At 56.8% G+C, this 132,434-nt stretch overlaps 8 protein-coding genes across 20 annotated transcripts; 3 read left to right on the top strand and 5 right to left on the bottom strand.

Annotated features, from left to right (window-relative positions):
* Window positions 1-1,825: 1,825 nt before the first annotated feature.
* Window positions 1,826-17,120, bottom strand: NACA (nascent polypeptide associated complex subunit alpha). Of its 6 annotated transcripts, XM_054012583.1 has the most exons (11): window positions 17,047-17,120; window positions 15,301-15,372; window positions 13,229-13,357; window positions 10,824-10,904; window positions 7,656-9,779; window positions 5,229-5,314; window positions 4,683-4,760; window positions 4,001-4,147; window positions 3,483-3,611; window positions 2,554-2,676; window positions 1,826-1,958 (listed from the first exon to the last, which is right to left on the bottom strand). In XM_054012583.1, exons 2-11 carry the CDS (start codon window positions 15,368-15,370, stop codon window positions 1,944-1,946), a joined length of 2,982 nt encoding a protein of 993 aa, XP_053868558.1. In that variant the 5' UTR covers window positions 15,371-15,372; window positions 17,047-17,120; the 3' UTR covers window positions 1,826-1,943. The 6 variants fall into 6 exon arrangements, with proteins under 6 accessions (XP_053868558.1, XP_053868559.1, XP_053868560.1 ...); XM_054012584.1 differs by lacking the exon at window positions 13,229-13,357; XM_054012585.1 differs by lacking the exon at window positions 7,656-9,779.
* A 2,431-nt stretch (window positions 17,121-19,551) lies between these two features.
* PRIM1 (DNA primase subunit 1) lies at window positions 19,552-32,598 on the bottom strand. Of its 2 annotated transcripts, none has more exons than XM_054013142.1 (13): window positions 32,525-32,598; window positions 30,689-30,846; window positions 28,290-28,396; window positions 27,889-27,962; window positions 26,988-27,124; window positions 26,458-26,516; window positions 25,850-25,959; window positions 25,039-25,130; window positions 24,389-24,506; window positions 23,680-23,749; window positions 22,822-22,913; window positions 21,839-21,937; window positions 19,552-20,513 (listed from the first exon to the last, which is right to left on the bottom strand). In XM_054013142.1, the coding sequence occupies exons 1-13, from the start codon at window positions 32,568-32,570 to the stop codon at window positions 20,494-20,496; spliced, it is 1,182 nt and encodes a 393-aa protein (XP_053869117.1). In that variant the 5' UTR covers window positions 32,571-32,598; the 3' UTR covers window positions 19,552-20,493. The 2 variants fall into 2 exon arrangements, with proteins under 2 accessions (XP_053869117.1, XP_053869116.1); XM_054013141.1 differs by lacking the exon at window positions 32,525-32,598 and adding an exon at window positions 31,775-31,928.
* Window positions 32,599-35,028: 2,430 nt separating this feature from the next.
* HSD17B6 (hydroxysteroid 17-beta dehydrogenase 6) lies at window positions 35,029-39,229 on the top strand. Its single transcript, XM_054012747.1, has 5 exons — window positions 35,029-35,171; window positions 35,865-36,186; window positions 36,741-36,999; window positions 37,399-37,562; window positions 38,291-39,229. Exons 1-5 carry the CDS (start codon window positions 35,082-35,084, stop codon window positions 38,509-38,511), a joined length of 1,056 nt encoding a protein of 351 aa, XP_053868722.1. The 5' UTR covers window positions 35,029-35,081; the 3' UTR covers window positions 38,512-39,229.
* A 2,000-nt stretch (window positions 39,230-41,229) lies between these two features.
* LOC128828510 (retinol dehydrogenase 7-like) lies at window positions 41,230-48,325 on the top strand. 3 transcript variants are annotated; one of them, XM_054013237.1, is made up of 6 exons: window positions 44,207-44,399; window positions 44,466-44,475; window positions 45,170-45,495; window positions 46,098-46,356; window positions 46,658-46,821; window positions 47,383-48,325. In XM_054013237.1, exons 1-6 carry the CDS (start codon window positions 44,222-44,224, stop codon window positions 47,598-47,600), a joined length of 1,155 nt encoding a protein of 384 aa, XP_053869212.1. In that variant the 5' UTR covers window positions 44,207-44,221; the 3' UTR covers window positions 47,601-48,325. The 3 variants fall into 3 exon arrangements, with proteins under 3 accessions (XP_053869210.1, XP_053869212.1, XP_053869211.1); XM_054013235.1 differs by lacking the exons at window positions 44,207-44,399; window positions 44,466-44,475 and adding an exon at window positions 41,230-41,790 and having other exon boundaries at window positions 45,078-45,495; XM_054013236.1 differs by lacking the exon at window positions 44,466-44,475 and having other exon boundaries at window positions 44,275-44,399; window positions 45,078-45,495.
* Window positions 48,326-51,338: 3,013 nt separating this feature from the next.
* On the bottom strand, window positions 51,339-62,083 carry LOC128828275 (retinol dehydrogenase 16-like). 3 transcript variants are annotated; one of them, XM_054012789.1, is made up of 5 exons: window positions 61,763-62,083; window positions 59,035-59,362; window positions 58,232-58,490; window positions 55,939-56,102; window positions 51,339-54,517 (listed from the first exon to the last, which is right to left on the bottom strand). In XM_054012789.1, the coding sequence occupies exons 1-5, from the start codon at window positions 62,045-62,047 to the stop codon at window positions 54,300-54,302; spliced, it is 1,254 nt and encodes a 417-aa protein (XP_053868764.1). In that variant the 5' UTR covers window positions 62,048-62,083; the 3' UTR covers window positions 51,339-54,299. The 3 variants fall into 3 exon arrangements, with proteins under 3 accessions (XP_053868764.1, XP_053868766.1, XP_053868765.1); XM_054012791.1 differs by lacking the exon at window positions 61,763-62,083 and adding an exon at window positions 59,858-59,949; XM_054012790.1 differs by lacking the exon at window positions 61,763-62,083 and adding an exon at window positions 59,739-59,949.
* A 2,331-nt stretch (window positions 62,084-64,414) lies between these two features.
* ZBTB39 (zinc finger and BTB domain containing 39) lies at window positions 64,415-95,472 on the bottom strand. Of its 3 annotated transcripts, XR_008443188.1 has the most exons (5): window positions 95,381-95,442; window positions 89,247-91,649; window positions 71,166-71,237; window positions 68,583-68,801; window positions 64,415-67,638 (listed from the first exon to the last, which is right to left on the bottom strand). XR_008443188.1 is itself a non-coding variant. In XM_054013103.1 (2 exons), exon 2 carries the CDS (start codon window positions 91,552-91,554, stop codon window positions 89,419-89,421), a length of 2,136 nt encoding a protein of 711 aa, XP_053869078.1. In that variant the 5' UTR covers window positions 91,555-91,649; window positions 95,381-95,442; the 3' UTR covers window positions 87,436-89,418. The 3 variants fall into 3 exon arrangements, 1 of the variants encoding a protein (XP_053869078.1); XR_008443189.1 differs by lacking the exon at window positions 89,247-91,649 and having other exon boundaries at window positions 95,381-95,472; XM_054013103.1 differs by lacking the exons at window positions 64,415-67,638; window positions 68,583-68,801; window positions 71,166-71,237 and having other exon boundaries at window positions 87,436-91,649.
* Window positions 72,681-79,910, top strand: GPR182 (G protein-coupled receptor 182). The gene is made up of 2 exons (XM_054013104.1): window positions 72,681-72,807; window positions 76,049-79,910. The coding sequence occupies exon 2, from the start codon at window positions 76,065-76,067 to the stop codon at window positions 77,157-77,159; it is 1,095 nt and encodes a 364-aa protein (XP_053869079.1). The 5' UTR covers window positions 72,681-72,807; window positions 76,049-76,064; the 3' UTR covers window positions 77,160-79,910.
* Window positions 95,473-101,726: 6,254 nt separating the features above from the next.
* TAC3 (tachykinin precursor 3) lies at window positions 101,727-112,562 on the bottom strand. The gene is made up of 7 exons (XM_054013094.1): window positions 112,479-112,562; window positions 109,463-109,616; window positions 105,325-105,433; window positions 105,119-105,148; window positions 104,801-104,854; window positions 104,350-104,424; window positions 101,727-102,194 (listed from the first exon to the last, which is right to left on the bottom strand). Exons 2-6 carry the CDS (start codon window positions 109,574-109,576, stop codon window positions 104,351-104,353), a joined length of 381 nt encoding a protein of 126 aa, XP_053869069.1. The 5' UTR covers window positions 109,577-109,616; window positions 112,479-112,562; the 3' UTR covers window positions 101,727-102,194; window position 104,350.
* Window positions 112,563-132,434: the final 19,872 nt, after the last annotated feature.

Consider the following 132,434-nt stretch of genomic DNA (forward strand, 5'->3'; position numbering starts at 1 on the left):
ATTTTCACCGCTCCTGCCTTTTCTTTTCATGACACTTAGGATTTCATTGGGCGTTAGCTCCCCCCCTCTGCACCGCATTCAACTTTCTGGACAAGGACAGGTTTGCTTGTAGGCTGGGGGAACGAGAGGGAAGCAATCAAAGACAAACCTCATTACGTGGTAGTACACGACAATGCCATTAAAGTTCTAGTAACGCAGCATTTTAAAATGGTGGGTATTGTCATTTACTTTGTACATACCTGGCCCAACAAGGCCCTGGCCTGACTGAGGGAGGCAGGTGCTACTGCATTATAAACGTTAACACCCTGACAGCAAGTACGGGCAGTCACTCCACCTTCAGAGTTATACAACGGGGTGTAAATAAGGGATGAACGCCAAGAAAAACTTCCCACCGCTGCCGATCCAAGGAAGCGGTGGAAGAGTCACCAGCTGAGCACAGAGTTGCCAACTCTTGTGATTTTGGGGTTATTTCCAAAAGCTCCAAGTGCTGAAATCAAGAGATTGCAAGGACGATCTTTTTCTTCTGTTTTTGTACAGTACCTAGCGCCATACAACAAATAAATGCTGTAGCCCAAGAGAGGTCACTGGACCGGGCCTCAGGAGACCTGGCTCTGTCAGTGGCCTGCTGGGCGACCTCAGGCAAGGCACTTTCCTCTCTGTGCCTCAGTTCGCTCATCTATAAAATGGGGGTAATCATACCTCTGTAAACGAAAATCACTAGAGAGCCAGGGATGATTCTTTCCTTTTTAAAAAAAAGTTCCTAGCCTTCATGCTAGCAGAGAAAAGCTTAGACACATGAAGCGAGTGTAACCTAAAGCCTCAGAAACCAGAAGGCAGATCAAAAGAACATGACGTTTCTTTTTATAAAGAGGTTATGATTTTTAGGCCAATCTCACGATTATGTTCATAGACTCATAGGACTGTAAGGGACCTCGAGAGGTCATCTCGTCCAGTCCCCTGCACTCAAGGCAGGACCAAGTATTATCTAGCCCACCCCGATAGGTGTTTGTCTAACTTGCTCTTAAAAATCTCCAATGATGGAGATTCCACAACCTCCCTTGACAATTTATTCCAGGGCTTAACCACCCTGACAACCGGGCAGTTTTTCCTAACGTCCAACCTAAACCTCCCTTGCTGCAATTTAAGCCCATTGCTTCTTGTCCTAGCCTCAGAGGTTAAGAAGAACAATTCTTCTCCCTCCTCGTAACAACCTTTTATGTACTTGAAAACTGTTATGTCCCTTCTCAGTCTCTTCCAGACTAAACAAACCCAATTTTTTTAATCTTCCCTCATGGGTCATGTTTTCTAGACCCTTAAATCATTTTTGTTGCTCTTCTCTGGACTCTCTCCAGTTTCTCCACATCTTTCCTGAAATGTGGCGCCCAGAACCGGACACAATACTCCAGCTGAGTCCTAATCAGCGCGGAGTAGAGTGGAAGAATTACTTCTCGTGTCTGCTACTACATCCCAGAATGATGTTTGCTTTTTTTGCAACAGTGTTACACTGTTGACTCATATTTAGCTTGTGGTCCACTATGACCCCCAGATCCCTTTCATGTTGGTAACACCGGAGTCATTAAAACCTGGAGCGGACTAGACACTTGAGAACTCTAAAGGGAGCAACCTTGCACCACCCTTGGGGGGGATGAGGCCCCTCAGAGATTTTCTAACCTCTGAACATTAGAATTTGCGACTGAATTTTAACCAGCGGGTGTTCATAAACTCAGTGTTCCACACTTGCCAAGGAACATTCATGTCCTAGAGTCTGAGCCCTTTGCTGCCCCCTACAGACTGGTGGCAAAAACAAAAAGCAAAACAAAAAATAAAAGATTTCACCGACAATAAGCCACAACTTTTATTTATCGATAGAAATAGTACAAATGTTAAATTTAGCTGCATTTTAGTCTTCTCTGAAAAACCAAAAGGTTCCTCCCTTCTGATGGCTACATCGTCAATTCCTGGAGAGAGAGAGAGAGAAAGGTTAGAAACTATCGCTGGGGGCAGATCTTTGAAATTCCCTGGAGCCTTCACTAAGCTCTGCACGCCACCCCGCTCCAGCAGGCTGATGTAGAAGCAACAGAACGGCGTGAGGTTCAGACTGTTTATCTACCAAGCAGGGCCAAGCGGCCTTGGGGAAGGCTGTTATGGCTGCTCTGAGGGCAGAGAGCTGTGTGATATCCTGCTTGGATACACGCGGGGGGCAGGGGGGCCAAAGGCAGGGGGGCGTCTACCCCCCCCAAATAATTATTTACATCACAACACAGATCCAAGCGGATTTTGTACCATCGGATCTGTTATTTTCCCCCATTCCCAACGGCGACGTTGGTGCAGACAATGAAAACTGCCAGAATGACGCAGAACAGGCGAGTTGAGACATGAAGAGAGGAGGGGGTAAATAGGGATATGCCCTCATGGTAACTGATCAGTAAGCTCCTCACACCCATCAGCAGTGAAATGAGCGTGCCCTGTTCTCCCCATCCAAACTGTAACGTCTACTCCCCAAGTTTTGGGTTTGCTCGACTGGCTGGGAACTTGGCTTTGGGGGCTACTCACCATAATAGCATTTACAATATCGTTACTGTTGTTCTTCAGGGCCCGGACAGCCTTCGCCCGGGACACGTTCGCCTGGGACATGACCAGCTCGATGTCCTTCACCTCGACGCCGGTCTCGTCAACCTAAGCGAGAAAAGACAAGGACTGTCTCCCGGCTGGCGGCACGGACCTCTCTGTGCCGTGCAGGTACTGATGGCCTCGTCCCACTGGGGGTAGCCACAATTCAACCCAAGCAGTAGCAGCAGTCATGATCTGATTTCATTGCTTGCGGATTGGGGAAATGCCTGCTTCATGGAAGCACAGGAATGACCAGGCTGGATAAGACCCAATGTGGCCTGTTATCCTGTCTCCTGACAGTGGCCAGCACCAGCTGCTTCGAAAGGAAGGTGCAAGCAGCGTCGTAGTAGGGGATTCTGGGATGGCCGGCGCTTAGGGCGCTTAGGGCAGGGAGGCGGAGGAAGGGACAGGGAATCCCCAGGCACCACATCTCAGCGTATCCAGCACGCGTTATAGGGGCAAATGGGCTCCGATGCCGCGAAGGTGAGTGCAACGGGGAGAGATCACAATCCATACAGCAGCAGGAGCCCAGTAACGGTATTAATCAGTGCCAGTGAGAAGTGCCTGCTCCAGAGCGGGGAAGGATAGTAAACGTCCGGGGCCTGCCCTCTGCTGGGCTTCCCAAAGAGAGGACCAGTCGGTATGATGGTTTGCGTGAGGGTCCCCCTAGGAAACGGGCTGGAAACCCACCCCCGACTTGCTTCACACAGGGGTCCTGGACACCTGCCAGATGGAGGCACTAGGGTGGGCAGCTAGCACGTTCCATTAACCACACGTGCACATTAATACAGTGGGTCCTTTCATCTGAACTGCACTGGCGGTGGGCTTCTGTTTCAGACCACAAACATGACTGGGCCCTGGAGGCCACATACCTCCTCCTCTTCGCTCTCCTCCTGTACGGTGGGAGTCTGTGTGTTTTCCTGAATGTTTGAGACGGCTTCTCCTTGCACTTTGAATTTCTCGGCAGCTGCCAGCTGCGCCTGCTGGGACAGATCTTCGATCTGGGGGTCGGGAGAAGCACAGAGCACAGTGAGATGCTGGCGAACAGGCTGCCATTTGAAACTGAACCCAAAGAGAAGCCAGGACTTCAGAATGGAGGTTCAGACATCCAAGGCCTTTCGAGTCAGCCCCAGCCACAGTGCAAGCACAATGGAGATGAGAAAACCAGCCCGCAGAGAGGGTTCAAAGCCCACCCACATCCCACCACACACACACACACACACACACATCCCACCACACACACACACAGCAGCAGGGAAACTCATCTAGGCACACTTCTGTCTGAAGCGAGACGCCACAGAACTGCAATCCCTGAGGTCTGGCTGTTGTGAACACAGATTGAAAGAGAGGTCAGATGTTCCCCCGCCCATCACGCGCGAGCTCAGCTCACCTTTGCCTCGCCGAAGACGATGTAGGTGTCTGATGCGGGGCTTTTGTACACGTCTGGCTTCGTGATGACGAAGAGGATGTTCTTGGATTTCCGGATGGTGACTCGGGTTACACCTGTGACCTGGCGAAGGCCCAGTTTGGACATTGCCTTAAAAGCAAAGGAGAAGGGAAGAGAAATAGCTCATTGAGACAGTCTAGGCCAGGGTGTAACTAGCTCATCGGCTCAGGACATCGGGATCCCACAAAGAAACCTCTGACACGTCTGCGGCCGAGAAGCCTTCAAAGCCTTGTAGACAGAGGCAGAATGGAGAGAACCTGGAGGCAGCATTCACTCCCAGCTCTGCCACCGCCTTGCTGGGTGACCTGAGGTCACCTCTCTCTGTTTCCATTTCTCCTCTGGAACGGGGGCACCTCTTCAGCTGGGGGTCGCCAGGGCTGGCCTCTGAGGTCATTGGATGAGAAAGGCGTCACACAAGTGCCCCTCAGTTCCATGCCAGCCTTGCCAGCACAGGAGGCCTTGCACTACACAAGCAGCACCATGCTGGGCACGACAGGGCTAAATCGAAGTGGATATAAGCCCCAGTGCACACTGAGATCTTGCCAGAGCCATTCCTCTTCCCAGCAGGTTGGGCTGACACCCTAAGGGAGGGCGAGGAACTGGGCCCACTGCCATCTTCTCTTACCTTTCGTGCTTTCTTTTCACTCCGGCTCTGTTTTGCTTTGCTAACTGGTTCTTCATCGATTTCAGCTGCTGCTGCAAGCTGAAGGGGCAGAAAACAAGCGGGACCTTAGGAAATCCTGGGGAAGAGGCCCAAGGAACCAACAGCAGGGGGAGCAGCTGAGATGGTCTCTCAGAAACCGGGGAGCTTAGTTCAGGACACAGCCTGCGCCACATGCACTGAGAGCGGCATGGCCAGCTCACTGTATGGGGGAGGGAGGAACAGAACTGCTCCGCGTGCAGGCTTGACTCTCGAGTGGCCAGCACTCACAGCGGTGTGAGCTAGCAGGGACTGGGAGGGATTAAAGAACGGGGATTTCCCCCTAATCTGTGAGCACAGTGAGAGATGCATGTTCACGTCCGCCTCAAGTGACTGCTTGGGCTCAGTCAATTCACAGATCATGGCCCTACACAGTGCAAAGACGAAAGGGCCCCGCTCACTTCCAGAAGCCAGGGATCCTGCAACTCACCCCCACCGCACACGCTCAGCTGCAGGGAGTGGACCCCTCACCTGTGCCTGCTGTGTGGTGGCCTGTGTAGAGTCTTGTTCTTCGAGTTCTGGCACCGATTCGTCACTGTCGGATTCTGTGCCGGACCCTATGGAAACAAACATGCATCACATTTTCCAGCGTGGGCCCCTGTGGGAAGTAGCAGGCAAGTCTGGAGGAAACAGACCGGGCCAAGGAAGCTGCCCTGTTCTGGCAGAGCCTTTGCCACGGGGTTGTTTAGGGTCTCGTTATACCAAAGGCTGACACTGCTCCATCACCCCAGTTCATACCGAAATGAACTTCAAGCCAATAAACGTATGTAAGACCTGAGAGAGGAGCAGTTCTCCCCTCTCCGATCCCTCCTGGGTAATGAAGGAACAGGCACATCCAAGCAGGACAACACAGACTAGTAGCACCAACCGCTTTGGAAATCCAGTGCTCTGAAACGGTGGGGGAAAACCTTGTGCAGCAGCAGACAGAGGCCTAGAAGTCAGATGGGCTGGGGCCAGACTGCACGACCGCCTGCTCCTTCCCCTCTTGCTCTCTCCACCAACTAGACTGGAGCGGATCAGAACCTGGTATCTATGAGGCCACAGGTTTACAGACCATGCAGACACAGCTGCCACTGGATTTTGGATAGGGAAGGGAGGGTGAATTAGAGGACGAGGGGCGGATGGTTGGTATTCTGTCCTGTCTAGAAGCTGAGAAACAGGAAGGAGTTTAAGGTACTCCCCTAGGCAAAGTGGGGACGTATCTGCACCTAATTAGAGGGCTGAGCGAGGGCACTGGGCACCCCCCATCTCCTTTAAAACCAGCGGGAGTCACAAGTCCTCGGCTCTGGGGAGAATCCAGCTCCAAGCCCGAACCTCTACAGTCATCAGCAGTGAAGCGTGTGATAGGCAGGAGCAGGCGATAAACAAGTGTAAAGGCAGGTTCGACAACACCGGGTGAGCGAGTCAGCACAGCAGAACTCGCATCACCAGGGACCCAGCTGGGGTGGGGGAGACAAAATCTGATGCTTTGTTAATGCCTCTTCAGTCTGTTTAAATGACAGCAAAGTGGGGGATTGGAGGAGCTCAGGCCTAGAGCAGGGAAACTGGCTACGATTCCCCTTGAGCTGTTTGCACAAAGCCAGGCCCACGCACGGCTCTACTAAAGGGGATGGTACGACACCAATTAAACCAAGAGCCCTTCGCAGAAAGCAGCATCTCTGGCTGCGTATCTGGGCCACTGCCCAGAAGCCACCCGGGTTCTGGTAAGACTTGGAGGACCGCTGGCAGTTCATGCAAGTCTCCGCTGCAGTGGGCGTCGCTAGCTTGCAAGCCGAGACGTGTTGGAGAACGAAACGTGCATGGCAGCACAGAAGTGAAGAAGCAGAATCTGCCTGTGTCACACTCGACCCCCAGCGCAGACCGGGCGGGGTGAGTCAGAACCCTCCTCTCCTGTGCTACAGCCAGTTCAGAAAGGAAGAGCAGCTAGGGCACAAACCCTGCCCCAATTGTGATTTCCACGTGCCCCAGTCTCACTGGGAGTGGACAGAAGGCTTGGTAACTAGACAGACCCACCAACCACCCACACCCTGACCCTCGGGCCCTGCACTAAATGCTGTGTGCAGCTTGGTTAGGGTGTGCATAGGGCAGGCCACCACCACCAGTGACATACAGCAACACTCCCGTGGCCCAGAAGTGAGCGCAGATAGGTCAACTGACCAGCACACACGCGAAGAACTATCACAGGCCATGGAGACACATTTTAACACTAAACTTGCTTCCAGGGAAGTAAAAGGATAACCCAGGTGAACCAGCCGGGACGCTAAATCCAAGCAGAACTGTGAGCATCTGCCCAACACAGGCAGCCCAAAGTGACCACGATTAACCCTGGGTCCTCTGGCAACCTTTGAGCTAACCTAGATCCCCACCAGGTTGCAGAGAAACAGAGAATTCGGAGAGGAATGGATTAAATACACAGCAGGCGTTGGAGAAACATCCAAGTGGGAGGCTCCAACTGGCCTTTCAAGCCCTACGCAGTTCTGGTGACGCTGGTCCAGACGCAACAAAGTTCAAACCATCCCCCCACAAGCCAGCCCCATGCTCAGCGCGTCCCCCTGACCCCTCTGTTAGTGACGTGACCTCCACTCGAACAAACTGCAGAAGCTGGTGCCCAACACAAGAGCAGGCAGCGGGCTATGGCCTGCCTGGCACTGGGACGCCCCGTACCCCAGCCAGGATCCGTGTCAGCTCTCACCAGGCAGCTTAGGGCTCAGCACGGGGTTATTCTGGCTTCACTACATAGCACGGCACATCACTTCTAAATGCTACGTTTCTAGGCTAACAAACCAAGCAGAAGTGTGTCTGTGTGTGGGGGGAATCGAGGCCCGACGGTCTCTAGGTTAGTACTCGGTGGGCAGCCGCTGGCACTCCATGCACACAGCAAACCGAGGCCGCAAATACCCTTGTCATTCTTCAGCACGGGTTGCTTGGCTGGAGGAAGAGGAGCTGGGGCCTCAGCAGGGGCCACAGCGGGTCTGGGAGAGGAGAGATCCACCAGGATCGGCTGCAATTCCCCGGCAGGCCCCTCGGGAGGGATGAGAGGCGGCAGCTCGTCGTCATCGATGGTAGCAGCACAGACGGGGGCGGGGGGACTAGCTGGTGCTTTGGGCGCAGGACCAGGTGAGGAGGAAGGCGGGGATGGTTTAGGAAGCCCAGGGTGGGGGGTTAGTTCTTCAGCGGGGGAAGTGGGCAGAGGCGCAGGGGCTCGGCTACTTGCTGGAGTAAGGGGAGTGGCAGGGAGGTCAGTGGAAGCAACTGGCGAGGAAGCTGGTTTCTGGGCAGCAAGGAGCAGCTCAGGAGAGGAGGCGGGAGCACAGCCAGGGGCAGCAGCCTCAGTTACTGCCTTTTGGACAGGGGGAGAGCCAGGGGTCACCGGAACTGGGGAAGGGGGAGAGGCTGGGGCCACAGGGGGAGAAACAGGAGTCACAGGAGAAACTGCAGCCTCAGGGGGGGTGACAGGAGCTGGTGGAGATGCAGGAGCCACCAGAGCTGGTGTCACACTGAGAGAAACAGGAGCCACCAAGGGATGGAGAGGGGCTGGGGTAGGAGCCGTAGGGGAAGAGGCTGGGGTCACAGGGGGAGTGCAGGGGACTGGGGCAGGAGCAGCAATAGAGGCTGGGGCCTTTGGGGGAGGGAGAGGGGTTGGGGCAGAGGCAGGGATCACAGGGGGAATGCAGGGGGCTGAGGCAGGAGCAGGACCCACAGGGGAGGCTGGGGCCTTTGGTGGAGGAGCAGGGGCTTGGGGGGAAGTGGAGGGGGTTGGGGCAGAGGCAGGAGAAGCAGTAGAAGCTGAGGCCATAGCAGAAGGGAGAGAGGATGGGGGAGAGGGAGGGGTCTCAGAGGGCATGGAGAAGGCTGGGGCAGAGGCAGGACCCACAGGAGAGGCTGGGGGCTTTGGTAGAGAGGCAGGGGTCTCAGAGGGAGTGGAGGGGGCTTGGACATGAGCTGTAGGAGAGGCTGGGCTCTTTGGGGGAGGGAGGGGGATTGAGGGAGAGGCAGCGGTCTCGGGGGGCATGGAGGGGCCTGGGGCAGGAGCTGTAGGAGAGGCTGGGGTCATTGGGGGAGGTAGGGAAGTTGGGGGAGAGGCAGGGGTCTCGGGGTGTGTGGAGGGGGCTGGGACAGGACCTGTAGGGGCGGCTGGGGTCTTTGAGGGAGGGAGAGGGGCTGGGGGAGAGGCAGGGGTCGCGGAGGGGCCTGTAGGAGAGGCTGGGATCTTTGGGGGAGGAAGGGGGGTTGGGGCAGAGGCAGGGGTCTCGGGGTGTGGGGAGGGGGCTGGGACAGGACCTGTAGGAGCGGCTGGGGTCTTTGGGGGAGGGAGAGGGGTTGGGGGAGAGGCAGGGGTCTCGGGGTGTGGGGAGGGGGCTGGGACAGGACCTGTAGGAGCGGCTGGGGTCTTTGGGGGAGGGAGAGGGGCTGGGGGAGAGGCAGGGGTCTCAGAGGGAGTGAAGGGGGCTGGGGCAGGAACCACAGGAAAAGCTGGGCAAGAGGTTGGGGCCAGAGGGGCAGCAGCACAGACCACCGGAGAAGCTGAGGCCCCAGGGGAAGTGAGAGGGGCAGGGGCAGCAGCCACAGGGGACGTAGCTGAGATTGCAGGAGGCGCAAGAGGGCCGGGGGCCGCAGGAGCCACAGGAGGAACAAGGGGGGTCAGGGGAAAAACAGGAGCTGTCAAAACTTGGCATCTAGGAGAGGCTGGTGCTGCCAGGGGGGCAGGAGGGGCCAGGGGAGCGCTTGGGGTAACAGAGGGAGATGCCAGTGCTGGGCTCGCAGGAGGAGAGCCTGGAGTGACCGAATCGGCTGGGGCTGCAGGGGGGATAGCGGGAGGGGGGCTGGGCACTGGGATGCCAAGAGCTGCAGCTGGGAGCTTTAAGGGAGCGGAAAAGGTAGGAGGCATCAGAGCTGGGACCACAGGTGGGGAGGCAGGGGCTGCAGGGGGAGCTAGTGCTGGGGAAGGGGGCTGTTCTAGTGACACAGCCAGGCCCGTGGGGGCACTCGGAGAGGAGGGCAGGGCAGCGTGAGCGGCAGGGGCTGGAGCAGCATGAAGAGATGGAGAGAGAGAAACAAAGTGAACCAATGAGAAAAGAAAAACAAGGGAGCAAGGGGAGAAAGGTGAGTTATCCAGCGCAACCCCGAGTGGGCTGCACTTCAGTTACCTGGGCAGACGGGCGGCCCCAGGCGAAGGCCCTTGGGGCTCTCAAAAAGCTCTCCACACACAACAGACACCTCCCCTCCCCTCCCCCCAGGGAGACGGATCGATGTATTTTAACACACAAACCCAGGACATGCCCCGTACAAGTGCCTGACAAGCCAGGTGGAGCGGTCGGTGTCTGGTTGGTTCGGTGTTTGCCTGGCTCTGGAAATCCCGCTCTGGCTTCGGTGGAGGATGCTGTCCCAGGAGACTGGTACAAGCATTCAATTCTTCTCCCAAAGGGATTCTGGGAGCATAGGGGAAGTTACACACCCCTGTGCTTCACACAGTCCAATTCAAAGCTTGGCTCCCTCAGCTAATGTGGAGGTGTGGTCGGCAGAGGCGGCAGGCCCGGGCATGCAGGGCTCCACCTGGATCCAAACAGGGCAGGATCCCATGCTGGGCTTCGCGGGCACCTGCATATTAAACAGGAGCCTGGCTGCACACCGCTCCTTTTCAGGCGGGTTAGGTTAGGCCCTGGCCTTTGGGATGCCTGAGAACAGGAAGGAAACATCACAAGTTGCCGTACAGCTCCTGAAAGTGGCGGTTTCATCGTCCCAACACACCAGGCGCTCACACGCATTCTTTATCCCAGGAAGGCAGCCCTCAGATCCTAGGAGCAAACACTCCCTCCTTCTCTAGCCTCATCCATCCACGGTGCTTTACAAACATGCAATTCAAGGCCTCGTGTGCTCCTGGAACGCAGGTTTTCTTTTACACGTAAGTGAACTGAGGCACGCGGCGGTGACATGGGAGAAGAACCCAGGAGTCCTAGCTCCCAGGCTCCAGCTCTGCACTCTTTGCTAACCGGTTTTGTTAATGGACTACCCAGCACAGCAAACATTGTTAATGAGACGCACGGGGGGGACAGGAGTTCAGAATACCTGACACTTGAACAGGAGGCTCAGAAACAGCGGCTGCGGGCGCTGCAGGAGCACCGGCAGGAGGGGCAGGGACAGCAGGAGCTAAACAAGCAAGAGTGAAAGGTTATTACCGACAAGTCCTTCCCACCAGGAACTGCTGCAAGCAAGAAGGGTCTGCTCCATTTCCAAGACAAACCAGGTCTCGCAAGAATGGTTCCGCTCACCTTTCACCTCTGGAGACCAGAGTTCAAACCCAGGCTGGGCCGCAACCCAAGCGAGCTAGCGTGGGGAAGATGGATCCAGGACAGCGTTGTCCTGATGATTCTGCTGGTCTGGACCAGCTGCACACCAGAAACAAGCCGCGCCTGCCCATCTGATACAGAACTCTAGCGAGGGGCATCAGCCCTTTACTTTCTTGAGCGCCCGATGCCCCCCAAGCCTCTGAGGGAGAGAGCCCAGTGAGGTCTCTGGAAGAGGGTGGCAGAACACTGAACTAGGGAGAAACCTGCGTAGTCTGTATGGAAGGGCAGGGGAAGAGGCTGCGTTTGGCAGCGTATGGGAACGAGCTGGTTCCCGTGAGCAGCAAACTGCTTAGCAAAAAGCTGCAGGCATGTTGTTTAGTACAGCAGGCAGAGGGGTCAGGCAAGGAGAAGGGCTGACCTGCTCCAGTTCATATTCCACCATCAGCTACAGTTCCACTGGAGACATTGTGACTCACGCAGCCTGGGGCAGCTTGCAACCCCAGAACGCCAATAGTTAAACAGGAACAGCAGAGCTGCTTGGGCTGTTACACCAGTTAACCCAGCATCGGCTTCCAGGGGCTAGGAATGAGGGGGGCTTCATGAGGAGCAGGAGGGTGGGGAAGAGGTGGTCTGTGCCCAGCAGGCCTGAGGCGTGGTCTGCAGGTGTCTGGGATGCAGAGGGCTTCTCCGCATTGTTCTCCTGAACAGCTTGAGAATAGAAGGGAAATGCCTGGCTCCCACTCCAGAGGGCCAGGTCCTCTCCCAGCAGGGCAGTGCTGACTAATACAGCATGCAGGTAACCCCAGCGCTGCACTGAGCAAGTGGCTAAGGCTTTCACTGACCCTCCTGCTCGGGGGGTGGAGAGGGAGGGAGGGAAGAGGCTGCGTCACTGGGATAGACATACAGGAAGCTGCAAACCTACTCACCCTCATAAACCACGCTGCCTCCCTGCTCGTGCTAAGAGACTCCCCTCAGCCCTACCTCACTAGCTAAGATGCCAGGCCAAACTCTAAGCTCTTGCCTGAACCAGGTGATAGGAAACCCCAGGTGCTGATATTCTGAGAGCTGCAGCCCTGATCCAGGTAGGAATGACTGACTCGTTTATGTGTCAGCCATTGATTTAGGGAGTGTGCACAAAAGCTGCTTTGCATAGGTCACTTGACTGCTCACTCTGTGGCAGATGCCAGCCACACACCCTCAGCCTTTCCCAAATCGGGTTTAGTGCCAGTCAGAGACCAGAACCGGTCATCTCTCAGCTGCTGAGAGCCAGACAGCTAGGCCCAGTTCTGCACTCAGTGCACCAAGGAATATGTCTCCAACCAGTGCCCACTTGTGGGGTGAGGCCCCAAAAGAAAGCCCCCTCCCAGCCCCAAGGAAAGCGAGCAGGAGTTGGTTTCAAGCGTTAGTGAAATGTACGACAATAAAACATGGCAGATCCCAGAGTAGAGTCTAAAATTGGGAGTCCTGTAGCAAGGGGGAAGAAAGGCTCAGCACATGCCCCCCAGAAGTTACCGGTTTCCAAGTAGGGAAACCGATCAGTTTCTTAAAGGGGAACTACCAAATCTAACAGAGGGGCGCTAATCTCAGAAAGGTGCTGAGCCGAGCATGAACCAGGCGGCAGGGGGCATTCCCCATAACTTTCCCTCTGAAAAATTCTTTCCAGTCTCCATGAGGCCTTGTTGATCCTTCCACATTCACTCAAGATGCCCCAGACATGATCACTCTGGACATCACTGAGACACGATTGCCGCACAGCCGCCAGCTCTAACGCCCCCCCCAATGTGCTCCAGGGGCATCTCCTGCCAGCCCAGGAGCAGTGGATTTCATTGAGGCCACAAACAATTGGTGAAGGCTCCTAGTAACTGCGCTGCGGGAGTGGCAAATTAAGCCCCACACTGTTGGTCCTCGGGAGTTCAGCACTGCGTTACGCTCTTTCCACGGGCCAATCTAACTCCCGCAGAGATACACCTGGGTGGCAAGAGGTGCGATGAAACCAGCTCAGAGATTAAACCACACACACACACACACACACGGAATCGTACGCCCCACCAGGCTTCGGAAGAGTCTGCTCAATGCGGAGTTGGTATTTCTAATGCCCTAGATGAGTCAGAGCCCGATTTTATTTTACAGACAGGGTAACTCTTCGCCCCCCCACTCTACCTCCTGTAGGAACTTGAGACCTACCTGACGGCTCCAGAGCAGACTCGGCCTGTACAGCCTCAGCCTGGGAACCAACTGCTCTGGTCTGCTCAGCTGCCAGTGTCACTCCTGTGAGAGGCCAGCTTGCTTCCCCGGGGGCCGGGGGAGGAGGTACTGCAATAGCATCAGCCGTTGAGAACACACCACCTACTACCAAGACCCACCAACCTTTATATACTCCATGGCGTGGGAAGACACCCAAGAGATGAGAAGAATCCACAGTGGGGAAAATGTGTGAGTTTTCCTCGGAGACCCAGAGAAAAACCATGCCTGGGGACGCTGCACTCTGTATTCACCCAAGGGCACAAATGGTGCCTGAGAAGTTACCCTGCCATAGGAATCGCATCTACCCCTCAATGAGGCCTTTAAAGAAAATGACAGCATGCCAATACTGCTAGTCATACTGAGCTACCTACTTGACTCATGACCAACAAGCACCACTTAACCATCATGCTGAGAACTGGACTTTAGCCCCACCCACCTCCCTCCAGGTTATTTCCCTTCACAAAACCTTTCCCCCAGCAGCGTTTGATCATCCATATGGTCCCAATTTTTCTTGTTGGCCCCAAGTCAAACTCACACAGCCCTTGGACAGAATTCACCCCATTGACCAGTCATGCACTGTGTGGCTGCCCCATACCTCAGGCCCAGTCCTACATCATGCACTGTGCCCCGACCCTCTAGGCAGAAATGTAGCAAACAAGGCCATACTATTTGCTAACTGGATCACAGCACCCAGGAAACCTTCAAGAGAGACAATTGAGAAGCACAACATACAGTGGGTTTGAAAATCATTACTAAATTCATACACACTGCAAAATGCAAGCAGGATTCTGTAGCCTTTTTTTTAAGCTGTACCGACTCTCAGTTCAACTCCTCCCTCCCTCCAAAGAGTAGTCAGGCCTTCATACAACACATTCATCAGTGGTGCATCACAATGCACGGTGAGTGCCAAACCCTGCTGTAACTTTCTGGCTGAGACATCATGTTACTCCCCGTGTCCACTTTTAGTCATTCCATTGGAGAGAATCTGTTATCTAGCCAATTTCAAGGAGTTAAAAGGAATCTAGCACCCTGTGAATCTTTGCAGATTTACAGCTGCATTGTCCTATGGCTTTAAAATGTTTCTCTCTCCCCTGCTGTTTTGGGAGAGACCTATACATGCAATATGGGAAACCGAGTATACAGGGGAAAGAGTGAAATTGACTATACACCAAGTGCCCTCACAGACACAAAGAAAACAAGCTGAAAAAAAAAATTAATATCTCTAATCTGCTTCACTAATAAGGACTTCCAGTGTTACTCGTACCAACAGTAGGTTACAAATGCGTGACATACGCTGCTGATGGAGGGAATCAGCATGTTACTGAACGTACCAAGCATGCTTTTGCAATTCCACTGTAGGCCGTGTAACACAGAGCTGGCTACACTGGGACGGCTTTGTCCGACTCTGAATGTTACCATATATTTAATAACCGATATCACTGCTGGCACGAAGCGCCTTTCGAGCTGGTTGAGTGAGAAACACCCACACAATCATGTGGCGACGCTGTGGGAGAAACAGTTCTGCCTTGTACAACAGCAGGCAGCCAAACAATGTGTGGTTAAGAGAAAAGGCACCAAGAACAATGAAACCAACATCCAGCATTTCACCGGGTTAGAGCAGCAGAGGTTTCACTTAGTAACCACAGCAAATCAGAACGCTAGTGAGATGAAAGCAGGTTGGTGTTTTACAATTAGTATTCCTGCACATCACACACTGCCAAAGCCTGGGTTGTACAGCTGGGCAGCTGTACCCACCAACCCCTTACTGCCCTTCAAGCATGCTACCACCATTGCCATTCAAAGAGCCCCCTTAACTCATCCATTTGAGCAAGTGAAACCAGCGCTCAACCTTCCTTCTTCAAGGTTTTTAACTAGACTTCCAAAAGCCACCAATGGTCAAAATCTTCTTGTTCTCCCTCCCCACAAACCGGCTTCACCTGTTCTTGAAGTTTAGGCTGGATGAGTTTTGGGATCCTTTCAGAAGGTGTATAATACAGCAAAGCAACACTAACCTGTCTCAGCCTGAGGCTGTGGCAGGTCCTGCTCTGTGGCTGGGACGGTTTCTGTCGCTTCACCAGGCATTTCTGAGAGCAAGAAAGAAAAAACAGATGCCACCATTAGTGAAGGATTCAGTTCTTTGGGATTTGAGGAGCTAAGAGAAAAAGTCCCATGACATTCACAATTAATGTCTCTCCCACAATCAGGAAAGCCAAACAGATGCACTTTTGGGTGGCTACAAATAAGGAAGTTTCATAAAACTTTTGAAACAAGCAAGAGAGAAGTTGTCATTTTATTTCACCATGAAATTGCAACTAAGTGGTCTTTCCCATTACCAAACCCCTGTATCACAGCATTTCCCATTTCCAGCAAGTAAGTAAACTCGTTACGTATGTCCTCAGAGGCAACAGGTCTGCAATGGTGATCATAGTGGCCAAGAATTTAAGATTAAAAATGGAACTTCATATGGGTATCACGAATATCCAGAGTTATAGTTAACGCCAATGCAGTGAATGGAAATGATATGAACTCTTGTGCTTCAGGACAAAACCAAACCAATTAGAGATCAAAATGCCACTTTGTATGTGTGGTGGTGGTGGGGGGGGTTGTGTGTCAAATAATCCCTCATCTACCTACCGTAGGGTTCTTGCACCTTCCTCTGAAGTGTCTGCCGTCAGAGACAGGATACTGGGCTAGACGGACTTTGGGTCTGAAATGCACTGGCAACCCCTATATTCCTATAAAACTCAGCAGCCTAGATCATAATTCTTGGCCCACTTTTGACCTGGCCAACAGTTCTTTACAGACTTCAGTCAGCTCTCACAACTCAGGAGTTTAAAAGAGGGGTGTCCTTCTCTACTCGAGAGGAAAAATTAAGGGACAGAAAGTTGAAGCGACTTGTCAGAGGCCACTTGGTGAGCCGGTGGCACTCAAGGCTCAAACTCTTCCTGTCTGATGAAGGAAGGACAGGGAGATAGCAGGACCCAGAAGCTTTGGCCAAGGGCCCTGGGACAATCCTGTATTGTGAGATGCACCCCCCCTGCGACCTTTAATGCCAGCACCTCTGGCTGTGAGGTCTCCTCAGAAACCCCCCACCTTCAGTACAGCACTTGGGCTCTGGTTTATCTACCTGGGCAGGAGGAAGGGCGGAGTCAGACCTGGGATGTGAAGTTGTGGGGGCTCCAGACAGTTTGGGGGGTTTCACACTGGAGGCTCAGACCCCCACCCTGAAAGCCCGGGGGGGGGGGGGCGTAAGAGCTGGCTCTACTCCTCACAGTCCCGACGTTATTCTAACCGCAGGGGACTCGTGACCCCCCCCAGAAGAGGAGGGGAGTGGGGGAGACATGGACACCCCCCATTCGCAAAGGGAAATGACTCACCCACCTCCTCCCCCCCACTCAAAAATATCCCCCCCCCTTGCGCCTCAATTCCTCCAACCAGGCGACCTTCTACCCCAGGAGGGGGGAGACCCCCCCACCCGCCAGGTACCGGGGAGGGGCTTCCACTGCCGCCCCCCCCCCTCAGGAGCCGCAGGGACCAGTCACCCCCGCCCCCACTCGGGAGCCCCCCGCCCCGGGGCAGGGAGGCCTCGCAGCCGGGCGCTAGCTGGGACCCGGGCTGCTCCAAAGCGGGGCCCGGCCCCGGCCCCCCCCGGCTCCTCCCCCACAGGCCGGGCCCCCCCCGCGCGGCCCCCACCCCCAGCACCCCCGGCCGGGCCCGCCGCGGGGCGGATGGCGGCGGATAGACGCGGCGGGACTCACTGTGCGGGGAGCCGGCTTCAAGATGGCGGCGGAAAGAGAGAGACTGAGGCGGAGGGGGCGGCGCTTCCGGGAGAGCGAGCGAGGGCTTCCGGGGCAAGGGTCACTCACCGCCCTCTTCCCAGGAGCTCTTCCCGACTCCCCCCCCCCTCCCACCGCGGGACAGGGAGCTCCAGCAGGGGCTGTTCCCTGCGCCTCCCTCCTCTTTCCCAGAGCCCCCCCCACCCCAGGCAGGGGCTGTTCCCTGCGCCTCCCTCCTCTTTCCCAGAGGGCCCTCCCCCACCAGGGCTAGGGGACCCCCCCACTTAGTCCCAGGGGCTGCTCCCTGCTTTAAAGGACCCCCCCTATTTCCCCCACCCAGGGGCTATTTCATGTTACTCTCCCATCTCTGCCAGGACCTGCACCCCCAAGGTGGGGGGTCCCAAGGAACTGCAGCCGGTTCTGCCCCCACCCCCATTCTGGCTGTGGCCAGGAGGGGGGGCTCCCTGAGGAGGGAGCTGGGGGTTAGTCTGCTCCCCGGCCCTGTTATCTCGCACTCTGTCGGGGTAACAGACGCAGCTGGGATGGAGGTTTGCATTTGCGATTAAGGAACGTGGCCTCTCCCTGCCCCACGGAGCAGGTCGGATTTTCCAAAGAGCCCAGTGGCTCTCAACCTTTCCAGATGACTGTCCCCCGGGCTGGAGTTGGATTTGTCTTGCCTCCGCCCAAGTTTCACCTCACTTAAAAACAACTTGCTTACAAATCAGACATAAAAATACAGAATCAGCACAGCCACCCTATTACTGACAAATGGCTTCCTTTCTACCAGCTAATTATAAAATAAACCAATTGGAATATAAATATTGTACTAACATTTCAGTGTATAAGCTAGAAAGCTCTGTAAACAAGTTGTATGAAATTTTAGTTGGTACTGTCTTCGGTAGTGCTTTTTCTATAGCCTGTTGTAAAACTAGGCAAATCTCTAGATGAGGTGATGTACCCCCTCGAAGACCTCTGCGTACCCCTGGTTGAGAACCACTGTTCTAGAAAACCTGCCCTCGCTGTCAGACACAAACCCTCTCCTTTCCCTCCCCCAAAACTGGGCACCTGCTTACTCCCAGGTTAGTTAAATTGTGCAAACGCCACTGGAGGTGCTCCAACTTTGATTTGAGAAGTTTACTGCAGTTCAGCTTAAACCTAGTCCTACTCCACTTAAGCGAGCGTCCACAGAGAGTTCTAAACTCATTTAAATTCACCTCTTTAGCTAAACTGATGCAAATGACCCTCACACTGATCTTCCTGAGACCTTTCTGACTCGCCCATCCCTCTGAGTCTGGGTCCAGGGCAGGCCAAAAAGGGGAAGCTTTCAACTTAAGAAGTGTGTCTGAACTTTTTATTTTCTACTGGTACAAACAATAACCCCTAGCTCTTATCAGTGATCTCCCTTTGGGATCTACTATCATTATCCCCATTTTAAAGATGGGGAAACTGAGGTATAGGGAGGTGAAGTGATTTGCCCCACTGAACTGGGAGTTCAGTTCCCAGGTCTCCTGATTCCCAGTGTGGTGCTCTGTCCACTAGGAAACACAACCTCTCTGAGATTCCTGTAAGAGGGATGCACGAGAGTAAAATCATTCTCTCTTCCAATTTGTGCCCAACCCGTGCTAGGGGCTGTACATAGCTACAGGCAGATGAGATCTCTGCCCTGCAGTGTGTTCCCCCATTGAAAGCTCCAATCTTGCAACTGGAACCAAAAAGCTAGACCCCCATGTCCCTACAGAGGCATATGGATTCAAATTAAGAGTGGGCCACTTTCTGGAAGATGTGCTCTAGTCAAACACCTGTAAGGGGATTTAATGCAGAAGTCATTGGCTGAAATTCTCTGGCCTGTGTTATATAGGAGGTCAGCTGAGATGATCTAACCAGCTTTAACAGCTATGAAAAAATCAAATGTGATTTTAAACCCACGGATGCCGGCAGGGGGATGGTGCCGGGTCTGGAATAACTTTTGGGTCAATTTCAGAAATTGACTCCAGTAGATAGTCCCTCGAAGGTCAGCAGGGGGCACTCTCGCAACTTGATTAGTCTAGCAATGACTTTAAATGACTGGCTGTCTAGAAAAGGACAGGGTTAAAAAACAACAGCAGCAGCTAACCCCAGCACCTAAACTATCTGACCATGAGCCTTTAAAGGCCAAAGGGCTCTGGGAGAACTGGAGTGGCAAGAGAATACTTACTTTACCCCACTCCCGAGTCATGTTTGTTTCTTTACTTTGATGACTAACCTCAGCATTAGAACAAAAGAGAGAGCAACAAAGGAAATGGAAAAGCCAGGGACACACGTACCTATTGCTCACTGTATCCCTCAGACCTTTCCAGTCCTGTACCTAGCTGCAAGCCCACCGCTGCTCTTTCCCCTGAGACATGGGGGTCTAGTGACCTTTTCAGATCACTGGATAACTTCCCAGCCACGCCCCGTGAACCCAACCAGCAGCCCGCAGCACAACCACCACCAAAAGGACACACAGTCTTTAACGGAACCCTTTAATCGTTTTCTTTTTGCATAAAAAAGTACAAAAGAAGGATACACAGAGCGCCTCCTACTGGGCCATCAGACCCAGCTGCCTGGAGTCATTCGAGAGCTTGCGAATTAAACCCTGCAGCAGGGAGAGGACTACACAGGCTGCAGCCAGAAGGGAACGTTAAGCAAGAGGAGGGACAACTGGAGTAGCCTCAGATGTCTGGAATAAGTCAGTGGAGGTCGAAATCTGGAAGAGCTGGGCCCGGGGAACCATTGCTTAGAAAGGACAAATACAACGGTCCAATCTCATGCATCTGGGGCTGTCAGGCAGCTTCTTCCATTAATAATGGTTTGCCCCAGAGCAGCAGAGTTATCCTGACAGAAAGAAAACCCGGGGGTCATTTTTGCAGGCATCTGCCAGGTGCCGATTCCAGACCCCTGCGCCCTCGGAATCCATCAGCCGATGAGAATTCCTCCCTTCCTCTCAAATCAGCCAGCTGGGATCCCCCCTCTCTCCAAATTCCCACTTTACCAATGGCTCTTGGTCAGGTAGGTAAAATTCCGCCTTGCCCTCGTGCCGGCAAACGGGCGGGTGGGTTAAGCCGCCTGCTGTTTGCAGATGAGGGGAGGAACTGACATCAGCCCATGCCCCGTCGCCTCACGCAAAAGGAAGCAGCTCTAATTTCTTGCCAACAATCCACAGCGTAGTCCTCTCCCAGCGCACGCTCCAAGCCCAGGCTCACGCTGGCCCCTGCAAAATGAACATCCAAATCCTCTCTCTCCAGTAGGCAAGACCAGCTGGGTTTCCTTTTCTTCGAAGTCTGCTGAGTAAAGCCTTTAATGCCAAGAAGAATAAGGTAACTAGAGCAGTCCGCTGTCCTGATCAGAGCTCTTGTAACGGCTGGTTGGACATACCAGATGTAGATTTCCCCACTGGAGACACCAGAGTCCTCAGAAATCTCCTTGTAAGTCTAGAGGAAAGAAACACGGGATCTTAAACAACAGAGAGAGCTGCACCTGTGGCTTATTCTACGTCTGCCTTCCTTTTCCTCTAAGCCAGTGGTACTAAACCTCAGCGGTTCAGGAGGCAAATCAGCGATCAGCACTACCCAGCAGAGCCACCGCCTGTGAATTCACTGTTTCATTGACAACAGGTGCTCTATATTCATATTGAAACGGAATGACGGGGAAATATTTAACGTATATATTATTCTCACAGCAAAATGACTGACCAGGTACTATTACTTGATCAACTACAGTCGGTTAACAACACAACAAAAGCATCCTGATGGGCTAATTATTAAATCACGGTGTTTTAATATGTGCCGCAGGAGACACACCGAAGAGCTACCCAGTCTGAGTATCGCTGCGGTAAGCAGGAGTTGATGGGCATTAAGACACACAACCTTTTGGGTTATGTTCTCATTGAACAGATGTGTTGTGAGCAAGACACGAGAAGTCATTCTTCCGCTCTACTCTGCGCTGGTTAGGCCTCAACTGGAGTATTGTGTCCAGTTCTGGGCACCGCATTTCAACAAAGATATGGAGAAATTGGAGAGGGTCCAGAGAAGAGCAACAAGAATGACTAAAGGTCTTGAGAACATGACCTATGAAGGAAGGCTGAAAAAATTGGGTTTGTTTAGTTTGGAAAAGAGAAGACGGAGAGGAGACATGATAGCAATTTTCAGGTATCTAAAAGGGTGTCATAAGGAGGAGGGAGAGAACTTGTTCACCTTAGCCTCTAAGGATAGAACAAGAAGCAATGGGCTTAAACTGCAGCAAGGGAGGTCTAGGTTGGACATTAGGAAAAAGTTCCTAACTGTCACGGTGGTTAAACACTGGAATAAATTGCCTAGGGAGGTTGTGGAATCTCCATCTCTGGAGATATTTAAGAGTAGGTTAGATAAATGTCTATCAGGGATGGTCTAGACAGTATTTGGTCCTGCCATGAGGGCAGGGGACTGGACTCGATGACCTCTCGAGGTCCCTTCCAGTCCTAGAATCTATGAATCTATGAAGAGAGCAATCCAGTTCATCCCTCAGCTGGTTTAACCAGAGTTAAGAACACCCCTTTTACCTGCAGGGAGGACACAACCTAAGGGGAGCTGAAGTCACTTTCCAGGGGGACACAGCTGGAATAGAACCCAGGCAGCTGTGCGCTGACCATTGGGCAGTCTTGCCCCCCCCACGCTTAGAAGTGAGGACCACATTTCTGTGGGGAGAAGGGAGAGCCCTGAAAGGTTTCGAGCAGCCTGGAAGAGGAGAGGCCCCGCCCAGTCCCCTCCTCGGTCCCTACCGCTCTTCTTGAGAAGCCCCCCTTTGCGAGACTTGTCCATTTCCTCCACGAACTGTTCGAAGACTCTCACGTACGGAGCCAAGCTGGTTTTCTTGTAGTCTAAGGGACAAAGAGAGACACGTGCAAAGGATCTGCCGGCCATAGAGAGCGTATGCAGCGCCTCATGTTACAATCCCTCAAACCTGGGCTCTCTAGGCTGGGTGTATCAAGAGGCGACGTGAATTCAACGCCCATCCAGGCCTGGATCTTAGCCAGCACTGAAACTATGAAGGCTAAGTTAACTGCCTCAGGCCTACAGGGAAAATTCCCCCCTGGCATTGCCCACAATGCCGCAGTGGGACGCTGCCACCACAGAATGGCAGTGTTGCCTAGTGGCTAGCGCACAGACTTGCGACTCGGGAGTCCCGAGTTCAATTTCCGGCCCTGCCACTGGCCTGCTGGAGTGACTTCTCCTGTGTGTGCCTCAGTTTCCCCATCTGTAAAACGGGGATAACGTGAAAAACGCTACAGAAGAAAAAGGAGTTAATTCTTATTGAAACGCCCCTGGGCTCGGCAGCAGTGAATTGACACGTCTGGGAGTATGCCACATGGGGTTGGAAAAATTCTAACTCTGGGGGCACTTTTTGTTCTACTTTGGAAGCTCATTTTCCGGGCGCAGCAATTTCCAGGGGGTGCCTCTTTCCTCCCCTTCGCGAGCTGAAGACCCCTGTGCTGCGCGCCCTGGAGGAGCTCCAGCTGCTGCATGAAACCGAGCCAGGCCCTCAGCAAAAATATTCTGTGGTTGACAAGTGGCTCTGGGAGCGAGAGGAACCTGGTTGAGGCCGTCGTGTTACCGCTCTGGGGACCGGAAATACTGACTAGGAAAGAGGGGTATCAACTTTCAGGGTCTCCTGTCCCCTAGGCCATGCCCCTGTCCGAGGTCCCGTATTAATGTGCTTTAATAAAAGCAGCATCTTTCTTGACTCCTGCCTCCAGCCACTCACCCCTGGTGCGGCGCTTGGGTTCCGGCTCCGCCTCGTTTTCCTTCTCTCCATCCTCCTCCTCGTGAGCCGTGTCCAGTTCACGACAGAGGCAACTACGAACAAGCAGCGTGAGAGTCCTTTACAGCTGGCTACCCAACGCCGCTAGTCAGCCTCTAGCCAAGATCGGCCCCACTGAACAGATCAGCACAGGGCAGCCTCATGGCACGGCCGCTCGCTGGCGGAGCGCCGACCCGGCCCACTCCGCACCGGACAGATCGCGCCAGAGAGGGTTGGCTGCCCCACGGTGTAAAAACCAACCAACTGGCCCCATCCACCTTGCGCTGATAAATACCTTGGGGGTCTGCACTCATTAGGAGGCTCCGTTCGCCCCACGGGCTCCCCGTATGCCACTCGCCTGTCCCCCCAACGCCAAAGGCTCTGGGTGTCTCCTATTCTCCACATGCCAGGGGCCGAGTCTCTCACTGTCCCCTGCTCCATTCCAGGAGCTCCGTCTCTCTTTCTTTTGTCTCCCCATTCCAAAGTACTGTCCCCCGCCCTCCCCCGATTGGAAGGTGGCTGCCGTGCTCTCTCCCCAACCATAGATCGTGACGTTACAAAGAGGAGGCCGCATGCTAGGAAGGATGAAGTCTCCTCTCCCTCTGGCTCTCCTTGATGGCTGAGCATCTGCCCCACAGGGCAGGGGCTCTGGGCATCCCCCATTTTCTCTCTGATCTCCCCCAAAATCAAAGGGGGTCTGCCCGTCGATGCCGGAATCCCAGACTCAGCCGGAGGCAGCGTTCGGAAGTGATTGTGTTCACAGCCAGACACGCCCCATCACGCGGAGAGGGAGGTCCTGCAATCCCAGCCCATCACCGGTACCTTATGGTTGGAACGGCCAATGGGTCGAACTGATCCAGCTTCCGCAAATCGATCGGGACCGAAACACGACCTAGGAGAGGCAAAACCAGTGTCACTTTACCAGCGGCGTGTTTCCTGTGTCGCCCAGAGGCCACAATGAGGGGTCAGGGCCCCTTGGGCTGGCAGCTGCACAAGAAAGCAGCGAGACAACCCCTGATCTAAAGACCTAGCAACCTCGGTTTGCTGCGAGTCTCAGGTGGAGAGACACGGCCAGGGCTGGAGAGAGGGAGGGGACAGGGACAGAAGCGAGTTTAGCACAGTGAGATGCAGTCACAGCTCACCACGAACCCAGGCAGGGGATGGGACTATCTTTTGGTTGTGTTTGGACAGCACCTCGCTGTCCAAATTATGACGATACTGGCCAAGGGGTGAGATGAGGAAGGGGAGGTAAACACGGTGTGGATTTCTGGACTGCACAGAGACCTGGGTCGGAAGGAAGCTCATGGCGCCAGGATCTCCCGTTGCATTAGCCAGGGAAGCGTCTGGCTGGGAACTCGCTCCCCATCCTGGTCTGAAATGAGGAGGGCGCTTCGGGGCTGCCGATGGGGCGGAAGGCGGCTGGCTGAATTTCTCACGCTCGCGCCGGTGAGATCCCCTACCCGCGGAATGGGGATAACACGACCGCCCCGCCTTGCTGGCCAGCGGATCTACATCAACGTGCGCGCGTGACCTGTTTTGGGGTGGACGCTGAACGGGCTCTTCAGTAAGTGGTTGACTCCCCTGCTGACGTTGATATCCAACCGGGGGAAGCAGTATTGCAGCATGATCTCCGACTCCGCGTGGGAGGGCTAGGAGCAGACGGACAGTCACGGGCTGGGGACGGCTTTTGTGCTACGAGGCCCCATACGCTCCCTGTCTCTGCGCCCTCTGCAAACGAGTCCCACCCCGGAGATTCAAGGACGTCACCATCCTAGGTACAGCCAGAGGCCCCGATTCTGGATGCAAACCAGCCACCAGGGAATACCCCTCGTCACGGGGTGCTGTGGGCAGGGCAGGCACTCCCTATAGCGTCCCCAGCCGAACAGGGACCAGTGCTGGATTGGGACTCAGAAGCCTGGATTCTATTCCCGGCTCTGCCACTGGCAAATCCCTCCGACGCCCTGTGCCTCAGTTTCCCCATCTGTAAAATGGGAGGGAACGATACCGGTCTTTGTAATGCATTTCGAGGTCGACGGATGGAAAGCGTCACATAAGAGCTAAGGGAGGGGGGTGGGGGGGATTCAATCGATGGATTGGGCCCAAAGACCAACCGTCCCCCACGAGCCACACGCCGCCTCGATTCTCTCCCGTCCCCAGCTACGTTCTTGGGCTGTTCCTTACCTTGCATTTCTCCATCTTCTTTTTCAGGAGCTCCCAGCGCTGGACTGAATCATGCTTTTTGGGGAATTCCCGCAGCAGGCTCTCTCGAACCGGTGATCAGCTGTTAAGGGGTTACAACAAGGCTCGCCTAGGGGCCAACCCCACCAGGGGAAGGCCAGAGCTCAAATATTCACAAGGCAAGAGCTGCGTCACCCTCCGAACGGGTAGCACGGGGACTGGGGCTCTGTTAAGCACCCCACAGAGACAGATGAAGGCACCCAGTCTCTGCCCAAGGAGCTTACAACACTGTGCGTCAATCTCACGCACACACTTTGTATTTCTCTAGCGCCAAAGGAACGCCAGGAGCATTTCCCATTTCGGAGAAGTGGGGAAATGCAGCTGAAACCCAGACCTGACCAACAGACCCGGCTATTGGTCTGTTACAAGGTGTGTAACGCGACAGCCCCTAGAAGCCCTGACCGAGATTGTCCCAGGTGCTCTCTGTGAAGGCAGGCCAGAACTTTGTGGACTTGAGCCCCAGCAGGTGTAAACGGGTGTCACTCCACTGCGATCCATGGACAGCCCCCCCCCCGGCGGCGTGAAGTGGCTGCAGCTCCCGCGAATTACAGGCTCGGCCCGTTGATTTCACGCCCCAATAGGCTTCCTTGACAGGCGTCACCCCTAGAGCCGAGCTGAAGGCACTCGGCGCATCCCGCACACAGAGCTAGGCGCACGCCTCTGGCTCGGGCGACCCCAAGAACCAGGACCCTCGAGTTCTTGCCGCCCCATCCGCTGAGCTGCAGAAAGGCCCCCGCGAACAGCCGAAGGATATATTCTGGGACGAGGGCAACCACCTTCTCCCAGCTCTCGCTGCTGCCCAGGATATCCTGGCCCACCAGGGCGTAGTCTTCGAAGTACGGCTCCACCAGACTCAGCGAGTGGCTGGGGAAACAAGGCGGGGCAGGGGGTGAGAGAGCTAAGGAGCAGAGGAAGACAACACAATGCCTGGATTTACCCCGACGCCTCTACCACCACATGGCGGGCTGGACGCTCAACTACTTCCTCCCTGCAGATAGGGAGAGGGGGACCTCAGCTGTATTCTGGGACCGGGCAGGATCATGCCTGGCTCCAATATACACTCCTCTCCCTGTGGCCCTCAGGAAGCAGAGATCAGCCATAACTCAGTGTGATCTTGTCACACCCTCACCTGCCCCCTATGCCAGGGGCTGGACACAGAGCAGATGCAGAGCCCTGATGTCTTGCTCCACGCCAGACTGGGGAGGGCCCCAGCATGGGGGGCTCCCAGGGAGTCATTCTCACCCACTTTAAGCTGCTCTAAGCGGCACAGAGGCGCCTGAATACAACCGAGACCCAGGCCCAATGAGCAAGGCACGCCAGGCTGGGGTACATGAGACGCCATCCAGCGTCACGGCAACTGACCTGATGAATGGGTGAATGGGGTCGGTCAGGTTCACCTTCTTCACGGTTTCAGATCCGCCCTGGGAAGCAAAAGAGGAGACGGTTCATACAGCCCAACCCCTCCCCTTACCCGGAAACCGGGCGCTGAGCGAGGAAGATAGAAGATTCTGGCTCGAGGGCACCATCTGCAGAGGACCCTGAATGCTCACAGCTCCAGCTGGGGTCCAAGCTCCGGATCAACCACAGACGCCCCGGAGGTTAGACCCCCACAAGCCTGAGTCTGCAGACCTGGCCTCAGACTCGATGTCGTGGGTCTTATTTTTTTGCAGTGTAGACGTACCGGCTCTGCCTCAGTTGTACAAATAGGGGGGGCCAGCACCACCCTGCCTCTCAGGGGGGTGAGGATAAAGCCATTGCTGATACCACTGTGACCGGGGCCAGACGAGCCCCCGCGACCGACAGGCCACATATTTGCGTTGCCTGGCTTCGAAAGTGAGACGGGACGCAGCCAGTTTCTCAGCCCAGCCCCTGCCCCGTCAACTCCCACGCACCTTCACGAGGGTGAGATACTCCACCGCCGCGGCGCGCATGGCGCACGACCACTTCCGGACGGAGTCATCACACACCCAGCAGTGGACGCCTCGCCGGCCCGAATACACCCACAGGCGGTGCTTCACCCCAAAATCCTCTGCAGGGAGGACATGGAGCAAAGTCAGCGCAAGGCTTGCCTTGGAAACAAGAAAGATCGTGCAAGACACGGGTAAAGCTCTGTGGAGCAGAATTCTTGGCTCTCCTGGGCCCCACAGAGGGCCAGGACACGTTGGGTTACGTTCTGGAGTCTGCAAACAGACCCGAGGGAGGCCCTGTTTTATTCTGCATCCCATGTGCCCTGCCTGGCTTAGCCCGTATCCCTGTTGGCAAACGGGTTAAAACGAGCGGCATCATAAATGACACCAAGAGCTGGTCAGGGGCCCAGTGCGAACAGCACCGCTCGTGCTGAGTGGGCCAAAGGAGCCCGCCCGGCTCTCGCCAATATATATGTGGCCTACATATCCCAGCATGCAGTGCGCCATCTCGATCTGCAGTGCACACTGGGACCTGTAGTCTCTGAGGGTCTCACCGCCAAATGCCCGGCAGCTGAAATGGGTCGCCAAGGCGGCTCTCAGCTAGGGTGACCAGATGTCCCGATTTTATAGGGACAGTCCCGAGATTTTGGGCTTTTTCCTATATAGGCTTCTATTACCCCCCATCCACTGTCCCGATTTTTCACACTTGCTATCTGGTCACCCTACTCTCAGCCAGGTGGAGTTTGGATTCCCTGGAGAGCTTGGGGGAGACACCACCGCAGACGTTCGGGACACGGTTAGAGAGGAAATGTCAGAGCCCCAACGGTGCCACGCAGACTGGCCAATACAGCAGCGCTTGGACCCAAGGGGCGCGGCCGGTACTTGCCCACGAGCGCGCGGTCGATGACACGGATCGCGATGGTCATAAGGGTCCAACACTTGGAGCAGATCTCGGCGGAGCTGAAAGGAGAGTGGCACAGAAGCAAGACAGGGTAAGCATGGGCCTTCCACAATATAAACCTCCATGCCCCGGGCACGGCTGACCAAGCAGCCACAGAGTCCTGCTGTCAGAACCATGCCCCGTTGCCTACCCCTTGGTCATAGCCAGGGTGGGAACTCTCTGGAGCAGCGCATTTGTGACCTTGGCCCGACCCCGTGCCTCAGTTTCCCCATATGTAACGTGGGGTTCCTTTGTCTGCTTCATCTCTTTAGACTGCAAGCTGGTTGGGACAGGGACTGTCTCACAACATGTCTGTGCTCACTGGAGCGGACGGCAAGAGCAAATACCTGCAGCACCTCCGCACGTCGTCGTAATCCGTCATGTCTATGTCAAACACCAGCTCCTTCTCCTGAGCCTGGAAGGCGCCCATGTGCACAGTGTTGCGCTGGCTGGGCTGCAGAAGGGGAGGAACGGGTCAGTTTCGATGGCCGTGGGGGCCACGCGGGCGACTGCCGGTTTGCCCAGGGATCCCTCCACGTGACCTGCTAAGCCAGCGGCGTTGCGTTCACGCGCCACCCGAGTTGCTGCATCACAAGGCAACGGGGATCGGTTTGGCCACCAGCCCTTGTGGCGGCTGGTGCGACAGAGGATTTTGTGATGTTCTCCCAGCCCCGGGGGGTTAGCACCTCGCTCAGCTCATTCTCTCCGTCGGTGGGGAGGAAGCAGCGTCCTGCACACCCTACGCTGCACCAGGGATCCTGCCACACAAATGGCACTTCCCGAACCAGACTGGGAGTCAAGATTCCTGGGTTCTAGACCCAGCTCTGGGAGGGTAGGATAGTCAAATGCAGGGGCTGGCTCTCAACTTTTCCAGACCACTGTCCCCCTTTCAGGAGTCCGATTTGTCTTGCGGACCCCCAAGTTTCACCTCACTTAAAATTACTTGCTTAGAAAATCAGACATCAAAATACTAAAGTGTTACAGCCACACTGTTGTTGAAACATTGCTGACTTCCTAAATCGACTGGAATATAAATCTTGTCCTGACATTTCAGTGTCTTGCGTACAGATCAGTCTAAACAAGTCATTGTCTGTAGGAAATTGTAGTTTGTCCTGACGTCGCTAGGGCTTTTTATGTCGCCTGTTGTAAAACAAGGCAAATATCTAGATGAGCTGATGTACCCCCAGAAGACCTCACGTACCCCTGATAGAGAACAACTGGTCAAATGGTTAAGCAGAGGGGCTGGGAGTCAGGACTCCTAGGATCTCCTGCTGGTCCGATGGTTGGTGCAGGGGATGGAGAATATGAATCAGGACTCCTGGGTTCTATCCCAAGCTCCAGGAGTAGTATGGTCAAATGGTTAGAGCAGAGGGCCTGGGAGTCTTTGTTCCTAGCTGTACGACTTTACATTAGTCCCTACTAAAAACACAGTTCGCATGTGTCCAGTGTAGCAAGCAACCCAGGTCGCCCTGTGTCAGTCACCTGTCCTCTTCGTTATTTACCACGCTCCCAACTTTTGTGTCATCTGCCAGCTTCGTCAGTGACGATTCGACGTTTCCTTCCAGGTCACTGATAAAAACGTTCAGTGACATAGGGTCAAGAACCAACCCGAGGGACCCCTCTAGAAACGCAGCCTCTCAGTGATAATTCCCTGTTTACAATTACTATTCGAGTCCCGGCAGTCAGCCAATTTTGAACCCATTTAACACGTGCCGTGTGGATTTAGCATCGTTCTAGTTTCTTAATCAGAATGGCACGTGGTATCAAGTCAAACACCTAGCAGAAGTCGATTACATCAGTGGTTCTCAACCAGGCATACACAGGGATCTTCCAGGGGGACGTCAACTCATCTAGGTATTTGCCTGGTTTTATAACAGGCTACGTAAAACGCACTGGCGAACTCAGTACAAACTAACATTTCATACAGACAATGACTTGATTATACTGTTCTATATACCATACACGGAAATGTTAGTACAATATTTATATCCCAATTGATTTATTTTAAAATTATATGGTAAAAATGAGACAGTCAGTAATAGTGCGCTGTGACACTTCTGTATTTTTGTCTGATTTTGTAAGCAAGTAGTTTTTAGGTGAGGTGAAACTTGGGGGTACACCAGACAAATTGGGACTCCTGAAAGGGGGACAGTCATCTGGGAAAGTTGAGAGCCGCTGGGTTACATCAACACTATGACCATTATCAACCAAACTTGCGGTCTCATCGGAAAAAGATCCCAAGCTACTTTGACAAGATCTGTTTTCCACAAACCCACGTTAATTGGCATTAATTATATTATCCTCCTTTAATTCTTTATTTATCGAGTCCCATATCAGCAGCTCCATTATATTACCTGGGAACGAGGTCAGGTCTATAATTAACAAGGTCATCCCTTTCCCCAGCTTAGCCACATCCCTCTGTGCCTCAGTTTCTCCATCGATAAAGAAAAACGATAAGCCACCTCAGTGACCTGCCCGTCTACACTCCAGGCGCGAGAGTGGCACGGCTACTGTGCCATAGCTATCCTGCTGTAAACTCATCGTGTAGACGCAAGGAACTCCACTTCCCCCAGCGACGGTAGCATTTGTCCATCCATCAAGCTGGATCTACACCCTGGGTTGGGCTGGCAGAGCTGAGGGGCTCAGGGGGGTGGATTTTTAGACCCCGGAGCTCCATCGCTATATTGAGGGATGTTTTACGCATAGACCGGACCGGAGAATACCGGATCTCTCAGTCCGGACTCACTCGATGCGAATACACGGCTCCCACGTCGATCTTGTAGGGGTTCATTTTCTGCATCTCTTTCTCCAGCTCCTGGGGGCTGTTGAAGGACTGGTATCGCACGTAGATGTCATCGCGCAGCGTGAAGGAGAACTCCCGCCGCTGGAAGTAATTCTTCACCACTGCAAGGGAAATGGCATCAAATCTAGCTGCACTGTCTGAGCGCCCTAGGGAGATGTTCGCGTATCCCCGATCTAACGGCCCTCAGGCCTGACCGACAGCCGCCCGTCCCCTAGCTTGGGGCTCCCCCCACACGCAGCTCCTCACCCCTTAGATCCCCTCCTTCCCTGCCGCCCCCCAGAAGGGTCCCAACTTCAGGACCTGGGCCGTTTAGAATCCCCCTTTTTACACTTCTCCGTCCTGCTCCCTGCCCCCATCTCCCCCCACTGTACCCGCTCCCTCATCCCCCAAATTCCCCCTGCCCCAGGCATGGACCCTCCGCCCTGTGCACGTACCCCCCCAACCTGTGCATGCATCCCCATCTCCCTGTGCATGCACCCCATCGTCCCCTGCGTGCACCCTCACACCCCATGCACCCCCACCGCCTCCTGCATGCACCCCTTCTCCCCATGCACCCCCATGTACCCCCACCGCCCCCCTGCGTGCACCCCCATCTCCCCGTGCACCCGCCCCCTGTGTGCACCCCATCTCCCCGTGCACCTCATGTACCCCCACCGCCCCCCTGCGTGCACCCCCATCTCCCCGTGCACCCGCCCCCCTGCGTGCACCCCATCTCCCCGTGCACCCCCCATGCACCCCCCATCTCCCCGTACACCCCCCATGTACCGCCCCCCTGCGTGCACCCCCATCTCCCCGTGCACCCGCCCCCTGCGTGCACCCCATCTCCCCGTGCACCCCCCATGCACCCCCATCTCCCCGTGCACCCCCCATGTACCGCCCCCCTGCGTGCACCCCCATCTCCCCGTGCACCCGCCCCCTGCGTGCACCCCATCTCCCCGTGCATGCACCCCACACATCCCATGCACCCCTCCTCCCCCGGGAGCCCCCGGCGGCCCCTCCCCGGTGCAGGCGGCCCGCGCTGCCGCTCACCCCCGCCGTAGCTGAGCCAGCGCCCGTAGGGCCCGTAGGGGAAGAGGCGGCGGTAGTAGAGCGGGAGCAGGTCGGGCAGGGAGCCCGGCTCGAACGCGGCCATGGCCCGCGGGGCGCGCGCGGGAACCGGCTCGGCCGCGCCGCACGTGCGCAGGGTGGGGCCGGGCCGGGGCGGCTGGGAGCTGTAGTCCGGGCGGGGCCTGTCTCCGCGTCAGCCCCCCCCAGCATTGCAAAGCCCCTCCCCGCCGCCCCCCGCATTGCAAAGCCCCGGACTCCCAATGCATCTCAGGCCGGGGGCCGCATCGCCTTGCAACCCACCTGCAGAGCCCCTGACTACAGGGGCACCCCCCAGGGACCCCAGGGCGCCCCCTGCCACGCCAGCGCCCTCACCCCAGTCCCAGCACGGGCCCCCGGAGGGGCAACCCAGCCCCCTGCCTAGGGTGCCTTGCAAAGCCCCTGGGGGCCGTGCACAGAGCCCCCTGCATGGCCAGGCGAGCGCCCTGCACGCTTGCAATGCCAAGTCCCGCATCAGACTGCAGCCCCCCCCGACTGCGATGCCAGGCCGCTCGCGCCCTGGAAGGGCCACCCCCTCCCCACATATACAGCCCTCCACCCCGGCCACTGCCATGCAGCACATGCATCGTTCGGGGGGGGATCGGGAATGGCCATGTGTCAGAGGCCCTGTACTGATCACGAGTCATGGAGATCCTCCGCCATCTCACAGAGTCAGGGCCTGCGCTCCTCTATTACCATATTGCTTCTCTGCCCCCCACCTATCGGTGCTTCGGCTCGGCATTCGCTAAGCACAGAGCGATGCTGTTTTCACCTTGCAGTCTGTGGCCATGAAGCCTTGGCGGGGGACGGGACGGGATGGGGCGGGGGGGGTCCAGAAATCAATCATTGATGGAAGGCTGGGGCCCAGTCGATCCTGTCCCTGCTTTCCCAGGGGCTGCTTCGCCAGCCTCCCTTCAGCCCAGCCTCCCTCGCTAGCAGGCTGGCAGAAACGAATGCACTCCCCTGGCTGGTGAACCGCTGGGGGAAAGTTGATATTTGCTGGACCTTGGCGCAGTTAATTATTCATTTCTCCATCGACAGGGAAGGTGCTGCGATTCCACCGAGGGCTGGTAGCCGGGGGCAGAGCGGCACCACAGTCCAACGCTGATCCTGAAATTCACGTGGCCACTGCAGATTTTGCCCTCCCCCCCGACCCCCATCTCCAAAACGTCCAATAGGAACAAGGGAGAGCTTTAGGGTCTGCGTGACAAGGACAATATGCTATGGCCGGACTACAAACCCTCCTGCTTCAGGGCATGAGCCGGCTTCTAACTATCAGGGGTCAGGAGGAAACAGTCTTTGGGGGACCCTGATCCCAGCTGCCCCCCACAGGGCCTCTTGGGCCTGCCTCTGGCGCAGCTGGGACTGGCCCCGAGCAGAGCTGGAGAATTAAGGGCTGTCCTGGTCTCATTCATCTGGCCGTGCCTGGGACAAAAGACTGGGGTGGCTTCCCTCGGCTTCCCGGCCCCTGCCTTGGAACGGATGCTTCACCGTTCGTCTCATCGGCTTAGACTGGGAGCTCGTGGGGGCAGGGGCGGCGCACTGTGTGTCTGGACAGCACCCGCTACGATGGGGCCCTGTGCAGTGCCTGGCACAATAGGGCCCCGATCTCAGTGAGGAAGGTCCATGCAAGGCCTGGCAAGATGGGACCCTGATTGCAGTTCAGGGAGGCAGGGGGGCGAGAAGGTCTGTGCAGCACCAGGCATGCAATCCAGACCAGTGTGGGGCTGTGTCCGTCCCCCCCCCCCCGTCCTGCAACCTGGGGTGCCGTGCAAGGCCTTGCTCCAACCTGGACTGTTCACAACCAGCCTGCAGCTCACTCCCAGGTGTGTGTGTGTAACCGCAGCCTGCCAGGCACACCCTGGCTCTCCCCAGCCTGGGTTACACTGCAGGGTGATCTCAACACACTCCCAGTCCCGGATTTCCCCCTCCCCACCTCGCCCCAGAAATGTACGTCCTGTGCTGCCCGGCCCTCTCCTGGACAGTGTGAATGCGGTCAGTTTGTTATTCCTTCAAGGGAATCATATACAGCAGCTCGTCCCCTGAAAGAGTTACCCAGACACCTCAACGCAAACACACTGGGTTAGGTAAAACCGTAAAACAAGTTGGTTACAAAGCGAGAGGCTTAAAGTGAGTACGGGCTCCGAGGCATAAAAAATCAGAAATGTCTACAGGAGAAATGAAGATAAAACACTTCCTAGTGCCGAACTTAACTAGTATTAGCTACAAGCAGAGTTCCTCACCGCATGCCTCCAGCGCACGGTCACACTGACCAAACTCTTCGAGTCAGGCCCCGTCCCCCCAGAGTCCAACAGCCGTTTCCTTGGTCTTCTCAGCTGCAGAGAAGGAGATGGGCAGGGAGGGAGAGAGAGAGGGGTCCCTGAAGGCGTTTGCCCCTCCTTTTTATCGTTTATGGGACATTGAAAAACATTGCCAGCTGAGAACCAGGGGACAAAGCGTCTATGTGGAAGGATGTTCCCTGCTGGGTTTTTTCACCTGCATATGCTGACATGCACGTTTCCTTCCTTCCCCCTTTGCACCTGATGATTCTATTTCCTGCCTAAATGCAAATTAAGGCAAACACACGTTCTTTTGCGCAGGACAGAGCCGCTTGCTGACTTCTGCCTGGGCTCGGCTGTGGGGTTTGGATGTCGTGTAAATAACATCGTGTGGGGAAAGCGTCTCGCTTCACATCTAGTGCTGCCAAGCCTATGTGGCCAGGACGCTAGTGACCAGCAAAGGATGAGTTTCCAAACAATACCTCCCGAGGCGTCCCTTGTACGAAGACGGTTACAATGGCGTGCCGGGTGTGAATACAGGGGTGCATTCCATCATGTCTGGGGAGGGCTGCGCAGTGCCAGACACAATGGGGCCCCCATCTCAGTTGGGAGGGGGGGTCCGTCCAGCGCTCGGCACACTGGGACCCTAATCTCAGGGAAGCACCACAATCCCAGGTGTTCCCTTCTGTCTGTCTCTAGACACACCCGTTCCAGCCAGTCTCCCGGCCCATCCATACTTCCCCGGCGATGGACTAGGCTTCGATACCCCCAGTCTGAGCACCCAGGAACTCAGCACCGCTGGGATTTCACGGGCTGGTTTTTCTGAATCCCTTTTGGGGCCAGATCAAACTGACAAGACCCTTTTGTTTAACCACAGGCAGAACCTTGCCCCCTGGCCTTTCCATGCCCCGCCCCATCCAGCGCTCAGCCGCCTACCCGGGACCTCTGCCCTGCTCCGCTCCACGGGGCGTGGTATGTTCCTCACCTTCGCTGTGTCCAAGGCTGCAGAGCAGGGGGACCAGGCGGGAGCTAGCACCCAGGGCAAGCGGAGACCTCATTCACAGGTAGCTGGTTGTAGGCTTGACAGGAGCAAAGCGGCCGGTGTCCTCGTTAGTGATGGATACAGGGAAGGGTAGGGGGCAGGGGCTGGCTCAGGGCTGCTGGCTCGGGCAGATTTCAGGCGTAACGTGAACCGTTGTCCGCAGGCTGGCACAACTGGTGAATCAAAGGGGTGGGTTCTCCCCTGGCGTTCACCTCCGTGCCCAGGGCTGTACACCAGCCCCAGGTGGGATCTTGTACCGTCGGACGCTGGTGTCAATGGTGACACGAAGCAGGAGCGAGCCGGATCTTAGGGGGTGAATTTAGCAGGGTTCAGCACGTCGGCAGCAGGGCTCTTTGGGAAACTGGACTCCAGCGGCCCAGGGGGAGTTGCTGGGTGCGAAGCGCAAGTGAAAATACGGCCCGTGTTCTGAACACATTGCGGGGAGCTGAGAGCTCTGGAAGCTCTGTCACCCTCCAACCCCGTCTTTTCTGCTTACAGACATGTTTTACGTCCATAAGGAGTTGAATTCTAAAATCCCAGGCACTGTTTCTTGTAAAGTCCCACTTGTATTAGATGAGTCCTGTGGTTGCTGCAGGCGGGCTTCTAAGCACTCCTTGGTTGCTCTGTGCTGCTAAGCAGCTGCTCCGACCCACCCCAGAGCTGGCTGCATTTCAGTGCAAGTCTTGCCCCATCTGCTTGGTTGGTTGGTTTGCAGTGTGGGAGGATGTGGCTGTACCTGGCCGCCCTGCTGGGGCTGTACTTCCTCTGCCGATGGTACCGGGAGCGGCAGACTGTGGAGAACCTCCGAGAGAAATACGTCCTGATCACCGGCTGCGACTCCGGCTTCGGGAACCTGCTGGCCAAGCAGCTGGACGTGCGGGGTCTGCGGGTGCTGGCGGCTTGTCTCACCCAGCAGGGCGCGGAGCAGCTGAGGAAGGCGACGTCGGAGCGGCTGCAAACGGTGATCCTGGACGTCACCCGGACCGACAGCATCGCCGCGGCCACCGCCTGGGTGAAGGAACAAGTGGGGGACAAAGGTGGGGCCCCTGAATCCTCCACCTGCCCCTTTGCCAGGGGCAGCTCTGAGCTCACACAGGCTGGGGCTGTGCTAATGCGACAGGCAGGAAAGGAGTGAAGGATCGGGAGCCAGGACTCCTGGGTTCTATTCCCATCCTGGGGGGAAGTGGGGTCTAGTGGTTAGAGCAGCGAGAGCTGGCAGCCAGGACTCCTGGGTTCTATTCCCATATCTGGGAGGGGTGTGGGATCTAGTGGCTTAGAGTGGGGGGGCTGGGTGTCCGCCTCCCCCCCCACTCCAGTTTCAATGCACCAGTGCTTCTCCGCCCAGGACGAAGAGCTGGTGGCAGCTGCGTTCAAGGCACGGTGATGCCGGATAATGCTGGATAACCTCAGCACGACGCGGACGGTCCCTGCCCACGCACAGAGAAATGGCCTTTTAGCAGCTGCCCCAGGCACACGTGGGGGATTGGGGCCAGGACGGGGATTGGTTTAATTGCCAGGTTGGTGCCGTTAGGGGATTTCAGATCGAAGGGGAACAGCCTCCCCCCATGCTCATTCATTCTCCCTTTCCCAGGGCTCTGGGGCCTGGTGAACAACGCGGGGCTCATCTTCCCCGTGGCCCCCAACGAGTGGCTGACCAAGGACGACTTCGTCAAGGTGCTGGACGTGAACCTGGTCGGCCTGATCGAGGTGACCCTCAGCTTCCTGCCCCTGGTGAAGCGAGCCAGGGGCCGAGTCGTCAACGTGGCCAGTATCCTGGGCCGGCTGGCCTTCTACGGAGGGGGCTACTGCCCTTCTAAGTACGGCGTGGAGGCGTTCTCCGACAGCCTCAGGTACCCGCCCCCCGCCCCCAGAGCAGCCCAGAAATGTCCAAGCGCGGAGAGGCCCAGGGCTAGGAGTTTCTAAAGCGATTTGGGGGCCACAAGTTTTGAGGGCCTGCCCTGAAACCCCTTAAAAGAGCCTGATTCGCAGAGACGGTCCTTAGCGCCCGCCCTCTGGGGAGCAGGCTCCTTTGAGGGTCCCCTATCGGCCCCCCAAATCCCTAGTGCTTTGGGAAACCTGGCCCTGGCCACTGATTTCCAGGCGCGTTGATTTTAAGGGGCCCCAGCATTGGGCCTTGTTCCCAAAGGGAGAGTTGTGGGGGCGCTCCCAAAATCGGAGGCAGGCTCGTGCTGGGCTCCCGAAATCCGCGGCGTCCGGTGGCTGGCGGTGACGGGCTTGCCCCATTCCAGGCGCGAGCTCCGGCCCTTCGGCGTGAAGATCGCCATTGTGGAGCCGGGCTATTTCCGCACGCCCATGACGGAGACCCGGCGCAATCTGGAGTGCCTGGAGCAGAGCTGGCACCGCGCCCGCCCCGACATCAAGGAGAGCTACGGGCAGCGCTACTTCGACAGCCGTGAGAGCCCCTGCGGCGTCCTGGGGAGACGGGGACTCTCTGGCCAGGCTCCCGAGGGTGGGAAGAGGGGAGAAGCCAGCCAGCCCATAAACTATCGGTCCCCTCGTCTCCCCTGACGGGGACCCCGGAGCTGCTGTGCTGGGGCGTCTACTCGAATACAGCCAAATTTCTGCAAAGGGGCGCTCAGTTGCTGTAGTGAACTCACACGCTGGGTGTAGGGGGAGAGGCTGCCCTCTGCAGGACGGATGCTCGCTGTGCGGTTGTGGGTGGTAGCCCCTACGCTGTTAATACCTAGTGGAGATTCTCCACAGGTAGGGCTTTTGCAGCACGGGCTCCAAGTTCGGGGCAGATTAAGACTAAGGGGGGGGTGTTGAGTCCTCTGAAGATTTTAGCCTCTCCCCAGAGAGTCAGTTGCTTCCAACTAGGGGATTCCCCACAGTTATGCCCTGACTTTGACTGGAAATCCAGTTCCCAGGGAGACATCGTTACGTTTAAGAGTCAACACGCCAATGATCTGAATAGGGGCAGCACTATCGACACAGGCTGCCTGCAGACTCAGAAAGTCGCCGTAACTGGCGGAGCATTTCTCTGCAGCCATGGGGGTCAAAGCTTAGTCCCCCCTCCCCTCCCACAAAGGGCTGAATCCCTCCGGACTGAAATCTGCCGTGTGTGTGTGTGTCTCTCTCTCTCTCTCATGGGACTGACCTCTCCCCCTTCTCTGCCTACAGGTCACAAGCTCACCAGAGAGATACTCTTGACAAAACCCAGCACCAACCTCTACCTGGTCACCGACTGCATGGAGCACGCGCTGACAGCCCGTCACCCTCGCACCCGCTACTCCGGGGGCTGGGACGCCCAGTTCTTCTACATCCCCCTCTCCTACCTGCCCACGGCCTTGGCGGACTGGGTGCTGACCTGGACTTGGCCCCGCCCAGCCCAGGCCCTGTAAATGGGGGGATGTGACGTTATTGACATAAACTGGGACCATATAGATCATTGTTGCAACCAAGGTCCTGTAGTGGCACCCAAATCTTGTATAAAGGGGGTCAAATGGGGTGTCTAGGACAAGGTTATGGTTTACTGGTTATGATTATGCTGTCTATATGTGTGTATCACTTTTGTAGTTGAAGTTATGAATATTGGCTCTATACTGTCTGTATGGCAAAATTATGCTATGCTGCTGGGTGACATCCCAGACAAGCTGAGATTAGCTCTGCCTAGCCTGCTTGATGGCCCATTAAGGACCATCAGCTGTACAATGGACCCATTGAGAGAAGGCAGATAAGCCTTGTAACTCAGCAAAGTATGCAGGGACTGGCCCATGTGACTCCAGACTCCATTTTGCTGTAATTTTCCACAGTAAGAACAAAGAGGTGTTCTTACACCTGGAAAAGACTATATAAGGCTGATGCCTCATCTCCATCTTGTCTTCAATCCTGCTTCATACCTCTGGAGGAACTTTGCTACACTGAAGCTCTGAACAAAGGACTGAGGACCCATCCCAGCGGGGGATGTATTCCAGAGACTTGATTTGAACCTGCAGTTTATTCCATCGCCGCTGCAAGCCTGAACCAAGAACTTTGCCATTACTGTATGTAATTAATTCCATTTAACCAATTCTAACTCTCATCTCTATCTTTTCCCTTTTATGAATAAACCTTTAGATTTTAGATTCTAAAGGATTGGCAACAGCGTGATTTGTGGGTAATACCTGATTTGTATATTGACCTGGGTCTGGGGCTTGGTCCTTTGGGATCAGGAGAACCTTTTTTCTTTTATTTGGGTATTGGTTTTCATAATCATTTGTCCCCATACTAGTGGTACTGGTGGTGATACTGGGAAACTGGAGTGTCTAAGGAGATTGCTTGTGAGACTTGCGGTTAGCCGGGGGGTGAGACCGAAGTCCTCTTAGTCTGGCTGGTTTGGTTTGCCTTAGAGGTGGAAAAACCCCAGCCTTGGGCTGTAACTGCCCTGTTTGAGCAATTTGTCCTGAGTTAAAAGAACAGGAGTACTTGTGGCACCTTAGAGACTAACAAATTTATTAGAGCATAAGCTTTCGTGGACTACAGCCCACTTCTTCGCATCCGAAGAAGTGGGCTGTAGTCCACGAAAGTTTATGCTCTAATAAATTTGTTAGTCTCTAAGGTGCCACAAGTACTCCTGTTCTTTTTGCGGATACAGACTAACACGGCTGCTACTCTGAAACTTGTCCTGAGTTGGCACTCTCAGTTGGGTTCCGCCAGAACTGTATTGTCACAGGGGAGGACAAACAGGAGACACCTAAGGGGGCATCGCAGGGGGCGGAAGAGGAAGAAGCCGGGAAATCCAGCAGGGGCCCGGGTGCAAAGGAGGGCGGGGGGGGGCATCTGCACTGGAATCGGTGCCAACGCCCCCACCCCGCCCGGTGCAGACGAGCACAGCTCCCGGCAGCGCGTTCTTAAACGGGACTGGAGCCTTCTGTTGAATGGTTAAGGGCCAGCTCCCTTCCCAGGCATGTGGCTGGGAGGCGCAGGCTCTCACCGGCTGGGGAAAGCAACCGGGGCCGCTACAGCCTTCAGCCCCAGCTGGCTGTTACCACCGCGGGCAGCTCAGCAAACGCCCAGGCCAAGACCGCGTGCAGCGCCCCCGACCTAGTTTGCTTCCAGGGCCCGTTTCCTTGTGCTGCCTCCACCCGATGGCTCTTGCCTTAGATTGGAGGCTCCTTGGGGCAGGGCGTGTCTCTTTGTTTGGTGTTCGTACAGCGCCTAGCACCGGGTTGCGGGGGGGCTGGTCCCTGACTGAGCCCCCTGGCGGGGGGGCAGTGGGGTGCTACCGTCATACACCGAATAAAGAAATATTTCCCATTGATTCACTCCCTCCCTTGGCTTTTTGGTTCCTTGTTTGGATGGGAGCATTTGCTGCATTGGAATAATACCGAGCTTGTCTCACCCCTAGATCTCAAAGCACCGCACAAAGGAGGGTTGGGACAGGATCCCCTTTTTACAGATGGGCAAACTGAGGCACGGGGGGGGGGGGGGGGGGAGGGAAGAGACTTGCCAAAGGCCATCCAGCCGGCCAGTGGCCGAGCCAGGAATAGAATGCAGCCCTCCCAAGCTCCAGTCCAGTGCTCTAGCCAGTAGGCCGCACTGTCTCCCATTTTACAGAGTGACACTTTGTGAGTCCAGGTCCAAAAGGGATCCCACAACAACGCAGCCCCCTCCCCCCCGCCCCCACACACACACCAGGGCAGAGCCTGCGTCCCCGAGAGCATGAGCAGCATCGAGAGCAGCTGGGACGCGAGCTCCCTGCACGCGCTGGGATGCAAAGCCCCCGTCCGCAGGGCAACGGCAGCCCCCTCGCTCCAGCTGCAATGTGCCTCCCAGGGGTGCTGGACCAATGTGCATAGTGGGGGGGTGTAGGCTGACCCGAAGGGGGGTCTATAGCATTGTATCTTGAGGATTAACAGGTTCTTGTCCCACGATTCGGCCCAGTAAGATTATTGTAAACTTATTATATAATTTTGGGAACCCGGATGTGCACAAGTGCAACACTCACGTGACAGGAACTCTCTCTCTCTATACAAATATATATATTTATTAATAATTTAGCAAAGCTTATACACACATCTCAACTTACCAAGGCAAATAGAGATAGTACAGAAAGTACATTTGGACGTTCATACTCACACCCTTATTTTTTATACTTAACTATGATGGTTTTTATCCCGGTCATTGTCCTTATCTTCCCCGGTGGCTGCCATTGTGGCCTCTCCCAAGGTCTACATCTCTTCAACCTCTCTGCTGCCCCTGGGATGTGACTTTTATAGTCAGTTACGCTGCCGCTGCCATGACCAATGCCTATTTCCTAGAGGTCCTTATTTGTATTTCCTCCCGTTCAGGGGTTCGTTTTGCTCTAGGTTAGTCTATGGCTGATGTTACCCGATTAGCATACACGTCAATTTGCTGTCATGGTATCTTTGCGGTGGGACGTTCTGTCCGGAACCTTTCGCATGCTGGTGTCAGCGATGTTCTGTGGGTGGCTGATGTCAGTATTCTGGACAAAATCCCTCCTCTGACATGTCACTTTCAGTTCCCTAGAACTTATAAGTTACTTACGTTTCTCTATACCAAAGGTTCCAAGCATCAAGCCTCACACTAAAGGCAAATCTTACAGGATAAAGGCCAGTCGGTTCCTTGCGTTGCTACTAAGCAGAATAAAGCGGAATAAGAAAACAATGAATCTAATACAGGTAAGTTGGCCCACTGGGCTACAGGTGCTGAGAACCAAACTGCGGGTCGGACACTTGCTCTGGTGATGGCCACACGCCCTCTGGCTCTAGGTGGCAGGACCCTTCCCAGCACTGCCCCCATCCCGTCAGGGTTAGGATCCCCTCCACGACTGGGCTGCAGGGCCCCTTGGCTGGGGGCGTCTCCCTGTGCTGGGCCCGCTGCCCAGAGTCCTCCTCGCTCTCCCCAGCTGCTCACCGCACCCGGCTCCGGACGGCTCCAGCCCCAGCCCCAGCTCCATTCTACCACAGCTTCTTGGGCTGCCTCTCTGGCCGGCGCGGCCCTGCTCCCAGGCTCAGCTTGGACCCCCGTCTCTTCCAGGCAATTCCAGCTCAGATGGAGAACAAGACCCCCCCCCGGACTCCCTCATTAGCCTGCCCGCCCTGTCAATCAGGCTGACCTGGAGCGCTGGCCTCTCCCCATTGCCCCTGGGGACTGTCAGTCTCGGGGTCCTGATTTCCCATCGACCCTCCCCCTTTCTTTTGGGACTGGGAGCCAGCCAACCCCCCCACCCCCCATGGTTTTAGTAAGGGGTCAACAGTCCCTGTACACATGCATTAGGTATCTAAGTAAGCAGGGCTGAAACGCAAGGCCTGCAGGCTGACGCCTGTAAGATACCAGCTTAGCCAGACTAGGCCAGAAGCCTGAGAAATGCTTGACATGAGTAAGTGACCAAAAAAGGAGCCGATGCCACGAACTGACAGGAAGAGATGTGCCAACGGGGGGGAGGGGGGGAGTGCCAAAAATGAACTGCAGGCTTCTCATCACGCGTAACTGCCAATGAGAAATGAAAGGAACTACGAACGACCTATGAAAAACTGGGGCTCCCCTGTTCTGGGAGGACACAGTGCACATAAGGAACAAGAGGATGGGTGCCGTCACGCACCTGTGCAGAGTGTCGCTGTAGAACAAGAGGATGGGTGCCGTCACGCACCTGTGCAGAGTGTCGCTGTAGCCGGCAGCACAAGATAAAAGAGGACTCCCAGACTGGGTAAAATGAATTCCTGACGGGAAAACTCTGGCAGGAACGGCCCCGTTCCTGGGGGCCAGGCAGCCATCGGACTCCGAGATATCCCGGAGGAGGGGAGTACCGGACGGCTGTATTTGTAACTTGGGCGCAGGGCTCGATAGGGTAATCAGAACCTGAACTGTAACTGGAATAAAAGTGATAACCCAGACTAGCCCGTAGAGCTGTGACTATCTGGGTGGTCCCTACCCTTGGTCTTTGTGAAGCGGGCAGCAGAGGGGACTTTCACGCTGAGGCCGAGCCGAACCCACGCTGGCGTAAAGACAGCATCACTTTAACGAAAATAAACGGCCAACGCAGGAAATGGTAGAGAACCAGGGTGGGGAGGCGCCTCCCGCCTGCAGTTTACACTGAGTGAAATCTGGAGTGACTCCGGAGCTCAGACAGAATCGGGGCTCACCGAGGAGGAAAGGCAGCCTGCTTCTCTCCAGCCAGCAATTTCTCCCGGGGCGCCCGCCTTGCTCCAGCGTGGGAGGGGCGGTGAATGCGCTCTGTCTGCCTGACCCACAGGTCGTTGGGCTCTGCCCCTGACCCTGGCAGGCCTCGGACAAGGCAGGGCGCTGGGCCTTGTCCCCGGAGCCAGGAAAGCGGAGATTTGCTAGAGTGCAGGAGGGTTAATGATTTCCCTGCAGATAGCAGGGGCTGCAGTCCCAGCGTGGGGGAGAGGGTTCGTTTGCTCCCCGAGCAGGGTCCGGTGCTGAGCCTGACCCTCATGCAGCCGACACGCCCCAGCCCCACAGAACTGGCCAAGGGGGGTGGGGGGTGGGCGGCTGCTGCAGGCCGAGGAGCTGTGGCTGGGCTAACGTCACTCCTGCTTCACAGCACCAGCCTCTAACTCTGGGGGTCCCGGAAACGGTCCCGGAGCTGCCAGTGGGATTCCTAGGGGCGGCTCTGGCGTAGGTCCCTTCAGTCGGGACTCCGTCCCAGCCCCTGGCCCCGCTCTGCTCCAGCAGGGCTGATCCTGTACCGTCAGCAGGGCCGAAATCTAGGGCAGGGCCCTTACCCGTTTGTTTCCAGGACCCCCCCCACACACCCATTTGGGTCCCCTCTCCGTGGCCTGGAGGAAGCAGCCTGCACAAGGATATCAGAACTGGGGGGCTCCTGTGTCGGGTCCTGGTGGGATCTTTCCTGGGTGACTCCCAGGGCTCTGCCACACAGTAACGAGGCCAGCGCCAGCCCAAGAAATACCATCGATTGCCAGCTGGTCCCTCTCAGGCCGCCTGGCCCCACCGCTGGGGCCCTGGGGCAGCCGGTGGGTTCGGAGCTGGTAGTTCCAGCCAAGAAATGCAGCACCGCTTCCCACACAGGCTAGAACCAGTCCCTTTAAATCACAGGCAGGACTTTGCCCCCTAGACACTCCACTTTGCATGCGCTCCCTACCTCCAGCCGGGCCCCAGCCTCCTGCCCAGACCCCCTGCACTCCCAGGGGAGGTGTTTGTCCTTCACCAATCGCCAGGCTCTTCCTGTCTGATTTCCAAAGTGCCAGTTCCCCAGAGCAGAGCGGGAGCTGGAATCCAAGGCACGCGGGGCCCTTGCTTGCAGCAGGTAAACTTTCCCCCTCCTGTTGGCTTTTCAACAACCCCCTCCTGGATCCTGGACAGTCCCTGGGAGCGAGACTCAGGTTCCCGCTGTCACCCCTTCCCTAGGGAGTTTTTTCCCTTGCCCTCTTTGGTGCCATTTTCTTCCTGTCACTTTCCTGTTGCCGAACCCGCGGCAGGTTTCGCTGGCGTATTTTCCAGCACTGGACCAGAGGGGCAGTTCAAAGCCAGGCCCTTACCGGCCCCAGGCTGGCACGAGCGGGCCGGGTCTCCAAGCGACCGATCAGACCGGGCCTTTCTCCAGCCGCCAGGCTACGAGGCGTCTCTCACTATGCTTTTCTCTCTCCCTTTCGGGTGTGTCTGTCTGGTTCGGCCCTTCAGGAAATGGGTTTGAACATTAACAACCCCAGCAGCTGCACCCCATCTCAACTGCCCCCCCCCCCAAGGACAGGCGGTAGCATCTTTAATGCCATCTAAAAATACCGTCGGACGGGGTTTCTCTATTGCTAAAGGGAGAGGGTTGAAAGAAAGCCTGGCTTAGCCCGTTGCATTTCAAAGGCTTACACTGGTACATCCCCCTTTTTTTCCTCCCCGTATCTTGAATAAATAGTTCAGATTTCTAACGGGGTCTTTGCGGCTGAGAACCCCCAACGAACGGTGACTGGTTAGCGCTGTCTCTCCGCAGGGTCACGTTGACAGCTCGGGCTGTCTTCCTCCATCGAAGGTCAAACAAGCCGTCCCCCAGTGGTCCTCGGATTATTTTGTCTGCAGCCAGAGTCCGCCTGCGAGGATGTGGCTGTACCTGGCCGCCCTGCTGGGGCTGTACTTCCTCCGCCGATGGTACCGGGAGCGGCAGAGCGTCGAGGGCCTCCCGGAGAAATACGTCCTGATCACCGGCTGCGACTCCGGCTTCGGGAACCTGCTGGCCAAGCAGCTGGACGTGCGGGGCCTGCGGGTGCTGGCGGCTTGTCTCACCCAGCAGGGCGCGGAGCAGCTGAGGAAGGCGACGTCGGAGCGGCTGCAAACGGTGATCCTGGACGTCACCCGGACCGACAGCATCGCCGCGGCCACCGCCTGGGTGAAGGAACAAGTGGGGGACAAAGGTGCGGCTTGGACGAGATGCTGGTGGTTATTGCACGGGGCAGGGGCTGGGTCCGTGTCCTGCCCCCTCGGCCTGAGGTCTCAGGAGCCTGCATTAATGTCCTGCCCATCCTTCGCCCGAGGCTGCAGAGGGGCCGGGGGTGGGGGCAGTGGCGGGCACAAAGACGATGGTCGTGTTGGCAAAGTGCAGCCTCATGGGGGCGGGTATTTCCCGCCAGAGCTGGGTGGGGAATTTCCCGTGCCCGTCCCCCACCCGCCCCAAACTCCTCTGGGGAGACGGGCAGGTCTGGGCACAGCGACAGGCCAGATGGGCTTTCAGAGCTTGTGTTCTGCTCAGCTGGGGGGGGGCAGCCCCATGTGTCCCAGGTTTGCTGCCCCCCCCAGTATCACAGCGAGACAGGCGGCCGTGCTCTCATGCTGGGACTGAGAAGCAGGTCACGTCGGCCTGGCCTGGGAGACCAGCGACCGGAGCAGCCCTGGGGCTCTGTAGCAGGGGCCCCCGGGAGAGGGCAGGAGGGGAGATAGGGCCTGATTCTCTGAGCACCTGGGCCGGAAAGGGACTGGGAGATGAGCCACCCCCAACCTTTCTGTCTCCTCTGCCCAGGGCTCTGGGGCCTGGTGAACAACGCAGGGATCGGCATCCCCACGGCCCCCAACGAGTGGCTGACCAAGGACGACTTCGTCAAGGTGTTGAACGTGAACCTGATCGGCCTCATCGAGGTGACCCTCAGCGTCCTGCCCCTGGTGAAGCGAGCCAGGGGCCGGGTCATCAACGTGGCCAGCACGATGGGCCGGCTGGCCATGATTGGAGGGGGCTACTGCCTGGCCAAGTACGGGGTGGAGGCGTTCTCCGACAGCCTCCGGTGAGAGCCATTGCTAGCCGCGTCTGCCGTTGTGTCCTGACCGGGGATGGGTTTGGCCCAAAAACCTCAGTGCTCCGGGAAGGTCGGCAAAGCTCTGCCTACCTAGAGCAACCCCTACTGGTCTCCAAACTGCCTCCGCACACCCTGTGCGTCTGGGACCTCCCCCCATAACCAGACACTCCCCCGTCTCTGCCCCCCAGACACCTTCCATCACTCCCTTTGCATCCAGCCTTAGCAACTCCTTGGGGGGGTCCTGTGCCTCGGCGGGGGCTTCCGTAGTCATGTCGTCGTTCCATTCCAGGCGGGAGCTCCTTCCTTTCGGGGTCAAGGTGTGCATCATAGAGCCGGGTGCCTTCGGGACGCAGATCTTAAATACCCAGATCATGAAAGACATGCTGCAGGAGGTGTGGGGCCGGGTCCCCGCCGAGATCAAAGAGTCGTACGGGCAGCGCTACTTCGACACCTGTGAGTCCAAGGGGGTGACTGGGGCGGGGGATGGATGCTCCTGGGGGGATTGTAGCCGGATGAGGGCGGGGAATAAACTGAGCCCCGCTGGTGCGCAGCCACTTGGGGCCTGCAGCGCTGCGGACGGGGTGGGGCTGGACCTTTCCATTCCAAAGCCCGTGGGGCTCTTCTCCGAAGCCTCCATTGGGCCCAACGGCTTTGAATACGTGGCCAGGGGCGGAGGAAGGGCTGCAGTCCCGTTTCCCAGGGCCAGGCTCATCCTCGCAAGATCCCGCGCTGATCCGGTAGCAATCCGGTGGTGCCCCATAGCTCCTAAGTCCCGGGATCTATTCCTGCTTTGACGGTGGGCGTGTACACGCACGCGCTTTCCGGTGGCTCAAACCACGGCCGCCCTAGAAGCTCCGGACCGTTTCCCCTACGTTCGGCTCCGGTTTCGAAGCAGGAAGGGCTGATTTCAGTCTCTGCAGCCACTCCAAAGCTGGGGGGACTCACACGCTCCCCGCTCGTCAGTCTACCCCGCCCCGGGCCTGACTTCGGCCTCGTTTGTATTTCCACACGCAGATTATGAGCAATTCCTCCAGCTCTTATCCACGGCCAGCCCCAACCTCTTCCTGGTCACCGACTGCATGGAGCACGCGCTGACAGCCCGCCACCCCCACACTCGCTACTCGGGGGGCTGGGACGCTAAGCTGTATTACCTCCCGCTCTCCTACTTGCCAGCCTGGTGCCAAGACTTCCTGCTGACTCTCCGGCAGCCCAAACCGGCCCAGGGCATCTAGGGGGCATCGGCGGTGAAGCCACCCGGAGGAGATATTAGGGTTGAGACGGCAGCATCTCGCCGTGTAACTTACTAGCTTCTGGGGTGCAGCGTATTGCTTGTTTTAAAGCCAGCGGGGTGGGACTGATCAGGTGTCATACTCCGGTTAATGGAAAGAGCCAGGTAGGGCGAGGGGGGAGGTTCTGCTGCGGGTGGGGGGGGTATCTGCTGCCTTCGCAGACCAGCTTCTGCTGGGTCCTAATCATTTCCTACTTCACTGGAATGCCAGGGGCTTCACCAGCGGGGAGAACCGTGCCGAAGGGGCCCCGGGCGTATGAATCAAAGGGAGGCACAGGAGAGGTCCAGGCTGGTCAGGCGGTTACGGCCCTGCGGCGGGATTCAGGGGAGCTGGGTGCCATTCCTGACTTTACCACAGACTCACTGTGCAAATCATTTGCCGTGCCTCAGTTTCCCCATCTGTAGAATGCAGGCAGTACATCTTCCCAGGTTTAAACTGTGAGCACTTTGGGGCAGGGACTGTCTCTCACCTGCATCTGTGCATCAGCCAGCACAACGGGACCCTATCTTGGTGAGGGCCTCCAGGTCTTACCACGATACATGAAACAATCAATCAAATTGCGTTGAACTCTAGTAAAATCACTGGTTTCAGGCTAGGGCCTGGGGTTAGTAGAGGCCTCTCTGGCCTTTTTTGTTTATTCGCAGAGCCAATAAATTGTTGCAAAAACGTTCTGGTAACATCAGCTTTTCCAGTCCAAAAGAGAACAGGGCTGGGATCCGTACCAGCTCCGATACATACGTCAGCCTTCAGAAATCTGTCAAGCCAGGACAGGCCAACGCGCCGGGGCGCCGCTTAACGCTTCCTTCCAGCATTAGGATTCGTTCCCTCTTGGTTTGTGGCTGGGGGCGAGTCTCTGCTTGCAAATCCCACCAGCTTTCTGGGTACGTCTCTTTCTTCCTTCTTCCCTGCACAACTCCCACTTGAGAGGTCAGCTTTTCCGATAGAGCAGTGGTAGCGCCCCAGAAGTGGGTGGGCCACCGACCGCCCTCTCCCCCGAGGCCCCGCCCCCACACCGCCTCTTCCCAGAGGCCCCGCCCCCACTCTGCCCCGCCCCACCAAGGCCCCACCCCTGCACCACCTCTTCCCCCGAGGCCCCACCCCCCACTTGCCCTGCTCCCTCCTGCCTATCGCTCGCTCTTACGGCTGGTAAAAAGTGATGGGGCCATGGCCCCCTGGTCTCCCCGTTCCGGTGCCCCGACTCCACCATTTACATTAGTTACACCTGCAATGATCCGTGCCCCATGCTGCAGAGGAAGGCGAACCCCCCCCCGCACAGGGTCTCTGCCAATCAGACCCGGGGGGAAATTCCTTCCCGACCCCAAATCTGCCGATCAGTTAGACCCTGAGCATGTGGCCAAGACCCACCAACCAGACCCCTGGGGAAGAATTCTCTGTCGTAACTCAGCGCCCGCCCCAGCCACTGTCCCGTCTCCGGCGGTTGGGGATTTTTGCTACCAACCATGTGGCTTAACAAAGTGAAGGTTAAGTGGGTGACTTGGTCAGTCCGTCCGGGGAACAAAGATTTAACAGTGGGCTCCTCACTCTCGCAGAGAAAACTCTAACTCGATCCAATGGCTGGACTCCGAAACTAGCCGCATTCAGACTGGAAGTAAGGGGTCAATTTTTAACAGTGGAACAACTTACCAAGGGTCGTGGGGGATTTCTCCATCACTGGCAATTTTGAAATCTAAGATCTGCTTTAGGAATTACTTCGGGGAAGTTCTCTGACCTGGGCTGTTATGCAGGCGGTCAGATTCATAGATTATAGATTCATAGATTATAGGACTGGAAGGGACCTCGAGAGGTCATCGAGTCCAGTCCCCTGCCCGCATAGATTATCTGGCCTTGGAATCTAGTCATCGATGGGTCTTGTTCTACCTTTCTCTGCTAGATGAAAGCGCCCTCTTGTATCTGGTATTTTCTCCCCAGGAAGGTCTTTGAACCCCATCATCAACTCAGCTGTCCACCGTGTGTCTAGAGCTGAACAGATCACGCTGCACCAGGCTCCAGCATTTCCCCCCTCCCCACCAAGCCCCCGGATCATTTTCCTGGCTCTGATCTGCTCTCTCTCTCCAGTTCGTTCACCGCCCCTTTCCGAAACGTGGACAACTGATTTGAGGGAGGGCAGGGGTTGGGGAAAGTCAACGGAGATGCTGCTGCTCCATCCGGGGAATGCACTGTGAGCATGGAGAACGCTCCGAGCCGAGCCGTGCCGTGCCCCGGGGGCGACACGAGAAAGCTGGAGATGAACGGGGCCGTGACGCTGGCCTCTCTGTGTATGTTAGCAGCTCTTGGGGCCAGACTGTCTAACAGCCACTCAGCTGGCGGGATCAGGCCCCAACATGGCCAGGTTTCCAAATCCAACTGGCGGTTTCCGGAGCCGTCGGCTCGCTGTGCGTGTGGAGATGCGGGTTTCCTCTCGCTTCAGGAGGAGGTGGGTGGGGGAGAAGTTTTCCTCGGGTTTAAACAGCCTGATTTCCATTTGGAAAACCCCAAATGATCCCCACTGTGAAAGAGCGGGAGCTCTCCGGGGCAAGTCTGGAACCTTCATAAGAGCACCCCCAGGTTTGCCAGCACCTGGAACGGGGACCCCTCAGGGCTGCCTTGTCTCCCCCAACTGAGCTTTTCCAGTCCTGTCCTAGGAACCTCCCTCCAGCCCTGTCCAGCTGGGCTGGCTCGTTAATTAGGCCTCCATGTGCAAGCAGGCCGGTTAATTGGCCTCTCGGGCCCACACTAACCCTCTCCTGGCCCCTACGGGGTGAACACTCCCCTCAAGTTAGGACAAACGTTCTGCCCATCTGGTTAAGCCCTGGCCCAGGTGACCAAGGGAGGCAGCCGTCCCCACTCCACTGTCGCTCTAGATCCTCGGTGGCTGGGTGGGATGGAGGGACCAGTCACTCCCCACCAATTGCAGGTGGATCCCCCCGCCCCGTCTGCCTCCAGGAGCCTTTTATCTGGGTCCCAACTGGGGAAAGAGGGAGAGAAGCCGACTGCACTGAAGGCTGCAGCATGCCAGGCCCAGCTCCTGTCAGGGGCCAGTTCCCAGGTAATGGTCACGTTCCCCCCAGGGGACTTTGCAGGGTGACTGGTCCAGCCGCCGTAATTCCAGCCAACGCGGCAGGTGTCCCCCAGGTCGGAGGGGGAGTTGGCACCGGGCAGGGAGGCTGCAAGGAGGCTGGTGCTGCTGGCTGGAGAAGGCGCAGAAACATATAGGTGCTTAGGGCAGGAGCTGGCTCTTATTAGACGTTTGGGCGTCACCCCACGTGACGTCACGCAGAGGAGACCAGGGCCCCAGCGTGGCACTGGAGGGAAGTTTCTGCAACTGGCTTCTATTGGAGGCAGCATGAAGTTAAGGCTCTGGGTGGTTACTCGGGAGAAGTGTGTGCCGTTCCCAGCTCTGCCGGAGACCCTTGTGTGGCCTTGGCCACGTCATCTGAGCTCCTCGTGCCTCAGTTTCCCTTCTCTGGGAAGGGGACAGTACTTCTGTCCCTCCCGGGGGTGCGTGTGTGAGGCGAAGTCTGTTAATGACTGTGCGGCACTCAGGTGCTACAGTGACGGGGTGGGGGTGGGGTTGGGGACACACAAGAGGCCCTAGCTCTGGAAGCGGTTGGGGGTGTTGAGGGGATGGTTTGGAGCCAGTTTGCCCGGCGCGTGTCCCTGGGAATTAAGCAGAGGCGGAACTGTGCATTTGTGTTTATTGACTTTGTTCATATATTCTCTTGACACATTGGGTTCCTAATCAACGGTGCTATCCCTGTATTGTTAGGACGCTTGGAATTACAAACAATACTGGGGTGGGACACAAACCTGTTCAACCAATGCCATCGTCATTTGCCTGCCTGGTGCAAAGGCTGTGGATCTCTCGAGGCATCTGGATAGACTTATGTGTAGTGTTGGGGCGGAGCCAGTGGTCGTGGTACATGTAGGTACCAATGACATAGGGAAGGGTAGGAGAGACGTCCAGGAGGCCAAATTTAGTCTGCTAGGGAAGAGACTGAAATCCAGGACCTCTATGGTGGCATTCTCAGAAATGCTCCCAGTTCCGCGCGCAGGGCCAGGTAGGCAGGCAGAGGTCAGAGTCTCAATGCGTGGATGAGACGATGGTGTAGAGAGGAGGGGTTTAGATTTATTAGGAACTGGGGAAACTTTGGGGACGGGGGGAGCCTATAGAGGAGGGATGGGCCCCACCTAAACCAAAGTGGAACCAGACTGCTGGCACTAAACATTCAAAAGGTTGTAGAGCAGTTTTTAAACTAAGAGACGGGGGAAAGTCGACTGCTGCAGAGGAACACGTGAATCAGACAGAGACTTCTCTTAGAGGAGAGTCTATTGATAGAGATTCTCTAGGTTCTAGTCAGGAGGAGAGGACGGAAGAGGATAAAGTAGGGGCCAGATCAGACGAGAAACATTCACATAAAAAAGAATCTGACATATCAGAAAAGGGCACACAAATAAACAGTGACAAGTTTTTAAAGTGCTTGTACACAAATGCTAGAAGTCTAAATAATAAGATGAGTGAACTAGAGTGCCTCGTGATATCATAGGCATCACAGAAACCTGGTGGAGTGGGGACAATCCATGGGACACAATCATTCTGGGGTACAAAATATATCAGAAGGACAGAACAGGTCGTGTGTGTGTGGGGGGAAGTGGCACTATATGTGAAAGAAAATGTTGAATCAAATGAAGTAAAAATCTTAAATGAATCCACATGTTCCATAGAATCTCTATGGATAGTAATTTCATGCTCTAATAAGAATATAACAGTAGGGATCTATTATTGACCACCTGACCAGGACAGTGATAGTGATGATGAAATGCTAAGGGAGATTAGAGAGGCTATCAAAATAAAGAACTCAATAATAGTGGGGGATTTCAATTATCCCCATATTGACTGGGAACATGTCACTCAGGACGAAATGCAGAGACAAAATGTCTCGATACTTTAAATGACTGCTTCTTGGAGCAGCTGGTATGGGAACCCACAAGGGGAGAGGCAACTCTCGATTTAGTCCTGAGTGGAGCGCAGGAGCTGGTCCAAGAGGTAACTATAACAGGACCACTTGGAAATAGTGACCATAATACAATAGCGTTCAACATCCCTGTGGTGGGAAGAACATCTCAACAGCCCAACACTGTGGCATTTAATTTCAGAAAGAGGAACTATGTAAAAATGAGGAGGTTAGTTAAACAGAAGTTAAAAGGTACAGTGACTAACGTGAAATCCCTGCAAGCTGCATGGAAACTTTTCAAAGCCACCATAATAGAGGCCCAACTTCAATGTATCCCCCAAATTAAGAAACACAGTAAAAGAACTAAAAAAGAGCCACCGTGGCTTAACAACCATGTGAAAGAAGCAGCGAGAGATAAAAAGGCTTCTTTTAAAAAGTGGAAGTCAAATCCTAGTGAGGTAAATAGAAAGGAGCATAAACACTGCCAAATTAACCCCCGTGTGAGAGACGTCCCTGTCCGTTGGTGCATCCCCATCCCCTGTGTCAGGAGACCCAGTTGCATCATGTCTAGCTTAAGCAAACAGCCTGTCTAAATCCAGAGACCCAAGAACTCACAGCCAGCCAGCATCTGTCTCTGGAAGGCAAATCCAAGGTGTTCCTGATTGCTTAGCCCTAGGTAGTCCCCACTGCTGCTTATTATCGGACCAGGATCAGGGCCCCGGGGTCCTGGGCGCTGCCCAGACGCTGAGTCACACCCTGCCCCGGAGAGCTGACCTGCTAAGCAGAGCAGACAAAGCATGGGAGAAATGAACTATTGTCCCCATTTTACAGATGGGAAACTGAGGCACCTGGGTTCAGTGGCTGAAATCCAGCTGTCACTGACCTTTGTGGGAAAGCCCTGGACTCTTTGCTTGTGACAGCTTCTCGCACAAGCTCTTTAGACACCACAAGCCTGGGCTTTTTCTTTTCAAAAGGAGTCCGAGACTGCCTGGTGTTTGGGAAGCTGCAGGGCGGGGTCTATTCCGGGTGTTGAGGAAGTGCTTAGGAAGGAATCTGCGGGGTAAGTCATTCTCGGAGATGCCGGCCGGCAGGATCTGTTCCGGGCTGACTAGCGATTCGCTCTCGGCCTTGCCTGCAACTCCCAGCAGGGGATCCATCCAGCGGCCAAACTGGTCTGGCCCTGGACCCGAGAAGAGGCGCAGCATGCAGTGGGTTGGTTTCATCAGAGGCTCTCGTATGGTGGAGTTTCAGACTGCTGCCTCCCCTCCAGATGGGCTGGGTTACCCTGCTGGGGTCGCCGGGGTGCGGGAGACCCTGGACACAGATCATGGAGATTTGGGGACAGGCAGATAGGAAACAGAGCTGAATTCCAAGGACGGGCGGGTCCCGGACACAAGGAGGGGGTGGTCTATGTCCGGGGAGTGGGTTAAAGGGAGGGGAGGTGTTGTGCCGGGGTTGGTTAGAAAACCACATTCCATCCCAGGACACGGAGAAGCGGTTGCACTGGTGAAGCAAACTCCAAGGAGCTCTGCTTTGATTCAACATTTGTAATTAAGAACTGATTTGCATAGTCTCAGCTGGGCGCCACGGGACAGGGGGTCTCACCCCCGCCGGGAATTCGGAACCCGTGTGTTAGCGACGCTCTTCCGGTCACTGCCCCCTGCCGACATTCTAACGCCGCATCTTCCTCCTACACTTTTTGGGCCGGTACCGGGTAAGACCACGTCAGCACGATGTCGGCGAACCAGGTGGGCAGGTAACTCAGCGGGAGGAAGACCAGCTTGGCGTCCCAGCCGGCGGAATAGCGGGTGCGGGGGTGGCGAGCCGTCAGCGCGTGCCCCATACAACGGGTGACGACAGACAGGTCGGAGTTGCAGGATTTCTGCATATCGTGGGTGGCACGGATAACTGCACAGGCCAAAACAGAGAGTCAGGTCCCGGACTGAACGGGTTGGCTGAGAGGTCAAAGGGGAAGGACGGATTGTGAGCACAGGCTGCGAAACGGCAACGGCAGGATGGCCTAGTAGTTAGGGGCTCACCTGGGCTGCTGGAGACCCAGGTTCAATCTCTGCTCTGCCCCAAGCAGCCGGGGTGAGCCTAGGCCTGTCGCTCTGTGCCACCGTTCCCCATGTCGGGCCTGATCCCACCAGCTGAGCGGGTGATACAAGGGGCCAGATCCCGGGCGAGACCACGGGCCAGATTTGCAAAGAGCCGGCAGACGCCTATGGAGGCAGGGCAGCGCCGCGTGGAATTTTCAAAAGCACCTCAGTGAATTCGGTGCCTAAGTCACCTGGGCACTCATGATCATCCCACTAGAGTCGTACCTGCAGCGTTAGGTGCCTAAATACCTTTGTAAATCTGGCCCGCAGTATCACACCGGATTGGGCCCCTTGCATCACCCAAGGAAAGACGCACGCAGCTACGTTTTCAGGCACTGAATGCGCAATCGGAGACCCCCAGAGCTCTTTCGTACTGAGATCTGCGCCCGTGGCAGGTCTCAGGGGCTTAGGGATGAATCCAGCCAACGAGACGCAGGGATCCAGCCAGTGCTCCCTGGGTCTGAGCAGGGGTGAAAAGCCGCGGGAGCGTTTCTGTCGCTGACGCCGGCACACGGATCTGAACGCAGAGGGGCCATCTGTCCGTAGTCACTGTCCAGAGCCAGGCACCGTCTCTGCACCCGGCTTTCGGACACTCCCCCCACCATCCACGCCTCTCCACCTGAAGGGTGATCAGCGGCTCGGGGCTGAGCTCTGCTGCACTGACAAGAGCAGAAAAGCAAAATCCCCCAAGAGAGAAGCACCAGCTACCCCCGATTCACCGGTGGAGCAGCAGGGGGTGAGCGGGTTATTACTCTCAGGAGATCAGTGTGGGAGTTCTGCTACCATGCAAGGGTCAGCAGCGTTCAGGGACCGTATGTGCGAAAGACACACCTGATCTCGGGCCATACGGAAGCACGGCCCAACCTCTCTGAACGGTGCATTAAATTGTGGCCACATTTAAGAAGGGGGGTTTCCATCCGGTTCAGCCAGCTGGGCCGAGCTAGCCGGGTTGAAAAGAAAAACACCTGATTTCCTGGCTAGACAAGGCCGAAGCGGGAACGAGGAGTCTGACCTCCCAATGCCGTGCATAGCGTGGCGTCATTTGCACTAGTGCAAAGTGTGAGTGCAATGCCACTCAGTCACAATGCACGGCAGCTGAGAATCGGCCCCTGTAGCCGCCCCGTGTCCGCCGACACAAAGGCCGCTCTGCGGCAGTGCAGGGCTGGGGACGAGAGAAGGGTGCGCGGTAGCTGCCGGCTGGTGGGGAAGGGAATGGGGCAACGTACTCACAAGCGTTTAAGTAACTCTCCCCGTAACTCGCTTTGGTTTCCTCGGGGAGCCGCTCCCAGAGGCGAGTGAAGTTCTCGATAATGATCTGAGGGTTGGTAATTGTGGTGCTGAAGTAGCCCGGCTCGATCACACACACCTTCACCCCGAAAGGCAGCATTTCACGCCTGAAACGGGACAAGCAGGATTAACCCGTGTGGGAACAGCACCTTCCTGGGGGCTGGGCTGGTTCCCAAAGAGGTGAGATCCGAACATGCCTTGAACTAGCCCCAGTCTACACGTAAGTCTTGTATGTGGCCAGGCTTGGTGGCTTCTACAACCTGTGCGGACACAGTGATACTGGAATCAAGGGGCTTTCGGGTTTGTCTACACTTGAAAGTTAATTTGGATTGAGGTAGATGCGAATTAAAAGCGCAGTAGTTATTGCAGAATACCTCCATGGGGGGATTAGTCGCCCGAGCCCCGTCCCATATGGGAACAGCTATTCTTTGTGACCAGTATAACTGCGCCTCTGCTAGGGAGACTGGACCCCGTGAACTGGACCAGAGAGCGAAAGACGTCCCGCTTCGGGGTTTTATAAGGCATCAGGGCCAATCCTCAGCTGGGGTCAATCGGCAGAGCGCCCCTCAACCTAACGCTTTCCTGAGTTCCTCCATCCGAGGCTCTGGCCCTGGACGTTTCACTGACTTACAGAGCCGGCAATGGGCAGTCCTCGGGCCGTCCCAGGATAGGAGAGAGACATGGCAGGGGAGGTCATCTCTTTTATTGGCCCAACTTCCGTCGCGCGAGAGAAAAGCCTTTGAGCTTATGCGGAGCTCTTCTGAAGGGGCATGTGAAACGACCGACAGAGCGTCACACATGCTGTCTGGCAGCTAGACCTTCCTGGGAGCCAGGCCAGCTCTAAACCAGACCCTTTTGCCAGGATAGCGCCGTCAGGGAGTTGGGTGATTTCCCCTAGTGGAGACGCAGTGATACCAGCATCAATGTGCTTTTGCCAACGTGGCTCGTTTCACTGGCTGGCATAAGCTACACCGGCATGAACTGAGTCGACGCTAGCAGCGTTTTCCAATACAGCTCTGCCGGCACATCTTTGCTGGTGCAGATGGGGTGGGGAAGGATGGCGCAGCTGCTGGGAAGAAAGGGGAATTCCTCTCCTATGCTGCGGCCCCGATCCTGCCGGGGCTGTGGGTGGGTGGATCCAGGGATCCATTTCGTACTTAGCCTGGGGCTTTCAGACGCTGGCTTGTAAATTGCACCCACAGCACACGGGCGGGGCTGGGAGCACACGGGAACGTCGCGGCAGACTAACCTCGGGTGTGACTTCGAACCCGTCTCGTTCAGCCAGCCCCAGCCGGGGAACCTGCTCTCAGGATAAGGGCAGCCGAGGGCGGCCGAGTTTAAATCGGCTGGAATCACAGCGTCTGTAGCAACTGAACTCGCTTGGTTTAAAACCTGATTCGCTTTAAGCAACTCTCCCGTGTAGACGAAGCCCAGCAGCGCGGGGCTGCATCCGGAGGAGCCTCTGAGCTGACGCAAGGAGAAATCAAGTCTCAGTGAAGAGCCCGTCTCCACAGCGAGGGTTGGCGTTGCAGCGCCCCAGCTGGCCGGCACCAATGTCCCGTGCAGACGCTGCTGCAGCGCAGGGGAAGCCCTCGCACGCGTGCTGGCGGGTCACACTCTGCCTTGCAGAGCAGCAAGACACGGAGCAGCTACACCTGGAGAGTCGCTTGACAACATCCCTTCCCTGAGGACGCGCACGGTTGCCAAAGCGAACGCTCCGGAAGGAATGAACTCTTAACTACCGGGTAACAGCCACCTCCAGGCCTTTCCACCCCGAGCCAGCCAGCAGGACGGAGAAACACCCTTCGCTACAGTCACAAACTTTGCCCCGGTTTCCCCTTTCCTTCTCTATCCTCCCAGATCAACCGGGGGCCAGGCAGGAGTCCAGTAACCCCTTCGATGCCAGAGCACCTTCTCGCTAGTGGTTGATGAGAGGTTCACGAGTCGGTCGCATGTTTTTAAGGGCCAAAGGTGACAGATTCAATCCCCGTGGCCATCCCCGAGCAGGAGTCCCGTGGGCCCAACCACTAGAGGGAGACAAAGATCCAGGTGCATCGTGTGCAGAAATACACACACGTCACGGCCGGGCTATTTGCACGTTGCAGCAAGTACGTCCGGGCGTGTATTCACCATTTGGCACTTGCACCATGGGTCAGTGCACGGGTGGTGGTGGTGGCGGGGGTTGCACGGGGCAGAAAGCGCAGCTGAAAAGGGTGCCCTATCACTGGTCACTCACCGGAGGCTGTCGGAGAACGCCTCCACGCCATACTTAGAAGGGCAGTAGCCCCCTCCGAAGAAGGACAATCGGCCCATTATACTGGCCACGTTGACGACCCGACCCCTGGCTCGCTTCACCAGGGGCAGGACGCTGAGGGTCACCTCGATAGGGCCGATCAGGTTCACGTCCAGCACCTTGACGAAGTCGTCCTTGGTCAGCCACTCGTTGGGAGCCGCGGGGATGGCGATCCCCGCATTGTTCACCAGGCCCCAGAGCCCTGGGCGGAGGAAATGGGGTGTGTGACTGGGGGGCGCTGTTCCCTCTCCTGTCCCTCCCCCAGAAATCTCCACTCCTCTCCCACAACCCACTTCTCTCTCTCAAATCTCCACCCTGCTGGGAGGACGGGACGTTCCTTCTCCCCGGATCTGCCCCGCACCCCCACAGCCACTAGGGGAGGGACGGAGGACACCCCAGGAAAGTTCTCACCTCCTGCCTATGCTCTGGGCTGTGAATGGCCAATAGGAATAGAGTCACGCTGTCCCTTGCCCCCTCGGCGGGCAGATTCCAGCAGGCTATGCCCGAGGGGAAGGATGGCCCCTGCTGGGGGGCCTGAGGATAGCAAGACCCCTCCCCTCAAAAAACCTTCAGTCACAGCTCCCCAACCTGCTCTACAGCCCGAGTGACACCCACGGGAGAACTGGGTGTGACTGTGCCGCATGCTAATAGGACCATCAGCACCTATATGCCTGTGATGAGTGTCTAGCAAGGAGCGTGACCCAGGGTGGGCGAGGGATGGGCACAGCCAGACCCGGACCCCGCACCTTTGTCCCCCACTTGTTCCTTCACCCAGGCGGTGGCCGCGGCGATGCTGTCAGTCCGGGTGACGTCCAGGATCACCGTTTGCAGCCGCTCCGACGTCGCCTTCCTCAGCTGCTCCGCGCCCTGCTGGGTGAGACAAGCCGCCAGCACCCGCAGGCCCCGCGCATCCAGCTGCTTGGCCAGCAGGTTCCCGAAGCCGGAGTCGCAGCCGGTGATCAGGACGTATTTCTCCGGGAGGCCCTCGACGCTCTGCCGCTCCCGGTACCATCGGTGGAGGAAGTACAGCCCCAGCAGAGCGGCCAGGTACAGCCACATCCTCACAGGCGGACTCTGGGGGTGAGAAGAAAGGGAAGCATTACAGGCCACCGGTTCTGTCTAAGGGGGCACCCGACGGCCTGGTGGACTCAGGAGAACCAGGTTTGATTCCCGGCTCCGCTACTGACTCCCCGTGTGACCTTGGACAAGTCACTTGCTTGCTCCAGGCCTCAGTTTCCCCATCTGTACAAAGGAGATAATCCTCCTCCCTTTGTAGGCATAGACTGGGGGAGGCCTGTGGAGCGAGGGGCCCTGATCTCAGCTGTCCGGGCAGTGGAGCACATCACCTGGCAGACCCAGTGATAGGACCAGCCTGTGCTGAGTGTCCCTGGGGTCCCCTTGGTAAAGACAGACCCCAGGGTAACTGGTACCACGCCAGGGACACACGTACCACAGGGGCTCGGCTGTTGCCTGTCCTTTGCCGCCGGCCCAGGGACGAGCTATCAGCCACGGGGCTCGAAGCCTCCCGCACCTCGGACTGGACTCCCCGCTCAGTTTAGCGTCACGCACCCCCACGCCTGACAGAGCCCGTGTTTGAACCCTCCGAAGGTTCAGCTCCCACCGAGGGGAGTCCGGCGTGTCCGGGTTTTTCCCCTGAAGTCAATACCTTACGTGGCAGCTGCTAGATGACCCAGGACTGACCCCTTCCAGAAGCTTCCCTGAGCAAATCATTTACCAATCCCTCCCCCGATGTTAACCACACAAGTGCGCTCTGGGGCTGGCTGCGTTGAGCTCCGCCTGTTGCGAGACCCCTAGGAATCCAGCCAGCTAGGGGTGGATTAATACGCCCATGGGTCTGTATTTTGTTCCTTCCCCCTTCCCCCCCCACTTCAAAAACTGGGGCCTTAAAGTCTAAGTAGCCAGGACAGACAAAGGGCGGGAGGGGAAACTGAGGCACAGAGAGGAGAAACTGAGGCACGGAGCAGGGGAAGTGACTCACTCAAGATCACCCAGCAGGTCACTGGCAGACCTGGGTTCTAGTCCCGACGCCAGCCCAGCGCTCCATCCACTAGGCAACACTGCCTCCCCTGTTTGCTTTCTCAGGTGGGGAGGCCCCAAGGGGTGGGAACTCTCTGCCACGCGGGGAGAGCCCCGAGCACATCGTGAGTGCTACAGTACAGAAAGACAATCATCCCCATAATAGCTCGGCACTATTCCTGGATTCCCTCTGCGGGAGAGTCTCCTACCAACCCAGGGTGACCAGACAGCAAGTGTGAAAAATCGGGACAGCGGGTGGGGGGTAATAGGAGCCTATATAAGAAAAAGACCCCAAAATCGGGACTGTCCCTATAAAATCGGGACATCTGGTCACCCTTTTAACCGTCCCCTCTGCAGTATGACCAGCAGTTTGTTTCACTCAGCAGCCAAGGCTGGATGTGAGTCGCAGATTCCACTGGAGGTTTGGTTTTCACACCACATCCCTGGCTTTTCACCCTCAGCTTGTGAGCTGAGCGGGCTGCAGGAGTTATAGGGAGCCCAGGGCTGGATTAGCGGGGGAAGGCTGTGGGGCGGGATTGAGGGGCATCGGCAGAGCTGGGTGCCTGGGGACCCGGGAGGGAGTTGCCGGAGTTGTGGGGTGGGGAAGGGAGCTCTGGGACTGAGATGCACTTTGCAGTCAGGCAGCAGCTCGCCCAGCATTGAGCTTTCCCCTTCAGGAGCCCCTCGGGTGGGAAGCCAGAATCCGGGCCCTGTGTGTGTGGACAGAACAGACCGAATTCCAACAGGGCTGGGGCAGGGAAGGGGGCAGAGTGTGTGAAAACTCCTGACGCGTCCAGGCTGGATTTCGCCCCAGCAGAACGTCAATTTAACCTGTCAAAATTTCAGTTTCAAATCTGCGCCCGGGAAGGCAGAGGCTGCGAGCCGCCCAGCAAACAGCCGGCTGGATCCGGCCAGGGGCTGAAGCCCCGGGTCTCAGTCCCATGCAACGGCGCCCGAGCATGTGCTCCACCTTCAGAGTGCGCCTCATCCCGTGAAAGTCAGCGGGGCTTCGGGGGAAGCGGGGGCCTGGGTGGTCTGCGAGCGGGGGGTCCGGTCCGGTGAGAGCCAGCGCCTGCCAGCAGCGAGCAGGAGCGTCGTGGGGAGCGGAGACCCGGGCCCGGGTCGCGCGAGGCAGTGGCGCATTGGGGGGCAAATTCCAGCCGTGGATGTGGCACCCCGGCTGAAGCCGATCTGCGCGGCGAGCCAGCGTTTCGCCCCTGCCCAGGCGTGCGGGTCTTCATAGCAACTTCCCCTTTGGACACTTGGCTCCACTGATAAGGTGGGGTCCTGCACCTGAAGCGGGCAACTTTGCACCCCAATATCCGTCCTGCTGGCTGCCCCCCGCCCCAGCTCCCCCCTCCAGCCTGGGCAAACCCGGGCTGGAATTGCTGCTGTGGGAAGAGCTGCAGGGGCAGAATCCTGCAGTCTCCCCTTTACCTGGGTAGGTCTCCCGGCACTGCAGGAACTGGGTCCCCCCCAGATTGCAGCCTCCGGCTCCTTCCGCCCTCTCCTGTCTTGCTGAACCAGATCAAAGCCTCCTGGAAGGGAAAGAGGAAGCATTAGCAAAAGACTAGCAGCCTGCGATTGGTGGGGAGTGATTGGCCGTCCTAGCAGAAGAGCCAACCACAGAGGCTGGAGACCCAGGACTTGGAGAGGGGAGAACTGGGCTCTAGGGCTGGGCTCCATGGGGCAGCGGGTGGGAAGTCCCCCGAAGTGCAGCATCCATCGCAGAGCAGGAAAGGACAGTTTCCTCGGCACTCTGTCTTTGCCAGGAGCCATTTTGGTGTCACCTGCAAACTTTTTCAGTGATCAAGTAGCGGGGGGGGGGGGGGGGGGCGTGTTAGTCTGGATCTGTAAAAAGCAACAAAATCCTGTGGCACCTTATAGACGAACAGAGCTAACAGATGACATGCGTCTGACGCAGCGGCTATTCACCCACGAAAGCTCATGCTCCAATACCTCTGTTAGTCTCTAAGGTGCCACAGGACTCTGTGTTGCTTTTTCTCAGGGATGATTTTCCCTTTCCTTTCAGGTCATTGATACAAACATTAAACAGCTCCGAGGCCAGACCCGAGCTGTGGGGACCCCACTAGAAACCCCCACGGACCCGAAGATTTCCTGGTTACGGTTCCATTTCGAGACCAATCCGTTAGGGAGCTTTTCTTCCATTTAATGCGCCATGTTAACGTTTTCTCATTCTAGGTTTTTAATCGAAAGGCCGCCCGGTACCCGGTCATACGCCGTACAGAAATCTAAGTCTATTACATCAGTGCTGTCACCTTTATCAACCAAACTTGCCATCCCATCAAAAAAGATAGCAAGTTTGTCCCACGGGATGGATTTTCCACCAAGGCAGGTTGATTGGCATTAATATTACCCTCCTTTAAATCATAGACTCATAGACTTTAAGGTCAGAAGGGACCATTATGATCATCTAGTCCGACCTCCTGCACAACGCAGGCCACAGAATCTCACCCACCCACTCCTGTAATAAGCCCCTAACCTATGCCTGAGCTATTGAAGTCCTCAACTTGTGGTTTAAAGACTTCAAGGTGCAAGAATCCTCCAGCAAGTGACCCGTGCCCCACGCTGCAGAGGAAGACAAAAAACCCTTTAGCTCTTTATGAATCCGATTAATCAGTTGCCTGTAAAAACATCCACACAAATTCACTCTCGAAGATTCATTTAGGAAACAATAAATAACGACACCCAAACTCCAGCTGTCCTGACACGACAACGAGGGAACGCAGAAACAGCCAAACGGGATCGGAACCAGGGTCTGGCTACCTCAGGAGCCCCATTCTGCCTGGTCTCCCAGCATCTCTGGATGCAGCTCCGGGATAACCCATCCCCAGGACAGTTTCTTCCTGACCCCCAGGTCGGCTCACGCCCTGAAAGCACAAGAGAATGGGTAACATGTTCTGACGGCTCCAATGTGATTTAGGGATCCCCCCACCACACCGTACTAGCAGGCTCTCAGGAGGTGACACCAGCCCCCAGTAACACACCGCGTCATGACCTGCTGCATAAAACAGGCCATAGGGCTTCCCTGAATTAACAGGGCTTTGGCCACACAACGAAGTTGTACCACTTTAACTATCCCGGTCTAGTTAACACGGTGCAGCCTCCTAGTGTGGAAGCAGAGCTACTGGCAGAAAAGTGCTAACACTATTCCCCGAGGGGAATCAACCAAACCGATGTAACACACCTTCTTCTTGGGCTATTTGCATCCGCCCCAGGTATAACAATAGTGGGAAGCAATCACCCCCCTGCAACCGACCCAGTTATACCAGTCTGTGTGTAGACGACAGCCCTGCAACCCAACGGCACTCGACTACCAGGCTGTCTTGGCTCTCTGCCTGCTGCCCGCTGGGGGGTTGGCTGCCTGTCCCGGCCGCTGCCGTCGCCTTGCTGTGGGGCGAGTGCCCCAGAAATCGCAGTGCCTCTCACCCCGCGGCACACACAGCACAGCGGGGGTTGGGGTGGCAGGAGCCCACGGGCAGGAGATGGGGTTGGCGCCGACTCAGGTTTGGGGGGAAAGGTCGGAAAACAAGTCAGGCCTGGGTCTAGTTCTGCTGCTGGGTAAGTCCGTTGCAATTGTGCCCAGACTCTGACATTCCCCACCAATGGCTTTGCTGGACTGCGGGCAAAGACTGCAGATCCTGCTCCGGGACCCGACCGCGTAAGGCCGGATGCTATCTGGTCAGATCATGCATTCGTCCTTCCCCTCCGGAGAGCTGGGTTCGAACCGGCTTTGGGCCCACGCCAGCAGGGAAGGGAGCAACTCAGGATCTTTGACCGTATCACAAACCAACATGCAGTCGTCGCTTTCTGATCAGGAGAGGGGTCGGACTGGAATATCAGAAGCGGGGCTTGGCTCAAGGTTGAGGGGCGCTGGCAGAGCATTCTGGGGGAGCCCAGGCGTGCAATAGCTGGATCGCAGCCCCCTCGAGTAAACAAGACGACACCTCGCTTGATTGCTTCCAGCTTCCATCTATGTTACTAACAGGTTTCAGAGTGGTAGCCACGTTAGTCTCTATCAGCAAAAAGAACAGGAGTACTTGTGGCACCTTAGAGACTAACCAATTTATTTGGGCATAAGCTTTCGTGGGCTAAAACCCACTTCATCACATGCATGCAGTAGAAAATACAGTAGGAAAATATATATACACAGAGGACATGAAAAAATGGGTGTTGCCATTCCAGCTGTAACAAGAGTAATCAGTTAAGGTGGGCTATTATCAGCAGGAGAAAAAAAAAATGTTTGTAGTGATAATCAGGATGGGCCATTTCCAACAGTTGACAAGAAGGTATGAGTAACGGGGGGGAGGGGGAGAAACCAAGCATGGGGAAAGAGTTTTTAGTTTGTGTAATGACCCATCCACTCCCAGTCTTTATTCAAGCCTGATTGAATAGTGTCCAGTTTGCAAATTAATTCCAGTTCTGAAGTTTCTCGTTGGAGTCTGTTTCTGAAGTTTTTTTGTTGGAGTATGGCGACTTTGAGGTCTGTAATTGAGTGACCAGAGAGGCTGAAGTGTTCTCCGACTGGTTTTTGAATTCTTGACGTCCGATTTGTGTCCATTTGTTCTTTTGCGTAGAGACTGTCCGGTTTGGCCAATGTACATGGCAGAGGGGCATTGCTGGCACATGATGGCATATATCACATTGGTAGATGTGCAGGTTACTAACGTTTCCAAGGAGAGGGGCCCACCACTAGGTGGTCTGAAAAAGCTGCAAGCAATCTCTTTACCTGGCCATCTCTGCCTGAGCTAGCAGCCCCCAGGTGTGGGATTTTGGAGACCCAGGATGCTACCGAGTCATCTGTCTGCCCAGCATTTGGAAAATTCTCTCTGCATCTGGCATCTGCTTCACGTAAAAGAACAGGGGCGGTTTCCCTCAGAGAGGAGACGGACACAAAGGGACAGGATATCACTTAGATTAGAAAATCTTTGAGGAGGGACAAGAGTTTTGTTGTGTGTTTGTACAGCCCCTAGCGCAACGGGGTGCTGGTCCACGAATGAGGCTACCGGGCACCACAAATAACGACTGCTAAGGAGAATAACAGATCTAGAAAATAGCAAATGGGCAAGAGACGGTTGATCCAGGGTTCCCCTTGCTCAGTCTCTTCCCCCGAGATCAAGGTATTTCAATGGGTGATAAGAATCGCTAGAGTTATAACAGTCAATGTAAAAATAAGCAAGATTTTAGGCAATAAACCCTGATGCTCCAGGGCACGAACTGAGCTCTAACTACAGGGGTCAGGAGGAAACTAGCCGAAGGCACAGGTTATCCTACAGCTGCCTCTTGCAAGGTTCCTTGCACTTGTCTCTAAACCAGGTGGTCCTGGCTACTGATGGAGATGGGGCACTGGGTTAAATCCGGTTTGGCAGTGCCCGTGTCCCTAAAGCCTGCAGGCAGGTTGGTCATTCCTCCAGGATTAAGTGGCAGTGAAGAGTTTTAAGTGATACCAGCCACTTGTGATGATTCGGGGGTCTCTGAATGCAAGTGCTCTGCCTTCCCCAGGGAAAAAGAGGTGATCGGCTTAGCCTCCTAATTCTGCTAAACCAGCAGGCAAAAAGGTCACCACGGGTGTGACATGATGAGTGTAATATAATCTCTCATGGAAAGGTGACAGGGCCAGAAAGAGTTAATTACCTCACAGACTGACCTGACCCATGGCCCAACTTTAGAGACTGGCTAGGAAGATCCGTAAATGAACAGAGCTTTGAAATGCAAGTCTGCAGTGTTAGAGGTAGAAGGGGAGATGTTTGCTCAGGGCTTGTGATGGAAGCAAACAAGTCTTGTCTATTGCTAGAGCTTTGATTCAAAGATCAAAAAAGGAATATTAACATTTATGATGATACTTGAGTGAAATAGTATTATTGTCTCTCTGTCTCTTTGAAGGTTGTGGTAACCTGTATCTGAACTGTTTAATGGATACCCTGTGCTAATTGCCATGATGTTTAGGAGAAGGAAAGTTAAGTCTATTGTTTTCTCAGGCCAAAAGGCTGCTGGAAATGTATAAAAACCCTGGGTCCTTCTTCATCTCAGATCTGCTTTGGGTTTCGAGAGGGGGAAACCTTAAGCCACAAGGATTGAGATCCCCAGTCACTGACTGGAGCCACCCTGAATATGGACATTGGACTATAACCCATGGACTATTTCTAAAAGGACTTCTGGCGACCTACAAGCTCATCTCTGCTGTGTATCTGAACCTCAAGAATTGAACTCAAGTCTGTCTGTATATTGATCTTTGAACCAACTCTCTCTCTTTTCTTTTTTAATCAATTTTAGTTTAGTTAACAATAATTGAAGCGTATATTTTGGGTAAGATCTAAGTTATAATTGGACCTGGGTGTGTGGCTGGTCCTTTGGGATTGGAAGAACCTTTTTTTTTATATGATGAGATCAGATTTTCAGAATTTATCATCATATGTGACGTGTGTCTGGACGGAGGCCTGAGGCTGGGCACTTTAAGGGAACTGCGTTGTCTGGACTCTGAGTAACCAGTGCGATACTATAGAAGCTGGTTGGTAAATCTAAGCACTGGAAGATCCACCAGCGTTTGGGGTTTGTCTGCCCCGTTCTGTTTGCAGTTCACCATAATTGAGTTACCTCAGCTGGCTCCCACGGGCAGCACCATCACAACGGGCATGAACAATGACAATGATTCTTTGGATCATAGCAGCCCCTCGAGGCCTCAGCCAAGTTTGGGGCCCCGGCTTGCTAGGACGAGCACAAATACATACTAAGGGGCAGTCCCTGCCCTGGAGAATTGATGGTCTAAATCGGGAATGACGGCCCCCATTGTCCAAACGGAGAATTGAGGCAAAGGCTGGCGAATCGGGGCTGGGATCTGATTCGCACTCACTGGGGGAAACACGGAGCAATTCAGTGGGGTTCTGACCCCAAAACATGGGGCATTTGGGCTGCACTTTGCTTTCAAAGCTCGCACCAGGGCTCGCAGATAGCAACTAGCCCAGATCCCCGGAAGCTGGAAGCACCTCACCTGGCACGGCTTAGACTCAGCCAGAGGGGGGCTCTACTGAGCTTGGGGGGGGGGGGGCTGATCTCACTGTCTCCAGGGGGCTGTGAGCCCTGCCCAGAGCTAAGAGGAAGGTTGGAAGGTGCCAAGCCTGGGGCAAGAAACCTGCATTGAGCCTGGATCCCGACCTGGGTCTACCCGTCAGCTTCCCCCACTCTGCAGGAGTCACCCAGCATTTCCGGGCTCCATTGGTGCTGCTGTTGGGGAGTCCATCAGTCCAGCCCGTCCCTGGCCTGGGGTCCCCGCTTCCCTGCTGAGCTGTGGAAGTCTAGAGATGCCGAGGAAGACAATAGAAGGAAGATCATTAGTGCAAGGCTGGCAGGATCCATCGCGGCGCTGACGGGGCCAGGAAGCACCATGCACCACGAAGGAAACCGAGACGCGGTCAGGCGCCTCTGGCCACTCGACAGTGCCGGAGGATGATGGAGGGGCAGGATGCGGGGGGCAGAGAGGGTGAGCCCTGATGGTCAGGACAGCGTGGAGGCCAAGAGGGGCTCCGGACGGGGCATGTTCGCTGGGAGTCTTAGGGCGGTGGAAGGGGGTGATGTGATGGAGGTGGGGTCCGGGCTCCCCCGAGGACACGTCGCATGGCCACGTTCATGCTCAGTGCCCCGTTAGGCCAGGCCTCCAGGGGGGATGGAGAAGAGGCCAAGGACAGCAATAGCGTTTGGGCAAATCTCACCCGCACTGGCCCAAGCTGGACGCAGCCTGGATGGGGAAGCCGGACCCTCGGGGAAACAGGACCCAGGGGCGCTCAGTGACTTGGCTGAGATCCCCCCACAAAGCCCCGAAGCTCCCATCTAGCTCAGGTACTTCCCGGGCCCCTGGTCCTGCAGAATCCAAGCTCTGCGACATATTTCTCCTCACAGGCAGGGCGGGAGGCTTGCCCCAGGTCTCCCGAGTCCTAGCCGAGCGTTGTGCCCTTCCTCTCCGAGCTCGGCCTTTCATCAGCGGAGGTCCCGGGCCTGCACTCGCTCAGACGCCCAACCCCCTCCCACCCCCCACCCCTCGAGAAAGGGGACGGTGGCACTGCCTCCATCTTCCAGACGAGCCATGGAGGAAGCAAATGACTTGCCCCGAAGAGCTGGGAACAGAACCCAGGTGTCCGAGTTGCCAGGCTGGGGCCTAGCCCACGACCACCCTCCCTCCTTTATTCAGCGAAGGCAGCTAACGTTTCCCCTTCACTGAAGCAGGTTGTTCTTTCAGCCTTACCTCGTCTCCCCACGTCTTCGGCTGGTTTAGTTACCGAGCTTGAAACCGGGCTGTGACGGCGGGGGGCTGCCCTCCCCAGCGCGGCTCAGAAACACCGACGGGGACGGGAAAAGCTTTCGTTCTGCTCCACTTCATGCCCACCGCAGAGTCCTTTGCAGGAGCGTTCTCTACCGACTCCATACGCAGCTCGATGCCAGGTGAGGATCTGGCCTTGGGAATCTGCACGGAGGCGATCGTTCAAGCCAGAAGGAAGCATTCTGTTCATGGCGCGCACACGCACACACATACACACACAGATGTTAGATTAAAAACATAAATATCGTCTGCGGGAACATCGCCCCGTAACGCTCGTTCTCCGCATTCGGAACGACGACACACAAGGGTCCCGAGACAGAGACGCGACGCAGGCTGCTGCCTAAGGCAGAGAGACACAGTCACCTGCTGGCCGACTGGCTGCTTTGTGGCCCAGATCCCAGGCTTCCCTCCCGAGCCCCTCACCTGCAGGAAACCCCCCTGGAAATTTCAAAGGTCCGTTTACAATTTTAAGACCATTTCAAATGCCCTACAGGAGGCTGTAAAAAGCGACAAAGAGTCCTGCGGCATCTTAGAGACGAACAGACGTATTGGAGCATGAGCTGTCGTGGGTGAATACCCACTGCGTCAGACGCAGACGAAAGCTTGTGCTCCGATACGTCTGTTCGTCTCTAAGGTGCCACAGGGCTCTTTGTCGCTTTTTACAGATCCAGACTAACACGGCGACCCCTCTCTGCTACAGGAGGCTGGCTGTGTCCCCTTCCCAGACTGGCCATCAGCAGGGGGTTGCACTAGATGACCTCCTGAGGTCCCTTCCAACCTGATAGTCTATGATTCTATGATCAGACCCTGAGTCCTGCAAACGTGACGATCAAACTCCCCCCAGGCCAAGGGCAGGCTTGGTCTGTGCTGAGCAGGGAGGTCGGCAGAGACACTGGGCTATAAAGTGCTGACTGGTGGGGGAAAACGAGGCCACCCTAATTAGTGCCCCTTATCAGCCTTTCCCTGTTGCCTTCCGGGAGGCCGTTTATGTAACCCGTGATCCGGCAGGAGCACGGAGAGGACCCAACTCCAATCAGAGCAGCAGTGTCCGGAGAGGAAATGGCCTTTTCCATTTATCTCCTCCAAACAAAGAGGAAAACTAGACCCCCCCAGAGAGGGGGAGCTGGGGGGGGGGGTGCTTGAGAGCGGTCTCGTGACCCTTCCCCCCCCCTGCACTGAGCCTGCCGCAGCTGTTACCACGGGATCGGGAAGGGCTTAGGGGTTTTGGGATACGCTTTTATATGAAGGTCCAGTCTGTGAGGGCTAACAGCTGTTCTAAGCAGGTTATTGGCACGTGGCAGGACGCAAGAGAAGACACACAAAACAATTGATCACCGTCCTCGTTCGAATAGCCCTGAACAAATGCGAGACTTGCCAGGTCCCTCCTCAGTCTTTTCACAGGACTAAACAGACCCAGTTTTTTAACCTTCCTCATAAGTCAGGTTTTCTAAACCTCTGATCCCAATACTCTTGCTAAGGCCTCACCAGTGCCAGTTACCTCCGGCGTCTTCCGTACGACACTCCTGTTAATACAGCCCAGAATGATGTTAGCCTTTTAGGCAACTGTATCACATTGCCGGCTGCTATTCAATGTGTGATCTACTCTAACCCCTAGCTTGTTTTCAGCAGTACAACCACCTGGCCAGTTATTCCCTAAGTGCAGTGCTTTGCACTCCTCTTTACTGAATTTCACCTTGTCGATTTCAGACAAATGCTCCAGTTTATTGAGGTCATTTTGAATTCTAATCCTGTCCGCCACCCCTCCTAGCTGCACATTTTACAAGCGTGCTCTCCAGCCATGAAAATATTGAATAGGGCCAGACCCAGGACTGATCCCACTAGATATGTCCTCCCAGTTTGATAGCGACCCGTTGATAACTCTGAGTACGGTTTTTCAACCGGTTGTGCCCCCACCTCACAGTACTTTCATCTTGACCACATCTCCCTAGTTAGCTTCTGAGAATTGCATCAAAAGTCTTACTAAAATCACGATCTATCATGTCTACCGCTTCCCCCTGATCCAGTAGGCCAGTAACCCACGGGCTGCTAAAGCTACATGCGCCCCATTGCATTTGGTAAGAGAATAAAGGCAAAGGGTTCCTGTTTGCAGTCATGGGGCAGGGTCCCTGGGATACCTGCTTTCTAAGGTTTGTTTTGTTAGAGGCTTGACTTATAGGGGCCATCACACTTCCCTGTTCCTGCTGGGCTTTCCTTCCGAGCTGATTGTTGATCACAATGTCTTCTCTGCTTTTGAGAAGGAGATTTCCAGGAATTGTTTTCCAGCTCATTGCTCAATGCAAAATGTTCTCTCTGAAAATGCCCCCAGCCTCCCCCGCCAACTGCTGGAGGAGTGCCAGAGCCTCTTCCCCCTTCCCCTCCAAAACTGCAGAGCAAACATGTCTTGCGCAGGAGTTGTATCATGGCCCGGAGGCGGTTTTGCTGGAGGAACTGGTCTGCATTAAGACTCGGCTGATGGACTAGTTGATCATACGTCGAGTGGGTACCTACCTCCTTGCCAGGTCCACGGGGCTGTTGGCATTCCTTCTTGCCAGGTGCGGGGAGATCTGGAGACGGACGGAGCTGAAGAAGAACAAAATGTTTCTGATTATTATTTGTATTACATAGCAGCTGACAAGGGGGCCTCCTGTTGGCTCCACAACACACAGCGATAGTCCCGCAAACTTTTAACTGGGTAGTTTATTCTCCGCTTTCTGTCCTAAACAGTCATGCGGCCCAGGCTGCGTTGTGCCCCAAAGAAGGCTGCATTAGCGGTGGAGGAAGCGATCGGAGCTGTAAGGTCTCTGCACACCCAAGCAAGGCCGCTGATTAGTAACATTTTCAAGACCCTTTGGCAGAAAGGTGCTGGGCCAATGTTCCCAGACTGAGTTACTGGGAAGGAGTCGCTCACCAGGGCTGGCCCTGGGGCCGTTCTGCCGGTTTCTGCAGCCATGTCCCCATGATTCCCCAGCAGGATTCTGGCGCTATTAAGCTGACTGGCGACCGCCATGTGGGGATGCTGCTTCCCCTCCTCATGCGGGGGGCCGATTTGTTTCGGGATACATTAAAGAATGGTCGGGGGGGGGGGGGGGGGCTTAGCTATTACTGTGGGGAAGGACTAGACAGACCCAGATTCCTTTATTCCAGCCATGGATCAAACTCTATCTGGGCCCCTATAGACACAATGCTATAGGCCCTCCTATCCCCTCTCCCACTTGGTGTGGCAGTGATCGGGGTTCCTTCCTCCCAACACAGAGAGGCATGGGACTGCCTTCTCCCTCCCCAGGTGTAGCCTTGGCACACCCCCCATCTCTGGCCCAGAGAAGTGGGTCTTAGAAGTAACGCCCCCCCTGAGCTACATGGGGTAGACCCTGCCTCTCAGCGCTACTGTCGCAGGCTCTCTGCACACTCAGGCAATGGTTACTGTCAGGTGACAGCACTGAGATTTTCATTGCAACCGAGAAACGATTTAAAAAACTAAAAGAAAGCGGAGGTTCTGACATCATCCCACGACTCCAGGAGCTAGTGGGGGGGCCTTAGGCAAGGGTCAATAACATCTCTGCCGTAACCTGTCTTGATTCACTGGCACAGATTAACCCAGAGCCAGGAAGGCCACTTTCCTCCCTGCCTGCACATGGCTAAGCCGCTGCGAGCCCTGCTGCAATCTAAGTAAGAATCGGGTGGGCTCCGGCTCAGCAAACAGGACAGGCATCAGCTGGTTGGGGGTCTGAGTGGGGCAGGCCGTGGATTTTGGAGCCTCGCTCTGTGAGGAAAAGGAAATTAACCTGGAAAAGATGCGCCCACTGGCGGACTACCCCACTCTCACGTCCTATCTGACCCGTCCCCAAAATCTTCCTCCCCTCCCGCCCCCCAGCTCTGCAGTGAAACCAAACCCATCTTGGTTCCAGACCCCAGGGATTAGGAATCACGTCCAATGTGGCCTTGCGCTGGGCTGTTTTCAGGATATCAGGAGATGATGTACGTTTCCTGTAGGGAAGAGAGCTCCGAGGGGTGGAAGAAGCCAGCGAGCCCACCCTGAGCTCACTCTGGGAACGACGGTCCCTACAGCATAGATCCGCCTGAGCCACAGAGCTGGAGGCACCAGCTGCTCCTTCGCCACCCACCCGGGCACACCTTCAGCCTTCCACTGCAGGTGAGCATGTACCTGTTACTTTCCACCTGTCTCTCGCCTCCCCTCCCCCCCCCCCCCCCGTATTCAAAGCACCAGGCTTTCCAGTAACAACCGCCCTGCGCCCAAAGGAGGGTTGCACGTCAAACCACCTCTGTTAATGGGGTTAGATTTCCGCAGGCATGAGTCCCCCCAGATATCTTTCTTTTCCTTTCTCCAAACTTTCTGAAAAGAGCAACCAAGCCCCGTCCTCCTCCTGCTGCATCGATGGATGCGTTTGCAGCTGACTACCAAGTTGCCAAGCATTCCTCTGGGTTGCAAAAACAACGAGGAGTCCTTGTGGCACCTTAGAGACTAACATAAGCTTTCGTGGGCTACAGCCCACGTCATCAGATGCATGAAGTGAAACATACAGGAGCAGGTATAAATACATGAAAGGCTGGGGGTTGCTTTACCAAGTGTGAGGTCAAGTTTACGAGATAAATCAATGAACAGCAGGATACCAACGGAGGAAAAATAACTTTTGAAGGGGTAAGAGAGTGGCCCATTACAGACAGTTGACAAGAAGGTGTGAGTAATAGTAGGGAGAAATTAGTAATGGGGAAATTAAGTATAGGTTTTGTAATCACCCAACCACTCCCAGTCTTTATTCAGGCCTAACCTGATGGTATCTAGTTTGCAAATTAATTCCAGTTCTGCAGTTTCACGTTGGAATCTGCCCTTGAAGTTTTTGTTATTGAAGAATTGCCACTTTTAGGTCTGTTATTGAGTGAGCAGAGAGACTGAAGTGCTCCCCTTCACTGACTGACCTCATCCTTGGTAAAGCAACTCCCGTCCTTTCATGTATTTATACCTGCTCCTGTATTTTTCACTTCATGCATCTGATGAATTGAGCCTACGGTTACCAGACAGCAACTGTGAAAAAACGGGGCAGGGGGTGGGGGTAATAGGCGCCTATATAAGAAAAAGTCCCAAAAAACAGGACTGTCCCTTTAAAAACCGGGACATCTGGTCACCCTAAGTGGGCTTAAGCCTACGAAAGCTTATGCCCAAATAAAGTTGTTAGTCTCTAAGGTGCCACAAGGACTCCTCGTTGTTTTTGCTGATATAGACTAACACGGCTGCCACGCTGAAACTCTGGGTTGCCTGCGGCTTCCCCCCACTGCCTGAATTCCTGAGCGCACGGTGAGAAGGGCACTATAAATACCTAGCTAGACTAGCATGTTCTGTTAGCTTTACCCGGAGAACCTCTCCCCTTGCGTGTTCTTCCAACGGCATCACCTGAGACCTGGGTCACGCCGGGTGTGGACCCAGCCGCTCTGGGATTTGGATAAGTCGGCAGTTCTGGAGGTAGTGTGACGTGACGGTCAATTGCTTCTCTCTGCTTATAAACAACTTGCTTACAAAATCAGATATAAAAATACGAGTGTCACAGCCACACTATTACTGAAAAATGGCTCGTTTTTACCGTATAATTAGAAAATAAATCCACTGGGATATGAACATTGTCCTGACATTTCAGTGTCTAGCGTACAGAGCAGTCTAAGCAAGTCATTGTCTGTAGGAAATTGTAGTTTGTCCTGACTTCGCTTTTTCTGTAGCCTGTGGTAAAACTAGGCAAATCTCTAGATGAGGTGATGTACCCCCTGGAAGACTCTGCGTCCCCCTGGTTGACAGCACTGAGATTGGCTACGGGTTTGGGCTAATATTAGTGGAAATCATTTTCCTGCATATGCTGCGGGGTTTCCATTGGGGGGAGGGCATGTTTGCCCCTGGGAAGGAGACATGAGAATGGAGTAAGTAATAAGAACAGCACCGAGCTCTTACATAGCACTTGTCCTCAGTTGCTCTCAGCGCAGACAAATATTTACAGAGCTCCCCGCTGACTGAACCAGACTCAGAGGCTGGGGACAGCACCTCCGTGTGAATTCACAACGAGGATGCTCCCACGGTTTCAGTTTAGACTCGGGAACAAACGCTGGGGCTGCAGATGATCGTGTTCACGCCGCGTTCCTCACCACACGGTGCCTCTGCCCACCCAGTTCACTGGCTGCGGATTTCGACTCCCTTAGACCTAGCTGCGGTGCTGAAGCGAGGAACTTGCTCTGAGCAGGGAGCAGTTTTCCAACTGTGGTTGGCTTGTGATGACTTCGCCGGGATCGGTTTCAAATCTGAGGCTGGCAAAGTCCCGTCTCATTTTTGCAAAGCGACAATTGCTGGCACGTATCAGAGGGGTAGCCGTGTTAGTCTGAATCTGTAAAAAGCAACAGAGGGGCCTGTGGCACCTTTAAGACTAACAGAAGTATTGGGAGCATAAGCTTTCGTGGGTAAGAACCTCACTTCTTCAGATGCAAGAAGTGAGGTTCTTACCCACGAAAGCTTATGCTCCCAATACTTCTGTTAGTCTTAAAGGTGCCACAGGACCCTCAATTGCTGGCACGTTAGCCCCAAGAACGACTCGAGTTTGCCGTAGGGGGAGGGTCAGTTTCAGCTCTCTCGGTTTTCACGCTGTCCCAGTTTGCTCAGCGCAGCAGCTCGGAGGGTGAGAGATGAAACCCTTTTTTGCAGCATGGACTGTGCGTGAAATGAAGGCTTTTTAACAGAGCTTGATGCTGGGTTTCTCCCCTGCTGCAGAGAAGCAGTAGCAACAGTGGGTGAGGCAGAGGGAAACACGAGGTCAGAAAATTGTCACCCAGTTTCCAGCAGCAGCATCTCCACATTTTTTCTTACATTTAAGCGAGACTCAGAACCCAGCAGCAGCCACTGTGACACGGATGACTGGAGAGTCAAGTGCTCTGAACCCAAATGCTGAGCTCCTCTGTAAAGCCCCACATCCTGAGCCCCACAAGCCTGAGTCAGTTGACCCAGGCCAGCCGCGGTTGTGCGGTGGGTCATTTATTGCAGTGTAGACGTATCAATAGTGAGTCTATTGGGGGCAGAACCTAGATGTCCTTCGTCCTGGCCCAGTACCGTAATCACAAGAGTGTTCTTCTCCTCTGCGGGAGACAATTCAGCTGAGTGGGGAGGTTGGCTGATCTGTTCTTCAAAGCAAACATTGCTGCTTGTGGGGGATGGGTGTGTGGAGGAGGGTTGTCGTGTGTACATGGGCACGTGTGTGTGTGTCTGGGCCTGTGTCTTTGTGTGGGGGCAGGGGATGAGTTCTGGGGATCCAGAGAGGGCTTTGGAAAGGATCCCCACAGCATGTCCCTACTTATCGTTCTGCGGCCAAACCCCAGCAGTTAAATCACCTTCCCTTTCTTTCCAGCCGCTCACCGTCCACCATGGCCGAGGTGACCACGGTCCCCACTGAGACGCCGGATCCCTTTAACGAGTTCGGCGACTACCACAACTGGACCCAGCTGCTCCAATACCTGAACTACACCTTCACCTTCTGCGACACCCATCTGGACGAGAACATCAAGCGGGTGATGCTCTTCATCCTCTACTTGGTCATCTTCGTGGTGGGGCTGGTGGAAAACATTCTCGTCATCTGGGTCAACTGGCACACCTGGGGCAACAAAAACCTGGTCAACCTCTATATCCTCAACATGGCCATCGCCGACTTAGGGGTGCTGTTATCTCTGCCCATCTGGATGTTGGAGGCCATGCTCGACTACACCTGGCTCTGGGGCAGCTTCCTGTGCCGCTTCACGCACTACTTCTACTTCGCCAACATGTACAGCAGTATCTTCTTCCTCAGTTGCCTCAGCGTGGACCGCTACGTCTCCTTGACAACGGCATCCCACTTCTGGCACCAGCATCAGCACCGGGCACGCCGCTTCCTCTGCTTCGGCATCTGGGTCTTCGCCGCCCTCCTCCCCTTCCTGGAGGTGGCCCACACGCAGCTGTTGGACTCGGTGGAGCCCATGTGCATCTTCCTGGCCCCCTTCGAGACCTATGATGAGTGGGCCCTGGGCATCAGCTTAGCCACCACCATCATTGGGTTCCTCATCCCCTTCTCCATCATCGCTGTCTTTAACATACTGACGGCCAGGTACATCAAGCACTCCAAGCCGGAAAGCAGGAAGCACTGCCTCCTGATCTACGCCTACATCGTCGTGTTCCTAGTATGCTGGCTGCCCTACCACATCACACTGACCCTCCTGACCCTCGATGGCAGCCACTTAATTTACAGCTGCAACGTTGCCAACTTCCTCTACTTCTTCTACGACATCATAGACTGTTTCAGTATGTTCCACTGCGTGGCCAACCCCATCCTCTACAACTTCCTGAGCAAGAACTTCCGCGGCAAACTCATCTCGGCTGTGGTGAAGTACATCCCCAAAGACCAAATCAACCAGAAAGGCGGGGACAATTCCTCTTCCAGCACCCAGCACTCCATAGTCATTACCAAAGACAACATCCCACCTAATTAAACAGCCGCCGGGCTCTCCACGCATTGCTGGCAGCTGGTCCCAGGGGTGGCCGGCTTCCTAAATCAGACCCCCAAAAGATTTCTTCCCCCGGCAATAAGGCAAGACACTTTGCGTTTTGATGGCATTTTCTCCTTGCCACCCACGGCTCTGAAAGCTGGAGGGAGGGTAGAAATGAGATGCCGTGGAGAGCGGCAGATGTTTTGCCTCTGACGTGCTCCTGTATCAAATCTATTTAGCTAAAGAAACAGAGAGGAAGAGATGTCCTATTTTTCAAAGAAATGCTCATTGGTTTATTACTATCAATTATTCTGGCTACCCAGGGACCTCAACGCAAATCCGGCCGCTTTGCTCTCCAGCTAAGCAAGAGTTGGAACAAGCAACGTTTTGCCACCAGCTTTTCCGCGACGCCTCCCTTTTGCTTGCCGATGTGCTCCGGGTTTCCCACACCTGGAAGAGACCAGGCGTTAAGCTGCCTCTGTCATTGAACGATCTAGCTCAGAAAAAAGGGGTGGAATTCTTTTCCTTCGGAACACAAATCGATCACTTCGCAGCCCCCGGCAAGAAAGATGAGGGGCTGACCTCGCAAGGTGAAGCCAAAGGGAGCGGGAGCCACTCAGCACGAAGCAGGGAAAGCGCATGGCGGTGCCAATAGGAAACGGCTTTTGGAGAGCAACCCCAGAGGGAAAGAAGCAGGGAGGATTAAGGTCGCAGTCCACTGTACAGACGTGTTTCCCGAAGGCTTTGTCTACATTACCACTTTTGTCAGTCAGAGGTGTGAAAAAAACACACCCACCCCGACCGACATAAGTTTCCCCGACAAAAGTGCTGGTGTGGACAGCGCTGGGTTGGCAGGAGAGGCTCTGCTTCCGACATCGCTAAGGCCCCTCGTTGGGGGTGGTTTAATGAGGCTGGCGGGAGAGCTCTGTTCAGCCCTGAGTGAATTCGGCTAAAGCACGTGGGGAGGGGAAGGCATGAAGGTAACTGGGAATTAATAAATCACAAAGAATCAAGCAATCCACAGCCTTGGACCGTTACAAATACGGAAAAACCAATTGGACGGGATCTGGGGAAAGGGTGCTTAGGGCAAGGAAAGAAGAGGCTGATGGCAGGATGTTCCCAGAGGCAGAGCCGTCCCTTGGGTATGGCGAATCGGGGCAACCGCTCCGGGCCCCGCGCTTTGGGGGGCCCTGTGCTTCAGTGTGCATGTGTTGTGCGGGGGTCGCCAGGCCGGCCCGGGGGGTGTGGTTAGGGGTTCAGGGGGCTTGGTGCCTGCAGCGGGGGTCGGACTTGCACTCACTGGCTGGAAGCGAGTGGTGCATTTCTTTTTCTTGCTCGGCATCGGGGGGTTTGGGCTCAGTCTTGGGCAGCGGCAATTCCAGCCTGCCCCGCCAGCTCCCGGTGTCGCCTGCCACCGCTACACTGGCTGCCAGTGTCCTCATGCTGCCATCCACTGTCCTTCCGCCCTGGACCCCCCTCTTTTCCGGGACCCCCCAGCACAGGCAGCTCCCTCGCACGTAGTACAGGTGCCTGGGACTCTCCATCGTCCCTCGCCCCCCAGCACTGGTGTCCCCTCCCCACACCAGACTTCACCTGATTTGTCCCAGGCCCCGTACTCCCCTGGGGACGGCCCTGCCCAGGGGTTGAAGGAATGAATCAGAGCAGACAAGAGAAGTGGGTGGGACCAGCCCTGCTTCTGGGAGAAAGTGCACTGCATTCATTCCCTGTCCCTTTGCCGTCTTGTTCACCTGGGAGGCAAAGGGCAGGGGCCTGTGGATTTGCAAGATGAAGGGGTTTCCATAGTGAATAATTAGCCTCATCAGGAGGGGATTTTTTTTTTTTTTAATTGCAATGGAAAATTACTGGTCTCTCGCCCACCCTGCCCCACCCCTCAAGACCTCACGTGAAACAGACCATGTGACATTTCATGACATTGTGACAGATTAGAACGACGGCGGCGTCTGTATCCCCTTTTGGAGCTGTACGAGCCACGTTCCCCCCCGCTCAGCGCTCCCCCGGGAATGCCTCCATGCTGCTCTTTAGCGGTCCCGCAAAGGGACGTGGGTCACTCCTGCTCCTCTGTCCCCAGCCCGGGGACCAGGAATCTGCTCTCCCAAACAGCAGCAGGCCAGACACACAACCAGCCAATCCAGTACCATTCTCACTCCCAGCGGGCCTTTCGCTGGCTTCCAGCCCACACCTTGCTGCCTACGTATATCCGTATTTGCCTGCAAAATGCGCCCATTCATCTCCACCAAGGCCTTGCATGCAACAGCTACGGGAAAAGGCACCGAGCCTTTAAAGAGAAGCAACTTGTGCCCGTTCCCCTCCTCCTGTTGTGCAAAGTTTAACAACTTGTACAGTGTAAAACAGCAGCACAGACTGTCGGCTCTTCGGGGCAGACACTTCTGCGTTTGCACAACACCTTATACAGGTCGCTCCCGGCCCACGCGTGGAGCTAGGCTATGAAATTCCATGCTGTGGTAATCCAGATTATTACCACCACCACGGAGACGTTAACAGGATGGCAGCCGCTCACCAATGGCGAGGGCCAGAGAGCCAGTCCTGAGCTCCCCAGGAACGGTTCATAGACGCGCCTTTGTCTGTCAGCTTTGCTAAAGAAATGGAAGACCACTGCATGATAGTGTGTGACAGACCCGCTCTGCCCGGGTAGAAATGTATCCAATTTCTTCATGATACCTAAACATGTAAAGCTCTCTATATCTGACCTATTAAACTGCATTTTTAAAAACACGGCTCTGTTGCATGGATGACTTTGTATGCCCCGATCCCGAGATATTAAAGCCAGAAGGGAGCATCTTGTCTGACTCCTGCACAACACAGGCAGGCGAATTTTACCCGGTGACCCCTGCGTTGGAGCCAATAACACAAGGAGGAACTAGGCAGCATCTTTTAGAACGGCAGCCAGGCTTGAGTGAAAGATTTCCAGTGATGGAGAAAACTCCACATCACTTGGTGAGCTGCTCCAACAGTTAATTACCTTCAGAGTTAAAAAACGCGGAATTTCTTCTGTAAATTTGTCTGGTTTCAACTTCTAGCCATTGCAGCTTTGCCTGATAGATGAAAGAGCCCTCTGCTATCAGATCTCTTCTCCCCACGTAGGCACTTAAAAACCACAGGCAAGCCACCTCTGAAATATCAGCGAGGGGGGTGCATTAGAAATACTATAGAGCAGAGAGATTCAGCCCCCAGGGGTTCAAGGAGCCAAATTAGCGACCAACATTCCCCACAAGAGCCACCACAGTGTGGATTCATTGTTTCATTTACTATTGTATTATATCGTCATAGTTAAACAGTATGACAGGCAATATTTAGTGTGTGTGTATAGATACACACGCACACACACACGCACGCGCGTCTCACTGCAAAATGACTGACCAGGTACTATTCTTTTATCAACGGCAGCTGGTTAATAACATAGTAAAAGCATCCTAATTGGTTAATGACTTAGATTGGTTAATAATTAAATCACACGGTGGTTTAATATCACGCGCTGCAAAGAGCCTCAGGAGGGGCATTAAAGAGCCGCTTGTGGCTTGCAAGTCTCAGTCTGAGTATCACCGCTAAGACAGAGCTACCGATCGTAGGTACTTCCAAGATCCCCATGATGATAATAGCTGAACAGACCGCGCGGTCTTACATATATTTATCCTCGCCACAGTCCTGGGAGGTAAGGAAGGATTATTACAGATGGGGAACAGGGGGACAGAAAAACTAATTTTCAGAAGTGTCTAGGTGATTGGGGAGCCTAAATTCTACTGCTGTTCAATAAGACTTAGGCTCCTAAATCCCTCTCTGAAAATGGGACTTTGGCGCCTTTCAGAGTTTTACTGCCATGCCCAAGGGTGCACAGGGAGTTGGGGCGAAGAAGGGAACTGAACCTGTCTTCCCCAAATCCCAGGTTGCGTCCCTCGCCATGTTGGCGAACAGCCCTTGATGGCCCTATCCCAGATGTGAGCAAACTACGGCCCATGGGTCACAGCCGGCCCGCAGGACCATCCTGCCTGGCCCTTGAGCTCCCGGCTGGGGAGGCTAGCCCCCGGCCCCTCCCCTGCTGTCCCCTCTCCCCCCCAGCCTCAGCTCGCAGTGCCGCCAGCGCTCTGGGCAGTGGGGCTGTGAGCTCCTGCCGGGCAGCGCGGCGGTGTGGCTGGCTCCGGCCCGGCAGCTGCCAGACATGCTGCTCTGAGCGGCATGGTAAGGGGGCGGGGAGTGAGAGGGTTGGATAAGGGGCAAGGGTCCCGGGGGCAGTCAGGGGACAGGGGGTGGTTGGATGGGGCGGAGGTTCCGGGGGTGGGGTCGGGGGCAGGGGCAGGGAACGGGGGGTTGGATAAGGGTCGGGGAGTCCTAGGGGGCAGTCAGGGGACAGGGGGCAGTTGGATGGGGCGGAGGTTCTGGGGATGGAGTGGTCAGGGGATGGGGAACAGGGGGGTTAGATAGGCGTGGGAGTCCCGGGGGGCCTGTCAGGGGGTAGGGATGTGGATAGGGGACAGGGAGCAAGGTGGGTTGGATGGGGGTGGGGTCCCATAGGGGGACGGTTAGGGGTGGGGGTTCCAGGAGGGGGCAGTCAGGGGGGATTGGATGAGTGGTGGGTTCTGTGGGGGGCAGTCAGGGGATGGGAAGTGGGAGGGGCCGGATAGGGGGTGAGGGACAGGCTGTTTGGGGAGGCACAGTCTTCCTTACCTGGCCCTCCATACAGTTTCGGAACCCTGATGTGGCCCTCGGGCCAAAAAGTTTGCCCACCCCACCCCTGCCCTATCCTCTGTGAACTCAACTAATTCTTTTTTGCACCCCGCTACACTTTTGCCCTTCACAGCATCCCCTGGCAACGAGCGCTACAGGGTGAAGAAATACTTCCTTGGGTTTGTTTTAAACCTGCCGCCAGTTCGTTTCACACAACAGACCTGGCGAGCAGAGCCAAACCTCGCCCATCGCTGCTAAGGAATTTAAGCCAGCCCAAGAAATGTTTGAAAAGATGGGTCTGAGCAATGAGAGGCATTGGGCAAAATTTAAAAAAGCACCTAAGTGATGGAGGTGGCTAAATACACCTCTACCCCGATATAACACGAATTCGGATATAACGCGGTAAAGCAGTGCTCCGGGGGGGGCGGGGCTGCGCACTCCGGCGGATCAAAGCAAGTTCGATATAACGCGGTAAGATTTTTTTGGCTCCTGTGGACAGCGTTATATTGGGGTAGAGGTGTACTAATGAGACACAGAGCCATTCACAGAATATCAGGGTTGGAAGGGACCTAAGGAGGTATCTAGTCCAACCCCCTGCTCAAAGCAGGACCAATCCCCAGACAAATTTTTGCCCCAGATCCCTAAATGGCCCCCTCAAGGATTGAACTCACAACTCTGGGTTTAGCAGGTCAATGCTCAAACCACTGAGCTAGCCCTCCCCCACAGATGCTTTGGAAAGGGACAGGAATGCTGTTTTCCAGATCTAGAGCAATATATATTTCCCAGCCGTTTATGATCCTCAGTTTACGTGAAGCACGGCGTGAAACTGATTGAAAACATTCCCAAAGAACGGCAAGTTTCCCAAATATCTTACTTATGATGCTACCGCGGTGGGTCATCAAACATTTTAAATATAGGGTGATGGAGAATTAAAAAGTCATGAAAACTCTCCAACCCGGCAATATCGTAGGGGTATTTTCCTTAGCACAGGCACGGCTTGCTAATACATGTGCTAGAAAAGCCATTAATAAATGCAGACTGTGCCGGCGCCAATAAACACATGTGGTTTGGGCCATCCCAGCTCATCACTTCAAGCACACAGAAAATCTGGGCTGGGACAGGTGGCCCAGCGGTATCCCAGCTTTATAATGACTGTTCATTACTTACATGACAGGGGCACCTAGAGGTGCCAGCTGGGATAGTTAGGGAACTGTACAGATAGTGAACCACAGCTCTTCTGTTCCAAAGAGCTTTCAATGTAGAAGTAGGAGCATTGCCAGCAGATCAAGGGACATGATCATTCCCCTCTATTCAGCATTGGTGAGGCCTCATCTGGAATACTGTGTCCAGTTTTGGGCCCCCCACTGCAGAAGGGATGTGGACAAATTGGAGAGAGTCCAGCGGAGGGCAACGGAAATAATCAAGGGCTGGAGCACATGACTTATGAGGAGAGGCTGAGGGAACTGGGATTGTTTAGTCTGCAGAAGAGAAGAGTGAGGGGGGGATTTGATAGCTGCTTTCAACTACCTGAAAGGGGGTTTCAAAGAGGATGGCTCTAGACTCTTCTCAGTGGTACAGAACAAGGAGTAATGGTCTCAAGTTGCAGTGGGGAAGGTGCAGGTTGGATATTAGGAAAAACTTTTTCACTAGGAGGGTGGTGAAGCACTGGAATGGGTTACCTAGGGAGGTGGTGGAATCTCCTTCTTTAGAGGTTTATAAGGTCAGGCTTGACAAAGCCCTGGCTGGGATGATTTAGTTGGGGATTGGTCCTGCTTTGAGCAGGGGGTTGGACTAGATGACCTCCCGAGGTCCCTCCCAACCCTGTTATTCTATGATTAAACCATCAAAGGACAGACAAGTCTAATGATCACCCCCATTTTCCAGGTTGGGCTGTGAGGTAAGAGAAAGTGGCTTGCCTGATGTCACATGTGAAGTTTGTGACTAAGATAGGAAATGAATCCAGATCTATCCATGTAGGGCGTCATACTGCCGCCCATCCCTGTAGCATCTGGGTGGATTCCACGTAAAATCAGCAGCAATAGAGAAATCCCTGTAGCGTCTCCGGCACCATCTCTCCCGCAGTTTTACGGAACGGGTCTGGGTTGGTGAGAAGGGGCGGCAAAGAGCTTGCCTGTTCTCCCTGACGTCTGAATCTATTAAACTAGCAGGCGTGCTAGAGCGAAGCCAATTGACTTTCGGCTCATTGTCTCCCACACACGGCAGCCCTTCCACAGAGAAGACGAACACCTGGGTTTTCTCCAAGAAGCACTCGAGACGACTCTCCCGGGGAACGGCTGCTTTATTTGTTTGCATCAGCTGAACAACCAGTTCGTTCTATCCCTGAACCGAGAAGGCAGGCTTGTCCCTAGAGAAAGGAATGTGCCTCTTGAAAAGACCAGCATCATCTGCTCCTTAGTTTGGTTTGCCAACGGGAAGAAAACCAGCAGGCTGTCTGGGCCTGATTTACAATTACTTCTGGCAGCATATAGGGGCCTAAACGCAGGTGTAAATGACTCCTTGAGAATCCCCCCGGGGCAATATAGAGCTGATGGAAGGGCCCTTGGCATAGGCGATGACCAGTATATTGCACCATGGCCATTCTCTGCTCCCCAGATGCTATTGGAAGCGGAGTTTAATTTAGAGCAGCCCTAAGGCCAGGCAGAATGCAGCAGAATTACCTGTGATCCTTGACCTCTGCCACCGCCCTAGGCCCAGGAAAGGGGTAACTGAGAATCAGGTGTGGGACCCACGCAGTGCTTGACCAGAAAGGCCCCAACTTCCACCTGCAGATGAAAACTGAGCAACAAAAAGATGCGAAGCGCAAGCGGTGGCTGTTTTCCATTTTATTATTCTAAATAAAAACCACACTTTGTGCTGGATGATGAAGTATAAAAGAATCCGATGTACAACGATTTTAGACATCTACTATTTTGGGTGGCGGGAAAAGTTTACAAAATATACAAAACTTTACAGCAAATAGATAGTAACCACTTAAATATCAGGTCAGTACCTACTATTAACTTAATGAAAAGGTTAGACAGTAATTACAACTCGTTTTTCTGCTTCATTTTTTTTTTAAAGAGATCTGGATCCTTCGAGAGAGGGGAGGAATGAAAGCAAACCCCGTTTGTGTTTCAGAAATACAGATATCAGTCTCAGAAGGTTACGTTCTCCATTGGGACACCGCTGCCTTTTTGGTTAGAGATGGGCAGCTTGCTTCAAGCTCCATTAGCGTGGCAGGCCCCTGGGATTAAACAGAACCCTACAATGCAGCTTGGATCGTTGACAACATGTTGTCCTGTTACAAGCCCCCGTTTCATCCCCAAGGATCCCAAAGCACTTTACAAACAAGAATGAAACCTCACACCCTCCCCCATGTGAGGTAGGTATTTCTTAGTGTCCCCCATGTTTACAGACTGGGGGGGTAACTGAAGCAAGAACACACACTGAGCCAGTGGAAAAGCTGGGAACAGAGCCCAGGGGGTCTCTCTCCCAGCCCCCTGTATGGTCTACCAGACAATACTGTTACCTTTTCCCATGATAAGTAGCGTTTTGCTTCTGAAGTGAGGCCAGGGCATGAATAATTGTTAGGCAGACTGCTTGATCTCCTAGCCTGGCTGGCAAGACCCAATGGTAGCCCCATGACAAAGGGGAGGCAGAAAACAGAATGGTAAAGATGGTGGCACCAAGCAAGGGAAGACACCAGGACCCGGTGCAGATTGGTCGTCGTGTCTGGGGTTAGGGCCTCGCTCTAAAACCCACCAAAGCCAGCAGAAAGGTTCCACTTGACTCCCATGGAGTTTAGGGCTGACGTATTGGGGGAGGGCGCTCCGGGGGGATGAGGGCTGGATCCTGCCATTGGATCCCCAGGCCGGGAGGGAGAGCCCAGGTTTTGGCCTCATCCCAATTGGGAGAATTCAAGGAGGAGAAACTAAGGGACTGAACTCGTGATAGTGTTTTGCAAATCGGAATTTTTTTCACTTCCACAACCACACACGTCAAATGGCTGCCGCTCTCGGAGTGTTTTGAGGGAGAACGTGAACGGGTCATAACCCAGGGAAGAGCCAAAGACAGAGGTGGGCGGGGATCTGATCTTGGGCTGCTCTCCCTTCCTCAACACACTGGCTACATCTACACTATGAGCTGCGGAGCCGTCGAAGCCCGGGGGCCTGCCTTAGCCGTGCCAAGGAAATACCCATCAGTTTCAGATGGCTCCACGGCTCCCTCAATGAGTTTGTATACACAAAGGGGGACTCACACCCCTAGCTCGTACTGTAGACGTAGCCAGAGACCGGAGTAATGACAAAGGGGCAGGCACCAGCCTTCCCTTCCCCTGACCCGGGGCAGGGTGTTGCTTGCCCGTTAGTGTTTCAGTGTCCAAGCGTCTCTCTCTTTTTTGTTTTTTTTGCCGCAAAGGCTTTTGCGTCACTGCTTCGATTCGGGTCTGCAGGCCTGTAACCGTGGGGCAGGGCCCCGCAGCGTTCCACACAGCTTCTGGGACATGTCAGAATGATGCCCGGATAGCTGCCTGCACCCAAGCCTGCTTGCCTCTTTGAAAAGCCTTCGTAGCAACCCCCAGACTGGTTCAGACCTGCAGTCCGTTTAGCCAGCACCAGGTGGTGCAGGGAAAGGCGTCCGACACCCCTTCTCCGACAATCAGGGGTTAACCTGTTCAGTTCGACATGAAGTCAGAAGTCAACCAGTGCTAACAGAGTTCGGGGCAGATTTAACCAAGAACTAGAATTCTGTCATTTCAACATCCGCTTCCTCTTTCAAACACCTTCCCTGGAGGGCCATATCCAGGGGCTGGGTCAAGCTTGGGGCCTCCCAGGGATGTCTGCATACAGAACCCCTTAAACTGGTTAGCATGACACAGACCGCGGAGGGCAGCTCGCAGACGACGGTCTCGCCACCACTGGCTTTTTTCAGTGCCACGCGGTTTGACTGGGGCAGCAGTATTTGAAAGCGCACGTCAGGGCAGAGGTCAGCAGGGTTCCTTCTGCTCAGGAGATATGGTTGGTTCCCCGGGCGAGCTCTGGCACTGCCTGGAGGAACGCAGCCAGATGCCTTCAGGGCTGTCTCCATCCCCTGCACTCACATGCCCTGAGGACGTGCCGATGGGGGCGTTAAACCTCGACACTGAAACAACCACCATTAGCTGCAGACGGGGCAAGAACTTCCAAATGCGGCCAGGGCTGCTGCCCTCCTGGAAATCCCACCCCAGCCCTAGAGCGCAAAGTCCGACGGGCGGAATCGGTACCGCGCCTGACTCTAATCAACGGATGAGCAAGAAACTTGCTTCATTCCCCAGGGCTCCCGGCACAACGCCCTCGCCCCCTCAGACCGCACGCTCCTGCCTTCCTTGGGCACCCTCAGTCATCATGGCCCCCCCGCAAACCGACTCCTGGCGCGCTAGGCTAAGCGAGCAGCCTCTGCCTATTGCTCACTCCGCATCCCACCCTTTATCACGAGTGTTCGTTTCCCAGGGCGCAGAAACGGAGAGCAGAGTACGGAGAAGGACGACACTGTAGTGCTGTTATTGCACCCGGGGGGGGGGGGGGGGGGGGGGGGGGGGGAGGTTTCGAAAAGGAACGTGAGGGGTCATTTCCCTAGGATGCTACATAATACTCCTAAGTGCTCTTCATCTTCAACACGCTTTACAGACATTAACCGGTTAATCGTCACCAGGCTCCAGGGAGGTAGGTAGGTACCACAAGTATTACCGCCCCCATTTTACAGATGGGGAAACTGAGGTGAAGCGACTTGCCCAAGGCCACAATGAAGTTAGTGTTAGCAGTGGGGTTCGAACCGAGGAACGCCTAGCCCCCAGGCCAGACCAACGCCGCTTCTCTGCGGGTGTCCACACTGCAGCGGCACCGAGCCTCCCAGCCCGGGGGGGCAGACTCCCGATGGTTTTGCTCGAGCAGGTGCACTAAAAATAGCAGCGTGGATGTTGCGGCACCGGCGGCGGTTCCAACTAGTCACCCGAGCTCAGACCCGGGGCCCGCCTGAGCCGCGGCCAGTGCCGCAATGTATTTTTAGCCTGCTACCTCGAGCGAAGCTAGGGCAAGTCAGCCCATTCCAGCTGCAATGTGGCAGAGAGCAGCTCCCTGGGTGGGGAGAGGCTGGCAGAGCGTTCAGAGTGTATGGAAGTGCCGGAGCCTGTCCACAGGGTCCCGTGGCTTCAAGCCCCGAGCGCCTCCAGGTTATGAGGTAGTACGAGTCACCTAGGCTGCTACAAGTCATATTCATGCCTTTCCACTCCCCGCCCCAGGGCAGTGACGCTGGAAAAACCACCCCGAGCCCCACCAGCGGGCATGTGTGAAAAGCAACAGCGTTACCCGGTGAAAGCAGAAGGGGCAAACTTACGTCGGCACCGACTACGTCCTTCGATAGAAACCACATCACAGACGCGGTGGCCGTTCCGTTACTGCGGGGTGGGGGGGCTAACCCTGTAGCGGGGAGAACGCTCCTCCTGCAAAGACACCTTCCCAGCAGTTAAGGCAATGGTTTCTTTTCACCCTCATCCTAGAGGGCTTTGCACGGGCCCTAGCACCATTCGCACAGGGATGTCCGATGTTCTCCACACCCCAACCCCCAGACTGCTGCGCTACTGACTTAGGGAGGGCGGGGTGAGCTACAGATCTGTGCCCCGGCATCGTTAGCGTGCTACTGCAGGCCGCAGAATCCCAGGACTTGGAGGGGATGATCTCCGCTAAAAACATTTATCTTCGGTCTGGGTGGGAGGGCAGGGCGGAGAACAAGGGCGAAACCAGCCCTTCTGCCCGCGTTTGCTACGTGCTTCCCCTGGCTCAGTGACTCTGCAGAGAGGATAAATTGTTCCCTCCTGACAAGCTAGCCTAGTTTATGGAGAGAGACCTCCTCTTTTCTCCAAAGAAGCTCTGCCCCTGAGCTTGGGCTGCTCTGGGACTCCTTCATTTCCCTGGCTCTCAAATGTGACTTTTCAACTTCAGAAGTGGTACGAGGGGGTGGGGGTGGAGGAGGGAACAATCGGCAACTGTGGCCCTGGCTCAGACGGGCGGCTAGAAGTTGCACTAATCCCCCTTTCAAGCACCGAGTCGAACTCCTGGCGCGCCCCCCGTTGCCTGCCAGTCCCCCCAGCCCCAAGGCCAGTAGCAGCAAAGCCTAGAAGAAAACCAATTAGTGTTTTTGTGTCCACCACCTTCCCGTCCTGGCTCCACTGAGGCCGGCTGTCAGGGTAATAGCAGCATAAATCTAGGTGTGATCTCAAACCGCGGGAGGCCAGGCTAGGGTTAACCTGCTTGACATTTATCAGATCCAAAACCCGGGAAGAAATGCCAACCCACGGAACTCAGCGGCCTCTAACGGGACTGGAGGTAAGTAAAGAGAACGGGCTTCTTGGTTTACCTCACGTGCTGTTAACTTGAAGGACGCCGACAGAAAAATCCCGAGGCAAGGCCAAAAAAAAAAAAAAAAAGGAGAATTCCATCCACAACGTCCGACCGTTAAAACCGGGGGGGAAAAAAAGTCACCGCTTTGTAATTAGTGTTTGCTCCCCCACCCCACCAGCGCCGCCCAATCAGCTGTCTGTGTTTTTCTCCGCGTCTTTGGAATGGATTATGTACATGAACGTCTGTTCGATGGTGAAATCGGGCGGCAGGCTGCCTTTGTGGACACCGACGTGCTTGCTCATGAGGTTTAAGGTGGAGCTGTAGTGTCCACACACAGTGCATCGGTACATGAGGGCCCCCGAGTGCGTCTTCAGGTGGCACTTGATGGTGGAGCGGCCGCGGAAGAATTTGTGACACACTTTGCACTGGTAAGGCTTTTCTCCCGTGTGGATCCTCCGGTGGTAGTTGAACTCGCTCGTGTGGGCAAACCTCTTCCCGCAGACCTTGCAGCTGTACTTACTGTTTCCTGGCTGGTTCTGCAGGGCCAGGTCCTCGCTCAGGAATTCCTCCGGCAGCTTCCTCTTCTGGAGGGCTTGCTGCTGGAGCCGGTCTCCGAAGCTGGGCCGGACGACGTCCAGGCTGCCGCCGCACTTGTGCTGGCTGACGTGGTAGCGGTAAGCCGCTTCCAGCTTGAAGCTCTGGCCGCAGAAATGGCACCGGAAGAGAGCCTCTTCCATGCTCTGATGGACGGCCATGTGCTTCTCCAGCAGATGCCGGTCCACAAAGCTGTTAGCGCAGATGGAGCAGGAGAAGACCGAGATGCCCAGGTGGGAAAGCGTGTGCCACATCAGGCTGCAGAGGTTGAGCTGCCGCTGGTCGCACACGCCACATGTTTGGCCTTTCAAGTTCATGTGGTCCAGAATGTGGCCCCGGACGGTGTGGAAATCTTTGGCCAGTGGCTTCCCGCAGGTGGTGCATACCAGCTCCGAGCCGGGCCCTCCACCAAACAGGTTGATCTTGCTGGGCAGTGGGTCGCTGGGGTGGACGATGACGTTGTTGTCGAACACGCCCTCTCTCCGGTGGAGGGTGAGCTGCCATTGGGTGAAGAACTTGGTCTCACACATGTCGCAGGAGAAGAGGAAGATCCCAATGTGGGACAAGACGTGGGTGACCCGGGAATTCCGGTCCTGGAAGTGGGTCTCGCAGACCTTGCAGTTGCCGGTGAGCAGGTCCACGTGGTCCCTCGCATGCTGGCGGATCAGCTGGATGTTGGGTTCCAGGACCTTCTTGCACACCTGGCAGGGCATGGCCTTGCTCTCCCGGCTGTCGTTCTCAAAGGCCAGCTCCTCCTCACTGTCGTCGCTCAGCTCGATGACCTCCTCCACCGGGCCCAGCTCTTCGCTGGCGTCTTCGAAGTGCAGCTCGTCTGCCCCTAGGTCCTCCAGCTGCAGCTCATCCATCTGCCCGAAGCCCTGGTCTTTGGAATGGTCACTGTTGCTGGGGCAGGAGTTGCTCCCGGTGGAGATGTCCAGCGAGGTGTCAGCTGCGAAAAAGCTGGTCTTGCTGAAGTCCCCGTTGTTCTGGATCTTATAGGGCTGGCAGGTACTTGCAGTGGTTTGAACGGCCATGTTGACGTTGCCCAGGCTGGGTTGAGACACCACGTTGGTGGCAGAAGCAAACTGCCCCGTCAGTTCCTGCTCTTCTGTCTTTGGAGGTGGTTGATGCATCAAAGGCAGGTTATGGCCGGCTTCACTCATGGGATTCCTGTCATCCTCTTTGTAACCACCTGCCACTTCCCCGTGCAAGATGCAATTCCGCTCAGAGCCAAAGTGCTCCCCACTGCTCCGGAGTTCACCCAGGGAATGGTTTGGTTCTGTCGCTGTGCCGCCCAAAGGGCCTGAACGACCTTCTCCCGACCCAGAGGGCTGCTTGGTAACGGCCGAGCTCTCCAAGTCGGGGAAGGTGGAATGACAGGCCTTGAGCAGATCGTCCATGCCCAGCCTCTCCGCCACCTCGTATATGACGCCCACGTTGATAAGGTCCGTGAAGAGCTCAGAGGTGTAGACGAAGCTCAGGATCTTCTCAAAGTTGGCCGGCGTGATGAAGTCCACCACGTAGGTCCTGGCAGCGTCCAGCCCCGTGTTCAGGAAGAGGTTCTGGAAGTAGCCGGCCGCACAGGCCAGCACCGCTTTGTGTGCGGCGAAGGAGCGGCTCCCCACCACAATGGTGACGTCGCACATGGTTTCCGACAGCCTGCACTTGTTGAGTTCCTTCAGCAGGTTGTTGGGGTGATCGGTGCTGTGTAGCTTGATCCTCATGCCCATCTTAGCAGTTGGTCAAGAGTCCCTCCTCCTGGTCAGCTTCTTCTTCATTCGTTCGCCAGGCACTTAGCATCCAGCGGCTGGCAGGGCGAGGGGCTCTAAAAAAAGGAAAACGCAAGAGTTTACACGTCGGACTCATCGCTGGTTTGCGGTGAAATGTCCCGGCACGTTTCACGCTTGCGTAAGTAGTAGCCAGGGAACAAGGCGGCTGCATTGGTGGAGATTCTCTCTCCAATTACCCATTCAAAAGATACAGAGAGGTGAGGGGGCATGTCACAACTAAAAGGCCAGAGAGAAGTGGCTGCATCCTTGCTCCTCCCCTAAATGGGAGCGTGTAATATGGCATAACGATTATGATGTCGGGACTTGAGACCTGCTGAATTCTATACACACACGTAAATTCTTTAGGTTTTTAAGACCAGGTTAGACAAACGTGCCAGGGATGGTCTTGGTATCCTTAATCCTGTCTCGGCACGAGGGGGCATCATCTCGAGGTTCCTTCCAGCCCTACATTTCTAGGATTCCATTCTGTGTAGGTTCTTACGCTGACCTCATCACTAATATCTGGTCCACTCTTCAAAGCTAGGTTGATGTAGGTTAGGTGCTCAGGGGTGTGAAAAACTCACGCCTCTGAGAGCCGTCAAGGATTCTGCCTCTTGGAGAGGTGGACGACCAACAGCGATGGAAACCCCCCCCTTCTGTGGCAGTAGGAAGCATCTACACTACGGTGCTACAGTGCTGCACTTGCAGTGTAGACGTGGCTTGAGTGTCTTCCAGTTCTGCGTTACGTGACATGTCTAGCACCTAAATTTTGCTCTGTACAATTTAGAAGGTATAAAGATACCAATGGAATAAAGAAGCAGTGAAGGGTTAAGGATTTCTCTTTCCCCTCTCATGAGAGGCACATACTAGATATTTTTTTCTAATGCTTTGACTACACACAAACTGGCTCTGATCTCAGTGAAATGTCTGTATGTAGACAATGCCTAAGGAATGACTACTATTCTTATCTCGCTGAGATCCAAAATACCCCCGGGCAATTCACACTTCACCATCCGAATTGGCAGAAGTTAAAAATCCAAGAACTGCCACCACAGAATAGACTAGTGGTGCAGCCAGTCTGGTATCTCACCTGAGGTTCATGAGTGACCCTAGTTTAAGATCTTGCAGCAACATAAGGAATCAAAAATAAAAGTCTGCAACTTTAAGAAGCGTGTGAAAAACTTTGAGCAGGTTCTCTCCTTCGCCTCCTGTGTCCGGTCTATGCTACAGCTATTATTAAACATTGTCAGCTCCCTGCCGCAAAAAGCAAACGGGAGTAAACACAACAAGCAACCCCCAGGTAGCCCCCCGGCGGAGTCCCTTTGATTGGCCTAGGTGAGAGAGGCTCAAATAGGGGCTCAAGTCAAAGGTGCAAAAAGACCAAATAAAAACCCTTGCTACGAAAAGTAATGTACTTTGCCAGTCACTATCTGAGCTCCTGTCTCCCAGCACAACTTCTCTAGCAGTTCTGTAGTAGCCTCGGTAGCTATCTTTATAAATCCGCAACCTGGATCGCAGACTCCTACCTCGCTGGCTGTGCACTCACTTCTAGCCATTACAGTTCTGTAGATTCCTTCTGCCCACTGAATATCTCCAGATCCTCCCCCTGCCCCAACACACTTTCGTTTGCCAGGTTGGATCTCATGTCAGGTCTTGCCCCTAGTTCTTAACTCTTTAAATCTCTTTGGATTATTTCTCTGCTCTCACCGGCGTTTGCAACACCTTTCTATGTAGTATAGCCTGCGATTGTCCGCCGTCTTTCCGGACCATCATTACAGAAGATTGGACTTGCGATAGCAATCTCTGCAAGACCCAACCAGGCCACCCCAACTCAGCCTGCACCCCCTTTTTGTTTGTGAGCTGTTGGACAGTTTTCAAATCGGACAGACTACTCAGTATCGAAACGTCTCGCTGGCAGCAGCACGCTTTGAACCTCAGCCCTGCCAGCCTGATCTCAATTTTTCCAGGACACCAAAGGAGACAAGAGGAAGATCCAGATACGGAGCGGGGAGGCGACACAGGAAGTCCAAGGTTGCTTCAGTTTAGAAGCAGCGAAAGAGGGTGTCCCAGTTTGCAGACTCTTAGCCCCCGGGGGATTTTCTTAAATAGGGAATCTTGGAAAAGGAAAAGAAAAGCCACCCTGATCAATAATTTATCAGGGAAATGGGAGATCAAGGGGGCTGCTCTGTTTGGATCTCAGAGCATGCAATGCTACCCCTGAACCTAACGGGGCAGGTCACTCCAGATCCCATTAATGTTGCCTATAGCAGCTGCTTCTCCTGCTTTGCACATGCACAACCTGGGGGTTGCCTGTTTATTATGTGCTTTTCTTCCCTCTGCTAGAGAGTGAATACCCCAGAGGCCAAAAGAGGGGATGGGGTCCTCAGGATACAGGGGGGAACAGATAGGGGGAGGGGGAAAAGATGAAGGGGGGCTGCCTTCTATCATGAGAGGTGGGAAGAGAGGGAGTAGGGAAAGCGGGAAGATGGGGTGAGCCACCCGGGCTCTCCCCCTTGGTGTACGTGTGTGTGTGTGTGTGGGGGGGGGGGGGGAATAGGGGCTCTTCTCCATCGCAGGGCTTGGGGGGGATGGATGAAAGGGTGGGAAGGGACACGGCAGGGGAATGGGGCAATCCAGCAGGAGGCGGACAGGGCGAGAGGGGGCTCTTTACCAGGGATGGGGGGAGGGATTTGGAGGATAAGGGGGCTTTGGGGGCCGGTGTGCCCATCGGTGGGGGGTTGACAGCAGTAGGTGGCTGGGGGGAGGGGGCAGAGAGGGCAAAGGAGGAGTCCCCTATCCAGGGAGCTGGGGTCCCCCAAACAGGGAGAGCCCCACATGCGAGGTAGGTGCAGAGAGATCCCCATGCGAGAGGCAGGGGAGTCCCTTGTGTGTTGGGGGGGGGTGTCTCCTACATAAAAGGGGAGCAGAAGAGGGACGAGGCTGGGGGGAGAGGATCCCCTACCCGAGACGGGATGGAAAAGGCGAGTCCCTTGGGGGGGTGTCCCCGATATAGGGCTGGGGAAGACAGGCCAGACAGGGATCCCTGTACCCAGGGAGGGGGAGATAAGGGGGACGGGGGCAATACAGGTCCCCTGCGCAGGAGAAGGGGGATCCCCTAGACTGGGGACGGGGATCCCCTAGACCACAGGAGGGCAGAAGGGGGGGTCCCTCATTTGGGGAGGGGTGGGGGTCCCCCATTCGGGAGGACAGAGGGGAGGGGTCTCGGGGGGGCAGGGCCCCATTCGGGGGTCCCTCATTCAGGGGGAAAGAGGAGGACCCCATGGGGGGCGGGGGGAATGGCGGGGGGGTCAGAAGGGGGGTCCCGCAGGGGGGGCATGGGGGCGGGGTCCCGCGGGGGGAGGGGCAGGGGGGGTCCCGCGGGGGGCGGGTGACGGGGTCCCGCGGGGGGCAGGAGGGGGCGGGGCGGGTGACGGGGGGGGTCCCGCGGGGGGAGGGGGCGGGGCGGGGAGCGGGAGTTGGGGGGGCGGGGGGTCCCGCGGGGGGAGGGGCGGGGGGGCAGGAGGGGGCGACGGGGTCCCGCGGGGGGAGGGGCAGGAGGGGGCGGGGCGGGTGACGGGGGGGTCCCGCGGGGAGGGAAGGGGAGGGGGAGTTACGGGGGGGTCGGGGCGGGGGAGGGGAGGGGGAGTTGGGGGGGCGGGTGACGGGGGGGCAGGAGGGGGGCGGGGCGGGTGACGGGGGGGGTCCCGCGGGGGGGGGAAGGGGAGGGGGAGTTACGGGGGGGGGCAGGAGGGGGTGACGGGGGGGGCGGGGCGGGGTCCCCCCTTACCCGGCGGCTCCCGGCACCAGCCCCGCTCGGCTCCACACAAAGGCTCCGACCCCCCCGCTCCGTCCGCCCGGCCCCGCCGAGGAGGCGCCGCGCCCGGCCCGGCAAGAGGCGTCATCCGGCCCCGCGCAGCGCCCCGAGCCCCCGGCCCAGCGCCGCCCCTGCCCCGGAGGGGGACTGCAGCGGGGGGGCGGGGGGGGCGGGAGGAGTGGGGGGAAGGGGCAGGAACAGGGGGGCAGGGTGGGGGGGCAGGAGGAGTGGGGGGAAGGGGCAGGAACAGGGGAGCTGGGGGAGGGGCTGGGGCAGGAGGAGTGGGGGGAAGGGGCAGGAACAGGGGGGCGGGGTGGGGGGGCAGGAGGAGTGGGGGGGAAGGGGCAGGAACAGGGGAGCTGGGGGAGGGGCTGGGGCAGGAGGAGTGGGGGGAAGGGGCAGGAACAGGGGAGCTGGGGGAGGGGCTGGGGCAGGAGGAGTGGGGGGAAGGGGCAGGAACAGGGGGGCGGGGTGGGGGGGCAGGAGGAGTGGGGGGAAGGGGCAGGAACAGGGGGGAGGGGCTGGGGGCAGGAGGAGTGGGGGGAAGGGGCAGGAACAGGGGGGAGGGGCTGGGGGCAGGAGGAGTGGGGGGAAGGGGCAGGAACAGGGGAGCGGGGGGAGGGGCTGGGGCAGGAGGAGTGGGGGGAAGGGGCAGGAACAGGGGAGCGGGGGGAGGGGCTGGGGCAGGAGGAGTGGGGGGAAGGGGCAGGAACAGGGGGGAGGGGCGGGGGGGGCAGGAGGAGTGGGGGGAAGGGGCAGGAACAGGGGGGCGGGGTGGGGGGGCAGGAGGAGTGGGGGGGAAGGGGCAGGAACAGGGGGGCGGGGCGGGGGGGGGCAGGAGGAGTGGGGGGAAGGGGCAGGAACAGGGGGGCGGGGTGGGGGGGCAGGAGGAGTGGGGGGAAGGGGCAGGAACAGGGGGGAGGGGCTGGGGGCAGGAGGAGTGGGGGGAAGGGGCAGGAACAGGGGGGTGGGGCTGGGGGCAGGAGGAGTGGGGGGAAGGGGCAGGAACAGGGGAGCTGGGGGTGGGGCTGGGGGCAGGAGGAGTGGGGGGAAGGGGCAGGAACAGGGGAGCTGGGGGCGGGGCGGGGGGCAGGAGGAGTGGGGGGAAGGGACAGGAACAGGGGAGCTGGGGGAGGGGCTGGGGCAGGAGGAGTGGGGGGAAGGGGCAGGAACAGGGGGGCGGGGTGGGGGGGCAGGAGGAGTGGGGGGAAGGGGCAGGAACAGGGGAGCTGGGGGAGGGGCTGGGGCAGGAGGAGTGGGGGGAAGGGGCAGGAACAGGGGGGAGGGGCTGGGGGCAGGAGGAGTGGGGGGAAGGGGCAGGAACAGGGGGGAGGGGCTGGGGGCAGGAGGAGTGGGGGGAAGGGGCAGGAACAGGGGGGAGGGGCTGGGGGCAGGAGGAGTGGGGGGAAGGGGCAGGAACAGGGGAGCGGGGGGAGGGGCTGGGGCAGGAGGAGTGGGGGGAAGGGGCAGGAACAGGGGAGCGGGGGGAGGGGCTGGGGCAGGAGGAGTGGGGGGAAGGGGCAGGAACAGGGGGGAGGGGCGGGGGGGGCAGGAGGAGTGGGGGGAAGGGGCAGGAACAGGGGGGCGGGGTGGGGGGGCAGGAGGAGTGGGGGGGAAGGGGCAGGAACAGGGGGGCGGGGCGGGGGGGGGCAGGAGGAGTGGGGGGAAGGGGCAGGAACAGGGGGGCGGGGTGGGGGGGCAGGAGGAGTGGGGGGAAGGGGCAGGAACAGGGGGGAGGGGCTGGGGGCAGGAGGAGTGGGGGGAAGGGGCAGGAACAGGGGGGTGGGGCTGGGGGCAGGAGGAGTGGGGGGAAGGGGCAGGAACAGGGGAGCTGGGGGTGGGGCTGGGGGCAGGAGGAGTGGGGGGAAGGGGCAGGAACAGGGGAGCTGGGGGCGGGGCGGGGGGCAGGAGGAGTGGGGGGAAGGGACAGGAACAGGGGAGCTGGGGGAGGGGCTGGGGCAGGAGGAGTGGGGGGAAGGGGCAGGAACAGGGGGGCGGGGTGGGGGGGCAGGAGGAGTGGGGGGAAGGGGCAGGAACAGGGGAGCTGGGGGAGGGGCTGGGGCAGGAGGAGTGGGGGGAAGGGGCAGGAACAGGGGGGAGGGGCTGGGGGCAGGAGGAGTGGGGGGAAGGGGCAGGAACAGGGGGGAGGGGCTGGGGGCAGGAGGAGTGGGGGGAAGGGGCAGGAACAGGGGGGAGGGGCTGGGGGCAGGAGGAGTGGGGGGAAGGGGCAGGAACAGGGGGAGGGGCTGGGGGCAGGAGGAGTGGGGGGAAGGGGCAGGAACAGGGGGGCGGGGTGGGGGGGCAGGAGGAGTGGGGGGGAAGGGGCAGGAACAGGGGAGCTGGGGGTGGGCTTGGGGCAGGAGGAGTGGGGGGACGGGGCAGGAATAGGGGAGCTGGGGGGCAGGAGTGGGGAGAGCTGAGGGAAGTTGAGGGGGCACATGATGGGGGACGAGGCTCGAGCCAGGTGACGAGGGAGCGCTCAGGTGATGGGGTAGGATCCGGTGTGGGGTTTGGGGAAGCTGGGGGCGGGGCAGTGAGGAAGGAGTGGGGGTCAGGGGAGCTGGGGGCAGTCAGGCCGGGGTCACCTGAGAGGAGGATCTGCAGAGGGTGCAGTGCTCCCTGTGCCCCCCAGCCACAAAGCAAGCTGGGGGACACTGTGGGGGCGGGATGGAGACTGGGGGACATGGGGAGGAGGACGACTGGGCCCTGGAGAAGTTGCAAGCAAGGACAGAGCAGGAACCACCCCCGGCCTGGCTCTTCTGGGGCCAGCAGAAACGCCTTAAGGCTGGGGTGGGGGGCAGAGCTCCTGGCGCGGGGGCGTCTGGGGATCCCAGCCATGACTGCCAGAACCAGCTGCCTTTTCACCAATCCTCCTGCTGCCAGATGCGTGGGCCTGGGCCCACTCCCACAGCCTGGGGCGGAGCCGAACAAGGGGCCAGGGAGGAGAAACACAGCCCCCGGCCTCTATCTAGGCTTGCCAACCCTTCAGGTTTGGCCCGGAGTCTCCCGGAATTGGCATCGATCTCCCGGTGACGATTGGAAGCAATCCGGGAGATTGAGCACCCTGCCGTGTCATTCACGCACGTTGACCGCCCCTGCAGCCCGCTGGCCAGCGTTTGGCACGGTTTTGCTGACTGGGTCCGTCTGAAAACACCCGCACGGAGCCACTTGCAGAGCACCTAAAGTAATTTGACTTCTGGACCGTCTGAGTCACATGAGACCCCAACTAGTAGCCAAAGCGGGTGAGCCAGAAAAGACCCTGGACTTGCCCTGAGCTGGACACCAGATCCGTGCCTTTGGCAAATCCCACCTTTCAGACAGTCGCTGGGCTGTTCCCACCGCATTCTGGTGTCAGAGCTGCGGGAGGAACCAAATTCGCAAGAGGGCAGCGTGGCTGCATCAAACAAGCCCATGGCACCCGCTAGCAGCAACTGCCGGGCTTATCCCAGTCTAACTGCGCCTGCCTCCCACTCCAGAGGGAAGCCTGGCTTTTAAAATGCAATGCACCTCTGATTTCTACACGGGCCGGGCCGTGGGAGGCTGGGCCTGAGGCCAGTTTCCTGCTAAATGACTTTTCCTGTGGATCTGAATTTTGTATTGTTTAGGCTTTTGGTAGTTAACTGCTTCTGCACTGCACACCTGTGAGCTTCACAATGCAGCCCCAGGGAGCATCCCCTGGTGACAGGTGTCTTAGGTGTTTCTCATCAGAACATAAGAACGGCCGTACTGGGTCAGACCAAAGGTCTATCTAGCCCAGTATCCTGTCTGCCGACAGTGGCCAATGCCAGGTGTCCCAGCGGGAGTGAACCCAACAGGCAATGATCAAGTGATCTCTCTCCTGCCATCCATCTCCACCCTCTGACAAACAGAGGCTAGGGACACCATTCCTTACCCGTCCTGGCTAATAGACATTAATGGACTTAACCACCGTGAATTTATCCAGTTCTCTTTTAAACCCTGTTATAGTCCTAGCCTTCACAACCTCCTCAGGCAAGGAGTTCCACAAGTTGACTGTGCGCTATGTGAAGAAGAACTTCCTTTTATTTGTTTTAAACCTGCTGCCTCCGGTTGGACAGAGAGGCAGAAAATCCACTCTTGTGGCATTCGAGAATTTATTCCAGCTCCTTGACAACCATGCTCAAGGTAAAGATGACGGATCAAGTTCTGTACTCCGTTCCCTGCCCTTTGGGAGCAAAAGTCGCAGAAAGCACACCTTTGGCATTGTTTTAACCCTAATTACAGCTGTTTTGGTGCAGCAACGAAGGAGTTAAACGATGGCCAGCGGCCATTTCTATTCGCCACTCCGCTAATAAAATTCATCCTGGCTCTGAACTTGCCAGGATCACCTCTTAGCTGATTAGAGGGAAAGGACAGTTTGAAAGGGTGAGGGAGTTAAACCGAAAGGTCTGGGCCAGAGTCCCGCTCAGTCAGCAAGTTAGCAAAGTGGGGAGAAAAAAGGCAGTTTGTGAACTTCCAGGAGATGCATCTTAAAGGCTTTCCTGAAACGGACAATGCTTACACATCCAGGAAGTGTTACGGGTGAATACCAGTTGACTTTGGGCCCCACACTACAAGAAGGATGTGGAAAAATTGGAAAGAGTCCAGCGGAGTGCAACAAAAATGATTAGGGGGCTGGAGCACATGACTTATGAGGAGAGGCTGAGGGAACTGGGATTGTTTAGTCTCCAGAAGAGAAGAATGAGGGGGGATTTGAGAGCAGCCTTCAACTACCTGAAGGGGGGTTCCAAAGAGGATGGAGCTCGGCTGTTCTCAGTGGTGGCAGATGACAGAACAAGAAGCAATGGTCTCAAGTTGCAGTGCGGGAGGTTTAGGTTGGATATTAGGAAACACTATTTCACTAGGAGGGTGGTGAAGCACTGGAATGGGTTCCCTAGGGAGGTGGTGGAATCGCCTTCCTTAGAGGTATTTAAGGCCCGGCTTGACAAAGCCTTGGCTGGGATGATTTAGTTGGGGTTGGTCCTGCTTTGAGCAGGGGGTTGGACTAGATACCTCCTGAGTTCCCTTCCAACCTGCTATTCTATGATTCTAAGGGGACGTATAAACATCAGACAGGGTTGAGATCAAGACTGCGGCCCAGTGCGCTGGACTGGGAGCTAGAATTCATAACTTGGCTAGACTCTAAAAAGCTCGGACTCCGTAGAGTCGGATTGATGGCTCGTTACAACAGTCTGTAACCCCCCACCCCTTGGAATGACGTCTCACAATATGGGTCAGCTGCTTATGCTTCACAATCTGTCCCACCTTGCACTTAGCCGTGACACGCTGAGGACTTTCCCCAGCCCTGGAGAAGAGCTCTGTGTGGCTCGAGGTTAGTCCCATATTGCTTCCCCCACCTTGTCTCTGTACCAGGCCAGGCAAACGACCAAGCTCCTGCGGTAGGAACTCTTGCTGATCCAAGGAGAATTGCAGGCGCACGGTTCCAGAAAAGTCACTGAATCGTCACGCAGCGGCTCAGCCAGCAGATTAGGAGCTGTGCTCAGCTTGTCTAGACCTTGTAGGTCTTACGAGGATGCTCCCGCTGTCTCCTACTGTCCCTGATGGCCTCAGAGGCCAGAGTTAATGGACAATCCTTCCTGAAAGAAAATACCTTCTATCTGGCCAGAGGAAGGGTGGGAATAGAACTGGGTGGAGAAGGACAATTCCGTTTCACACCAACTTTCTCGAGGTTTCAAAATCGGGTTGGTTCCACATTGGCTCCAAACCCCAAACGCTTTTTGAAAATGGAACCGGCCCCGAAGGCCCCTTTTCAGATCGACCAGGTCACGTTTTGAAGCTGGGCCCCTCTCTGCAAGTAACCAGCGAGTCCGCCCTGCCCCTCACCACCTTCCCGTCAAAATAGAGATGTCTCCGCCAAACGGTTTCGACAGCAGATTTTGACAAGAAAAAAAAAAACGGTTTAATTGCAAACGTTCTGCCCAGCTCTCTATAGTAACCAGGTGGGCGGTTTTTTAGTTGTTACCTCCGAGGCTGGGATACCACATTGATGGGCAACATCGCAAGAAGCTAGGAAGATGCCTAGTTACTAACGGCATGGGAGAAGGGAGAAAGGGCAGGTTTGAGGTTCACTGGACCTTGGGCAAATCACCTGACCTCTCTGTGCCGAGCAGCAGAAGAATTGCTGGGCTGGGTCAGACCTGTGGGCATCTCGCCCAGTATCCTGTCTCTGACAGTGGCTAGCACCAGAGGCTAGAGAGGAAGGCGTAGGAACCCTGAGCCGCATTGATGGTCTTTTATAGCCTTAATACCCCTGCTCCCACCTGGAGAACATTTCCCTCTGCAAAGGTGTGTTCCAAGGCATGGGGCAGGGATTGGCTTTTCATTCTGTGTCCGTCCAGCGCCCAGCATGGTGGCGTCCTGGACACGTGATTGGGGCTCCAGCAAACAACAGAGTCCTAGGAAACATCAGGCAAAGAAGCTGAGAGACAGGGCAGCTCATAAGTAAAAATCGTGGTGTTATTGACTAGTCAAGGGTGTTTTTAATCTACGCCACAAAGGGGGTTCTGCTGGCTGCTCGGGGTGTCTGCGGAGGGGAAAGCACCATGGGGCCGGGGCATTACTCTATTTCCAAACAGCGAGCACTAGCATTAGGACGAGGCGCAGGCCAGAATGGGGCAGCGGGGACGAGACAGGGCACGTGGGGGGAGAGTTCTCCACGACATGGCGAGAGGGTTCCGGTTCAGTTGAGAGCGTGGCGGGCTTTGGAGAGCGGCTTCGTCTCCGTTTCTCGAGGCGCTGCCGACGCTTTGCTTGTCCCCGGCGTGGGCACCTGCAGGAAAGAAGGAGGAAACCCACGGCACGTTGGATCCTTCCACCCTGGGGTGGCACAGCTTGGAATAAGTCCTGGGAGAGCTGGAAAAGCCTGGCTAAGTCGATTAGATGCATTAGCCTCGTTCCCTGCCCCTGGAAGCCAGCGCTCCCACTCCTTTCCCAGCAACGGTGAGCTTGGTACATATGAACCACCTTTCAATAACATGCAATCACCCACAAATTGTACACATGCAAATAACCCCCCACACCCAAGCACACAGGGGAAGACACAGCCCAGTGGAAGACCCGGCAATGGGAGACAGCGCGCGTAGCCGTGGTACTGGACTCATCTGCATGCGTGGAAAGCGCCTTCCACAAATTTGCTCTTTTCCTCCATTTCCTAAAATTGCAGCGCAATTATCGTTAAGGCTTCGGCTCGGCACGAAGCGAAGCCCGCCAGCTCCTGGTCTCATTACCCAGCCGTCGCCGGGATGCAAATCACCAGCTAATGAATTCATAATAACAGAATAAGTGCCGTGTAATCACCCGGTTAGGGGGATTACAGCTATTTATGTCCCGTAACCCAGCCTGCCGTGTGCTAACACGCACAGGGTCAGGGCTCTACTCAGCGCACGAGCGGGTGATAGCGAGCGCGGGACCATCAATGGGATTTTCGATCTGTAATTAAAGACCCCATACAGGTATTTAAGGGCTAATGCACGAGGAGAAGCGTGACCCTTCGGGACGGTTTGCTCACGCGGCTGTGGTTTGGCAAACCTCGTATTCTCGGCGGTAATCGCTCCCGCGGTCGTGAAACTCCCCGGCCTGGTGTGTGGGGACGGGACGTCTTGCGTGGAGACGGATCCCATTCCCCAACGGCTGGCTAATACAGCACCTTAGCAGGAGGTGCTAGCAGGACCTGATGTCCCAAAGGGCTGAGTTGAGACCATGGGATGTGAGGGGGAGGGTGGTGGTCAGCCCCTCTGTAGTATGAAGCCAAATACCAAGCTTCAAGGTGGGCACCCAAAAACGGAAGTGCCGAAAATCAGGGGCCACTTTAACGTTCCCCACCAGGACAGGACTGGCAGGAGGGTGGGTTGGTGCGTGCGGGGCCGGTGGGGCTTCCAGCTGCTACTGGGGGACAACAGTAAAAGGACCAGAGACAAAAGCCCACATGGGGAAAGTGCAGGAGCCCAGAGCAGGCCCTCTGGACTCAGGCCACACAGGGGACCGTTGTAACCCCGAGCTACGACCCGTTCTCAGCTGTCCCCATAACGCGAGCCCGGGACTCAACAGAAAAACGTTCGTCGATTCCAAAGCCAGAAGGGACCGTTGTGATCATCTAGTCTGACGCCGGGGGGCCATGGCCCCATCACCTTTTACCAGCGATGGGGGGCGGGAGCAGAAAGGAGTGAGCAGGGGATGGGGTTTGGGGGCAGGAAGAAGTGGCGCAGGAGTGGGGCTCAGGGAGCGGGGGCAGCGCGGAGGTGGGGCCTCAGGGAAAGGGGGTGGGGCCTCGGGGAAAGGGGGTGGGGCCACACCTTGGGCACCAGTGGGCCCCCCACACACACACTTTTAAGGAGCTGCAGCCGCTCCTGTCTAGCGTAGGCCAGAGAACTGCCCTGCCTTAATTCCAGTGGTTAGCAACCCTCCTCGTTAAAACGGGGCGCCTTCTTCCCGGTCAGAACTCGTCTAGCTCCCACTTGCAGCCCTTGGCGCTCACTTTGCCTTCGTCTGTCAGAGCCAAGAGCCGTTGGTGAGCAGATTTGAGTTTCCCATTCAGGTGTTCACGGGCTGTGATCAAGCCACGCCCGCCCCCCCACACACACTGGAGCCAGGATGGCTACTCGGTGGTGCCAGGATCTCACCCTTAGTGTCCCAGAAGCAGGTGGCATTGGCCACCTGCATCTCAGCCCAGCCCAGCAGCTCTATGTTCGGACTCGAAAGAGGTGAAGGATTCGCAGTCTCGGGGTGGCAAAAGGCCTATCAGCCGAGCGCCATTCGCGAGCAGCCCCCGAGGTTCGGGTCAAACGCTCCCACGTCCCCCTGCCAGAGGCCCGAGCTGCAGCGAGACGTGGGGCTGCTTTTCTCCACCTCGCTGGGCGTGTGGGCGTGAGCCCGCGTGCGTCGCACGGGAAGGGGAGCGAACAGAACCGGGCCCCCGCTGCCCTCACCTCATTCTGCATTTGGGGGGTATTTGAGGTCGCCGAAGCCAGCGGAAGTCTCCTTGTTCCCGTCTGTGGGGTCGTCTAGGATTAAACAGCAGGGCAGAGATGCAGTCAGTTCCTTCCCAGGCCCGTTCGCCCAGCCGGGACGGCCCCCGCCCACGGCTCAGCCCCTGCAGGAAGCCCCCCGTCCTGGAACGGTCAACCTGTTCCACCCCCCTTGTGTCACCGGAGTGGGGGGACACTGGCCAGAGCTGGAAGCGCTGGACTGGGGCAGCCCGTCCTGCTGTATAGACGCAGGATCTCCGTTAGGGGCATCAAGGCCTCGCCCCTGAATGGGCGGGCGGGCGCGTGGACACTTGACGGTGCTGGGAACGGGCGTCCTGGGGCTTCCGGCCGGCGCCTCGTCGCACAACGCCCCCCTCCGCCCGCCAAGCTGGCCTCACACGGCCTCACTTACCGGGCTCCGGGGTCCTTTTCCCCATGAGGCCGACAAAGAAGTCGTGCATGTCCCCTGCAGAAAGACAAGGGGGTCAGCGGAGCGGGTGCCCCTAGCTGAGTCAGTCTGGCAGGCCGGGGAAGGGAAGAGACACCACCTGAGGCTTTTCATCCGGGTCATCTTTGCCAAAGCGCCTTCTGGGTCCAGACCCGCCCCCCGCCCCCCCGAGATGCCTCGGGCCCGGCTCCCAGACTGGGCACAGCTGGAGAGGCCGCGGCGTCCCCCAGATGGACAGGGCAGAGAAGCCGGGGTCAGAGAAGAGGGGAAAACGGGACTTACGTTTCTGAGAGGGGACGGGCATCTTGGGACCTGGAAGAGAGAAGCGGGGGACGGTCAGTGGTGCTGGGGGGGCAGCAATCAACCTCACCCCCTCTGCTTTCGCTGCTCTCTCCCCATCCCCCGCCCGATAGCAGCTCCCCCCTCCGGCCCCTTCCAGTCTCCCCGGGTTAGTTTTCTCAGGGCGGGGGATGGGGCCGGGCACTCACGGGCATCGTCCTTGCCCGCCAGCTGCAGCAGTGCCTCGTAGGAGACCCGGTGGCCGTCGTAGAGTCTCCTGAGCAGGGCCGTGGGCAGCTTGTCGAGGTCTGAGCTCGGCTGCGGGAAAGACAGGGAGAGAGGCGGGCGTGAGCCCCAAACGCAGAGGGGCCAGGCGGGCGGGGCCAGGCGACTCTAGGGACGAGGGACGGAGCCACCTGCCCCGATCCCCCCCCACCCCCGCTCCTGCCAGCCCTGGTGCCTGCGGCCCTGATCCCCACCCGGCGTTCTGCAGCTGCGCCCCCAGGGCCGGATACCGCCAAGATTTTGGCAGCGTGAGGGTGTCGCCAACTGTGGGGTGTCAGCGATGGCTCCCAATCCTCCCCTCCCGCCTCCCCATTACGGGCCCGAGGGGGCGGGCGCCCCGGGAGCAGGATCTCCCCACGGGGATGTCGTCACATTTGCATCAAACCCCATTCGGCCCCTGACCCCGGCCTGTCAGGAGACGCCCGATCGCCGTGGCAAGCCAGCGTGAAACCCGCCAGCCCCCGGCTAGCCCAGCCCTGGAATTTTCCTGAGCCCCGGCCACCGTCCCTGTCCCCCTGCCGCCGAGTCCCTAGGCTGAGCTCTCGCCTAACTCATCTCATTGATGACCTAACCGGCTGGACTCCCGAGGGTGGGGGGTGTCTCCGCCATTAACCCCTGCACTCCTGGGGCCTGCCAGCCCTACAGAAGACTCCCTGACTCGGGATTTCCTCCTGGGGGGGGGAATCAACCAGCAGCTCCCCTGAGGAGTCTGCTCATGGAGCCGGGGTGGGGGTGGATGTGGGCGGGGGGCAGGGCTCTGAGCCATACACAGACACCGCACAGCTCGATGCGGGCTCAGCGGGGGCCCCGGCTCTTCCCCCCCCAGCTGGCAGGAGAGTCAAGTACCCGTGAGGAACAGGCGATTTGCCAGCAAAATCCTCACTCCTCTGCAAATTGTGTGGGGGAGCCTTTAACCCTTAGGAGGCCAAGTGCTTTTAGTGAGTGGGAGACGGGAGATGCTATCCCAGTTCTCCCCCCCCCCCCACAGCTTTGCCAGGGCCCCCCAATCCCAACCTCAGCGATGCCCTGCTGGAGCGAGCCCACCCCCAGCATGAGTCCCCCCCACCCCCGCCCCCGCCCCGGCTCCATCCTTCCAGATGCTTTTCTGCCCAAAGTGGCAGCAATCTAGCGCTCAAAGACATTGCTTATTGCCGAGCCCATCAGACACGCCAGCCCTCGCTTGTGTCTCCTTTCAGCCGCCGCTCGCTCGGGGAGAGGCGCAATTTACGGAGAGAAAGAAACAAAAAAACCCACCCCAGACAAAATGAAGAAAATGGGCCTGATGCGCCCGCTCCAGAGAGAATCGCTTGCAAATGGCCTGGCGCAGCCCTGCAGAAAGCAGCCGCCCGAGGCCGGGGGTCTTAGCAAAGGGCTTCACAAAGCTCCAGTTGAGGGGCAAAGAGGGGCTGTTGGGAAGTAATTTGCATACCGCAGAGCCAGGCGCGGAGGTACTCCGGTCCCCGCCTGGAGCAAATCCCCCGCCTTTGCGCACCACGGATTTGCACGCACCGAGGGTGACCAGATCGCAAGTGCAAAAAATCAGGACACTTTTTTTTCCCCACGGGGAGGGCGAGTTATAGTTGCGTATACAAGACACAGCCCCTAAGACTGGGACAGCGGGTCGCCCTATGTGCCATGGGCTCCCCATCGCCGCGGACATAGACACAGCTCACGATCCACCTCACCCCGCTGGCACAGAGCTGGCACAGAGCTGCAGCAGGGCCCTGGGCAGAGCTGGGCACCTCTGGGGATGTCAGAGCCCAGTGTCCAGGCAACGCCAGGCAAGGCAGTTTTTGTCTCACTGGTCCCTCGGGCTCTCCCGTCGGCCCGTAGCCACCTGCTGGCTCTCATCTTAGAGTGGAAGCACGCTGGGGCCCGGACCGTCTTCCTGTCCTGTGTTTGTACAGCGCCTAGCGCCAGGGGTCCCGCTCCGTGACCAGGGCTCCCAGGTGCTACCGGAATGCGGACAGGTTAACAAATAATAATGCCTACTCTGTCCATGAGCAGATCTCCCAGGACTTTACAAAGGAGGGTCAGTAGCATTACCCCCAAGGGGAAACTGAGGCCCAGAGCAGGGACGGTCACCTAGCAGTAGAGCCAGGAATAGAATCCAGGTCTCCTGAGTCGCCATCCAGCGCTCTAGCTACTAGGCCAGGCCAGCTCCCACGTCCAGCTAAAACTCAGCATTAACAAGGGCCTGGAGGCTGCACGGCTGTCGTGAGCGGTGGTGAAAAGAGGAATTGGGATCCCTGCACGGAGCAGGCTGCCATAGAATCATAGAATATCAGGGTGGGAAGGGACCTCAGGAGGTATCTAGTCCAACCCCCTGCTCAAAGCAGGACCAATCCCCAACTAAATCATCCCAGCCAGGGCTTTGTCAAGCTGGGCCTTAAAAACCTCTAAGGAAGGAGATTCCACCACCTCCCTGGGTAACGCATTCCAGTGCCATGAACTGAGGGAAACTGAGGCAGACTGGCCCAGCACAGACTCAGCGTGTCTAGACCAGAGATGGAATGAGGCGGGGAGGGGTGCACAAGGCGGGGCCTGAACGCAGGTCGGGGGGTGGGGAGAAGCCCCCTGCCTGCCAGACCACAGCCGCTCCCCCAAGGGATGGGTAAGAGCGCGCATACTTGTGTGTGTGTGTGTGTGTGTGTGTGTGTGTGTCCATCCTGCTGCCCCTTGCTGGACGGGACAGGCCCTGCTCTGTGTGTGTGCGCGTGCAGACTGCTTCACATCTCCTGCGTGCCCTCACCAGAGAGTTCCCCCGTAATTTAGTAGTGTGGCACCTGCGGGGCGCAGCTCTGGGAGTGGGGTGAGTTCAAATCCTGGTGAGTCTGAGGGGTTGTAGCTGCACCCCGAGGGGCTGGGCAGCTGGACAGCAGGTTCCAGGACTCGGAACGGGCGTGCCCAGGTCTGTGCCCTAAGCTTGTGCCTAGGGACCGGGGCAGGGGCTGGCTTCTGGATCCCCAGTGAGTGAGCAAAGCCCAGGGCTTGGCTGCCCCTCCCAGCCGTCCTAGGAGAGGGCATTCACTAGCGTTTGTTCCAGCCAGGGCAGGTGAGAGCCCTCCCCTTAGCAGGGGCTGGACAAGACTCTTCAGCCACCACGGATGAGCTGTGCCGGGACAGGAGAGCGGGATCACGGCTGGGATGGGCAGCACCGGCCAAGGGGGCACAGCCAGGGACTTACCTCCCAAGAGCAGTGGCTTTGTCTCCAGCCAGGTCACCCACAGAACAGCCCGGTGCTCTCTCCCTAAATGCCGTTCCCCAGGCAGGGATCAGCCCTCCCTTGCTGCTGGAGCTGAGTCGGGTTCGCCTGCCGCCAGCACCTCATTGGGTTAAATGGGGGGGGGCCTCTTCCCAAAGAGCTTCTGGGCAGCTCATCAGAAACATGCTGGGGCCAGATCTCCGGCCGGCGGAAGTCAGCGGGTCGTTATTGTCATGGAGTTTAGGGTCAGCACAGGCCTGAGAATTTCAGTCCATTTACCCCTGGGTTGAGCCCAATAACTCGGGTGTGGCTCCAGCTGAGACCGGATCACCTGGGAACATTTTGGCCGGGATGTGTTTCCCAGACAGGAATGTCAAGGGTTTGGCTTTGTCCCCAATTTGCAGAGTGACCGCCTTTCTCCAAAACACGCCGTAGGCATTGGAGTTAAATAGGCCTGAGCAAAATTTTAATAATAAAAAAGGCAGCAAACAAATCCCACCAAAAGAACTTCAAACATCTCGAATGAAAAGAAACCCAAACCCACTTCCCCTCGCAGGGCAGAGGAAGTGAGAGCTGATTAACTAATGCTCCCCATCCGGCTAGATCGCTAGTCCCCCACAGAGTTTCCCGGGGGGAGACCGCCTGAATTTCTAATGTAAAAAAACCACGCACGGTTGTCCAGGAAAGCCAAAAACCCAGGCACAAAACCAAATTGTATCCTCCTTTAGGCCACCGACCCGCAGCGTCAGGGTGGGAGGTGAGTCAGCGAAACGTCTCACGTTCCTTTGCCCCCGGGGGCAGCCACGTGGACTCAGATCTCTCTGCACCCCAGCCAGCCCCGCTCCCTCCCTTTCTACCTTCGTCTGGACCCCTCTGGCCGTCTGTTGCTCCGGGGTCCCTTCGCAGTAGGTGTGACACAGCTTGGCCGCTGCTAAGGACAGCAGCACCTTCAGCACCAGGGGGCTTTTCATTTTCCTCTCCCGAGGGCGGGGACGGGGGCTGATGGCCGATCTAAGGAACGAGAGAGAGAAGGTGGTTGCGGTCCAATAAAAGATATAGGCGTTTCCAGACCAGAACAAGGCTGGATTCGTTCTTCATTAGTAGCGAGGAGGCGGGACTGCGTTCTAGTCCCCACTGTGCCACCGGGCTGCCGGCTGACCTCGGGACAAGTCACGGCCCCCGCTCTGTGCCTCGGTTTCTCCATCTGTACAATTGGGATCATGCTACCCACCTGCCTTGGCCCAGTGCTTGGAGCTCCACGGGTGCGGAATGTAAGAGCGAAGAGCCTCTACTCACGCTTGGTCGTGGAAACGCTTGCAAATGGGAGTGTTATATAATCAAGCCCTAGAAGGCAAACCAGCTTGTTGGGGGGGCACGAAGGAGAAGTGGGGGGGAGCAAACACAGGGGCTAAAGCAGAACGTGTAGGTATAAGTAAGATTGGTGCAAGGCGTGCTTCTCACTAGTGCGGGGAGGCTCACACTACAGCCAGTGCCCTAAAGCTAAGGCAGCTCCACACCCAGGTAGGGAAATCATCAAATAACCCCCTTTCCCAAGCCTGTCCCAGTTCATCACTCGGCTCCTGGACTCTGACTCGGGGAGGAATTCAGATCGCCCAGTGCAAGCCGTCCGCCATCCCCACCAGCCGGGGCAAGGGCTGGCTCTCCTCCCCGGAATTTCGGACAGATCCGGGTTGGATTTAAAGCCGTTTTTGCCTGACAAGCCTGAAAAATAAAGTCCCAACTTTGGAAGGGAAAAAAGCCAATGTCATTAAAGCGAAGGAACAGAACGTGCTGGGAATTTGGAGGAAAAGCAGGAGACTATCAGAGTCACTCAGTGACCCAGACCTATTTCTGTTCTTATTTCTTTTGAAATTATCTTTTCAACCCGGCGGAATCTCCGCCCTGGCACCGAGGCGGGGGAAAACCAGTGGACACTGGAGAAAATTACCCCCAGCAATTCAGAGTGGGAAAATGCCTCTCCCGCTGATGTGATTTGTACAAGATCGGATTTGGTTTTGCTGATGAGATGCCAGTCACCACTTGTCTGTTGGCATCACCCGGCTGGGATTGATCTCGATTCTCCGGGCTCATCAGCTCACTGGAGCTGAATTTCCCCCCTGCCCCCCACCCCCTGCCAGCTAATCAAGTCTGTTAGCTGAAGTGCACATTGCATGTCACCCAGCAAAAGCCACCACGGGAAGGGGGGGAAAAACCTTCACCCTTGGAAATCTCTCGGCCCTAATGAGACGCACTTACACAAGAAACTCGGAGCCAGAGAGTCAGGAAGGTGCCAGCCTGCCTGGCGGGCAGCCCCCCATTTACCTCCTGCCAGCCTCTCCAGGGCCCCGCTGCATTTTGCAAAGTTTACCGGAGGTTGGCAGAGAGGAAAGCAGCCAGGAAGGAGTGTGTGGAAAAGGGGGTAGTTTGCCTTTATTTGGGGAGGGGAGACAAATCATTAAACAGCGCTGAGATGTCACACACATATGCCCAGGCACGATAATGCCCACCCATCCGATCGCCTGCGTCATGCTTCTCCCGCCCGATCACAGTCACACGCACTCACAAACCCGGATCCACTGACGCACACACGTGCAAACACACTTGCTCACAGTCACACACACTCACAAACCCGGATCCACTGACGCACACGCATGAGAACACATTCGCTCACAGTCACACGCACTCACAAACCCAATCAAACTCCCGGATCCACTGATGCACACGCATGCAAACACACTTGCTCACATTCACACGCACTCTCAAACCCGGATCCACTGACGCACAGACGTGCAAACACACTTGCTCACAGTCACACGCACTCTCAAACCCGGATCCACTGACGCACAGACGTGCAAACACACTTGCTCACAGTCACACGCACTCACAAACCCGATCAAACTCTCGGCTCCACTGACTCACACAAGTGCAAACATACTCGCTCAGTCACACACACTCACAAACCCGGATCCACTGATGCACATGCGTGCAAACACACTCGCTCACATTCACACGCACTCACAAACCCGGATCCACTGACGCACACACATGCAAACACACTTGCTCACATTCACATGCACTCACAAACCGATCAAACTCACGGCTCCACTGACGCACACACATGCAAACACATTCGCTCACATTCATACACACTCACAAACCTGGATCCACTGACGCACACACGTGCAAACACACTTGCTCACAGTCACACACACTCACAAACCCGGATCCACTGATGCACACACGTGCAAACACACTTGCTCACATTCACATGTACTCACAAACCCGATCAAACTCCCGGCTCCACTGATGCACATGCGTGCAAACACACTCGCTCACATTCACACGCACTCACAAACCCGATCAAACTCCTGGCTCCACTGATGCACATGCGTGCCAACACCTCACTCACATTCACAAACCTGATCAAACTCACAGCTCCACTGACACACACGCGTGCAAACACACTCACATTCACACGCACTCACAAACCTGATCAAACTCATGGCTCCACTGACACACATGCGTGCAAACACAAACACACACACACACACGACAGCCGCAAAGCCTCTTCTCTTTTCACAGCAACTGAACGGTGGTGCTGAGATCCCGCGAAGGAACCAAAAATGCCCCCCAAGCCGAGCGGATCTTTTAACCTTTGCCCCTATTTTGAAGCCTTTTCTAACCCCCCCTTGTTTCTTTTGCTCCCCAGATCAGACCATTCTCAGCAGCTTTGCCAACTTTCTCCGTCTCATTTTTTTCCAAGCTTGGATTTGGCTTAAAATAAAAAAAACAAAGCAAAAAGCCAGCCAATCCCACCCAAAAGCCACCGGAACCAGCCACCCCACGGCCCACGCCCCAGGGACGGCCACGTACCTGCCCAGGCTCCTAGCCGGTGCCGGGGGGGTGTCCCTCCGTGCAGCGCTGAGCGGTGGCTGCGTTCCCGGGCAGCTCTCAGACGCTGAGCAGCCTCCAGTCACCGTAATGAACAGTCCTGCGCTGCCGGCTCAGCTGGGTTTAATAGGGACTGGGGCTAGGCTGGGGAGGGAGACGGAGAGCCACCAATGGGGGGACCCAGCGGGGGAGGGGTCTAGGTCGGCCCCCCCACATTACACCCACCCCCGCGTTACACACCCTGTCATCCGCGCGCACATTACACACACGCCAGTCACCCCCCAACACAACTGGCACACGCACCAGTGGCCCCCCCTCCACGTTACACCCCTCCAGCATCTCCCTTGCACACAGATCCCCACTGTGCACACACACACGCGCACACACCTTTGATGTGGTGTCCATTACCTGCCGGGTTTACACTTTGGTTCAATGGCTCTCAGCCCCCGGCCCCCCACTATACAAATGGTTCCAGCCCCCGGCTGGTCACGGGTGTAGCCGTGAGGGGAGCGGATGCTGTGGGGTTTGAGGCATGAGCCGGGCCCTTCCCGGATGGGGCTGACCCCCCGGGAGGAGAGAGAAAGGGCGGCTGTCAACGCTCCTTTTGTCCCCCACTGCTGGGGGCAGGGGGGAGACTCGGTTCATTCCACAGACACGGGGGGGGGGGGAGGGAGTCCTCATATCTGACCCCCACCGGGAACGGGCAACGCTGGCCCTGGGGCTGTGGGCCATCCACCCCCTTTTGGGCTCTGGGCGCTGCTCGACGGGAAGCCGCCGGCATCTCTGCTCCCACCCCCGGCGTGCCGCTCTGTGCTGATCCCCCCCACCCCCCACAAGCCCTGCCAAGAGCAGAGGCAAAGAGGGGCGGGGGGCAGGGCCGAGGGCCGCCCCTGCCGCTGTGCACTGCGGGCCCAGGCCGCAGCTCAGAGCAGCCCCCAGGTTCGCCCCCATGTTCAAGGTGTCTTGATGCCAACTGCCCTCACCCCGTGGGCTGCTCACCCCAGTCTCTGCACCCCGAGCCTCTGCCAGGCGGGTCCACGGAGCCTCCTGACGCTGACGCAGCCCCGGGCGCTCGGTCTGTCGGGGGCTGCAGGCTGCTGGGGCCCCGGCAGCTTGTGAGCGGAGTCGAGTGGGGCTGGAGGCCCGAGAGAGAATGAACAGAGCATCCACCTGGGTGTAGAGGCACTTCTCGGAGCGCCAAGGGGAAGGCCTGTTCTGGGACAAGCCAAGCCAGGGCTTCTCTTATCTCAACCCCAAGATGGCGCTGGATAAGCACATGGGAAAGCAACAACCGGAGCTGTTCCAAGCGGGAGATCCTCCAGTCAGGACAGGAATTGGGTAGGAGAGAGTCTCCTGCTGCCTCCACCTGCACCCTTGGGGACAGCTGCATTGTCCACATGCCAAGAACAATGTTTTGGCAAGCCTGGGGCTATCCCGCAAGGCCGCTGCCCTGAACCCCAAGCTCGTTATTCTCAAGGCGGGCCGTGGATGAAACTTTACGGCTGCGTGCCAGCTCCGGGAAAGAACTGCACCGCAACTAACCACGCAGCATTTCTCCAAGATCTAACTGTCTATGTCTTCTGTTGGCGGCTACAACCGCCAGTTGGTGCGTCACACCTGTCGCACCAGCGTATTTCACAAGAGCCCGGTGTGGGAAGCTGCTCACGCCAACCCAAGCACAGGCACACAACGAGAATGGGCTTTCCCCTCCCCATTTTCCGCACTCCCAAGAGCGCTCTTCTCCCGTTCCCTTCTCCATGCCCTTTGCTGTTACACCCCACCCTGCCTGCAAATCCATCCACTGATTTCCAGAGATGGACCCGGCCCCATCTCCCTAGTGAACAGGACAAAGCTAACCCAGACCTTGAATATTATGGGCTGCTCTCTGCCCCAGATCCCAGGAGCCGAATGCAGCGCCCCCACTTCCATCCGAACAGAACGGAACGAAAGCCGAGTCTTCACCGAATTGAGGGTTTTGTCTTTTATTCCTGTTTTCCTAGCGGAGACAATTAAAACTCCCAGCCCTTGTAACCCAGCAACCGTAAGTGCCTTGGCGATGAAGCTCACGGTAAGTTTCTCTTTAGTCTGGAAGTTCCAAACACCGACATGACTTTCTCAGAGGAAGAGCCAAGGTTGACTTCCCAGGCTCCGGGAAAGGTGGGAGCAGGCGGCGAAAGAGAGAAATCGGGGCGGGGGGGGGGGGGGGGCTCAGAAGCGCCCGGGGTCCAGAGACGCACCGCCAAAATGTGGGACGTTCTTAATGTTCTGACTCCGGGAGGTTGAGGCCACAACCCTGATGCTCAAGACACCTCGGTAGCGGCCCGGGGCCAGGCCTTAGACCAGACTTTTCGGCTTGGCAAGACCCATGGAGGCTGATCTTGTTTTGAGAGGTCGCCAGAGGGTCCGGGCGCCCGGGGAGGGGAGCAGCGGGATTTTAAGCCGCATTTTCAATGCCTGCCCCTCCCTCTCCCAATTGCTTTTCTCACCCCCTCCCCGGGGTCACAAGCCCCTGGCCGAGAGAGAGACGCTGCTTTAGCTAGGGAGAGAGATTAAAAAACTCGAGCCCTTTGGCTTAATCATACTACCCCTTCGGGGGTCTTTACAATCTGTTCTCTGCCTTTCGAGCCTGGGGGAGTTGCACTGGGCAGCCGGCCCAGCTGGGACCAGGGTGTAGCCACACAGGCTCTGCCTGAGGCAGCCACGGGCAAAGGAACTCAAACCAGGACCGGGGGCAGAGACGGGCTAGCAGGACGAGCGGCCGGGGAACGGCGAGCGGCTCCTACCCGGGACTCGAGAGGCAGCCAGGGGAGCTGGCAAACTCCGGCTGCCTCACTGCCCGGTGTGTCCCCTTCACCTCCCGGCCCGTTTGTTTATTTCCCCCCACGATCGCGCCGCTTCTCCCACGCCCGGGCGTTGCCTTGGGCACGCTCCGGCAGGCCCTCGACTCGGGGTTAGCCGCCGGAGAACACGCCGGCGGCCAGGGGAACAATGGGACTCACGCACTGCGCTGGCGCTCGGCACGCGGCCGGGGCAGCATCTGCAGCCGCAGGATGTTAATTAAAGACGAGCGCGGCCAGAGGAGGCCTAGTTAATTAATATCAGCGTTCCCCCCCCAACACACACGCACCCCTCCCCTAATGATCGCTCCGGAGAGCACCGCGGCCTTCATGGCTCCCCACCCATTGTTGTTTATGGCTTTCATTTGTGGTGGCCCGTCTCGCGGAGCCTGGCACGGCGACGCCGGCTGGCTGGGGTGTGAATGGCGCCAAGACTGCCGCTCGGAGAGCCCTTGGGCACTGCTGAGAGGCATTGAGCCGGGGGCACAAGCCAGGGCCCCGGAGTTGCTCTGTCCGGGCAGGTCAAGCGGCTGCATTGAAGCGAGGCCTTTGAGACGGGGAAATACAGACAGTGGGGTGTAGTGGTTAGAGCAAGGAGGCCTGGGACTCAGCACTTATGGGTCCTTCTCTCTGGTCTACCACTGACTCCGTGGGGGGGGGGGGAGGATCTCAATCGCCTCCCCTCCCCCTCTCTGGGCCTCAGTTTCTTCTGCTGCTGGAGACAATACTAGCTGCCAGGCTGGGCGAGCGGCTATTCTGGAGGCGTTCTCAGCCCCTGCAGGAGGGCGAAGGGGGACGAGGAGGATGTAGACGGGAATAGAACCCAGGCGTCCTGCCTCCACCCGCCCTTAGTGCCAGCCGCTGGAGCCATTCCCGCTGGCGCTCGGCCGTTCTCCCATTACGCTGCCCAGTGAGGAGGTTAACCTGCTGCTCCGTGGGGGTTATCAGGTAAATCCCTGCCCACCCCAATGCTGAGGAATTTCATCCCCCCTACTCCCCCCACTCACCTTCTGTTTGCCTTCCCCCTCTCCCTCGCCTCCCCCAGCCTCGCTCCAAGGGCTCAGGGGGGTTAGCTGCTGCAGAGGCAGGTACCGGCTGGTTCCTGGATGGCAGGCTGGGGAGAGGCCACGGGGCCCAGATTTCCAGCCGTGCCTGCATGTCCAAGCACCTTGGAACGGGCCCCAGGGCAGAACGGCTTTGCAGGCTCGAGGAGGGGACTGTCGCGCAGCAATAACCCAAGAGACCAGAGGGACAATGCCCAGCTCTCCTCCACACTCCCTCGGTGCCTCAGTTTCCCCCTCTGCAAGATGGGCACACTCCCGCTGCCCTGCCTCACGCGGAGGATACACAGGTAGCTCGATTGAGCGGGGCCCCCAGGGAGTTCCTGCAATCCATCTAGTGCTCAGAGCCGGCCGCCCCAGCCCTTTGCAGCATGTTATTGACCCGGGCGGTGTCTGGGCCAGGTTGCGTATTTCTGCCTGCGTTAACCCGCTACGCCCATGGCCCCCGCAAGCCCTACCCTTCTCCATGGCTGTAATGAGATCCCTGCGTCGGGCTGGCTACGGGTTCTACACCCAGCTCCCGCAGTCTCTGCTGCCTAAGCTAGAGGGCCAGGATGTTCGTCATTCTCCTCCCTAGATAGGGAAACTGAGGCACAAGGCGAGGCACTGAATTGGGTCCAGGTCCTGCTGGAGCTGGGAAGAGAACCCAGGAGTTCTGCCTCTAAACGCCAACCAGAAGAGGGAGCTACTGACCGAAAGGTGCCCCCTCTGCCCCCCCCCCGGTGTGTGATTTGTGGGGGTGGGGGAAGGGGAGCTGAGCCGGACACTCTCCTGGAGGATCACACACTTGGAAGCCCTTGGGAATCCAGCACACGAGTCCCGCTGAGCGGAACCTGCGCCGGCGAATTATTCAGCTTTCCGGTGGCAGGGCAGCCCCACGGGGTGCCTTCTCCCTGCAGGGGAACAGCAGCCGGGTTCGAAACGGGGAAGAGAGAAGGCACCTGGGGCCCTGCAGGGTGCCGGCTGTGCCTGGGAGGGGGGGATGTGTGTGTGTGTGTGGGGGGGAATGTCGTTACACTGCCGAGAGCTTTGTTAGAGAAAGAGGGCTCTGCCCCAGGGAAGTGGGGGCACCCTCTGTGCCCCGTTGAGCTCAGCTCCTGGCCGGATGCCAGCAGGGGCCTGGGCATGGCCGGCTGGCCGCCAAGGGAACCATGGCCCTTGTCAGTGCAGGAAGGGGGCAAGGGGACCGTCTGCCATGAATTACGGCCCTTGGGGGAGCCCTTGGTCAGCTGGGTTATTAAGGAGCTGAAGAGGATGGAGGCCCTTTTGCAATGCTGCTGGGGCATTAGAGGGACAGAGGGCGCTGGGGCAGCGGGGGGGAGACCAGAGACGGGCAGCCCCCTCCCCGGAGAAGGGGCAGCGGCTATAGGAGAGGAGGATGAGGAAGGCTGGAGAGGAAGGCTTGGGATTGGGTTTCATGGGCATTTTAAAGATGTGGCAGCCTTAACCATGGGAATAGGCACCTCCACACAGTCCACATGTGGACACGTCTCACCCACACACACACAAACACACACACATCAGTGTGCATGGAAAAATACACACACACACAAATACCGGTGTCAATGCCACACATGTTCTCTCTCTTACACACAGCACTGAAGTAATTGCCTCTACCTTTGCAAGCCCACCTGGGAGTTCTCCCTCACTCTGCCAAGAGAAGTTGTCAGCACCCGACGTTCAGACAGTGACAGGTGGGGACAGAAAGTCTCTCGCTGACTTTGACGAGCGCAGCACAAAGAGGGGAAGGAGAAAACGAAGACGAGGAAGGGAAAACGGGACAGGAGAGCCGCAGGGAGGGTGGGCACGGACTCCACCCACGCAGCGTGGCCGGGGGGGGAGGTCTCCATCCTGGCGGAAGAGGGTGCTCGGCGGCCAGGAACCCTGCATGCATGCACGGTGAGGCCTTTCCATCCCCAGCGCTCAGCCCCGCCCATAGTGCATTGTGGGGCCTGGTGTTAAGGTCACGAGATCACTGCACTGCGGCGTCGCTCCGTGGTAGGAGGCGCTAGCAGCACGGACACCTTGGATGCCCCTGGGTACGCCCTTCGCTTGCAGTGTTCTCTGCCGCTGCAACAAAACTAGAGATTTTACATCCTCTGCTCCGTCCTGTGCTGGCTCCCAGAGCGCCGGTGCCGTCAGCGCACGCCTGGACAGCGGGACCCAATACCTACCGCCACTGCAAGGTGCCTGCGGGCTGGAAGAGAGCATTCTGGGTAGCAATATGCAAATGAGCATCCACACCACCCCCCCCCTCTTCCTTTGGAGAGGCGGAGCCTAAGGAGCCCCGCGTCGCTTCCCCCTCTTCGTTAGGTTTCACACCCAAGGCCTGTGCGGCAGATGGGTGGAAATGTAACACAAACAAGTCTGAACAGGAAGCCTCAGGTCCCTTCCCAGAGCCTCCACCCGGCTCCCGGCTCCGCGAGTGTCAGAGCGGCCGCCACGGACAATTACTCCTAATAAGCAGCACGCCAGAAAGAACTAGGTCAATTAGCTCCCTGAGCCCCGCCATGGGAGTCCTTCAGAATCAACAGCTTCACGCACGCACTCCGCTCAGCCCCGGCCCCCGGGGCAGAATCCTGGAAGCGCTGAAAATGCCCCAGCCGGGGACTGAACCAGAAGAGAGAGCTTCGAAACCCTCTGCGGCTGGATGATGTCAGGCCACAGCGGCAGATGCCGGCAACTCCCCTTTCCTGGTAGTATTAGGGTAGCACCTCGGAGGTGTGAATTGCGAGCCAGGCCCCGGCGCGCCGGGGACTGTACTAACGCAGTCTCCGTGCCCTCAAGGAAGGATCAGCAGCTCCACTTTCCCCACAGGGAGCTGAGAGCCAGAGAGATCAAGGGATTTGCCCAAGGAGACAGAATCAAACTCAGATCTCCCAAATCCCAGGGCATGGCTCAACCTCCGTCCCATCTCTCCTCTCTGCTGCGATCAGCCCAGCCACCCAGCCCCTTCTCTCTCACAAACACTCTGCTCCTTGCGTGGCTTCCTCTCACCTGCGCGACCGTCCGGCCTCGCTCCCGCTTTAGAGCCACGTAAGTGAGCAAAGATCTAGGGCCCGCAGCCGCCCGCCTGCCCACCCAGGCTCCTTGTTCCCGGCGCTGTTCTCCGCGGCGCAGCGTCAGCGACGTTACAACGAGGTGCGGGAGCGGATCTTTCATAGCCAGCAAGTGGAAAAGAGGCAGAAGAAAGCCAGATGGCCCGAGAGGTAGAGAAATGACTTGGCTTGTGAACAGGGCCGGGTCATGCCCAGGTCACCAGCAGCTGGAGTGCACAATCCATCGGGACCAGGGGGTCTCAGAGAAGGCAACCCTCAGATGCAATCAGGAAACCAAGCAGGTGGAATTGCATGGCATTCTGGCCTCCCCACACACACACACACACACACATAGCCACCTGTGCTCCCCACCCCTGGGTAAATGCAGCTTTAATCAGGCAAACCACCCTGTAGCAGCCCCCCGGTGCGCTCAGCAGTGGGGAGGGAAGCCAAGCCCTCCAGCTGCAAAGCACTGGCCAAGAGCCACGCCCATGCGTGGGAAGCGGTAACAGGCGGCTATGGGACAAGGCTGCCCTGGGCCAGCACGTGAGCCCTTCACACTCATCAGTGGATTTAGCCTCAACGCTCCTGGGAAGTAGGGGCCTCCTTTACAGATGGGGAAACTGAGGCACAGAGCAATGAGTGATATGCCCCAGGTCACACAGGGAGCTGAACCTGCATCTCCCAGTGTCCTATTCACTAGCCCCTCCTTCCTCACCTCGCTGCACGCAGACGGATCCAGGTCCCCCCCAGTGCTGCGGGCTGGAGACTGGGGGCCTGGATTGGGCCAAGCACAAAGGGCGAGGTAGGGGGCAGATCACTGGTGCCTCTGTCCCCCTTCCCTCCTGCCTACCCGGGGAGGGCGAGGTTCACTGCTCAGCCTTGACAGCGCCCCAATCTCGCCCTCCTCTCCTCCGGCAGGGAAGGAAGACAGCGTGTGGGAGGTTAAGATGTGCAGGGAGCCGGGAACATAAAAGCTAAAGTGGATTGAGACGAGGTCTATTAGCAGCTGAAGAAGGTTGTAATTCAGCAGAGACAGACGGGCTGTGACAGGAGGCAGGGACCTAGCAAAGGCACCGGGCCCTCCGGGAGCACCTGGTCCAGGCTCTGGCGAGAGCAGGGGAGGCAGAAATCCTTCCCGGGAAGTCAGTAAGGTCCGTCCCGTCCTGGACTCTGGAGTAGAATGTGAGAAGCAGCAGTGCGGTCTAGTGGGAAGGGCAGGGGGGCGAGAGACTCTGGCCTTGCAACTGGGCAAGTTGCTTCCTCTCCCAGCCCGTCTGTTTGGCCTTTGAGCTCTTCAAGGCAGGGGCTGTGTGAGTGGGAAGCCCACAGGTCTGATCTGGGCTGGGGCCGACAGACGCTGCTGCAAGATCCCAACCACGCTGGGGCTCGTCAACCAAGCTCCCTCTACGCCAGGGGTTTTCTCCAATCCCTTCCCGGCGGCCCAGCCCCGAGCTAGTCCCAGGCAACGACGCTCGCACCAGTCGAGACGCGCGCCCCATCCGTCCCCATCGTGCATTGATTCACCTCTGCAGCAGAGCCCACAGCCAGCCCCGGCCTCCCTCGATGCAGGTCAAAGCGGAGCTTGTTTCCGCCGTTCGGACTCCACACCCCCAGGGGAGTGAGCGAAGCCCTCGTGCCCTGGTCTGGACGTAACACCAAGAGGGCGCGGGGTGCCGGACAGACCAGGGCCTGGCGCCTCCGCTGCCCTGAGCCTAGTAGCTCCGTGGCTTTGACGTTCACCAGCAGCCACGGTGACCTAGAGCGCCCGGCAGAGGCAAAAGGAGCCGAGAGGTGGCTTGGTGAGCAGAGAAGGTTTAAGTCTTTTATCAGCTGGCGTTTGATCCTCTGCAGAGCTGCCTTTGCAAGCCGAAGTTTGCAGCTACGTTCTCTGCAGAGCTCGGGGATAGAAGCCACCTAGGACGTTCTCTACAAGATTACACCCCCTCGGCTCAGTTCTCCAGGGTTTGGTCCCGCAATGTCCCGCTTAGCCCGTCACTGCCTGAGATTCGCCCCGAGATTTCCCCCCACACCCTGGCCGCTTTTGCTTTCTCACCTGTTCTCGCCCGCTCCGATTTGGGGCTCATGACTTCCTGGTGACATTTCAGTGCGATGACTTGGCTCATCTCTCCTGGGGTTACGGCTGAGCAATAGAAAGGAGTCATCTGGCCACCCCCGGCCGGGCCTCACCTGGGCCCCCGGGGGCTCGTGGGGGGGAGCTGAGTCACATCAGCAACCTGGCTCAGAGCAGGAGGCGCGAGCTCAGGGGTGAAAGTGTCGTCAGAAGCGCATGCGCCCCCCCCCCCCCGGTCAATGTGGTTGGGGATCCCTATGGGGCCGTGGTAAGGGGGGCGCACACGTCCCTAGGGGCATCTCTGGGCACCAGGCAGAGACGGGAGAGCTCCCGACTGCTGCAGGAAGTGGTGGTGGTGGAGAGCGTCTTGTTCCCGGGGGGCACCACATGGCTGGAGGGGGCCCCCTTTCAGGCAGGACGTTCAGCCAAAGCTCTGGCTGCCGGCGACAGCTCTTTGGCTCCCCTCCCTGGGGGCGTCGTCGGCCGAGACGGCAGCTGCCTCACCCAGTCCATTCACTCAGGACCGTTCCACGCAGCAAGGCAGCGGGCAGCGTGGCCTAGCAGATAGAGCACTGGGCTAGGACTTCTAGCCTAGCAGTTCTAGCCGCGACTCTGCCACTGGCCTGCTGGGTGACCTTTGGCAAGTCAGGGCCCCCCTGTGCCTCAGTTTCCCTATCCATAAAATGGGGCTAACGCTCCTTCCTTTGTGGAGGCCGATGGATGGAAAGAGAAGGTTATCGTATTCCACGAGGCAGCTGGTGCCCGGCTTTAATAGACAGATACGACCCACCCAGTGGCCCCCCCAGACTCCGGCTGACATGAACACTGCGGTAAAGAAGGTGCTGTGGAACGCCCTGCGCTACCCTAAGCCCTCGGCTTGCAGAGCCAGCGGCGTGTCCGCCCAGAAAGCCTGGGGCTCCTCTCAGAACCAGCCCGTCCCCTTGCCAGCAGCCGCCTGGGGTCCAGCAAGGCCGGAATCCTGGCTCTGCGAGGCAGCCAAGCAGGAGTGGCCTGGAAATGCGGCTGGGGGAAGCGTAATTTCCCCTCTCCCGCTTCCCCGGTGCCTGGGTGGCTGGGAGCAGATGTCCGCCCCGCTCCGGCACGAAGGGCGGATCGGCTCCCTCCAGATCAATGCGGCTAGTGGGACGCCGGTTTCCCCACCGAGGCTCCGCGGTGCTACCTCTCCCAGCAGGAGGCCAGCCTTGTTGCAGCACTGGGCCAGGCAGATCTCACCTTGAGCCCCGTCCTGGCTAGTGACTCCCCCGGGGGGACCTGCAGCAAGGCCCTTCGTGTCTCCAGGCCTCAGTTTCCTCCATCTGTAAAATGGGAACCGTACTGAGACCGGAAGCGTCTCTGGCGGGGTCTGTGCAGCGCCTGGCACAACGGAGCTCAGATCTCAGCTGTGACTTCGAGGGAATATCAAAGAAAGAGCAACAAACCCTGGCCTACGTTCTCTCCCACCAGCTCCCCAGAGGAGCTCCCCAGATCTGCCTCCTCTGATTCTGATCATACCCCCTGTAATGATGCTGGTTCTGGCGGGACCCAACTGAGAGTGCCAATTCAGGAGAAATCGCTCAGAGCAGGACAGTTACAGCCCAAGGCTGGGGGTTTTCCACCTCTAAGGCAAACCATACCAGACCAGCCAGACAGAGAGGACTTTGGTCTCACCCCACTGGCTAACCACAAGTCACCCAAGCAATTCCCTCAGACACTCCAGTTTCCCAGCATCACCACCAGCGCCACTCGCTATGGGGACGAATGGTTATGAAAACCAATACCCCAGTAAAAGAAAAAAGGTTCTTTCAATCCCAAAGGACCAAGCCCCAGACCCAGGTCAATAGACAAATCCGATCTTACCCACAAATCATGCTGTTGCCAATCCTTTAGACTCTACAATCTAAAGGTTTATTCATAAAAGGAAAAAGATACAGGTGAGAGCAAGGATTGGTTAAATGGAATCAATTCCATACAGTGATGGCAAAGTTCTTGGTTCAAGCTTGCAGCAGCGATGGGATAAACTGCAGGTTCAAATCACGTCCCTGGAACATCCCCAGCTGGGATGGGTCCTCAGTCCTTTGTCCAGAGCTTCAGTTTGTAGCAAAGTCCCTCCAGGGGTCAGAAGCCGGAGTGAAGACAAGATGGAGAAGCTGCAACAGCTTTTTATAGTCTCCTGCCACGTGGTCTCTGCTTTCTTTGTCCCAAAAACGAACTGTCCATCACAGGGCAAGAGTTCGGTCCACAGGCAGGTCCCTGCCCACCGTGCTGAGGCACAAGGCGTCTGTCCTCTCTCAGTGGGTCAGGTCAATAGCCCATGGGCCTTAATGGGCCATCGCGCAGGCTAGGCAGAGCTGACACCAACTTGTCTGGGGTGTCACCCAGCAGCAGAGCGTAAGTGTGAAATACAGACAGTACAGAGCCAATACTCATAACTTCGACTACAAAAATGATACACATGTCCAGACAGCGTAACCATAACCAGCAAACCCGAACCTCTGCAGAGACCCCTCACACGCCAACCTTTCCATAAGATTTGCTGCAAATATATCACAGTGGTCGCAACAGTGATCTGTACGGTTACAGATTATGTCAAGAACGTCACTCCCCCCACTTGCGTCCCAGCAGCACGACTCACAGGCGCCAACCCCAGGAGGTGCTACAGAGAAGACAGGGGGTCCCAGATCCGGCCAGCCGGCTATCGGGAGAATGAGCCAGGGTATGGTGGGACAAGCTAGGAAACCCAGGCTCAGTCCGCGCGGCTCTTAGTTATGCTGCCGGGCCCGCTGTCCGTTCGCACCCTGGGCTGGCTGGGGCCTGGCCGCTGGCCACTTGGCATCAAACTCTGGCCAGCTCGGAGCCGCTCCGGGGAGCTGGCGCAGCTGGCCAAGCGGGGAGAACTGTCACGGAGTATCGGGGGACTCAGGGCCCTGCACCCCCGGCTTCCTGCGATTCACTGCGACTCTCAGCCAGCCAGTAAAGCAGAAGGTTTATTTGGATGACAGGAATGCAGTCCAAGACAGGTCTTGCAGGCACAGACAACAGGACCCCCTCAGTTAGGTCCATCTTGGGGTCCCAGGGCATCCCAGCCCAGCCCCCCTTGGGAGGTCAGAGCCATTTCTGCCTCCCAGCCATCTCTCCAGCCTCCTTCCCCCACTCTGGCTTCAGCGACCCCTCCCACAGCCTTTGTTCAGTTTCCCGGGCCAAGGTATCACCTGGCCTTCAACCTCTTCCTGGGTTCTCATGTTACACACTCAGGTATGCGCCCTCGGGCAGTCTACCATCCTGCAATGCAGACTATTCCAGCCACACTCCCCTGTCAGCATTCACAGACCACAGTGAGAACAGGCCCAGTTCGTCACAAGAACCAATTAGCGAGCGAGCCAGTCCTGGCGGGGCCCTGCTGGCTGCCCTCACCCGGGCAGGGAGCTACGGGCCCTTTTTAGCAGGAGGGACATGTAGGGAGAGCTGAAAAGAGAGAGGTCAGCGGGGTGGCGAATGAATATCCCATGAGCAGCTGAGTTAAACTGCTAAAGAGAAATGAACTGGGGACAGGATCGGACGTGTATCTCGCTCCCCAGTTTCTCTCTCCTGCGGGCTGTGTGCTTGCCCGGCACATAATAAAATCCGGCTGTAAACCCAACGCAGACCTGAAGCCTGGCCCCCGCCCCGGGGTTCATGTGTACCTGCACCCCGGCTCGCAAAGGACAAAGCGCTAATGCAAAGGGGGCGCACGCAGGGTCCGGCCCAGGGAAGGTCCTTCGAGGCCCACGGGGCACAGGCCAGTTATGCAGTATTTCCTCTTCGTTGCAAAAGAGAAAGTTCATTTCGGGCCCCTCCCAGGGCTGCTGAGTTTACATCTGCCTGGAGACATGTGAGTGACTGTGAAAAGAACTAGATAGGTTCATGGAGGATAGGTCCATCAGTGGCTAGTAGCCAGGCTGGGCAGGGATGGGGTCCCTGGCCTCTGTTTGCCAGATGCTGGGAATGGGCGACAGGGGATGGATCACTCACTAATTGCCCTGTTCTGTTCATTCCCTCTGGGGCACGTGGCATTGGCCGCTGTCGGCAGACAGGACACTGGGCTGGGTGGACCAGTGGCCTGACCCGATATGGCCGTTCTTAGGTGCCCAAAGCCTCCCGCTGAGTGATTAGGAACGGGTCTGAAAAGGATCGGGATGAACCAGTTCAGTCACGACGTAAAGACCCTATTTAGCGCTTGCTCTTTGTGCAAACGGCCGGTTGAGCGCCGCAGGGGAGGGCGAAGGGAAACGGAGACCTACCGTTATCCCCCAGCCCAAGAACAAAAGTTTGATGCCAACATTTGATTCCCCAGAGCGCAGCAGAGCCCGGGGAGAGCTTCCCCGACTGAGAGCTGCAAACCCTTAATTACTGGGCCTCAAATTAATTGGGCTCGGTCCTCAACATCCCTCCCTCCAGCCGACCGAGCTCCAAACCCGTCACGCAGCAGCAATTGCATCTGACAGTCTGAGCAGGTTTCAATTAGGTTGCGAGCGGCTCGGGGTGTCTGTCTGGCTGGGGAGGAGCCGTAATCAAAAGAGATGAAGGCGCGTTGCGAGCCGGGGAGATGGAAGAGCCATTTCCCGGCGCGGCGTTTATGGCTTTCGAGCCATTTCGCTCCTTTGTGAAAGAGTCACGCAGTGCGGGAGGCTTCGCGCTGTCTGCTCTTCACAAAGCTCTCGCCAGCCAGCAGTTAGCAAGCGGGAGTTGACTGGCGCAGCTGGCAGGGGAGGGAGCCGGGGGCCCCGGAGCTGGGTACGTGACTCACCAGAGCAGGCACTAAAATCCAAGCAGGGGAGATGGAGGGGCAGAGTCCCTGGGTGCTAGCGGGGGGCTGGGCGCCTGGCCGCCCAGCCACATGGCAAAGATCAGCCCTGGGGACTGACTGCAGCAGAGCACAGAGGTCACCGTCAGAGACGGGTCGCGGGTCTATAGCTGTCGGGAAACCGGGGCATGGGCCGTCAGGCCTAGTGGTTGGAGCGGGAGGCGGGTGACTAGACAGCAAGTGTGAAAAATCGGACGGGGTGGGAGGTAATAGGAGCCTAGATAAGAAAAAGACCCCAAAATCGGGACTGTCCCTATAAAACCGGGACATCTGGTCACCCTAGCAGGAGTCAGAGGCCAGAGCCATGGGTCACAAGGGAGCAGGGCGGGGAACAAGGCGAGAGCCGCTCTGCAGACTTTTCCAGCGAGGCAGGCGGGCGATCCGGCGGCTGTCAGGAGACAGTGGGGTTCATTTCGGGGGTTCTCTCCAGCCCTGCCCAAGGATCGAAGAAGCGGAAGGAAGCAGACTCCTGCGGCGAGGAGGCGGGGGGCCCCCCAGCCCGGGACACAGTCAATTAGCGCGTTAGCATCAACCAGAAGGAGTCAGAGTTAAATACTGAGAACTGGGTTCGCCTCCCCCTTTTTCTCCTTAATTAGTCCCATTACAGCTCCTGCCGGCTGCGAAGCTGCCGGGGCGTTGAAAGGGAGAAGGAGCACCAGGCGGAGGAGGGGAAGAGATTTCTGCCTCCACATGGAAGGAACCGTAGCCCTCTTGCAGCTCGCTCGGGGCAGGGGCACAGCATGTTACAAGCACTAAACAACCCTCATTACTGGTACCCTGGAGAGGGGTCGGCTCCATTTCCATACAGGGAAACTGAGGCCCCTTTTTTTTTTAAATGATGCAGCTGAAAGGGGCCTGGGGGTTGGATTTTAGACCGACTGTAATTATTCCTGGTGGAATTTAATCAGGCATTCAGGCACCTTGGGCAAAGCACCAGGGTTGGCTGAGGCCAGAAGCCTGGGTTTCATAGAATAGCAGGTTGGAAGGGACCTCAGGAGGTCATCTAGTCCAACCCCCTGCTCAAAGCAGGCCCAATCCTCAAATAGATTTTTGCCCCAAATCCCTAAATGGCCCCCTCAAGGATTGAACTCACAACCCCGGGTTTAGCAGGCCAATGCTCAAACCACGGAGCTAGCTCCACACTGGTGCAATGGGGTGCCCGCCTCTAGCACACCCCATCAGAGCAGCTCACAGCGCTGGCTAACGGCGGATGTTGTGCCCCTTTTAGGAGATGGGCAAGTGGGGAGGCAGAGAAGGGACGGGGATCTGCCCAAGAATCAATGGGGGGCTGGGAATGGAACCCAGGAGTCCTGACTTCTAATTGCTGGATCTAACTGGCTTCTTGAGACCCCCCCCCCCCGGGTTCCAGCCCAGCACAGGGGAAGCTGCCCCCATAAACCTGGCCTGCAGCTTCATTTTTAAAAGGGCAATATTTGCAGAGGAGAAGATAAGGAGCTGGGGGAGGAGACGCAGGACAAGGAGAGGAGCCGGACGCTGCCCACAGCTGCCCAAGGCCGGCAGCTCTGCTGAATTCCTGGTGTTTGGGGGAATTCAGGCACCTGGACCTGGCAGGATGGCGGATTATCCCCGTTTTACAGATGGGGAAACTGAGGCACAGAGGCACATTGACTTGACCAAGGACACGCAGCGAATCTGTGGCAGAAGCAGAAAGGGAACCCACCTTCTGCAACACTCAGCTCTGTCTCCGTGGCCCGTTTGCTGCCTTCGCCGAGCCAGGGAGCCCAGTTAGCACTGGACTGAGCCCCAGCGAACTCATTCTGTGCAGGATACAACTAACAGCTTTGGAGCAAGACACCAATTCAGCCCATGGCCCAAAGGCTCCGTTTCCCAGGGGACCCCCCCAGACGCCCATTCCTGCTTCTCCAAGTCCCACGCTGCAAGGCGCGTGCTCCCAGCCAGCGTCTGGGCGGCACCTTGGGCCCGTTTTCAGCCACGTGCAGCGCCCTCCCACGGAGCTACCTCTCTGGCACCGGGGGAAGGTGGATTTAATGTGTTACTAAAATAAGTACCAGGTTTGCAAAAATAGCTCCCTTTCCGGGAGTGTTTACAGACTGTCTGCTGTGCAGCACCCCCCACCCCGCATGCTGGCTGGGAGATTAGTGCACTGGGGTGGAGGGGGGAAGCAAGAGGAAGGGGGCAAGGAACCTCCAGCGTGGGCAGAAGGAAGCCAGCTACCCTGAGCTCTTGGGAGATGCTTTTTGCCATCACAATCCCTGGCGCAAGCCCATCCTACAGGGCTGTTCTATGACTCTACGCCCATCACTACAGCACCCATCAGCCCTGCGCACGAACACAGAGCGGGGCAGAGCACGCCCCAGAGATCTTCCAGTGAATCCATCCACCCCCGCATGAGGCAGGGAAGGATTGTGAGCACCGCTTTAGATGGGGAAACTGAGGCATGGAGCGATTCTGTGGGCAGATCCCCCCCCCCCCCCAAGCATGCCACTCCCTTTTACGCACCAAGATTAAACCAATATAATCCCACCTCTTGAGGCCTGGTGGGTAAAGCATTGGATAAGGGGACTCACAAGACCTGGATTCAGTTCCTGGCTTCGTCACTGGCCTGCTGGGCAAGTCACCTCCCCACCGCCTCGTGCCTCAGTTTCCCCATCTGTAGCCTGGGGAGAATGCTACCAACCTCCCTTGCCACGTTCTCTGAGAGCTGCTAACCACCGGCGCTAGACAAGAGCGAAGGTGATTAGTGTGCTGCCGACCCCGGGGGGTTAATGAGTCTGGCCTCCAAAAATGGAGGTTTTCTCTAAAAAGAAGTTTGAGGCTCTATTTAGGGGCCTTCTACCAATGGAGCATTCAGGGCTTGCGTTTGAGCTTTTCCCCACAGCCACGGGAGCAGGAAATGGATAACGAAAGTGGAGTGTCTCGGGTAATAACAGGAGTCCAGGAGCTGGGTCTTTATCGTGAGAAAACCAGGAGAGATGGTCTCACTGAAGAGGGGCTTTCAGCCCAACTAGCTGGCAGGTGGCATGACACACAAGAGCTGGGGGGTCTTGACCAGACGGTGGGGGGGGCGGGAAGCCTGGATGTGCCAACCGGGCACTAGTCCCCGGGAAACGGGAGGCACCGGAGTGGCTGGGGCGACACAGACGGGGTTTTTATAGCCACGGCGTTCGTAGGGGGATGGGAGGAATCGAGACAGCAGCCCCCACCAGCTGAGCGTCAGGCCTCCAGAATCAGCCCTGCTCTGGGGGATGCTGGTGTCCCGCACTGCGCCAATCCAAAACGCCGCCCCACTGGGATGCCCCGTGCTGTGGACAGCGCCTAGCGCAGCAGGGTCCTGGTCTGAGGTGACCCACCAGGCCCCTTGCTCGATGCTCTCAGCTAAAGACAGGTTCCCCACCGCCCCGTGCCTCAGTTTCCCCATCTGTAGACTGGGGAGAACGCTACCGACCTCCCTGGCCAAGTGCTCTGAGATATTTTCGCTGCCCTCCGCCCTGGTGAGGCTGGGCAGGGCCCCCCCTTCACACCCTCCATTCGCCCAGGATGCGTCTTTACCCCGTCGCTCACCTTCCAGCGGCCCGTAAAACCAATTGGGTGGGGCTCAGCCGAGCCGCCCCCACTGCAGCTGTCGATGGCAGATCTCAGCTCCCCCCCCCCCAGGGGCTTGGCTGGAAAGGGGAGACCCTCTCCCCAAGGGTGGGCCTTCTGGCTCCGGCGTAGAGGGACAATGCGGAGGGGGGGAAGCAGAGGTGCCCCCCCCAAAATTCTGCACCCTTGCAAAGCCCCAGGGAGTTTCTTGCCTTCAGGGGAGTTGAAGAAGCCGGAGCTGGGAGGGAAGAGCTCAGCGACCGAGCCGCGCCGGCAGCCGGCTGCAATCTCCCAGAAATTGCTTTGGCACAAGAACCGCACTTCACTGGGGAAGCGCCAGCAATGCGGAGCCCAGATTGCTGCGGTGGGAAATGAGACAGAGAAGGGCCAGGAGGAGACGTCCTGGCCTCATGTGACCCAGGCCCTGGGGATGGCAGTGTGACCAAGTGGGACTGTTCTTAATGTTTCCTCTGAATACTGTGTGGGTGCCTCAGTTTCCCCTATGCATTGCCCAAGTCTCTAGGTGGTGGGGAAAGGCCAGTGTGCACAAATCACTGACACTCTGTCTCCCTGGCAACAAATGGCCAGGGCCCCTTCCCCCCCCACCCCAAGGAAATAGCTAAAGGTGAACAAAGAGATCAGGTGACCTCCTGGCCCAGGAAAGAGACAAAGCCAGGAGGAGGGGCTGGAGGGGGTTTTCAGAGTTGGGGCTACCTGGGGACTAGGAGTGAGAGCAGACGTGGGTGTCTGGCTCTCTGAACCCCAGAATGGACCCGGCCGAGGAGTCCTGTTCGCTGGACCTACAAGCTCTGTTTTAGACCGTGTTCCTGTCATCTAATAAACCTCTGTTTTACTGGCTGGCTGAGAGTCACGTCTGACTGCGAAGTGGGGGTGCAGAACCCTTTGGCTTCCCCAGGACCCCGCCTGGGTGGACTCGCTGTGGGAAGCGCACGGAGGGGCATATGCTGAATGCTCCCAGGAGAGACCCAGGAGGTGAAGCCGTGTGAGCTTCTTGCCCTGAAGACAGTCTGCTCCGAGGGAGAGGAGGCTCCCCAAAGTCCTGACTGGCTTTGTGGGGAGCAGTTCCAGAGCATCGCCCGGGGACTCCGTGACTGGCAGCACCGCGGGGAGCCGGCTGCAGGACGGTTTCACCCTGCCGGGCACAGTGGTGGGGAGCAGGGGTAAGGTGGGCAGTTCCAGTCCCTAACCAGCTGTCAATCATCTTTCACCAGCAACTGATTGCAGGCGTCAGGGCCCAGGCCGGCAGGTAGAGCGACGGGGTGGGGAGTGAGGCAGGCTGGTTAAGGCAGCGGATGCAGGACGGCTGGGTTCTAATCCTGACTCTGCCACGGGCACCCTGCGCGACCCTGGCCAAATCACTTTCTGTCCTGCTCTGCTTTAGCCCTCAGGGATAGCCTGCGGAACTCATGGCCACAAGATAAATGAACCCAGAACCCCAAAGCTGGGATCCCCCAACCCGCGGCAAGACCTTTGCTATGGGGCAGCTAGAACAGTATGTGTGGGGTGGGGGTGGGGGGGATGTTTCCAGACTCAGACTGGGAGAACACATCTGGAGGGGGATTTTGGGAACCTCAGAACCCCTTCCCCACTCCCAAGATTCCCAGGGGGCCATCCCATAATCCTTTGGGGTGGTTGACGGCAGAAGCCGTGTGCGTGGGGACGGGAACGACCTTGACGCAACCCTAGCCTGGGGCCTTCGCCACTAAGATCCGCGGTGTTACATGGAGGGGCCAGCACAGAATTCATTAGCTCGCCTTAGCCATTAGAGGCTCCGGCCTTTGCGACACCTCCTGGGGGTGCTCTGGTGGTGCCGGAGCCGCTCAATCCGACCAGCCTGCCACGTTTTCCTTTCACGGCTCCCGCCCGGCACCGGCTGGGAGCGGAAGACGCCCCCCCGTTCCCCCCGATCTTTTCACACCAGTGCGAGCAGCAGCTCTTGAGAATGCCAGAGGCGCTGGCACGTTCGCACCTTCCCGGCCTGCTGACATTTCGCCACACAAAGAGACCGAGACAAATTATGATTCCCGCCACCCCCCGCTGCTCACCCAGTAATTTGCTCTCCCGAGTAACGAGATTTCCCCTCCCGCCAGGTCACGGCAAGGGAATGACTCACCAGCCCCCTCCACCAGGCCTCCGGGTTCTGCCAGTGCTCGCTGGTGTCCATTGGAGCCTCACGGATCCCACGGCCGGCGCTCTTCTAACGGCACATCCGAGCTCTTTCCAACGTGCGCAGGGACTCGCCCCAACGGCTGGTTCTCTCTCAGCTGCTCCCCGGCCAGAGCAAGAGGGATTCGAACCCACGCCCACTCGCGGACAAACCACAGCTCCAGATTTTTCAGGACCTGGCAGATTAATGTCTCCCTTCGGAGCGGGACCCGATGGCGCAGCCCGGGGGGATTTTGTGAGCGGTTTATTTACTGACAAGCTGTCCAGACGCCCCACTTCCTAGAACGGGGACGGCAACAGATTTGAGGCAGGCCCCTTCACACCGAAACCGGCCTGG

Source organism: Malaclemys terrapin, chromosome 23 (genome assembly GCF_027887155.1).
Source record: "Malaclemys terrapin pileata isolate rMalTer1 chromosome 23, rMalTer1.hap1, whole genome shotgun sequence".
NCBI lineage: Eukaryota > Metazoa > Chordata > Testudines > Emydidae > Malaclemys > Malaclemys terrapin.

Excerpts from the sequence above, each read along its gene's own strand:
- NACA (XM_054012583.1), bottom strand. The coding sequence starts at position 15,370 with ATGCCTGGTGAAGCGACAGAAACCGTCCCAGCCACAGAGCAGGACCTG. Across the intron at positions 4,761-5,228 it reads CCACCACACAGCAGGCACAG|CTTGCAGCAGCAGCTGAAAT; the intron begins GTGAGGGGTCCA and ends CTGCCCCTTCAG. Across the intron at positions 2,677-3,482 it reads AGGAGAGCGAAGAGGAGGAG|GTTGACGAGACCGGCGTCGA; the intron begins GTATGTGGCCTC and ends TTTCTCGCTTAG.
- PRIM1 (XM_054013141.1), bottom strand. The coding sequence starts at position 31,877 with ATGGCCGCGTTCGAGCCGGGCTCCCTGCCCGACCTGCTCCCGCTCTAC. Across the intron at positions 22,914-23,679 it reads TTGGCCGTTCCAACCATAAG|TTGCCTCTGTCGTGAACTGG; the intron begins GTACCGGTGATG and ends GCTTGTTCGTAG. Across the intron at positions 20,514-21,838 it reads GGGGCTTCTCAAGAAGAGCG|ACTTACAAGGAGATTTCTGA; the intron begins GTAGGGACCGAG and ends TCTTTCCTCTAG.
- HSD17B6 (XM_054012747.1), top strand. The coding sequence starts at position 35,082 with ATGTTCCTCACCTTCGCTGTGTCCAAGGCTGCAGAGCAGGGGGACCAG. Across the intron at positions 37,000-37,398 it reads GCGTTCTCCGACAGCCTCAG|GCGCGAGCTCCGGCCCTTCG; the intron begins GTACCCGCCCCC and ends GCCCCATTCCAG. Across the intron at positions 37,563-38,290 it reads GCAGCGCTACTTCGACAGCC|GTCACAAGCTCACCAGAGAG; the intron begins GTGAGAGCCCCT and ends CTCTGCCTACAG.
- LOC128828510 (XM_054013237.1), top strand. The coding sequence starts at position 44,222 with ATGCGCTCCCTACCTCCAGCCGGGCCCCAGCCTCCTGCCCAGACCCCC. Across the intron at positions 45,496-46,097 it reads GGAACAAGTGGGGGACAAAG|GGCTCTGGGGCCTGGTGAAC; the intron begins GTGCGGCTTGGA and ends TCCTCTGCCCAG. Across the intron at positions 46,357-46,657 it reads GCGTTCTCCGACAGCCTCCG|GCGGGAGCTCCTTCCTTTCG; the intron begins GTGAGAGCCATT and ends GTTCCATTCCAG.
- LOC128828275 (XM_054012789.1), bottom strand. The coding sequence starts at position 62,047 with ATGCTGCACTTCGGGGGACTTCCCACCCGCTGCCCCATGGAGCCCAGC. Across the intron at positions 59,363-61,762 it reads GTGCCGGGAGACCTACCCAG|AGTCCGCCTGTGAGGATGTG; the intron begins GTAAAGGGGAGA and ends TCTCACCCCCAG. Across the intron at positions 58,491-59,034 it reads GGAACAAGTGGGGGACAAAG|GGCTCTGGGGCCTGGTGAAC; the intron begins GTGCGGGGTCCG and ends TCCTCCGCCCAG.
- GPR182 (XM_054013104.1), top strand. The coding sequence starts at position 76,065 with ATGGCCGAGGTGACCACGGTCCCCACTGAGACGCCGGATCCCTTTAAC.
- ZBTB39 (XM_054013103.1), bottom strand. The coding sequence starts at position 91,554 with ATGGGCATGAGGATCAAGCTACACAGCACCGATCACCCCAACAACCTG.
- TAC3 (XM_054013094.1), bottom strand. The coding sequence starts at position 109,576 with ATGAAAAGCCCCCTGGTGCTGAAGGTGCTGCTGTCCTTAGCAGCGGCC. Across the intron at positions 104,855-105,118 it reads GCCCGTCCCCTCTCAGAAAC|GGGACATGCACGACTTCTTT; the intron begins GTAAGTCCCGTT and ends GTCTTTCTGCAG. Across the intron at positions 104,425-104,800 it reads GAAAAGGACCCCGGAGCCCG|ACGACCCCACAGACGGGAAC; the intron begins GTAAGTGAGGCC and ends GTTTAATCCTAG.